Here is a 136,338-nt window from a genome sequence, read left to right on the forward strand (position 1 = left end):
ATGTCATCTCAGTCTTGATGTTTTTGTTTAGCCGATTCAATTTTGTCGTGTTATGAATCCAGGTCATAGCCGAAGTTGGAACATTATGTTGTTTTGAATTTACATCAATATCGCTAACATTATCCAAACGTATCGCATGAAAAAGACATCTTTGCATGATATTTTACAATAATTTGTTGACATTTATGTAAATATGCGACATGTGGAATCATTAAGATACACTTTTATTTACAGAAAAATGACTTTCGTGGATAGACAAGAAGCTTATTTAACCTTAACCTGATGCTTATAAATATTTGTAAATGTTTTATTACGACGTGCCATTGTTTAAAATTTAAATTTGACAGTAGATACTCAGATATCCAATATATCGATAAATTAGTCTTTATTGTTTTGATAATAAATAATTTTAAACAAATAATGAGCCTTGTCAGCAGATATCCGAAGAAAGTTTGTTTGTTATTGTTAATTATTGCATTTTGCACTTTTAAAACCAATTTAAATATTATTAAAAAGAACAAAAACAAACAATGGACGTATTTGTTGTTTATTTCAAACTGTATTATATATTTTTATCGTTATGTTAAAAACGATTTGTTATGTTATTTACAACTACTTATGTCCACATAGGCCAAATTAAATAAGATCCGAAATAAATATGAAACTTATATGTATAAAAAATATGAAAATTCTTCAAACCACCCAACAATTATTTAGTGGAACTTTAAAATATAAATAAATCTCTTTTACCCAATTATGCTTTTAATGCGTTATTAATAACCCAGGTAATAAATTGGTAATTAAATTCATTCAAGACTAAATGATTTTCCGGTGTTTTGTTAAATCTGCTCCATCATAATTTAATGATTTTTATTCAGAAATCGTGAGATGTGGTCTGGTGTGATGTAGGTTTCAGAAAAACATTTTCTTTATCTTGCCACGTTTCGATCTTTATTGAGATCATCTTCAGGGCTCAAAGTGTTTGTCTTCTGTGTAATTGTGCCATTCTTGCGTGTCGTGTTGAGAATGCGCGATTTCTGAATAATTATCGATTAACGGTCACTAATCACCACACATTTAATGATTTTTATTAGAACTCATAAATATTTTGAACTTGTTTAATTTGGATTATTTTAAGATAAGTATAATTAATATAACGATAAAAATGCATGTAGTTAGAAATAAACAACCATGAGTGTCCTCTTTTTTTTGCCTATGAATAAATAATGGATCTGCCCTTATTTTCTACTAGAGTTCAATCAATAATGGTATGCGAAAACGCGAGAAAAAGCAAAAACTAGACATTCCCTATGCTAATAAATATTTCGTAGAATATAGAATGTACGATGCTAAGTAAAACTGTTTTTAATGTTTGGCAACAATTAAAAAAAGTGGACAAAAAGTAAGATTAAATATTATCATATCTCTAACCTTTTGAATACCCTATTCACTTTTTTAAAAAACTTAACTTGTTGATAGTAGGAATAAATCCCAAATTTAGGGGTAATTCTGTTGTCATCTAATATAGTCGTACTAATACCCTCATCCTCTGACTATTGATTATTTCTGTTCGAATTTATAAATCAATTATATAGGCCAAATATATGCCGAAATGTTGGGAATTTATTAATATTTCTCAGGTGACGTACCACATGCTTACTACATTATCCATCCTAAATAAAACAATTCTAAATAAGATGTTTTGTAATGATGATGGTTTTCATTAACATCCATGTTTGATTTTATATTAATGTACATTGCCCATCAAATTATACACTTTTCCTTTCTAAAGTAGAGATCGTTTTTTATTATTCCCGACATTTCTTCTTTGAAATGACAGTGTCGTCAATACTGAGGGTTGGGGGACATAGAAAAGAAAAGTAGAATGAAAGCGATTGATAACTTTTTTTCACAAAAATATTTTCTTTCGTTTCAATGACCATATGTAAATTACGACCTTTTCAGTTATTTTATTATTTTGTCACATTTCATAAGCCCTTTTTTTACTGTTATAGCTAAACACCATATTCCCTCAAATAATTCGTCTTGAACACATCAAAAATTGTATACACAGATAATAATTATTAAACACACCTTCGAGCATGTACGCACAAAAAATAATTATTATTAATGTATTGGGTTGTCCGGAAAATAATGCAGGATTTTGGTATTAAACAAAAAAAAAGAAACTAGTTACTTTAAAGCAATGTTCTTTAATCAAAATAATTTCCCATACTCTCAATACATTTCTCCCAACGTGTTGGTAACTTATTAATTCCGTCTGAGTAGAATTCAGAATTTTTAGAATTGATAAAGTCAATAAATGCATTTTCCAGTTCCGTTTGATTTTTGAATATTATGTGTTGTAAGTAGTGGTCCAGGTGTCTAAAAAAATGGTAGTCAGTAGGCGAGAGGTCCGGAGAGTAGGGTGGGTGAGGCAAAGTTTCATAGCCAAGCTCCAATAATTTTTGTGACGTTACACGTGACACATGTGGTCGAGCGTTGTCATGCAACAAAATGGGCCCTTTCCGATTGACCAAAGAGGGCTTCATTACTGCCAATTTCTGATGCATGGTATTAATTTGGTTACAGTATGATTCAGCATTGATGGTTTCGCCAGGATTTAAGAAGCTGTAGTGTATTAAACCAAATGAAGCCCACCATACCGTAACCATTACCTTTTTTTGATGAGTTGGGGGCTTTGGAGCTTCTCCTTTGTCGAGCCACTGTCCAGAACGTCTAGTGTTATCGTAGAGAATCCACTTTTCGTCACATGTAACAATTCTGGCCAGAAATGGGTCATTTTTGTTTCGACAAAGAAGTGATGCACAAACATCAAAGCGCTGATTTTTTGGCGATCGTTTAATGAGTGTGGAACCCAATTTTCGAGTTTTTTCACTTTTCCAATCGCCTTGAGGTGGTCAGCGACGGTCGTTTTACTGACTTTGAGTTGCTCTGCAAGTTCTCGAACAGTTGTTTTGGGGTTTTCTTCCACCACTGATCGCAGAACATCATCATTAAGAGAGGAAGGCCTTCCACGACCTTCTTCATCTTCAAGGCTGAAATCTCCCTCCCGAAATTTTTTAAACCACCTTTGCACAGTGCACTCATTAACACAACCCTCGCCCCAGACTTGGTTAATGTTTCTAGCCGTTTGGGCTCCGCTTCGGCCGAGTTTAAACTCGTAAAAGAAAATCGTACGAAATTCTCGCTTTGACATTATAAGGATGACTGAATTATTTCCAAGTAGCGGAATGCTACAGAGGTAAACAAACAATATCATTTGGAAGAGGATTAATAAGTGTTGACATTCATACAAATGAGTAATCCTGTAAACGTAAACAGAATATTTTATATAGATTTTTTTTAATGAAAACTTAAAATCCTGCATTATTTTCCGGACAACCCGATATAATTACTTCATATTTGAAACTGATACAGTCCAGTGGAGTAGGGTTTTCCTAACATCGTCTCCACAACCTCAGAACGTGTGCTTGAAACCTTTTGGCTAATCTGAAACGTACGTGAGCGAAAGAGAAATGTACTAATCGCAGAGGTACACAAAAGCAACAGTTGCTCACTAATAACAATGAACAAAAGTGGGAAATTCTACCGTTTTAGACTTACAAATACTGATATGCAAAACTCTTATTTTAGACATAAACTTACATTATTTAACATTGGCAACGTATTACAAAAAAAAAACATAATTCGGATATTTGTAATGTGTAGAAATATGTTTCAGCATTAGGAATAAGTAAACTTTTTAATTATATTGTATGTAACTAGAATCATTTAAACCGTAGGATTCAATATTTTAAGTAGATGTTACATTTAGTTCTGATAAAGGGATTTTCTTCCTTTAAAGATTGAGGAAGAAACTTAGTTTTTCATTTGAATTGGCCTTATGAGTGATTTTCATATAAAATTATATTTAGTATATTATATGGTTAATAATAGCCATATACTTAATTAAAATATCAAAATATTTTGATCGAAAAAAATTCTGAGCATATTAGTTTTTTTTCAACAACCTCAACCCAGTTTAGACCTAGTAATAAGTTATTTTATTTGTAAATCGAGCCGATTGCTACTACACGAATTTACTAGGCTTCTATTATTGTTCATTTTTAAATATTTTCTCTCAAAAATAATCATAAACCGAAATAAGCGGTATACAAAAGAAAGAGGCAGGGAAAAATGTTGGTTCGAAGAAATTCAAATTCACTTTGTTAATTTAACATGCTTTAACATGCCATGGGGTGAAATGTGTTACCTTTTGTTGCTCAGGATAAAATGGTAACATACTACCTACCATTTTGTTTAAACATAAACAGCAATTTATCTTTTTAAATAGACCTGAAAATAGTTCTAAAATAAATAAAAAATGTTGAAAGTGGAACAAATCACGAGATTAGAAAATTTATATATAAATAAAATGTTAAGATTATTCCTGTCATACAGGAGGGTTTAACGTCGAGTGTCTCAAAACCACATTACATATTGACCGTTATGTAATGGTACTAATTAAAATTTCATGGGCTGAGCCCATAAAGAGCGAGTAGGATATGAGAATTGATTCGAGTACAGCATCGAATTTGCGCGTCCCAAGGATTTATGGAAGAAAACGAAGTGTTTTTACACCCTTTACTCCTTTATTTTTTACTACTTCACAATCTAGAAAAAGTGAAGAAGTTCTTCTAGTTTGTTTTAAACTATATGACCTCATATTATCTTCTACAGTTCCGCAATTCTTTTTGAAGAAAAAACTTTAGTTTTTGAAATAGAACGGTTTAATTAAATTTTTTAAATTTTTTTACTTCGGCTATAACTTACGGTTAACGTGTCCAATTCCAAAATTTCTATTTGCGTTGCTTCAGAAAATGAAATATTCGACAAAATTGACGAAAATGATAAGTTTTATAGTTTTATATCAAAAGTTTTATTTCAAAACTAAGTCATTTTAAAAGATAATAGTGCGTCGCTCTTCTGTAGCGTAGGGAGTCACACTATAAATGAGTACCTTAGATAAAAGGACAAAATTAAAATGAGAAAACAATATAATTCAAACAATACAAAAACCTTCTTGTATATTTTGAAAGGAATGAAACAACAGAATGCATCAATGGAACCAGGATAAAACTTCGAATCCTAACAAGATTCTTAACTGGACACTGCCGACTGAATGGGCATCTGGAGAAGTTTGATATAAGACAACACGGCACATGCAGATTCGGCAAGGAGGCAAATGAGACAACACACTTACTAACAAACTGTGGCGACATAATTACACGAAGGAAGAACTTTGGTATGTACAACGTAACCGTAGAAGAAATTCAACCACTGGATCTGGTCTACAAATTAAGTTCCTTGATGAACTAGACTCACCGGTGTGCTATGAGTGGAGAACGGAAGATTCAATAATCTTTAAAGGGCGCTGAACACTACACATCCCGAACACTACATCTTTACATATTCCATCTTAAAAGTGGATCATATAGTTTAAAATAAACTAAAAGTAAAATAGTTACATATGCGTTTTTTTGCGTTTTATAAATTTTATATTATTAAAACACAAATTTGGTGGAGTGTATTATTCTCTCTCTCTGTCACTCTCTCTCTGTCTCTCTCTGTCTCTGTCTGTCTCTGTCTCTGTCTGTCTGTCTGTCTCTCTCTCTCTCTCTCTCTCTCTCTCTCTCTCATTGNATATATAATGATATAATGTAAAAACTACGCAATATTATAATTTAGATTATAAATTTCATTTAATTAAATTTCATTTTCATAAAATATGGCACTTCTCCTTTTTATATAAAGAGCGAATTATTATTCAAAATTTTAAAAACTACAAAAAAAGGCAAAAAATCTGTAATTTCAAAATTTTTAAATTAGTGAAGATACAAGATAGAATTTAATTGGTTTTTTCACGTACAAGTTTATTTTGTATTATGTTTGTTAATTTTTTGTTTTTCATTTTGTTTCTTTCTTTCATATTCTTCTTATTTCTCTGATGATCTTCAAAAACTCCTGCTCTCCAGTACAAGCTTTGGTTTTGACAGCAGGCAGGGATGTGCCAAAATATTATCTTTTGTTATAAATTTATATGTAATGTACATTTTTGCAAAGAAAGATTATTATTATTATTATAAGTTACGTATTTTTTGTTAGTTTCTTAATTAATTATTTTCTACCTATTTATTTTTTGTTTTCTTTATATATATTTTTTTAATTTCCATATTGTTTTTTATGGTACCAGCAACAACCTCCGGCAGACGGTTTTAATCCATGTTTATATATATACTTATAAATTTATTTCTTTGTTGTAGTCTTTTTTTGTTGTAAATAAAAGTATTATCTATCTATCTATCAAGTAAGGTATGGACCTTTAATTAGATGTGGTAGTTTATGTTTAGTTATGAGGAATGGTATGTAAATAAAAAAGAAAGTATTCAGGGATGTGTGGAAGAGGGTGTTTATTTAGGTTGAAACTGGATGCGTGGGAGCTGAAATGACATTGAGTCGATAGCCACTACATTACGGAGGTGTATGGATAAGACGTGTGAACCACCAAAAACACTGAAAAAGGTGATTCATAGTCATAGGTTTGATTCCTCACGTATATATTTGCAGAATTGAGCTTATCGAAATCAATCAATTTTCTCTTTCAAACGAGAAAATTGGCCGGTTGAATGACAATAGAAAAGCTCTAAGAAAAACCTCCGGATGTTGCTAAGGGATTGCTATATTTAAAAAAAAAAAAAAAGTGGCAACAATCGGAAAAAGAACTTCTTGGTTTCGTGTGAGCTCAACAAGTCCTAAGCGAGAAGCACGTAATCTGATTAAGAGAGCCACAATTAAAGTAGTCCTATCCAAGTCTTTACTGCCAATTCCACCACTTGTTGAGTTGAGGCTGGATTAAAAAAATTCCGATCAAATCAATAAACAATTTTGTATATTTGTAATTCTTGTATTGAGTAGATGATACAAGCTGTTTAGCTGTTAACGGATTACGTGAATGGGCAATTTTCAACAATTTAAATCTTGTATTGTCTTGTCAACTTTATAGAAAGACAAACTTATTTTGTATTTATTTTACGCACAGATGGATTAAAAAAGAAAATAAGCTGAGCGATGCCAATAAAATCGATGTATGACGGAGAGAGAGAGTGAATGATACGTTAAATTATCTGTTGACTAAAAATAATATTTAAACTTGTCAAACGACTAAAAAATAATGTATACACATAGTTGTATAAATGCAATATTGTACACCCAGATCATTTCTCAAAACTTTCAGATTTATATATTTTTAAAATTTATTTCTAATTTCAGTTAATTATTCTATTTTTAAGGTATTGGTTGAGATAAAAAAGTCAGCGTCACGAGTGAGATTCGACCCCACGACCTTCGGCTAAATACGCCGCCGCTCTACCACTTGAGCTATCGAGACTTTGATCAACTCGGACTTTTGCCAGGTCGTTTAATCAAAATTCGAACCCCGATAGTTCAAACTGGGAAAAAGGGTTCGCGGATGTTGGCTATATATATATATATATATATAAATATATATATGTATGTATGTATATATATATATGTATGTATATATGTATATATATATATATATATAAAGGAAATCGTGTGTGTGTGTATATATATATATGTATGTATGTATGTACAATATGTACATATGTATGTATGTATGTACAGGGTGAGTCGGTTTTTGACGGACCATTGGAAAATCAACGTGGGTCCGTTTAAATCTGACTCGAGGCTTATTTCCTTTGATTAATACGTGAATAAAAGAAAGTGAGTCAATTTTCGTTGCACCATAGGAAAATCAACGTTGGTGCGTCTACTTATGACTCGGCACATTTTATTTTGTTAGTCTCGTACCAAAAAATAGGCGAGTCACATTTCGACGCACCATTCATTACAAATTAGTTTTTGTAGGTTGAAAGGAAAATAAACAAAACCAATATTATTAAAACATTATTCAAGCACAATGTAAAAATTAAAAAAAAAAATTCTTCACAAATTAATTTGATTAAGGTTTAAGAGTATTTTTCTCTGGTAAAGTAAACAAATTAAATAAATGTAACAATCTCCTTTTCTCTGGTAAAGTAAAAAAAATTAAATAAATGTAACAATCTCCTTTGTTAGCAAACCAAAAATGTTCAAAATCATTATAATAATTGTTCGAACAGACCTCCGTTTGCTGCAACCAAGTAGCCCAGTCGATCGTAAAACTCACTAATTTCGTGGTCCGCTTGACCAATTAATATATTACAATTAATTAAAGTTTTTAGTTAGGATAAAAAATCGCAAAAAGGAGGGAAAATTCAAGAAGTGGGGTTGAGACGGGAAGCTAGTGTCCGAGTGGATCGAGGTCACGATAGCTCAAGCGGTAGAGCACCGGCGTATCTAGCCGAAGATCGTCGGTTCGAATCCCGCTCGTGCCATTGACTTTTTCATCTCAACTAAAAACCTTAATTAATTGTAATACTCTTAAACCTTAATCAAATTAATTTGTGAAGAATTTTTTTTTAAATTTTTACATTGTGTTTGAATAATGTTTTAATAATATTGGTTTTGTTTATTTTCCTTCCAACCTACTAAAACTAATTTGTAACGAATGGTGCGTCGAAAAGTGACTCGCCTATTTTTTGGTACGAAACTAAAAAAATAAAATGTGCCGAGTCATAATTAGACGCACCCACGTTGATTTTCCAATGGTGCGTCAAAAAATGACTCACCCTGTATATATACATACATACATACATACATATATATGGCATCTTATATGATGACGGCATGGATCCCGAATCTTATATGATTTCTAGTTCTGGGTTCATGTACATAGATCCCAGCTATATATATTGGAAATCATATAATATTAGGGCAATATGCCACTATCGTTCTGTCGGAGACAGGGGCTATTGAACACCGTGCCAAGAAGATTAAAAGGCTAGTTATTGAGTCAAGTCCAGAGCCGTTATTTAACTTACCATTGTGACCAGCGGCGTATTTAGCTGAAGGTCGTGGGTTCGCTTGTGACGCTGACTTTTTATCTTAACCAATACCTTACATAAAGAATAGTTAACTAAGAGATGTTATTTGGTCAATCGGACCACGAAATTTAATGAATTTATTTCTAATTTCATATGTTTACCCATGCTTTGAAAACTGATCATTAGTTATTATTCAGGTAAAAGTATTTATCGAAATTATATGAAGGATTTATAGGCCAAAAGAAAGGATCAAGCATAATGTGTAGAGGTGTCTACATGAAAAATTATTCTTCCGGATTTTCAGAATCAAAATATTTGATACCATATTTATTAAAACCAGAGGTTACACAAATTTCACACGCTATTCGATAATTAGATAAGCTGAAGATTTGTTCATCAGGATCATTTAGGGAATTTTATGGGGTCAAAAGTGTTTATAAAAATTGTCAATCCTACTCAAACCACATAAAACACCAACACACTTATATGTTTATATACGTTAAGAATTTCAGACGTTCGGTAATCATGGGGCGAATAATATGTAATAAAGGGATAAAGAGAATAAAGTGCACGGTGACCAATCTTCATTTATAGCAATTCGCTAGACACTGCAATCAATAACTGTAACTGAACAGTACCCCTTTATCCCATATAGCTCTTTTTTCAAAAAGAAAATAAAGGAAGATGAGAAAATAAGAGAGGATGATTTGGGGGAAGAGGCAATAAAGAAGAATATTGAATGGATATTGAACTTACTGGCGTGACGTTGGCAAGCTGCACCACGTTATCATTTATTACCTGTTGATCTACTGATGGAAGAAATGACTCAGCTTTCATTTCACTGGGCCCAGTTTGGCTCGTACAACCTTTTCCATTAATCAAACTGAATCTCACTTGCCAAACAGTTACTTTTGTTCGCCATGTGAAAAAAGGCCATGAACTTGTTTAAAATACTTTAAATACTTATTTACTGTATGATTTCTTTCAGTGTTATGTTATTTTTACAATACATATGTTAGCAGAGTTTAAAAAAACTTTCAGGGAATATAAAATTGGTAAAACATGTTTCGTTTTGAATGTGTTTTATTTATTTTTTTATGTTTATGTTCACTATATACACTTAACTTTCAACCAGAACATTGATGAAAACGTATCCTATATCTTGATAATCCAAATAAATCTGTTTGGCTACAAGTTCTGAGTTATAAATTGCTTTCATGTTGACAGAAGAAAATTAGACATACATATTCTTAATGGTAAATAAAAAAATGAATAGACTTTTGATCGGCCCATACTAGAATCAAAACAGAAGATTTTATGTTGCGATAATCGTCGCATTCACCGTAAGATTTGAAAAAATAACTGACGAGATCATGCTAAACAATCATAATATAATTCAGATTTGATAAAACGTTTTTAATTAATATACCCGATAGATCAAACTGGGAGAAAGGGTTCCCGGAATGCTGCGTACACACACACACACACACACACACACACACACACACACACACACACACACACACACACACACATGGCCATGAGCTGTGATCAGCGGAAATGAATTCAGAACTGGAAATCATGTAAGATTCGATTCGCGAAATATACCGCTGTCGTTCTGGAGCTATTGAAAACCGTGCCAAGAAGATTAAAGGCTAGGTATTGTTGACAAACATCTATCTTATTCGGACAGCTATGTGGCACTAAGTGCAACTACTTCAGAGTTGTTTATGTTCAGAGAGTTATTTAACTTACTGAACTTACTATTGTCTTGGCACCAGGGCACCCAGGGCGGTGATGCAACGAAGAGGCTGATAATTGGCAAAGGAAATTTCGATGAGAACCTTATTTGTTCTAACCACTTGAGCTATCGCGACTTCGATCCACCCGGACGCCAACTCATCTCCACCTACACGATCCGTGTGGATGACCTGGGCTTGAAAGCAGCCCTTGCATTGAGCCGAATGTCGTGGGTTCGAATCCCGCTCGTGACACTTGCTTTTACAAATCAACCAAGACCTTATTTTAAAAGTATTATAAATTAAAATGTTAATTTACGTTTTCGTAGTCAACTGACCAAGTTACTTCTTTTAATCAAGACCTTAGACAGACTACTATGACTGCTAAATACATGTATGAGTTATAGCCAATGTCGATAGTGAGCGTTGGCCCTCAGACATGAGCACAGGTGATTATTTTTTCCTACAAATGATCATTAGTCGGAAATAAGGTCGGCACAGTCTTTCTAAAACCACATCTGTGTTTGTCGAGCTTGACAGAATCCATTTTTGCAATAACCTTCTTGTTTATATATTTCTATGTAAACTTACACGATTGTCGACTAACAAACCATCATCAGCACATAATAACACCGCTTATAAACCCTAGGCAAAATCCATTAAGCAGAAACTTGAAGTCTCATCTTTACACTTGAAATATGCTTCTTCAGACTTATAGCAGTTGTAAATACGAAGAGATAGAAGATTAACGCTAATAGTTTTTATTAAATAAAACTGAAACAGAAACAAAATTATGTGAAAACGCACAGATTCAACAAATAAATTGTGGGATTTCTTCTTAAAGTCTGCGTGGCAATGACCATTTAGTTTTGTCGTTGTAGCAATATTTTTAATTTGCTTATCATCTCTTTTCTTAGAAATTGGAGCGTGTATGACAGACCAAAAACGACGAGAATAGGCATATGAAAAAACTCATAAATTTGATGAAATAATATGAGCGTAACTAAACAAACCAACCTGCAGCAAGCCTACAACACTTCGTAAATATTCCCTAATAAATCTCTATCGCAATGATAAATATTTACAAAATGATCATAATTAACTTTATTACCATAACTGATCTTGTTACGGCACACTGCTAACAGTTTGCCTTCTTACATTGGACATCGAAGGTATAATAAATAAGGCTGAGCACAATCATCACAAACGGGCCCCTGGTTTCTTTAACATCACGCAATATTGATTTAACCTTACTATGTAGGCTATTACGTTCTGGAAATAGATGCCATGGACTAAGTAATGCTAGGATTCAAACCGGTTAAACGACCCCATTTTCTCGTTTCCTTGAAATCTTGCATTGTTTAGATAGCTATTTTCAATACTTATTTACATATTATCATATTTATGCTGAATGCATTTGTTAAAAGACTTTTTAATAAAATAATTTATATGTAATGTAATATTATAATATATTATTTAAAAGACTTTTTAAAAAACAAATATTTTGGACTTTGAGACACAATCTCAACGAGGTGCCGTTAAAATCAGTTTACCCATGGATGTTTGACATTAAAAAATGTGAAAATAATAATTGCGTTGCAAGTTTAAACTATAAATCACGGGGAGGAGCGCATTCATCAAATTTCTTCTTGGTGGGGCCACAGTCGTGAAGTGATAGTGTCTTCCTAGGATATCATTTATCAATGATAGGCGTAGGATGTAAAAACTCGGTATCAAAACTTTTCGATTCTTCCAGGAAACTGGTGGTCTTCCCCTTGTTAAAAGATAAATAAACTGCAACTTCTAACATTTTTCTTCTGTCTGGAAGGAGTGTTCTCAACTGTAACCTGTTTTTGTCTATTGTAGCTGCAATTGTTAAAACGTAATTGTAGCTAGCTCTAAAAAGAGACAATCCATATATAAATATTCCAACATTTTATGAAAACTTCTTGCATTTTTTCTAATTGTAAGATTAATTTGTCAAAAAAACCTTTCTCTGATAATCATAAATTTATATATCTTTTTAACGTTAAGTGGGAAATAGATATAATGTTTTTGGTAGTTTTAGGCCAGCAAAATACTTTTGTCATCGCCAGCCATTTCTTTTCCTTTTTCTCCAGCCAAGTTATAAAAAACCAATTAGTACGATAACTACGGTCTTTTTTCTTCATACTATTCCTAGCGTTTCTGTACCTCAAAGACTCGTCTATTGTGGATAAAATATCACTAAAAACAAAAAAACAAAAATTAGAACATAAAAACAGAAATTAGAAAAAGAATGATAATCTAATTAGCATCCATACTACCCCAGAGTGCTCGATATTCTTCAGGATAATTGGAGATAAGCCCCTCGATTCGTGCTGATAAATGCATTCCCACCATATTCCATCCTTATTTGGGGATAATGCCATACATTCGTGATAATAATGGGGATAATCTCCTCTGTTCAAGCTAACAAATTATATTCTCACTATCCCAAAGTATTTAATGTTCCTTGGTTGATTTGAGAAGGAGACACAACATTCACGCTAATAAATGACATTCACACACCAAAAGACTTTAAAACTACCCTCAGAGTACTCAATATTATTCGGGGAAATAGGAGAATATGCTACTACATTTACACTTATAAACGCATTGGTTTCAAAAATAATTACTTAAATTAATTACTTCAAACTTAATTAAATAATTACTTATAATATTAAACATCAACTGACACATGAAACACATACATCTGACTAAGTAAATATATGTACTATCACTATTACACCAACTATGTCATTGTTGAATAGTAAAAAACACCATTTCAAATTTTTCTTCAAAGTAAATATTTTACAGTTGTTATAAAGCTCGCATGTTTTTAGATTTACTATTTAAAAATGTTAATGCAGTTAAATAGTAATTCTAGGAAGTGGTATTCAAATTGTTCTTGAAATGATAAAGTTCCTTGTCGAATATGTCAAGTTAACTTTATTCGCGATGATTTAAGGTTAGGGCTTTTTTTGAATCAAGATGGAATACATGGCTCAAGGCAATTTTACTTTAAAATGAGCGGAAATAACTAACTACAAGAAAACTTACTTTCTGGAAGGTGCTTAAAAGAGGTTTAGAGCACTTATAAACTCAGGCAGTTCCTTCTAAACGGTTTTTAAAGATTTAAGAGAGCCATAACCTAAGCTATCATAGAAAGGGCGGAAACCATTAAAAAAAACTGACTTCATTTTCGGACTGTCACTTTACTTATTTACAAGCACCTTTTACAGAAGTTTGTCGATTTTTACCATCCGCTCAAATTCCGGTTCACTGTGCCAATTACCATTAAGGCTCACTCTATGTCGTACTGACTGAAAAGGGGGTCATTACTGTAAGGAAATTGACTGGCTAAGAGGTCAAGAGGAATCTGAAGTCTGATGGGGAAACAAGTTTAGCAACCAATCTAACTCGAAGGGTGGGGCGAGTTTATATAAAGTTGGTCGAGTGACCATCCTGATGTCGCTCAGCAGAAGGAAAGGGCCGGTTGTGGCCAAACAACAATCCCACCGCTTCCTCCTCTTCCCAAGTCGAAGGAACAAACTAAAAACTTACTTTCCTCCATAAATTTTAGATACTTTATAAAGTTAACCTGTAAGAAAAAAAGATTTAATGGCTGAGGTCTCCGTTTCTGAATGAAACTTAAACGAACTGATGACAGAATTTATTAATACATAACACTGATGAGAGTTATTATTAGGATTTTGATCCATTGTATTGAATTGTACTAATATTCAACGACAAATAACATAGTAAATGATTTTGTTTTAATAATAATGAAACTCACCAAGAAAAATATTTTACATCATTTCCGAATTATGCGAATCATAAATTATAAATTTCTGTTATAATAAATGTTAACATCTTCCAATTAATTAATATTTATGTAAGGTATTGGTTGAGATTAAAAAGTCAGTGTCACGAGCAGGATTCGAACCCACGACCTTCGGCTAAATACGCCGCTGCTCTACCACTTCAGCTATCGTGACTTCGATCCACTCGGACACCAACGTCCCACCTCAACCCAACGTTTCGAATTTTCCCTCCTTTTTGCCATTTTTAAAATTCGAATTCACGAAAGCTCAAGTGGCAGAGAAGCCGCGTATTTAGCGGAAGGTCGTGGGTTCGAATCCCCCTCGTGACACTGACGTTTTTATCTCAACCAATACCTTACATAAAGATTAATGAATTGAATTATTTCGTCAATCGGACCACGAAATTTAATGAATTTAATAAATGTTAACATTCAAACATTATAAAACATTTTTGAAACAAATTAAAACTTTTTTGTTCAGTCTTACATTTTATTTGTTCTTATAGCAAATAGATATTTGTTGGCAATGTCCTCTTTATAAGTTTGATCGATAGCCACTGTGGTTACATTAGATTTCCATTCAATTGGAATCCGAAAGATCAAACATTATACTTTCTTAATTTTATAAATATATTTATTCAAAATCAATGTTAAAATTTATTTGAAATATGTTCGATCATTAAACATTTAAATAATGAATAAATCGTAATTGCTATTTTTCATTTATCGCCGGTCCTTTTTCCATGAAACAGAAAATATTGCGTTTTTTTGTCACGCTCTCACTGCTCTTTCATATTTTGGTTTTCTTGTTTGCTTAACTTCCTAACCTTTCAATATTACTTTATGTTGTCTAGTTTCTGTCGAAAGAAAAAAAAAACTCCAATAAATCCTATATTTTTACATTTATTCGTTTTGAGCTTTGTATTTTGAATGTAAAGAAGCAAAAACGCTGGTTAATACTATAATTTATAACATAATATGGGAAATGTGCTTAAGTAAAATTTTGTCAGCAATTTAATTTTTATTTAATATGTTTATATATTATTCAACACATGTCACCTTTCAAATAATAGGGATATTTCTGACATACCGTAAACATATATAAACAACGTAGGTGGGTTATAAAGTGAACTTGTCCTATATAGTTTTCAACATTGAAAATAGAAGTTTCTATTTGTTAAAGTATAGATAATGCTCTAAAAGTTAAAAATATATGTTCAGATTTATTTCTAGACGTATCGAAAGCTTTTGACAAGGTTTAGCAGGAAGGTTTATCTCTTACAACAATACTCTCAAGAAAATATGTTGGAGGTTTCGGAAAAATTGTTACAAGGTAGAAAACAACATTTTTCACAGCTCCCCCCAGTGGAAAAAGGTATCGATCCTTCTATATCACGACTGGACTAATGGTGTATATACATGGAAATGTGGAATATGCTCCTTGGTAAATACAGCAGAAGCCTTACTACACAGTGAACACAGTTTAGGATGACTGATGAGCCGAGGAGGGCCAAGTTTTTTGAGTAGTTCTTTCAAAGTTACGAGGTTAACTTAGTTAAACTATGAAATATGAGTAGGCTTGTGCTTATTATTATTATATTTTCGGGTTGTAAAATAAGTATGTAGCGTTTTTGACGATAAATTCAGCGAATCTTTAAGTTACTTGAACAAAAATATGTGAACAGATTTCTTTCTGCAACCTCACATGTAATTTTATAATTCCATCCTCTCAAAATTCAATGAACTTCTTGATGTGTTTTCAACAGTGCTTATATGAAGTAAAGTTTTTCCCATTAATAGAGTTTCCAGAGCTCGAAATAAGTAAATGTCCGAAGGGAAAATTTCGGCAAATACGATAGGTGGGGTATCACAGCCCAGCCCTTAAAATTTCTTGCGCCTGTGCAAAGACACATCATTTGTTGACTTTAATAGATTCAATTGTTTGTAGTAAGCATAAAAATTGACGGTTTGATTAAGCAGAAGAAAGTCAGTAAAATACTAAATGTAGAACAATATCTTTTTAGGGTGCAATCTGCTATTTAAGTTGTTAAGGTGGATAATTGCGTTTTCCCTTTGATTTTTCTCTCTGAAAATTGTTGTAAATTTTTTACAGTTTTTAATTTAAAACAAAATATTGTTTTACATCGCGTTTTTCAAAGGAATCGTAGATGAAAACTATATCCAATTCTGCTCACATCGTTGAATCGATAAATATCTAATCTCAATAGGAGATATCAGCTGGTCTCAGATGGGTTGGAACGCTTTTATGAGATATGTTAAATACACTGTACAGTGTTTGTGCTGTTAACTGCACGTTATTTTGGCATAAGTTTGAATTTGACAGTGGAAAGTACCCAGAACGCTTTGTATCTTCCAAATCAACATAGCATTTCGTGCTGCGGTTTTATATTTGCGACAATAAAGAAAACGATAAATGCAAAAATGGTGTATTTGTCCCTTATATTAAATTAGTAAAAAACGTGACCATCTTAACCATTCCATTTTAAGAATATGTAAACAATAATGATTAAACAAATGTTGTTTCAAAACTACTCAGTGTAAACTGAAATGATTATAGCGTTTTATCAGCTTTAATAAATTTAATATATTTAAAAAGTACTAACTTTTTAAATAACTATTAAAATTCAAAGTCTAAAATGTCTTGACGAAGAATTGAAATTCGAAATAAAAAGCGTAATACCTGAAATGTAAATTTACGTAATTAACAAGGCACGAAATACCCAATTTTTGTCCTCCGGTCATAAGAGAAACCCAATATCTGTCAAACTTTAAATTTATTTTAAGGAACCTACTTTTGGATTTTTGGCCAAAACCCTCCCATATCTAAAAGACAATATTGAGTAATTAGTGAGAAGCTGAAGAAGAAATGAACATTCTGTTTAGATCTAAGTTTGACATAATAATCAATTTTTCAAGATTGCAAGTTCAGAACTAACAAAAATTAATTCATATATTTCGTCGAAAATGAATTCTAAAAAATGTTTCCTTTTGACCTTGCAGCCTCACGAAGAAAGATGGCAATTTGTGTAGACTGTTTAATAAACCATAAAGAATGTCTGTGTGTTTGAAAAAAAAATGGCGGGCAGGCAGAAAAATGAGTGATCTTACTTTAAATCCGCTAAGCCGAGCTTCTTTACTTTAATAAAAATCCGTAATAAATGGAACGGAGGGGAGGAAAAAGCTCAATTATTTCCCCAGAGGTTTGCCAATGCTTTCACTTTATACTAACAACACGTTTCGGTTTAATTTAAATCGCCAATCTTCTTTCTCAAAATATAACACAGTTTTTCTAATAAAACAAATTTAATGCCGTAACTTCACTTTTCCAATTAGTTATGCATTGGTTAAAGTTTATAAAATGAAGATATCATGCGATGAACTATAGTTTGTACCTAAAAAACAAAAAAAAACGCTTAGGCATCATTTAAAAAAAAATGATTTAAAATATATGATCATATAGAAAAATTATTCAAAAATATAATAAATTTAAAATAATTGTCATCTTTACTATGACCAGTGTATCATGTTCAATTACGATAAACAATTTTTGTAACCAACGAGTGCTTTATTGCCCTCTTTTTTCCCCTCGGTATTTACAAGTTCAGGTAACGTTTTTGAAAATTCGACGGAGGACGTTAGATCAAGCTAGGGTTGATTAGATTTTCGCAACTATATCCCGGAAATCGATTGCTCTGATCCAGGGGATAACACAACTTATACCGGCCTCCCACAGAGTACCAAAGTTGTCCGTTATAAAATCAGCTCGGGGAAAGGCAGTAGAGCTGATTGGAAGGCCAATGGCAAAACTCTTTTCGTCCGTCATTGATCCAACGTTTCTTATATCCGTTTACGTTGGAATTGTATCTCTTAGTAACCAAGAGAGAAGTAAGCATGGCCTCGCTAGCATCTTTGACCGTAATTTGTATAATGTTTTCTTTTTGATCATACTTTCGGTAGAAAGACTATTTACAAACCTTATCAAAAACAGGCTAATTATTTTACGTAATATGTTATCGTATTTTTTTACGCTCGGTTAAAAAAAATGGAGTTAGAAAAAGTTGAAAGTTTACAGCCTTAGAACACTTTTTCCTGTGTTGTTTATAAAGAAACCTTATACTTAATAGGTAAATCTTATGTTTTATTTTAATACAGATTCCTTTAAAAACTATGTAGGCTGAAAAAAGCTTAAATGTTATAAAAACGTGTTGCCTAAAAATGAAAGGATTAAATGCACAAGAGTAAAAATCAATTTAATCTTAATTAGAGTGTCAGTGTTTTTTCGTGATTCATATTAAGAATATTGTATTGAATCATTTATTTTGAAAATGAAATTATTGATTCAAAATTTTGAAACTTATTAATGATTGCAATGAATAAAAGGATTTGAAAAATTGTGATTATATAGACCTAGATCAACAGTTCAGTCCTTTATATATCATAAAATAAAGGAATGTCATACGGCGCTTTGCAATGCTAAACCTTCACGACTGATCTGTCATACATGGTTTTAATCTATCCATGTGCTTTGCCAAGAAAAAATTTATGATTTGGGATTTCCTCCTTTCGAGGAGAGCGAAACCAAATTAGCGCTTACTTGTTGTCTATATNTTAATATATGTATATATATATATATATATATAGAGAGAGAGAGAGAGAGAGCATAGGCACTTGCTTGCGGGGTAGAGATTGCGTCGGCGCCAATTACGTACCGAGAGAATAAGCGCATGTTGAACCGTTATTGGTTTCCATATAGTTGAGCAATAGTCAAAGTAGAAACTGCTTAATGTTATTAGCTTGTGTAACCGGTGATGGGCATATTGAATTTAAATTAGGTTGAATTAAATTTTGTACGCACCATACTCTCTGGTTCTGGAGCGAGGATCGGGAGGTTTGGCTCTACAGCCTTTCTGCGTCGACGAGGCTGATCTCCGAGTGTGAACACAGGGGAAAGGTTACGGTAACTGAAATGGAAGTACAGGACGTGGGCAAGGGTAAATGCTGCATTATACAGCATTTTTACTTCTTATCTGCCAACCAGGAACAACCTACCGATAGTCTGGGGGAAAAATGGTAGTTCGGTTACTGCCCGTACCTCTAATCCAGTATGATTCCCCAGCTGCAGAACTGAGCACTACCGGATGGAACGAGGCGGAACAAAAGCGCTTGCATATCGGTGAAAAATCAAGTGGACGACACTGGGCCTTGGAACTGGAGCTGGAAGCCACCAGCAAACAGCGAAGTGGGCAGACTTAGAGGCATGCTAACGGGGATCGGTACGAGCTCCATCAGCGTACTGCTGGTATTGGTCGGTGGCGGAATCTGGTGGTGGAGGCCTCGCGGATGGACAGTAGAAAAGTGAGGGATGTTATTAAGTGGAACACAGTGGGTGAGGATATGTAATGTATCTGTAGTAGTAGTTAATAGGGCTTAAGTGGTTGTTTCAAAGGGAAAGAACAACTTCAACCAAAAGGGAAGTAATAGTCGTAACCGGTGATTGGCATTTCGACTTTAAATTTTGTAGGATAAGTAATGGTGTTCGCAAAAACTGCCTCAGCAAACGCGGCCTCGGAGTGGGGCACTTTCAACACGGCACGCAAGAATGGCACAAATACACAGAAGACAAGACAAGCTTTGAGCCCTGAAGATGATCTCAATAAAGATCAAAACGTTGGCACAATAAATAAAATATTTTTCTGAAACCTACAACAACCCAGACCGCATCTCACGATTTCTGAATAATTTTTCATAGTTACTATTGTGCCGCTTAGGGGTACCTTCGCAGCAATTTGTAATAAGGAGATGCCCATGTGCAGCCTAGTGTGGCTTATTTGCACTGGTTTATTATTATTATTATTATTATTATTATTATTTTTTAATTCTCACCATGACTCACAGTTTGACCGTCAATTCTATTTGTCATTCATTGCGTTCCAGCAGTTCTGCCATTCTTTCCAACATAGAAGTTTCACATAATCCGCCGGTTTCACAGAATCGTTGCTATTATTATTTATTACAAAACGAAAAAAAAGAGCAGAATTTGGACCAATCGATTTTTGTTGGTACACAAATTATCCCTGCGAGAAAAATATACATATGTGCATAATTTTGATGGTTCACAATAATTTGAGTAGTTCCTAACCTTTTTGAAACTCTGCAATTTTCAACAACCGACTAAAATCTTCATTAATGTATATGCCGATAGTCAATAAGTAAACTTTGTTTTATTATTACCCAACGTAAATAATCATCGGGGATTTCTAAGCCAGCGTTTAAAGGGAGAAAGTTTAATCTTCTTAGTCTGGTTATGGGTACTAGCACAGCACAACTGAGAAGAGGTGTTTGTGCAGCGGCCCCCGGCGTTTTCAAATGTAATATACAGCAAACCAAGTTTACAATTGGAATCAAATATGCTTAGAGGTTCTTTGTATTACAATTGCCGTAATCTCCTGAACAGCAGCGAGCCCTACAGTTCTATTTGCACAGTTTAACCCTAACGTTAGACAAAGACTGCCAACTTTCCACACGATTGCGTAAGCACCGTTGGATTTTGTTCTTAATTTTTTTCTCTCTCGCTTTTTAGCACAACCAGATCGTCAAATACGTGTTTTGTTATTTTATAAAACCTGCGTGATTTTTGATATATAATAAATATGTTTTAACACCCTTGGTAATTATAAAATTGCTGGCCGGGAGTTACGGCTGTTGGCGTAGGTGTTAACGTCTTTTCGGCCTTGTTTAGCATATTAAAATGTCGTGAGCTACTTGTCAGGTTAGAGAGGTTGGGAAGTGTCGCGTGCCAGGCATAGTAACTATTTAAACCCCCCAGGGCAATTATGTCTCCCTAAATGTTACTCAGGCGAATATTGCTGAAAAATGTGAAAGACACGTTTTAGCTGATCGGCTTGAAAACGATTTCTTTGACGTAGCACATAAAATATTGTCATTGAATCAAATTATTGTTTTTAAATATTTTATTTAGATTTTATACAATATACAGATAAATAGAAAAAAATACAACATGGATAACAATCCGTCAACATCAACAAACAATAAAATGAGAGATAGAAATTGAAAACCAATCAAAAGAAAAGTACCGCTTTATACTGCCTACTAGTATTCATTTTATGTAGAAACATACAATTATATATTTACATTTTTTGTTTTGGTTTCCTTGAAAAGCTCTCACCAATTGAACTGCTGAATCAGTAGATACCTGATTGATATTGCCAGGCATCGCAAGTGTAGTATGCAAAAGCTTTACAATTCCTTATTTCGTTTAAGGTCTGGACATACACAACAAAAAAAGGGAAAGGCTAGGAACTCCCAGAAGGCGAAATTCTGACAAAATCGAGCACTCAGCCACAAAGTGAAAAACATCTTCCTTTATTTTTGAGTTGCATAAGGAACACAATTCGTTAACATTAGGTTTCTAGGGTATAACATTGAGGTATATTTACTCGCAACGCATTTTGAAGTACCATCACATCTCGGAGAGGCGAAAAAGGTTTGTTTTCTCACTTAGTGGAGTGAAGAGATACGATGAATGGTACAAATCTCTGTAAAGGAGGAAACGGGTGGATAATGAGGTTTTCCTTAGACAACTCTCGTGATGGACTTCACTAATTCTGCTTTGGACGATTTCAGATAATCCTTGCCAGTCATTTATATTTTCGCTTGTAAACGTGAAAGTCAAATCATACTCGTGTGCCAACTTTGGATAGAGACGAGGATGCCAAGGACATTCGTTTGAGGACAAATGAAAAGCGGAGTTTAAAAGTAAAAATAATTAGCAGATCAACCCCAGTCTCTAACAACAACATATGTGACGGTGTTGGGTCCGGAATAGAGAAGAGCTTTTTAATAAAAAAAAATCTCTGAACCTTTTCTCCCACCCGTATCTTTGGAACCCTCAGATCTGGCATGCATAGCACAAGATGGAACGACAAACGCCGTTAAAAACTTTGAACTTTGCTGAAAGCTGTACCAAGCCCTGGGTGAAAGATCATTCCAAAGTCTGTTTACTGCAAGCTTAGCAAGTGTTGCTTTGCGTTGTAGATGATCCGTAGAAGATAATTTCGACAAAAGACTGACCCCTATGTACATATAGTTATTTACAACATCTGTCTTCTTTTATCTCCAAATCATAATTATTATCTTGTCATCTAAAACAAATTACTTTACATATTGTGCTAAAAACATGAATTCGTTTTTCTATACACGCAAAAAATTCACGTTTTTTACATATTACTGAATATTTAAAAACAGCAATTAATCGTTTCTATTTTATTGCTGCCGTTACCCCTTTAAACGTGTACATGTAAATGTAAATGCTACTGTAAATGTAAATAACCAGGGAAGAACATTGAAAACCTTATGAGATTTATAGTTTTTATTGTGTTTCTAAGAAAATCAAACTGAAAATCACTTGTTATGTTCTTGTTTAAAGTTTACGTAAGATATTCTTGGTTCTAATTTATATTGGGAGAACAGTTTTTGTCATTACTTGTAGGTTCTACAAATGTCTAATGTCTAATAATATTTTATGCTTCTGCGTTAATGTTATACTCTAATGTTATTGTTTAGCTTTGTTCAACGACGAAAATTAGGCTATATTGTATAAAATTCATCCATATCATGAATTGACCACGTTTAATTTGATTAATACCGGATATAAATTAGGAATTGTCCCTTGTAGATGGAAATATTTCTCAAACAAAGTCGCCTGTCTCCTTGTGATAGGAACAGATATTGGTTACGCTGAATAATTCATTCTAGCGGTATGTTGATAAGTCAATCAGGCCCTGGTAAGTCGGAATATATAAACTTTACAGTCTGCGAGTCTTTTCTCTAATATCATGCTCTTCGAATGCGAGAAAGCACTGGAATATTATAAATTCATTGTTGTTTAAAATTCATTGCTCCGGATAGCTTTATACTTATTATCATAATCCTTTGCAAATGTTGACTCAATGGAGATTTATTATTTATTATTATACTTATTCCAAAGGATTGTGCAACTACTGTTTTATGTGTATTTACTGTGAAAATTGTCTTACTAAACAATTGTGATTATTGGGAGGGGGAGTAAAGTATGAGTATTATTATTATTATTTCTTCCGTGTTGGAAATTTGCTTTGGGAAAGTTACGGGGTTTATCACCATGACACAATTACCAAAATAAATAAACTTTAGCAATTACTTTTATCATACTGTTTTACTTTGATAAAAAAATTGTAATTCAAGAATGCTTACTTTCCAATTTGACTTTTAATGTTAACTTGATAAAGGACAAGTACACGATAGATTACTTAAAATCTCAAGAATATTTGATGAGATTTTATGTAATCTATCGTGAACTTGTCATTTGTCAAGTTAACATTAAAAGTCCAAAAAAGAGGAGTTGTAATTCCAAAAAAGTAACCTGGTGGTCGATACGCCCCAAATTTTCTGAGAGAAGGGTTAATTTTGTCTGTAGGATAATGAATCATTTAAGCCTCGGCGTGTCAGTCAGAATTATCACTTTACAAAGAAATCATTTCTATTAACGAACGCGACGAGTTTGGCCCTTCAAAGTCAGGATGGACGTTAAAGAGTCTGAAAACACCTGGAGACCGATAGCCGGTGTAGCACGCGGAAACATAAACATTTGGAGAAAGGTCTTTCATGTTCTGGGGCAGCATTTCTTGGGAAGTTCCCACTTAGTGTCAATCCAAGAGACCTTCAATGACTAAACGTACCTGAACACCATAGCAATCCCAACTTTTCAGTATCCATCAAGAAATCCATGCCTTAACCAAAACGAACAAGTTTGGGACAATCTCAAAAGAAAAACTCGGCCACAGGATCATCACCCTATTACCCTTGAAATCCTAAAATCGGTTGAATAGGGGCTGCGGGACAACACTCTTAACCAAATTGAACAGGTTAGGGACAACCTGAAAAGAAAAGCTGAGTTGCAGTAGCAACCTCTATGCCCTGCTACATTATAAATCCTAAATACGGCTTTATCGGAAGAATGCGACAATATCTCCAGAATTTTTTCGAAGTTTGCACCTTGCCATAATTGAACTGATCTTGATCAATCTCAAAAGAAACGCTCGCTCACAGGAACGATTCCTATTAACCTTGAAAAAAGGGTGCGTATTGTACGACGATAAACCCAGGAAATATTACAAAATTGTTTGATGTCTTACGGGATGGAAGGAAACGTTAAAGCCAGCGAGATCAAGACTTTTTATTATTAAACGCTATTTTAAATAGAAAAATTGTGTTCATGAAAGAAAACCGTGATTTTTGTCGTAGTGTTACATTAGTTTTTTAAAATCAATTGTAATATTGATTAAAAGTATGTTAGTTTTTAGAAAATAAAATTTATTTTGGGGCTTATAAGTCTTTTCGATTTATTTACATCCTGTTTTCGTAAAATACAATATCCCAGGGTGATGTAATTTTTTGGATTAATTAATCTATATAAAAACGATAGGTAAAATAATACTTGTCAATTGCAGAGATTGATATAAAAATAAAGTAGGTTAATATTATTCCATCAATAATCAAAAAAAAAAATTACGCTTTTGATCGGCCTTTTGAAAAGGTACCTGAAAATAAATTGGTTTTGTCAAAACAATTTTCCTGGTTATGTTCATTTTCATCGTTCACAAAATAACTCCATGAAATTTAATTAGGAAACCATGGAATATGGTTTTATCCCAGTCGTCAGACAGATCTATTTTAAAATTTATATTTCATCTAAATGTCATACATATGTTTCGAAATAATTGAAGCAGGGTGAGTATATCAATTCACATTTTGGAAAAGACGGTTCTTCTCACAAACTGGTTTTTAACAGCTATCCAGATTTCGAGCATTAAATGCTCATCGTAAGGCTGAAATGTACAGACATGTTTTTCAACATGAATTGTAGTACGTGACTTGCAAACCTACCGCCATACGCGACATTCCAAAGAGTAGCTGGTGTTTTAACAAGCGAAAAACGCGGATTACACACAACTAAATAGTATTCTAATACATACTGTAAGAAATTTTATAATATAAAAATAAATTTATATTAGTCATTATTTGTACGTCGATTATTATTAAATTACGTGTTCAAAATTTGTGGTAAATCAAAATTTGTTTAATTATTTTTGCACTTATCGTTTTGTGTAGTTGTATATTTATTTATTTCTAAATTTCAAACCAATCCCGTTCCTTCCTATTGTTGAAAGTGAGTTGCAGTGTTGTTTTTAAATGTAAATTGTCATTGTGTCTTGTATCATTTAGATGATCTTTAAAACCAGAAAAAAGATTCGCAAGTGTTCTTTAACTCTTGTTTTAATTTCTCTACCGCTTTGTCTTGTGTATTTCATATCTCACTCTTTTCAAGTATGTTTGGAAACCCATTTTTACATTGTCAACCTGGTCTTTAGTGGTCTTTAGGTTTTGAGTTGGTGTTTCTATGTGAGCACTAAAAATCTTTAAAAGCCACTCTAAGCTTTTCTCGTTTAAGAACTTTTTCCGATAGTTCACTAATGTATTTCAAAGAACGAAAACCTAAATCGAAAGGTGAGATTTGTGGTTGGGTACCTGGATCTGATTATTGCTTCTTTTAAAGTGTTTTTAAAAATTCTTTTCAGTATCACCCTATAGATAAATATTTCTTGATATTCATTGTTTTTGGTTAGAGTTTTGTAATTGTTGGTAATTTTTTCTTATAATTAATGGCTGTTAATGGGAGTTTCACCATGCGTATGTACTAAATAAATCCAGCAGATAGGATGGTTGTTAATCGACCTGCAGATAATCTATGTGGAGTTTCAATATTCATGGAGGTCATTAGACAGGTGAAGAAAGAAGAAGACAAATTGTTTGGTTCACCACCAATTTATAGTGCCATCATCAGGGCTTTCCCAAGAGTGGTGAAGAAAGCGATTAACATGGTAAAACTATTGTATAAACGTCTTGGGTTTAAGGTTATGAAACACATGGCCAGCATACTACATTTAACATGGTGAAAATAGTCATCTCGCTAATAAAAATCCATATGACTATGGTTCAACAATTTTGTTCTGACTAGCAATTTCTTATAGGTAACATTTATAATCACAGAGTAGTTTCACTAGAATTATAGCTATTTATAAAAACTATGTACACAGGATTATCATTAATGATAGAGAGAGAGAGAGAGAGAGAGAGAGAGAGAGAGTGAGATAGAGCGACAAACACCGTCGCCTCAGTTTGGACTGTTATGACACATTTCATCTGGACCAACGAATTCCTTGGAATCCGCACACAAAACCAAAACGGAATGACAGCACGCATTACAAACTATTATAACCACTACTAGGATAAGTGATCCAATCTTCTAGTCAACTACAAACGATTCAAGCAGTGAACACACCTACCCGACGCTACCTGACGCCTTGTCTCGTTTTGATAGGGTGTGCACATTTGTTCAACGTCAAGCGCACGGCACGTACAGCCACACAGTGTGTTACACAAATCAGTACCACAATCCCAACGCCTCTTTTGTTCTTAATGCATTATTTTGATCAAAACCTTGTAATAAATTGTTAGTTAAATTTTATGAGCCCAAATATTTAATAAATTGTTAATTAAATGTTATTGTTTTAAATAAATTTATTCCGGAATATAATAATTTTTATATATATACATATATCATAATTACATTATATAATATNTTAGTAAAATTTTATGAACAAAACTACACAATAAATTGTTACTTAAATTTTATGAGCAAAGCGTGTAATAAATTGTTACTTAAATTTTATGAGCAAAGCGTGTAATAAATTTTAGTTAAATTTTATGAGCAAAATCATGAAATAAATTGTTAGTTTCGTTTTATGAGCAAAATCGTGTAATAAAATTTATTTAAATTTTATGAGCAAACCGTGTAATAAATTTTAATTAAACTTTATGAACACAGCCGTGTAATAAATTTTAGTTAAATTTTAAGAACAAAACATGAAATAAATTGTTAGTTACATTTTATAAGCAAAACCGTGTAAAAAATTTTAGTTAAATTTTATGAACAAAACCGTGCAATTAATTGTTAGTCAGTTAAATTCATTTTATCAAAAAATGGTATTCCCGTGTTTTGATTAATTTTCTGCCAAACCATCAAAATTATTTTTTTCAAAAATAAAAACATGAATTTTTGATCTCGCTTAATTTGGTTGATATTAAAATAAGTATGTTGTAATTAATATAGCGACAATAATACATATAGTTGAAATAAAATAACCGGAGTTTTTTTTTGTCTTCGACTGTACTAGACGCTATTCGACGAAAATCTGGACAGTGTGGAACTTGGTTGCATCGCGAAGCATAAAGTAGAGGAGAGTTGCGTGGCCTCGGGAAGATGTGCACGGGGGTAATGCAGTCTTTTGGAAAATTGCATTTGACAAAATTGCATTGACTTTGCATTTGCGTTGGGTGGCTTCGGGTCACGCCGGGTAGCATTGCGTCGGGTAAGTTTATTCCCACTGTATGATATGTGTGGAGTTAAGGGATCGAACTTTGGAGAGGAACAAAGAATTCCAGTTCATTCAAATGTCCTAAAAAATATAGTTGATTCTTCTTCTTTGTATCAAACATCACCTTTAACTGAGTAGTAAAAACTACTTACAACAACTTCCATCATTCCTTTCCGCACATCCTCAAAGCAATGGCCGGTCAGCTCAGTTCCAATTCCATGTTAGATAAATCCTTCCCGTCCACTGAAACGCCATATGTTTCCCTAGTGCCTAAAAGAAACGAAAAATGCCATAAAAAGTACGTTTTCATTTTTTTAGTGATTATTTATTTGTGCTTTATGAGCTCTCAACTGCCATCACAAATGCCAACATGAACTCACCTCACATTTTATATGTGTATCTGTGTTTATGTATTTTACTACCGTAATTATAGATAAAAAAAATTATTTTAAAAATTTACAGTATGTAATAAAATAGCATATATATTTAATACAAATACAAATACTGTTGATAATGAAAATATTTACTAATAGAGAATAAAAGAAAGATTTAATAAAATCCTGGCCAGTTTTGAGGCATGAATAATACATTTTTTATTCCGAGTAAATAGAAGAATAACGAGTTATTGTGTCTATTTTTTCACTCGGCTGAAAACAGACGGAAGGATAAATATGAGGAATTTGTTGTTACAACAGAACATAAAGAAGGAATGGTTTTTTGTTTGTATACAACGAGATCTTTGTATATAAAACATTGTCCGTACAAATTGCCAGTTTAATAATGCAAATACCACCCAATGCGTAAGCGTCAAACATCACCTAATCTGTCAATTCCGAGCTTCTTGATTGATGAAATTCCCTCTAATGTTTATCTCAGACGAATTGAATGTTTAATGCTATTTGCCGGTCAATCACGAACCGAAGTCTTGCACCCAATCGGGTATTAATATAAACAAGAGGGGTGAATTGAGGAGGAAACAATTCGACTTTCAAAACGACACTGGGTAAAAAGTAGTTGAGATAGGATCAAAGAAAAATATAGAAATAAGGTTCATTATTTGTACGTAAAACTGTACTAAAAAAATCTTTATTTTACTCTGATTGTTTTGACGCGTTAATGTTTACAACTGCACATAATGTAGAGCAACGTAGAAATTCACTTTCATTGATACAAGAACAATGGAGAAAACCACTTGGTGGATGGTTCTTCCTTGATTTTTGAAATATCTAACTTACCTTACTGAGTGAATTTTGATCAATGTAGGAAGAAAGATGATTAACCGGTAAAGGTATGAGTGCCGCTTTTTATTGTATTGGAAAATTAGTTTTTGATATTAGTGAGAGTGCGTTAAAGATATGTCGAACATGTGTTTTAGGTTTTTTTTAAAAAGAGAATTCATATTTAATGAAGTAATGATTAAGTAGTTATGTCAAATGTGAGATGTCAACATGTCAGACCACATCCCTAACCATCCCTAACCATCCCTAACCATCCCTAACCACCCAAGCAAGCAAAGATAGCCAGTCAAAAATGATCATAATTATGTGCTAACGACCAGGTTAGACCTGGTTATTCTTTTACTGGAAGTTTTAACAAAACACAAGAGGTTTACCTTTCACAGTTATCACTATTATGTTGATTTTTTTTTTAAATGGAAAGAAAAAAAATGAAAAAATATTAATTGATTTTCCAAAAATTTGAATTCAAAAGTTTTTGTGGTGCCAAACTAACGTCCTACAATGACTAAGAATATAACTAAATAAATAGTTCTAGTATAATTAGCAAAAATAACTAAGACCTTTTTACTGTCTAAAGTATATTTCTCAATTGTATTTGAGATGTTTCACTTTTTTGGCCAGTTCAACTTTTCACTACTTCCACAAATTCTATAGAATCTCTTATTTTTTATAAAATGTTAATCTCACTTTAAATATGAATGCATCAATGGCTTCAGTAACATTTCTGGCTTATTTACTGATTACAGTACTTTATAGGTATAGGTTTTGTATTTTTTGTGTGTTGTGTACGAATGTATTTTATTAGCGTGAATGTGTAGTTTAGGGCGTCGATGGAAAAAATATTGAGTACCCAATTGACCCTCAATAGATAATATGTGTGAAGTTTACGAAGTAATATCGAGTGTTCCACTACCCTGATTGAGTAAATGATATCTAACTACGAAAGAATGTATTTGAATGTGAATAAGAGCATACATAGGTTTCGATAGCCCTTGGAGCCCATCCTCAATGGCTGGACAACACCAAATCCGACCCCAGACAAACATCACCGGGGTGGGTGATACTCGGGGCATGTCGGTAGATTGTAATTGACACATTTGTAATTTAAAATTGCCGGCGAGCTGCGAGAAGTGATAGGTTTAACTCGTACCAGTGTTGATGATGGGTTTTGGTCCGTGAGTCGGTGAACTCATGCTGCACCTGCACAGGCTCACTTCTGAGTCTCTCCACTCTCGGGTTTTTGAGTTATTCAAACGAGTTTCGGCATTGCGTCACCCTCGGTGAGGAACTAACCTTGTGCCGGTTCATCATCGTACAAGTGTTATTATGTTACATGCATGTGCCGACTTGAGCTTAAATAAATAAATTTTCAGTAATCAATGCTCTTTCTATTCGTGTAATAAAATTTACAGTAGGACTTATGGGATTAAGTTATGAACGATTTAAGCAATTTGAAAAGTGAAATATCTCGAATACAGTTGACAATTGGTAATTTTTGGTCCAATTTGACATGTAGGAGACAGAAGAGTTGACCTCTTTTTACGGGCCCCCCTTTATATTCAATAAATGTAATTTATTATTACCAATAAATAGTAGAGTTAAAAAGAAACACTTGTAATATATTTGATTTTTGAAAAAATGCTAAGTATGTTTGATTTAATTCTTATTTTTCTAACAATTTTAACAACGTTGACTTTGGACATGGAACCAAATATTTTAAGCACTTTTAAAGCACCGGACATCGTACAAAAAATACCCATCCCCAACTAATCCAGCCCAAAACCGTCTATTCTTGCATTGTTATGAAAATTCGTATATAACGGTTGTTTTGGATGGAAAACATCTGGATCAAAAAATGTTTTTTTTCCTACAAAGTTTAGTTGATTGATAGAAATAACTTTAAAATACATGCACTATAAAGGTATTGTAGTAAATCATATTAAACAAAAGTATTTAAATTACTTAAAATATTTTTTTTTTATAAATCAGCTCCTAGGGTGTATTGATAAAAATTTGGTAAAAATACTCGGACACGTGTCTAATATTGTTTGACCTCTTGTAGCAAAACGGCCTCTGTTAGCCTTTGTTATTATCGGAAGGAAAGATTGTTGTGGTGAGCTAACATGGGTTTAACAGATATTATTGTTAGCCTATTTTTCACTGTATTGTGTGTACACTTATAATTAATTTAAGTAATTTTTTGTTTAAAGTTCGAGCATAAAAACGATTATTAGAATATCAAGGGCTTTTCCTTTAGAGCATGTTAATGAGTTTTGCTTTATTTTTCGTCTTGTTCAATTGTTTAATTGATAATTTAATTTAATTTCTTATATGTATATTTAATTTGTTCAAAAAGGTCATCATAGGAGGGTTGTTTGCACTGTACATGTTTTGTGCTCTTAATCCTACTTGCTCTCCCTCACCCTGTCTGTTTTTTTGTTTCCCGTGTTTCTGTCATTTTTTAGTTTAATTCTGTTCATGTATTTTTTCGACAAATTAACTTCCGACATCGAAAATCTCACAATTTGCTTCTATGCTTTAGCCCTTAGTTTTATTTGCTTCCTTCATCGTTCACCTTTGGCCCCTTAATGGTCGCTTCTTACCCGAATTTCTTCCGATTTCTGCTCCCGTTCTTGTTGTTTCCATAATTTCTTTTGAATCCTGTCTGCTCTCACTTTCAATAATCTTTTTTTTTCGCATCCCTTTTGTTTTGCGTATCGCTTGCAAAGGAAGATTCGATTACTCCGAGTCCAGGTAGGTAAGATTTGGTAAAATTGACTACATTCCTTTGATTAAAGTTTTGAGGGCATTTTACGACGAACAGGGAAGGAAACGAAGCGACTTCTCGAGTTGGTGAGTTTTTATTTAGATTATTGGCATTTTAAAAAAATTAAAAATTAAAATTTGTGCTTGAGATGCGTGTGAACTAGGGTTGCAATTTATCAACAGATTACTATCAATAAATTTGGATTATTTTTGTGAAAGTGTAAAATTGCACAAATTTTGATATGTGGTATTAACTGTCGCCAGCGTGCATTATGATAAACGTAAAATTTGAGAACTATGTTTAGCAGTTTTTAATTCCATATTTTCCGCATGAAATGGAGTTCAAGTGTCGTGAAGATGAGCGTTGGTGGCTTCACAATGCTTCATTTTTAATCTAGTTACAACTTTCTCACTACTTTTCTTCATGATCGACTATTCTAAAACATTGGTTTTCATTTTATAAAGATTATTATGACTCACATTTGCTTTCATTGTGACCAGACGGTTGATTCAAATATTTGTCTCTGATAGTCCTTTTGATGATCGATCCGTTCTGGGCAGCCTGTTTCGATCTGCTAGTATGCCTGTTCTCAGCAATTTTGAACAAATACAGCCTTTATTTTGGCTCGATAGTTTGTTATATGAGTTATAAAGATAATCAAGTATGCAAACATTACAAAGATACGGTGGGGTGTGCAACCATTAAAATAAATCATTTTTTGGTTCAAGAGATTATTTTTAGTTCTTATTCTAAACAGTAGTTGCTTATCATTGTCAACAAACTTATGAAGCGATGAAGTTATTGTAAAACGTTTTAAAAAAAATGAACAGACAGAGAAAAATATTGCCATAGGGGTTTAGCTAGAAGAAAAGAATAATTTCATTTTTCTCTACATCTCTGTTGCTTTGTTAACAGCGGAAAGTTTTCTACGACAAAAGGAAAACGCGAATATTTAAAACCGTTTTGAAAATTTCCACCAAGTATTGCTGGCCTCGGACGAGAAAAATATATCCAACATCCTTACAATGCGCCAAGTGAATAAATCAAGGGGACAACTAAGTGGATTGGTGAGGTGTGGTAGGTCAGTTATCTGTGAGTGGGGGGACGGGGATGAAACCACCCCTGCGGCTTCACTCGTTTCTTGCTTAGTAGCCCGCCAGTGTTCGACGAGAGCCAACCCTTGCACGACCCTCCGTTTCATAACCGCGACGTGCAGCATTACATGTAGACCACAAATGTTCAACTACCCTGGTTCGACATGTCGATTAATTATATTCCTGTTCGTCCTGATATTCGACATTCTGACCAATGGTAAGGGATTTATTGATAATTATTTATTTATTATTTCAACTTTTAATTTTTTTTGACAACCTAACCTTTTCATCTTTAACTTCTAAGTTCTTAAATAAATATATTAAAATATTGCGCGAACTAACTTTGGCTAGTCATTTAAATGAAGCAATACTTAATGTATTTTAATTTGCAAAATTAAGTAAGACCCAATAATAATTTTTATTTAGGCAATTTAATCATTTATTGGGTTGAACAACATAAAAATTACATATGTACAGAAATGACTTACAGTTACTCTTTGTAATTTTTTGTTGGATTCGTGAGGAGCGGCCAAATATAGGCAGTTGTTACAATAATTCCACACAACACCAATTTGACACCCGAAGAATGACACCACACTTAATGATCTGAAGATGACCGGAATAAAGGTCGAAACGTCGGCGAAAAAATTAAAACGTCGTTTTTTCTAAACTACCTTATTCTTGACCGCTTCTCACGATACCGGCAAATTATTAAACAACCGGTCACTAATAAAAGACACGCTGCTCTTTTTGTTCGCCTTGTTTGACAGACCATCACATTGCATTGAGTACTTCTTTAGATGTTAATAAATATATAACACATAATTTAATAAGATATTTCTACAAGTTCATCCAATATATTTATCAATGTATGCTTAGGATATTCAGAAACACCAAACTAAAAGTTCATCCCGCACTAAGGAAATAACACAATTAACGTTTACGTGTCATAATATTCCATGCGGTAGTTCAGCATATACCATTTATTAACTAATATTTGACTGATCTACATTGATCACTTTTCTGGGTCTGTCTGGTGTTGCTGGTTTGCGTTAGTATGCGTTTAGGTTTCGCGTAATCTTCACTAAGAAATAACGAGGCCAAAATCAAGGTAAACTAGCAAGAACAAACGGACCAGAAAAAGTAATCTGTTTAACACGAGTTGAAGAAAGATGAGAAAATCTACTGCTAACAACACAACTAACTTTATTTATTTTTTTTTATATTAACTTATTTTCATTCTATTGTTTTTGTAGTACATACATGGAAGATTTAGTATATTAAGTTCATTGTGTTAAATTGTCAAATGACAGCAGAAGTGATAATAAAATTCATATGATTTGTGAAAAAAATACAATTAAATAGTTGATTTCAATATTTGTTGGTTTGTAAGAAAATGCGTTTACGTTTACATAATTATTATTTCAACATGACTTAATTTGAGGAAATATTTCATCCTCCATCACAAAAAATATAGAAGTAATTAACATTTATTCTAAATTAATTTACAATAATATAATTATTTATAATTTGGTCGTTTCCGAACATTTTTTTTTTGTCTATGGTAGAAGTGTTGGTCTTCCAAACGTTTGGCTTTTTGTTTTCTTAGTTGATGTGTGAGAAGAAATAACGCAATTAATACTTATGTTTGATATAAAGAAAATATATTTTTGAAATTGAATTAGTCGTAAACATTCTAGTTGAAAAATTCATTTCTATAAACAAGTATAACTATAAATAAATGTTTGTATGTGAAACAAGTAAAAACAATAGAATGTACATGTAAATGAACAATGTAAATGTAGGTAATATAATGTACATTTATAAATAAATTAATAAGTATAATGGGATTTCTAATAGTGTGTGTCTTGAAATCATGAAATTGAACGAGTGTTTGTATTTTAATGGCACGTATGAGGCATTCACCGCTGGGTTGGAAATAGGAATGTTCCGTTTAAAAGGTTCAATGCTATAGCCCTCATTAATTTCCCAAAGGAAATCTACAATTTCTCCTAGAAGATAAATTTATGATTTAATCAAGTCTATTTGATTTCGCCTCGGCCAATACGAGGACGATGAAAAGTGATTGCCTTGTAATGTAATTTCAAGGCGATTTAATAAGCAGTTCATTCATAAAAAGAGATTTAAGGGTATCAATAAAAATTGGTTTACTGACTAGTCCAATGAGGTATAAAAATGGACAAGAATATTAAATCTTTTAATAACCGCATATATAAAATTAAAAACACACTATTTGATTACGAATTGGTTTTTTAAGATAAACTTATTTTAGAAATTGACTAAAATAATGAATAACAATGAATGATGTTACGAGAAATTAGATATAACAACTTTGCTTGATAATATTTTATCTCGATGAGGGATTATACTTCCGCTCCATACGAAAAGTTATATGAATGGCCCAATTAAACTTCAATTAAGTTGTAGTATAATATCCAACAACAAAGTTTTTCTTAAACCGTGTAAGTTTCATTTTTTCTTTAAAATTAATACTTTTAGGTAGCCATTTAATACTTAATTTTTTGTCCAGTACATAACATAACACGAGATTATAAAAAATATCAATACAATACAAATAAAACGTATTAGCGCTTATAATCTTTACAACAATTTCTATTTTAAAGTGGGAGATAATTAAAATTTAATTGAATAAAATATGGCTATTTAATTTGTATTTTTTTACTTTTTGACAAATAAACTTCTTGTAGACTCAATAGTTTCTTCTAACTTTTAGATTTAAATGAGATATTAAATGGGACATAAAAATTAAAATCAATTTCATAATAATTTATTTATATAGGTATAATTATTTTTAAATTAGTAATAATAATTTTTTATCGAAAAGCTAAGTGTTGTTGCAAAATAATTTTTCATGTAGAATCTGTTGGTGTTATTAAAATTTTATTAAATTGGCACTTCGGTAATCAACTTTTTTTCAAATGTAATGTCCTTTTTCTTCACGAATTTGAATGTTAATATAATTTAAAAATTATATGAGAAGCTCAAAAAATCATCGATTTGTTTTGAAAGTATTCACTTCACCACTCAACATTTTCAATTTACCATGTAACAACTGGCTTAAAATCGGTGACAATTCAAAATTTAATTGAATAAAATATGCCTATTTAATTTGTGTTGATTTTTTAAAAACCTAACTTTAGACGACAACCATGAGATACGTGATACATTGAAATTATTGAGTTCTGAAGGAAAACTCAATATAATATTTTCGCATTTCTGGTATTTTCTTTAAGAATGAAAAGAACTTCCCAATTTGTGAAAACATTATATAACATTAATATTGGAATAAAACTGAATTAATTTGAACTATTTTTGACTTATGCAACGAAAAAACTTGTATTTTGACTCATTAACACAGTAAAACCTTTGCATCATTAAATAATTAAAAAAAGTCGATCATCAGGTTGCCCTAATGAGCCGAGTTTTAAAATTTTACTAGAACCAGCAGCTTCTACGTTAAAAAGTACTTTTGGAAACATACTTAGCTTTGCAATAAAATAAGCAGCGTAAAAATATAAAGGGTCATTTTTCTTTTGTCTTTTATAAAAACTCACACTGTATATCTATCCGATTAGTCTTTATCTACTTTATGTAAATTGACTCGTTCTTACAAATATTTACTTCAGATTGGATATATGTTTACAATTTTGGAAAATGTAATATCAATAAAAAGTGATATATGAAAATATATAAAACAATTACTGCGGCAAAATTACACGTATGATTAACTTTAATTTGGTGTAGATTCATTAAACAAATCTTTCACTTTATTCTTTTATTAGCTGTACAATTGCTTATACTAAATTCTAAATTTGATATTTTGCTAGGGTACTGTGAATTGGATTTGAGGGGTCGAAGTATCCTTAATAATAGATTAATCAAAAGAGAATTGTAGTTTAACTGTTTGTCGTGTTGGATGGTGCAAATTTTTTATGATATGTGGAAATGCATTTAAAATACGCTTCGAGTGAATAACAACTGATTTACCTTGTCTTATATTTTCAAGTGATTTGTGGAAGCATTGGAATGTTTGGTAACTAGATCAGGATATAACCGATTCGGGTGTAATTAACACGTTCATTGTGGATGACACCAGGCAATCATCATAAGTGAGTTGTATGCCCAGTCAGAAATCTCAGCAAATATTCGCCTCCTAGACGAAATAGGACCCTCAGTGGAAGTGTTAAATTAAATTATTTAATGCGGTATGTAAAGGAGGAGAAAATAAATTAAAACTGGGGTTCTGAATATTATATGATTAGGAATGTAAATTAGAAAGAAAATAAGTTTAAGAAACAAGTACGACAGAATATTGGAATTGGCGTAATCGTGGTTTATTATTGTGTAAATATAAAAATTGATTAAAATAATCGACATCACTTTGTGGGCATATTTTATGTGATGTGGACTTTGGCCAGTTCTCAGCAAATCTTAACTTTGTGTCATAATTGTTTACGCGAATTTATATATCTTTGTGATATTTGTACAATTGTGAAATGTTTCACATTTGTCACAAATATATTGCAGATTAGAAAACAAAGTCTAGGTAAACATTGTTTATTTAAAGATAATATCAAATGTAAGCATAAAACAACGCTTCCATTCACAAAAGGGTACTCAATGACTACTCGATTACAGCGCAAAACAAAACGTCAAAGTATGACGAAAAAATTGTGTAGATTTATGTCACTCATGCCTTGTCGAAACGTATGAGAAAAGGCAAAGCATATATATTTTTTGCAAATAAAATACAGAACAATTTCCCACTTTTTTTTAGAAGGGCTTCGGATAAGACGGAATATTCCCAACAATATTTCTTTACCTTTAGCCCAACGAAGCGGACATAGATCAAAAAGATATCCGCCAAAAGGGTAATTTGTCGATATTTGCTTTCTTTCTTAGCGTTTTCCCAGAGCTGTTTTTGACCTCCGGGTGAAATTTGCAACCGAGTTTTCTCTTATGGGCATAGTGGATTGAGTCGTATTTCGAAATTCGCCCAGTGAATAACGGTTTTGATACAACAAAATTAGATGTCGAGCTGAAACAAGGGAAGGACAATTTACGTGATAAATTTCCACCATTTCTAATCCATTCATTAATCAACAGTGTCGAACGCCATCGCCTCGACCAAGCTATAGCCAATACTATAATCAAAGAGAATTTTACATCTATGTCGATTAAATCGCTCTATACATTATTAAGAATATAAGTTTGAGCACAAATATTCTTATGATAACTGCTTATAAAGTTATTATTTTATTTTTGGGAAGAGGACTTTCATGTGGTTCGTATTATTATTTGATTTAATGGTTTGGCGATTTTAATGAAAATACATACACAAAAATTATGTCGAAATAACAGTAAAACTAACTTGAACTATTACGTATGCGTGAGAATTAGGCACAATATTTCGAATCTTTTACGTATTTCACCTGGAGCATAGGTGGCCACAATGGTTAGATCGTTGACATGGCGCCTCACCACTCCAAGTGTCCCGGGTTCGAATCTGTGTGGCCTTGAGTTTTTTTATATTATTGCCTAGCTGATAATTCTCTTAAAAGAATTCATTTATTTAAAAAATTAGCCTTTCGACTAATTCCAATGAATCAAGAATATGTAAATCATTTACACATATCCATGAGTCAAAACATAACAAACTATTACTCATCTGGGTCGTCATTAGCCCCAACAGTTAAAGCACGGTAAATGAAAAATTTATCATAGCTTAAAGGATTCCTGGTACGAATCTCGCCCATCATAGTTCCGATAACACCGTAAACATTTTGATATTACCGCTTAGTTGCAAATAAAAAACAAATTTTCCATTATAAAATAATCTAGGATATACAAATCATTACATTTTGGTCCACATAAGCGATATAATAAACTCGAGCTTCGTGGCAAAACGGTGGTTGTTCTCCTTATAAATAATTTTGGAAAGTCATCAAAAGCCGCATGGCTAAGGTCGGGATGTCTTAACCTCCAGTCCAGACTATCCGTTTAGCCCCCTGATGCTAAAAATGCCATAAAAAACGACAAAAAGGAAGTGGCAACGTCGGTGAGTCGTATTAGCAAAGAAGCTCCTTTGGATTACCTCTAAATGGAAAATTATTTTAAAATAATCCTCTAAATGTTTTAATGCTCCTTCACGTATCCTGAAAACGGTCGATGTGTCCAGATGATTTGAAACACCCTAAAAATATGTCATATAAAGTTGACCCACGGACTTAAATTGGGCCGAATTCCGTACGTTTGTCCGTAATGGAGAGAATGATGGCACAATTTGTCCTTAATTGAAAGGTGTACTTCTTTTGGTGTAGCGTGTGAGCACGGCAGTCTAGGTCCCATATTCCGACATTTATAGCTGTTTTGTGTTTACGTTTGTAAATATTCGTAGTGAATACGTATTTATTAGAGTGAATGTGTAAGAGGGAATTTGGTAAAATATAGAATACCCCATCCTCAATTAGATTAGTTCTATAGTATGTGTAAAGCGTACTGGAGGATTAATGAGTTCTCCACACCTCTTGAGTAAATGATATGTAAATAGGAAAGAACATGCATGGGTTAGTGCTGAAAGGACTAGCTGTTAACCCACTGGGACTTGGACGAACGCTAGAACACGGAAATGGGGGAATCTCTGAGAGGTCATAAGGTCAACTCTGTATATAATAATAATAATGCTTTATTAATAAAAAATGTTTACAAAATAAAAATGTATATCATAACATAAAATAACGGCATGGATAAAAACCGTCTGCCGCCGACCCTGTATATATGTTTATGTGCATGTACACTTGCAGAATTTAGGAGTAATTCCTGTCATTGAGGAGGGCTTAACATCCAAATTCCTGTTGGGTGTCGCGGACCACTCTACAATAAGTTTGATATAAATTTTCATCAATTAGAAATTCATGGGCTATGCCGGGTTTTGAACCTAGAACCTCTACCATGGCAAAGTAGAGTCGGACATGTAAAGGTCAGCCATCGTGCAATGTAAAGGGTAAAGTAATTTTTTAAAGCTGTAATTGATAATAATTTGAACGTCGGTCTATTGTAGACCATCTTAGCCCTATTTCCTTATTCATGCCGTTCAGGCGTGCTCTATAACTTTCACATTTGTTGAAGTTGTTTCAAATTTCTTGGCTGTTCTGAATTTTTTGTTTAGCAGTCCAACTTTTGCATAGTTTTGATTTTCCACTTTTTTTTCTTGGCCAGCAAACTGTATTGCTCATAACCAGCCCGCTTTTGCTTTTCGTTTCCTGTCTTTTTAGCGTTTTAATCCAACTAATTTGTTTTCTTGTTTCTCCAGCAAAGTTATAATCCGATCAACTGGGACGGCAGGGAAAAAACCAACATGATAGATCTGGTTAGCATCCACACTATCTTAGAGTACTCGATATTCCTTGGCGTAATCGGGGTTAAGCCCCTTCTTTCACGCTAATAAATTACAACCATACACACACCAAATTTCATTCACGTAGCTCCAGTGTTCGATATTCCTCTTGGTATTTGGAGAAGAAAGTAGAGAACAAGATAATAACCATTCATGCTAATATATTACATTTACACGCCAAAATCATTCATACTACCTCAGAGTAGGCCATATTCCTTGGGGTGATAGGGGATAGCCTCTCGATTCAAGCAAATAAATTACATTTTCACACACCAGAACTTTTTTTGTCCTTAAAGTAGTTTTATTTTTAAAAAACTAATTTATTTAAATGGCATATTATAAAAACAGATAATTATTTATCGAACATATTGCAGATAAATTTAGTTAAATTTGAATAATTTAGATTACACATAATATAGAGAGGAAATTCAAAAAACAACACATTGAATTTATTTGAAATGAGAATAATTAACGTTTTGGGCCGATTAGAAAATTTTAAACTAACTTTTAGCGTGCATTTCCGCATTTAATTTTATATCCATTCATCAACATGAATTCTAAATGACTCAATTGACCAGTGGGGACACTGACGACCTAGGGTCTTCCCTATAACATTTAAGCTGAATTAGGGGACATTTTCATTCAAAGCAAACTATTCTGAACTTTCCTTCAATTTGGTGTTTTATACAGTAACGAAATAAAAACTTGACAGTATGTGAGGGATGTTTTTAAATAGACATTTATGGACTGGTTTCATTAGTTGGAGATTTTTTTTTGGCAGTCTTTGAAACTTTGTTTTCTTTGAGGTGAAGAAAGAAAACGTTGATTATGAGGTTGTTTATTCTTGATGGTTATTAACGCTGTTCTATAAAGTTAAACTTATTATGGACTAAATTATACCATTAAATAGTTTACTTTTTCTTTGAAGTCAATGATGATATGAACTCCAGTTCTCATTAGTACACCAAATTAATTGGAAAGACAAATAAAATAAAGAAGGAATTACTCGTCCTTTATGAAAAGTTTCCTTTAGTGTTTTAGAAAATCGTAGGAAACGTAAGACATGGCTTTCTTATTTTTGTTTGAAATGACGTAAAACTTTTAAAATATTCGTGAATGATAAGCGTCATAAACAAAAACAACTGTCGATCTGTCAATATCAAGCAACACGGGGACAAAAGGATTATTGTTTAGGCGAAGCAGGGCGCATTGAGTGGACCACTTGACCCGGTTGATAGGAACAATCGATTTTGATATAATTCTTTTGACCAACCGGGGGAAAAGATCGCTCAGCACTTTATAGTAAATCACAGCCGAAATAGCGATCGGGCATTCATTTCGCAAGCTCTTTTATCTTTCCGCATAGCGATCCCTGCGACCAAACTTTGCTGATGGGTTTAGCATGTTGCTGAAGTGATTTTTCATTCATAACTAATATTTGATATGTACTGAAAAAGAAAAAATATTATGTATATATTCTATTAATTAATCTTTTTTTGTAAGGTTTTGGTTGAAATGAAAATGTTAATGACACAAGCGGGATTCGAACCCACGACCTTCGGCACTATACGCCGCTTTCATGTCAACCTTATATAAAAAGATTAATTAATTGAAAGAAGTAATTTGGTCAATAGACTATTAAATATAATGGATTATATAGTTTATATTATATTTTAACTTTGGTATTCTTATTTAGTGCTAAGCAGAAAGTTAAAAATAAAAAAAACATTAACAACAACCAATAGTATAGGAAAACGGAATGAGTGTATTGTATGGATGTATTTATGTGTATGAATGTATTTATCTGTATGAATGTAGTGTTTGAAAGTGTAAATAGAATATTGACTTAGCTTGGGGCTGAAATGACCTTGATGTCGGAAGCCCAGTAAAAAAAAAAAAAAAAAAAAAAAATTACGCTGCCTTGCATACAAATTGTTATTTCCCAGAACTGCTGTTTTTGAGTGATGGGTTGGGCCTTTTTTGGTTTTATGCGTACTTTAATTAATTTTCAGAATGTGTAAAAAATAATCAACAAATCAAATAAATTTTGCTACTGAACAAGGAAAAATCTAATTATTGAAAAATGCTACCAAATTTTCTTTTTCAATTTCGGCTGCTTCGTGAAGTGATAGCCGAAGGTGGTGGGTTCGAATCCCGTTGGTGACACTGACTTTTTTATCTTAACCAAGACCTGAAATAGAAAGAATAATTAATTGATTGGAAGAAGTAACTTGTTAAATTGACCACGAAACCGTAAATGAATTAATATTTAAAAAGTAAAAGAAGTATCACTTCACGAAACAGCTCCCCGTGGCAACTTCATAACTTGCTGAGAATCCAATCCGATTACAGAAATTTGAAAATAGCAAAAAGAGGGAAAATTCGAACAGATGTAGGTTGAGATGGAGAGTTGGTGTCCGAGAAGATCGAAATCACGGTAGCTCAAGTGGTAGAGAGGCGGCTTATTTAGCCGAAGTCGTGGGTTCGAATCCCGCTCCTGGCACTGACTTTTATCTCGACCACTACCTTACATAGAAAGAATAATTTTTCAATGACGACGAATTTTATGGTTTACCCAATTTATCACAACGGCTTAATATTAAAAAAATTAAAAATAGGATTATTTGATTCTGTCACATTATAAATGCGTTGAAATGTTTACTTTTTTAATATGTAACATTCAGTGGCTATTATGTTTTGTCATAAATGTTTTATTTGCGCCAATTATGGCTGTTTACAAATGCAAGATACAGCTGAGTAGAAGCCGTACCGATCATGATCCTCATTTGCATGTTTGGAGCTTCTGAGAGAACTGTGTGTTTACAAAGTTACAAGTTCTTAGAGAGCCCCCTTGGGATTATGGACGTGCCAAGGGAACGGTATGACGGATAATTGAGTGTTTAGTACTGAATTGTAGAATAATATAAAGCAAAAATTATATAAGAACAATTGGTAAACTTCTAAAATGTTCTCTTAAGTAAAGGGCTAAATATTAATGGGAAACGTTACAATCTTATCTTTGACAGAATTTTTCAGGAATGACAAATGGGACAATTAACTTTTACATGTCATACAAAACTGGGCAGTATATAAAGGCTGGAATAAAACAAACGAAGACAATCTCATCCATATGATAAATACATGCCATCAATGTTCGCTACTCAAAGAAATATAAATTTTAAATATATTACATTCTAAACTTTGTTTCCGGGCAAAGGTTGTGATCGATAAAGGATATTTTTTACTCTTGACCACAAGCCTTTTTTCTCCCTTTCCAGTTAGATGGCAATATTCTCTCCATGTCCAATTTGTCACTACTCTTTTACCTACTGTGTTGCAAAAACCCATTAAGACCGAAAACAAACAAAGTTTACTTATTCTAATTTAAAAAAGTTTATCCAAGAAAAAAAATGTTTACCCTGGCGTTTATATTTAGACAAACCAAATTTTTATGATATATATATCTTTAATACTTAACTTTGATTCCTTTCAGTTCATAAAACGTAATAAATATCATGAGAGATATATTGTTTAAAACTTGATCTTTGCTCATTTATTTCTTATTCATTTAGTGGAAGGATTACCTTTTGCCCCAGAATATGATCGATAAGATATTTGATTACAAAGTAAGTCCGTTCCGTTGTTTTTTAAATAATGCAAATTAATCCATCTTGTATTTGGAAGCAACTTTTATGTAGTCATTATTATTTGCTGGACATGGATTTTTTTAATAAAAGTATATTTAGAAAAGAAAAGAAAATATTACTTTTTTTTACAAAATAACAAAATAATACTTGTAATGGCATGATCTAGTCGTCTGCTAGTTTATTCACATTCAAATAAAACTTAAATTAACATACAAATTATAAACTTAACATAAAATTATCTCTGCAATTCAGCGCATCTATAATATATCTATACAAACTAAACCAATCTTTCCCTTTTCAGGTTCTATATACTCACGGAATGTCAAACATCTGTGGAACCAAATTAACCTAACATTCTCCAAAGTTGGACAAACTGACAAAAAATGAAACAAATCTTCCACCGTTTTTAGTTTACATATATAGCATGCTTGGTCTCTTTCCTCCAGCGAAGGCTTAAAATTTAAATATAATAATTGACCTCTCGCGCGAAAAACAACCTTGATCAAATTCCAGTTGTATTCCTTATACAAGTAATTGTCTCCAAGATCGAAGTTCACTTTCTTGTATATTAAATGGTATGTAGAACATTGCACTTTTCTTAAACATTCTTCTTTATGATGAGTTTCTACTGCCTGCAATAATTGTACTGCCCAAATTTTGAAATCTTTCACATCTGTAAAATTTATAAGAGAACTACAGTTCAGTCCGGAAGACAACACTTCCAATTCTTTAAACCAAAAAATGTTTTTTTTTTATTATCTCCTGATCAAGTGGGTAAGGCAAACGATCTTGTTTCAGACCCAAAACCCGCTGTATATAATTTAAATGACTCCTCAACTTATACACAAACAATGGTCTAAAGCCTAATTCCAAATAAAGAAAATAACTTGGTGTATAATAGGGACGATCTGGCGAACTTGCCTAAATCGTGTACACCGCCATACCTCTCCAAGGCTAAGTTCCTTGAACTTAGAAATAGATACGCCGGTTTTCGTCTGATTTTTACAGACGGGTCCAAGACCGGCGATGGTGTGGCGTGTGCTGTGTATAGCGAGGTAGTAGCCACCTTTTGGTCGTTGCCCCCTCACTGCAGCGTATACACGGCAGAGCTGTATGCGATTTGGCACGCTCTCGAGGCGNTTTTCTAAAAACCATCGTTCATTCTTTGATGGTCTACCGCCATTTCTAAACACCATAATCTTAGTTTTATTCAAATTTACTGACAAATTCCACATTCGGCAGTATTTTCCCAACCTGTTTAACATCTTTTGAAGTTGAACCGATTCAGTACTCATCAAAACCACATCATCTGTATACATTAAACAGTTTTCATTTGATGCTCCGACAAACAGACCACCACCCAAAACTCGGGTAAATCGTTAATAAACAGCGAGAACAGAAGAGGGGAAAGCAGACAGCCCTGCCTTATACCTACTCTAGTTTCAAAGGTACTTGTGTCCTCTCCCCTACACCACATGGTACATGGATTTGTTATCGTGTTTTTATTCGTCATTTTCCTTTGATTTTGTAGTTTTACAAAGTGTTTTGCTAATTTAAAATGGAGTAAAAATAGTAGGTACTTTTTCGTCAATTATTAATGAGTACACGAAGCTCAGATTGCTTAAAATTTTGAAGTGTTTAACAAATCATCGTTCATAAGCAGTTGGCCTGGTCCAGAAGAGGCAAAGCACACTGTTGTTCATGACCTAATTAAACTTTTATCAAAAATAACCAACACCCAACTACACGAGACATTGCGGATACACTTGAGATATCTCACGCAAGCGTTTTAACGTATCTAAAAGCAGTTGGATATGTTTGTCGTAGGTTCGTTAAACGTTCACTAAGAAGAATTTATTAGATAGCAACTACATCTGCAATTCCCTCCTAAAATGATTTTATTTTTAACAAATTGATTACTGGTGATGAAAACTGGGTCATTTAAAATAAGGATAGCCAGTTATCTCAATTATTTGAGTTTTCAATTATTTCAGTTTTGCCAAAAAAATTAGCATAAAAAATTAACCATCTCTGAACATGGTAAAAGTCAAAAACGAGAACAACACGCAAAATCAACGAAAATGGTCAGATTATAATGATCAGCCATTCTGTTTATTATATGTATATATAACCCTGTGATGTTTGTTTATTTTCTATCTATATATGATGCGTTTTTTTAAAATAAAAGAAGATGCTTAAATTAAACAACCCGACATGGAAACTTAACTGTAATTGAATTAGGATAAGAGTAGTAAGGTAGAGTAAGATACCAATGTTTGGGTGTGCGAAGTTGGACAGAAGAACATTAGCACAATTACAAAACTTATCGAAGTTTTATCGAAAATAATACAACGCTGGTTAAGACTTAGACTTTCATGTTCGCAAGAACTTGGGCTATGTAAACCCTCACGTTAGAGACTACGGATGAAAAGTACATACAATTTCCAAATCGGCCAACTAAACGTAGCTATCTGGGAAAAAAAGCGGTCCGCGTTAGTGAATAGAAATGGAGTCGTTTTCATCCATTACAACGAAGGGCCTCATATTTCGTTGTTCCACTTGGTTTGGGACGTGATACCGCCTCACCATATACGCCGGGTATATAGCCTTCAGATTACCGTCTGTTCTGACTGGCATATACAAAAATATATAACAAAAATATTTTCCAGCAGGTAAAAGTTTTTATTTTGTTTTAAAAACCTTAAAGTGGCAGAAAAGGGGATTACCATGAATTAATATTTATAACATACCATTAAAATTCTTAAAAGATTTGCTTATCAACTCTTAAACTATCTTTTTTAATGTTTATGTGTAAAAATTACAAAATTTTTTTTCCTTTGTCTATAGGACAAACAGATATGCATATACATCTTGGGGCCAAGCCCACCAATCTCCTGCGAGTCTACTTTCCCCGGGGGAATACTTTCGCATTTCTAGATGTTAATGTTTAACAACAATGTTAATTTTTGAGAACGTACGCCCTTTATTCTATCCATTAGAAGAAAGTAGATAAAAGCCACTTACAAAGCGTACAGCGTGGAAAAGTCCAATTCGCCCCGGATCCGCCAAAGTTGCCCTAAGCGATCTGGTGCCCCGGGAAGACGCCATCATATTTAGTTAATTTATTAAATCGCCAAATTCTGATAAATCAATTCAATTGTTTTTACAGTGAACATACTTTAAACCGGTGGATATTTATGTTGCCCCAAAACAGGGACATTTCCGATATTGCCCGTTAAACAAAATTGGGGGAAAAAGTGGTCGGAGAAGCCGACATCGGTTCGGACATTGGATGGTACATTTTGCTACGGGGCATATTTTCCCGAATGACAAGCCGGACCCAATCTCATTGACTGTATCCAAGCGTGAATTGACCGCTGGCCAGACAGGCGAGGGGTGCAGGTTATCTCCTCCTAAGCCCGAAAACTACATTTACGTTCAAAATTCCACAATTTTATTATTTTACTTTTGTGTTGTGCACTTGTCCTTTGTACGATTTTACAAGATATACCGATTATATATTATCAACAAATATCTAATGCTCTTTGTATAAATTACACAATCTAAAGTATATTTTATAATAATAATAAAATTTATTAAATTTATAAACAATATTATAATAAAGTAAACAAAAATGCACTCAATAAAAAATAAACCATACGGCATGGATACTCCTTCTGCCGGAAGATGGTGAGAACATAGTAATAATGATGATAGACCTCTTGTGGCGGTGCGGACAGGGGAAGGCTCAGCCTTCCTCGTACGTACCGACTCTCTGCTGTCTGGGCTATATGTGACAGGTTCTCTGTGGTCCCTCTCGTCGTGCTTTTGTTAGAGAAATACTCGGAGCTGGAGCTCTCGGAAAAACGGTAGTTATCGTCTGGATTGACACGTCGGCCTGGAGGGTCCGAATAGGACAATCGCGATCAGGCCCTCTGACGCTAAGCTCGCAGTGAAAATCATGATAAAAGAAAGATGGCAGCGTCAGTGGGCGGAGTCGTCAGAAAGGCTCTTGCGAGTCTAGAGCACAACCGTTAGATGCCCCCCTCCCCCGAGGATCTGAGCCGTAAAAAAGGAATAGTTCTTACCAGATTAAGAATAGGTCATACGCGGTTGACACACGGGCATGTGCTTTTGTGCCAAAATCCGCGCAGGTGCCCCTTATGCAGAGAAAGGTTGCTCGATGTGTCCCATATAATACAGGCGTGTCATGCCTTGGCTCCAAACAGAGAGCGTGCAGGAATGCGGCAGGATTTAAGAATGGTTCTCGGACACGGTGGCGAGTTTCACGGTCCTCTGTTCCGCCTTTTAGGGGAATTGGGAATTTTTTGTTGTATATATCTTTTAAAATGTATGTTTTGTGTTTCTGTGTTTTGTATGAATGAGTGCATTTATTAGAGAGAATGGAGAGGGGCTGATGGTGGAACAGCATCCTCATCACCTCTCGAGCAGTGTACGTGACTTAGGTCGATGGGGGAATATTTATAAAAGTACCCCATCGACCGCAATTACATTAGTTGTGAATGTATGCAATTAATGAAGGAATAATGAGTACCCCATCTACCAAATAGAATGAATGCAATGTATGTAGGTGTGAATGTATTTATTTGTGTGAATGCATATTGAAAAAAAGAACACTGCAAAGTATATTACATTATACTCTCTGATTATAAATTAATGTAAATGGTTAGCAAAAGTACAAATTTTACTGAAATCAAATAAATAACTAAATAGAAACTAATATTCGAATTAGTTAAATACCATAAACCTAATAAAAATAGATTAAGAAGAAGAAATAAGAAAAAACAAGAATAAAAGTAAGAAGGGGAATAAGAATAAAAAACAACTAAAAATAATAATGACGTCGAATAATAGATAGAATAAAACGATAAAATCCTTCCTATTTATCCAGGCTGTCCTGGTGTATTCCACCAATGCAGCCCAATTGGATCCAATTTAAATATTCTTTTCTCGTATGTACACTGCACCCGAAGAATAACTTTCTATATTCAGAAAGAATAGGGCAAACTGTTTTAAAATGGAAAACGTCCTCCCTTGCTTTCAGGTTACAAAGATTCTTGTTCAGAAGAAGTATATTTTTATTTAAAAAAAGTACTTACAGAAACATATTTCTTCTCAACATTGAAATTTCTGAAAAATAGTTAACCTATGATTTGGAATTATTTTATTGTTATATTTATAAAGGTCTCGTTGTTTTGGTATGTCAGACGCTGTTCAAAATCTTCCTTGAAGAATAAATGTTTTAAACAACTAGAAGTCTAAATAATTTCAAAAATAAATAATATAAACTAGTAGGTTATAATCTATTTGTTAATTTATTACTGTATTCTATGAGGTGTATGTGTATGGAACTGGGCGATTTTTCATTCATAAAAATAATGGTCGTTTCGTAAACTTATTTTATCGGAAAAGATTGTTACTTCAACATAAGTTTTATTACAATTAATTAAGGTTTTCAGTTGAGATAAAATAATTGTAACATATTAATTGGTCAAGCGGACCACGAAACTAGTGAATTTAATAAGTTTTATTTTATAAAAAAATTATTTAACACAAACATTTTCTTTTTTTAAGTGTGATTTCTTCTTGAGGTTATTATAATTATTAAAAAAGCGTATCTCCTTTTTATGTAAAATAATCATGAATCCAAAAAATATTATTTGCTATGATTATAGCACGGATTTTCGTGTAGTAAAACATTCAAAACCAGCAATAAAAACCTCAAAACGAAGAAAAGTGCAGTAATTTTTTTAATGTTTCTTGTGCGATCAACCAACTTTCATTAAGATGTTGATAAGGATTCGGTTTGTGGTCTGAAAACATACATCAATGCCCAAGCATTCGACAAGTTTTATTGTCTTCTTCAGAGGACCTACAGAGACATAGGTTGGTAGTTATAAATTATTTTGTCTATCTGTTGCTAGTTTTTTATTTACATAATAAAATTAGTTAATAACTTAAAAATTGTTTACCATGCTATTGTTTATTTTATAATCAATCGATTGTACTCAGTTTTTAAACTTATTTTGTACAGAAATACCAAACAAACTTATTAAATGTAAAAATATACAACTCGTAACGAAAATAAAGTCAGTATTAACTTTATAAACTAAACATCAAAGAAAAACTATGGAATTAACAACTTCATACGTAATTAACTTTACATAATAAAAATAAAGTACAACAAATTGATTATTTTCGTTACCGTTCAACACATATACATCTCTTTTTTACTCATTTTACTATCAGGTTGTATGCACCTCTTGTCAACCAGAATGTGTTTCAGAAGGGAAAAGACCCTCTCTTTTCTTAAAAAACAATTTTGCCATCGGTTTTGGTTTTTGGGTAGCTTTTTCCTCCCTCCCCTAACCCCAGAAGACGGGCGTTTATTGCCATGTATATTGGGTAACGTTATATCCAGTACTTTTGAACTTGAGGTTCTACCAAGTCAATTGTCGTTTTGTAAGTGGTTCTGCTTTGCTCACAAGACGAAGAAGGATTAGCAATGAAAAGTGAGAAATATGGAAGCTGACCGGCGGATATCGAACATAAAACTATTTCGTGGAAATTTCGAAAACTTTGATGGAGCGCATTATAAAAAAGATTTTACCGTTACTCAATCCGTTTACAATATTGTTAGCCAATAAAAATTATGTATTTTTACGTTGGTTTATGCATAATAATCGTTTACTAAATATAGTATAAAAACCGTAAATGATTTATTGACCATCCCTAACCATTCTATAGAGATGTGGTATGTACAGATGCAGGTATACAGATGTACATTAAGGTCTAATAAGTGAGTGTCCCCCTGAAGGAGCTCTGATTTAAATCGGATTCCAGGATAATTTTCCGTACCGAAACCATACTCGTTCTCTAGATCATTGGAAATGGTGCCAACTACTCTATAGAACCTGCTGGATGGGATACATTAAGGATGGAAGCCGAATTATAAATAATGAATGATTTTATGTACAGCAATATATTATAGTCATATTACGGTAGTATAACGTACATACCGTTCGTTCAGCCGTACAAATTGTACTGAAGGATATGCTAAATAAAAATGCTTTGAAGTGACAATAAACATTGTAAAAGCTTGAATAGCAAAATCATCCAAAAATCTGTGGTAAATTTTGTTGATGAATAAGGGTCGGTCATTTTATTACTGTATTTTGCGAATATCAGTATGATTTACATGGTACAATATAAAAAGTAGAAAATATCAACGTTCGTCAAAAATATATCACAGGTATTTTGCTGATCTCGGATTTACCATTAATAAATCAAGCGAAAAGAATTTTAAATGTACTTTTTGATCTAATTCAATATAAATGTTTCTTAAATATGTTGGAAATTGCTAGTAGCATCGCATCATTAACAACAAAGAAAAACGTTATTATGCCATTTATATACATTTCTTATCAAAGCCTCAGCCAGTAAAAAGCAGGCTGTAAGTGGCCAACTAATGAGGACGTAAAATGTCAGTTGGGCCAGTGATTGATATAGATCAGCTCTCTTAAAACGGATTAGTTATCGATCACGTAATTATGTATCTCATTATTACGGTTGAATAATATTATATTACGCTTTTACTGATTTTACAGATCGTCAATTCGACCCTAATCTCTAGCTCATAATTTACTTTAATTAAAAAATTTAAAAAAATCTACCTTATTCTTATTAGAAAGAATAATTCGATAAAAAGATATATCTTATTAAAATCGTAAGATTTTTTTACATTGAATATAATTTAACTTGCTAATTTAGAAAATATATAAAAATAAACAAGACAATGCCTAATTACCTTAAAATGCCTCCAGGGTTTTGCAATTTTCCATTATTCAAAGTAAAGCCAATTTACGATAGTGACTTATATATTTTTCTTTTATCAATGTTTATCCTTTACAAATATGCTAAGGCTTTAATAGATTTAATTGAAATTCAGGTATTTTTTTAACTTAATATATCATTAAATTGAAAACAATATTGTTTTTCGTAATTAGAATTGTTTTGTTACCTTTTCATTTTTACTTAGTTGTAAGATAAAAAAAATATTGTTAAATATAACAGGTAAAATGATACTACTGGCGGTAAAATTAACCACCGAAACTCAAATAAACTACGAAATGGCTTATCTTAATGTGTTTTTACAGTTGAATAAACAATAATACCAACTGTGTTATTTTATCCTTCTAATTAAGCTACATATGTGACATAATTTATATTCTCATCAGAGGGTATTTTTAGATTTTACTTGGATTTATTTAAGCACAAATCCGTACATTCGAATACATATGTACATACATGCGTAGAATTGAGCCGACCACGCCAATTCCAACTTTTGAAATTTACAATAAATTGCCGGCATGCCTAGAAAATAACCCACCCTTGATACTGGTAGTACAGGAGCAGAGTCGGGATTATCCGTCCAGCCAACTGGACTCCAAGTGCTGTCAACAGCTAGCTTGTAACTACAAAAGTATGCCCAGGTTCTCCATGTTAGAGGCAGAAAAGCGAGGAGCTAGTTCAGTCTAGCCATGGCATTAAGAAGGAAAATTGAAAAAAAATCCAGCTGAAATCTTGAGCAGTCAGATTTGTATCGATTTCAATTTATAAATTTTATTTTATATGAAAACCCATTTCTGTTGCGTGACCTACATTTTTTTGGTTTTACCTTAATTGTTATTTTTTACAATGAAAGTTGGTTGTTTAAGTTTGCCGTAAATGCACATATTGTTAACACCTTTTAGGTCCGATTATTGTTATTTATTTACATAAAATCCAAGGTTTATGCTTTATTTGTTTTATTTTTCTGATGCATCTAGACATCTCTCTGTCCTTATATTTTTATAACTTTTCTTCAGAAACAAATTCTTATCCACACTTGGGGACATTTTTAAATTCATAATTTTTTGGAATAATCATGGATTCATAATGGATAGTCCCATTATAAAATCTATTCAGCACCCAACGTATGCAATTCCTATAGCCAATTCCATTCACAATCACACTTATTCTAAAATAAGTTTTATCCTTAAAGTTGGAGTTTATATCGACCTTCAGTAATCACATTGATATTTGAGATATCTTCATAAGGTCTCTGCGATGAAGTTGGCATTTAGGGTTCACCAAGCTTACGGCAATTTATAATCTTCAGAGCCTATTTTTGAAAATTACATACATTAACAAAGTACATAACAATTCATTATAGTTCGTGGTATGATTGACCGAATAACGTTTTTCAATTAATTAATCTTTACATAAGGCATTGGTTTAGATAAAAAATTGGTCGAGGTAAATAACAGTTTACATCAATTGAAAAGTTACAATGGTTTTATGCTAAATTCTATTCAAAGATCTTTCTTTTTTTTACCTAATAATGAAAATTGAATATAGAAGCGTTATTTTAAGAGAAAGCTAGTTTAATTTAAGATAAAATTCAAGGCAGCAGAAAAAAACAAACAAGAGACATACTGATATGACTGTTATAAACCGGTAAGAATTTACTTTAGCTAACCGTTTTAGTAGTCATTAGGCGCACCCTTATCCCACCTCCTTTTTATAATTTTATGTACATAAGAATGCCCGAGTGCCAACCTCGCATAGCCTGAACAGTCGGAGGTACTGTTCAGTTTTAAGTTACCAAATGGTTTATAATTGACTGGAAATATGGTGAATATTTGTATTCCTCAATTACTACAGCTTTCTAACTTTTGTACTATTCCTCGTTCTTTAATTTTGTTTAACTGAATTTACTCTTTTAAAAAGTAGAATCATTGTCTGTCATTGCTGCAATTCTTTTTCCCAGGTCTTCTTAATATCTTAATGTCTGCAGTTGATTCTCATTTAAAATTATTATGGGCGGAATTTTTTTTTCCTCTTCGCCCAACATACAAATAAGGTCATAATTGAATATATCCATGTTATGTAGGTATTTTGTCGGATGCTAGTGCCCGATGTAGCTCTAACTTCCCCCTGAATTTTACCCAGTTAAACCGTAGCCATGTGTTTATCAGGTTCTGTGAGGGGCCCTTTGATCAAAAGTATTTCCTATTTCTGGCACCTCTGTAATTCGTCCACATCTTCTTTTTTTGGTGGAATTTACGGTGTTTAATGGTTTGATAGCCGTAACAGTTACGTTCAAACGAGGAAACAATATGTTTTCTTCCTTTTCATTCTCCAGAGGTCTTTTCGACGTCGCTCTGCTCTTCACCCAGGCCGGAGGATTGGCTCAGCTTGGTCTATGCATATGAAAATTATCTTGTTTCTCGTGTGATAGTTTCAAGGGATACGACCGGAGAGGTTATTCGCCCTACTTGTACACTTCTAGTGTTCAAAAAAGGAAAAGTAAGAGGTATGAGACTGACTGATAGTTGACAACGATCTCAGTTGGGGCTTAATAGGATTACTGATCGAAACAGAGGACTATATTTGATCTAGTTATCCCAAGTATAGTGTCTGGGTCTATACGTTATATTGCAGATCCTTCTCTGGCCAGATTGTCTTCTTTTTCATTAATAAGAACGCTTTTGTATTTTGACACCCAAGATATTGTTTGATTATTATGTTTTTCCTGGTTTTGGTGATTTTACCTTACAGATTATTTTGAACGAGACCTTTAAATATGGTTATGCTGTGGGGCTAGTTGGCTCTCTGAACATATGAGAATTTTTTGTCAGTTTAACTCATTTTTTTTTTTTTTTTTGGTGCAAGCATAACTAGATATTGTTCCTTTTCTTGGCTCGCACAGAACGGCCTCACTTGTTTTGGATCCATCTGTATATCATATAATATTTTTTCTCCTTATTTTTTTCTTTTGTAGTTTGTAAAATCTTTATAGGATGTTGGACAGGAGGTTTCCGGGCTCAGTCTACATTTCCAGGAATTGGTGTCTGATGTTATTTTTAGTAGTTGCATGCACGAGATATTTAGTACTTTTCCAATTCAATTGTTTTTGAAGTCTATATGAGCTTTTCTTATCATTTCATAATTCAACTTTTTAAAAAAAGGCAACAATTAATATAGGAAAATCAATAAATTAAAAGAAAATGGTTAGGCGTAAATTCACTATAATATGGTCTATTTATTTATTTTTTGGAGTAGGGGTTTCCACGCAAACCGGAATATCTCTACCAAGTTCGAATAACTAAGCGAGGTAGTGATACAGCTCTTTTTGCTTATTATTACTGTATTTTAAGATTTATGAATATTAAGCCATAAATGTACAATAAATGTTTTGTCTTGTGTAATATGGAAAAAATAATAAATTTACTGAAACAAATAATTGATATTAGTTTAATGATCATGATGTATCGCACAGAGGCCTGGAATTCTATACTAAATATCAACAATTTTCAATTTCGTTTCCCTCCGAGAATATCAAGTGTATTCGTCGCTGATAAATTCTCGTTCCCGTTCCCCCAAAAACAAAAATTGTCGACGCTGGATCGATTGTGGAAAGGTGCACCATTCTTTCGTGTAGCATACGTTGTGGGGGAGAAAAGGCCTGTAAACAAACTCGCCTTATAGGCCTATGGGGAAATCTAAGCAGTACAAGCCTCCCGTCCCTGTTAAACTTACCAATTATAACATGTGTAGTTTAACCACATGAGTTTGTTATTACGTACCGTGTTTTTTCCTTTCAATTGTCGTTTCCCTGTGAATTGGTACAACACGTTAAATTATTATTGCTATCTGTAAGATGTTAAAACACAAGGTATATCCTAGAGTTACGGTTTTTTTTACCTTGCCAATGATGTCGCTTTAAAAAACTGCCACTTTTTTAATTAAACTAATGATAAAGCCAAATTTTTTGTGACGGGAGTTTTTTTTATACAGTTTAATTGACTAATGATCACAACCATCTAATATCTTTCTCAAACGTATTACAATTTATACTATACGCAAATTATTATCATAAATTAATAATACAGTTATTATTATTTTTCAACAGGTTGTTTACTTATAATTTATTTTTTATCTTATTATTTATTATAATCAATTGACAACCAAAAACAATTTAATTTTTTTTAAATTTATATGTGTATGTTCAGAAGTTTCAAAATTAAACACTTTCGTAGTTTATGGAAGTTTAGGTTTCATGGACCACTTTTCTAGTTAAATGCTTAAAATATTTTTTCGCTCCTAGGGTCCATTGGCAAGAACACTTGAACTCGAATCTAACATTTTCAGCACTAGTATAACAAGAAAAAATTAAAAATCTAAAAAGTGGTCGAGAGATGTTAGCCTCTCTGACTCGTATTTTCAACTGTAGCGGTTCTGGGATCGGATCCTGCCAGACCCCATGATTTACCGGCATGAAAAATGTATTGTGAAGTGGTTTGGCCAGAAATTGTTTTACTTGTTAATTTATTTAGTTAGCATAGTATGTAAGTATCCAGAAAATCCTTGTAATGCTTGTAATGCGGAAAATTTAATTAATAAATAATTAAATAAAACTACAGTAGTAATTGAGTTATTTAGTAATTTATTCAAGACATTATTCATTATCTTTAATGTTGTAACTCAAAATAAAGTTAGTAATTGTGAAAAATCATATCAAAATTGACACTTATTTAATAATTTAATTTGAAATAATTATTATACATCAATAAAATTTACTCGTTGTTTCAAGTAATTATTTATTGTATGTAAGGTCTTGGTTGAAATGAAACAGCTTGTATCACGAGCAGGATTCGAACCCACGACCTTCGGCTAGCTTTTTCATTTCAACCAGGCCCTTACATCCAAAGAATAATTATTTGAAAGATTTAATTTGTTCAATCAGAGTACTAAATATAATGGATCGAACTGAAAAAGGAATCTGATGTTTTTATTTTAACCTGATGGTTGAAAACAGCGTTTGTAATTAGACCAATGTTAACGTTTTCCATTTTTACACCTGCAGCAAAGGGTTTTCAATATTTCACTTTTACTTTAGTTTATTGATTTACTTCAAAATAAATGACTATTAGTAATGATAATTTAATAACCGAGTATAAAGAGGACGTTTCTTTATAAAAATTAGATAATTCGGTACTGTCTACGTACCCGGCTCGTTAACTTTCCCGTTCTCTGTGAATTATAGGCTGTAAAACATAGTTTAAAAAGTCTTTTTTTGTGGTTACCTGGCATTTTAGGGTGGCTTCGAACAGTAAACATGGCGGTGGTAAAGGTATGGTACATTATATTATGAGGTCCTAATTAAATTTATAAGTTTACTCTTCTAGACCCTCTTCTTTTTGTCCTAATCAAAGCGTTTGTATATAAAGTCAACTGTTTAAAACAAGTCCAATTTACACACACTTTTTTACATATAGAGCGTCCTTTTTAGATGGCGCGACTGAATTTCTCTTGAACCAATGACGCTATCAAAAAACAAAATATTCGTGGTTAATGTTTTGTCTAGTTTCAAATTTTTACATCTTTTTGGAGAAAAATTATGGAAGGTACCTCAGGCCCAGTTCAATTTCAAAATTTTAAATAGGACCCTATACATTCTAAAGGATTATCTACGCTGAAAACAATGGTACAATCACATAATCATATACAAAATTTTTTTAAGAGTAAACTCGGTGATCCCACCTTAACGCTTATTATGTGCCAGTGTTAAATTAAATTTTTAATTTATAAATAAAAAAATAGTTCTAAAATAATTCATTTCATTTTTACTTAATCTTTCAAACTAAATAGTACAATAAGTGTCAATTTTGATATGACATTTCAAATTAATCGGAGTAACAACGTCTAAAAATACTTGTATTTTCAGTTTAGGTCCTACATTTGTCAGCCTTAATAACCATTACACACACATTTTACAACACAATAACGATTTCCTGACACACATTTTGTAAACATTAACTATTTTACATACGTTTTAAAAATCGATAGTGATGTGCCTCAAAGGAGTGTACTTGGGCCATTTCTAACGTCTAATCAAATGATTGCTGCGATACGTTTGTGAGTGATGGGCAATTTTGATTTGCTGACGACTCAGCATTTCTATTAAGCCATAAGAAGTTGAATAAGGCATTTGTCAAGCCGCAACGTACTCTAGTCGAATTTTCTAAATAGGCACATGAAAAAGAATTAAAATTTAATTTAAAAAAAAACTAAAAAGAACTCTGGTGATAAGATTCAGAGCATACCATACACATGCGGTTAATAATAACTGTAAATTAATGTAACTCTTGTGGCTGCCTAGTAATAAAAATGATGTATGTGACTGTCGAAAATTAAATATGGTTTCAAGTACAAACTATTTGAGAGTAATACTTGGGAACCATTGTTTGAATTAAAAAAAAGAAAAAGAAAAGAGATTGTACTGCGAAGATTTATCATTTGAGTTACCATTATTATTGTATACAAAGCCATTATTGAATCGTTAATTAGATCCGGAACAGAAGCTATGGAGTAGCGGCCAATTGTGAGTTATTAAAATAAATATTTAACAAAAAAGTACGCTTAGGAATATATTTCACAACAATAATAGTACAAATCATCTCAAAACATGTCAAACTTTTACTTCCATACTAGTTCATGTCTTCAAAATTATTATAATGTTCAAGGGAAACCTACATTTTAGGAAATGTAAGGAAAAATTAAATCAAAGAGAAAGCAGAATTATATTACCTACATACTCCAAGTAACAAATATGTTGAAAGATGCTTAAATTATAGCATAACTTATTTATTTAACAAAATCTCTCAATCGGTGTGGATAAATCAATGCGGAATCGAAAAACAATAATCTAACCTACAAAGCTGGCTAGTTCAAAACATTAATAATTTTTAAACATAATTAACTCTATGAAAAAAATTTAAGTTAAAAAAAATTAATGAAAAAACAAATAACTTTTTATTATGACTCAACTTCCTCATCACTTGGGAGTTTAATACCTTAATTATTACGTCGGATCAACAAAGAATTTGATTTTTTTCGAATTAGTATTGTATTATCTAATAAGGAATATTTATTTTCTGCGTAACTTGTAGACAAAATTACTGTAAAAATTCAAAATAAAAAAACCAGCCGATAGAATTTTAAATCTGGCTGCACATGCTTAACTTATATGCAATAATGAACCCATATATATTTAGGAGATATAATTGATCATATTAATTATTTGAATTAATTATTCTTTTTATCTAAAGTCTTGGTTGATATGAAAATTAATGTCACGAGCGGGATTCGAACCCACGATCTCGGCTCAATAATAATAAAAAAATATAAATGTCCTGAATAATTTACTAATTACTCAATTTATTGAGTGCATATTAACTTTTTGCAATGACTTATTACTGAGTTTTCCCGGATCCAGAACTTCCTAATAAAATAATTTTGGAACAAATATTTCAATAAAACATTTTTTAGTGATACTAGGCAGAAAAATATAAAATACCCAGCGTTCTGACCGCGGAATCTTAGGTGCCGAGAGTAACAATATTTTAACTTGCTTACGTTATTCGTTGATGCATAATAAAATAATAACAGGATAGTATTAAATGAGATTAGATATAAAAAATATGCAAAAGGATTAAAATCAATGATTCCTAGGCCGTAATGCATGTTAAACGTTTAAAAATTATACTCATTAAATTTACTGATTGTCCCAAATATTTTATTTATGAAAAAAATGCGATTGGTCTTAAACGTAATATTGATCCAATTTCTTCTGTTTTGATACTAAGGTTGAATCGTGTATTGTTTCAGATATAACAGGCATAAATAGTTTGACTAGAACCCGCCAGCTACTATCCACAATAAATGTCCATCATCGTCTCCTTCTACCAGAGTCAAACATAGAGCTATGAAATATTTATGAACCCACTTGCCGATAGGCATCCTGGAGGGAAGTTTTTGTTTGAACTGGTCTCTTCTGGTTGATATTGATTGTATAAAAGCCTATATATTGAATTATTTCTGTTTGTATATCAAAATGGTAATTCTAAATAGAATTGAAAATCAATTTAACGGCACTATATCAAACTTTCACTCCTTTGGCTGTCTATCTAAATTTTTTAAAAAGTTTGGTGTTCTTCTAGGCATGAATTCTGGGTTGATAAGATTCGAACCCACTCAATAACTCATAGATAAATGTGATGTTAACGCTTTGTTGTTGAAAGCATCACTCGCATTATATATCAGAAAAGCAAGAAGGGAATCGAACCTAAGAAGGTTGGAGGCTAGCCGAGAGTTTGTCGCCTTAGCGGCTTAACCGCGGTACAGTTATTATGGTTTTATTATATTCTTTTAAATTCAGCATTTTGATAGTAATGTGTGGTGTTTAGTGACCGTTTTTTGATAATTTTTGGAGGACGTGAGATGCGGTCGGGTGTGACGTAGGTTTTAGAAAAGCATTTTCTTTATCGTGCCAACGTTCCGATTTTGAAGGATATCATCCCATGGCCTGGGATTTAAAAACATCGTTTAAAATTTACAAATACATGTACTATGTAAAAGAAAAAAAATGAATAATTAAAATGTTAGAAAATTTTAAATAAAAAAATGAATTTATACAATGCTAGAAAATTTTAGATACAAAAAAAAGAATTTATACAATGCTAGACAATTTTACATTCAATTAAAGTATTTGTCTACACTCAAAGTGTTTGTTTTCCGCGTATAAATAGCATAGTAGCATTGTATAAATTTTTTTTTTTAATCTAAAACTTTCTAGCATTGAATAAATTCAATTTTTTCACATCCTACGTGTATTTGTAACATTTATTCGTTTGTAAATCCCAGGCCCTGAAGATGATCTCAATAAAGAGCAAAACGTTGGCACGATAAAGAAAATATTTTTCTAAAACCTACGTCATATCAGACCGCATCTCACGATCTCCAAATAATTATTTTGCTAGCAGTTTAGCAGTTGCGTATGCATCGATGTGGGGTCTAACGTTAAACGTCGAATAAAATTATTTATGTCCAACTTTTCTAGAAATTCCGGAGGTCTACATTAAATATCAAGTGTCAGTTTTGGCCGGAGTCCAACATCAGGCTAATATATCTATTCGGAAGTATCGATTTTGTAATCGAGATTTTGCTGACTTCCGCTTCCTACCAGAGATTTGTTTTCAGTTAAAAAATAAGTTATTTTGCAAATACACGTCCGCCCTTACGCAGAAAAAGATAAGATAAGCAAGTTATGATATGTACAGTATTTCGTGACAGTTAATTAATGATTATTTGTATATCGTGAGATGTGGTCTTGTGTCATGTCGGTTTAGAAAAACATTTTCTTTATTGTGCCTACGTCATTACATTCCACACATTAAACAATTTCTACATAGTATAAATCAGTAACCATTTATGCTTCCTTTTTTTAATAATACCAGTTATAATAATCCTGAGCGAAAAAATACTACCGTTTTCACCCTCGTCCTTTCACCTGAAAAAAGCCGACTCCTCATAGAAAAATTAATGTCAATTTCTACTTCCTTTCTTACTCCTTCAAACTCAAACATATAAATTTTTTTTAAAATCTAACTAACACTCGCAAGACGACACACAACCTTGACACATCTACACAGAAAACACCTTACTTTAAGTAAGTACTAATGCTTTGAATATACCTAAAATTTCTATTTGCATACATCATTGGATAAATTCATTTTCACATTTTAATTGTATTTGTATAGTCCAAATAATGTTTGCAAATCCCAGGTCCTGAAGATGATTTCAATAAAGATCAAAACGTTCGCACGATAAAAAAAAAGTTTTTCCAAACCCACATCACACAAGAAAACATGTCACGATCTTCAAATAATAGAGTTATGATAATTTGATGAATCATTATGTAGTATTATGGTCAAGGAGTAGAATAAAAACGAAATTCCAACTTTGCCAAGCTTTCGACTCGGGCTTCAAGGCCATCATCAGGGCCTAAAGATTGGCACACGTAAGTACTTACTATATTGAGTTTTTAAAATTTGTTGTAAAAAGATATTATAAAAACAGGAATGGTAACTCTCAATAATTTATACATACACAATCGAAATCTCTAACCAAACTATTACCTCAGCTATAAGATTGGGAAGAACACGTGAAAACATAATCTAACCTGTGTCGTCCTCTCCCTTACAAATTGAAACAAATCCGAATAAGCCTGACTGATTTTTTCAAAATCATTCTGAACATTACATTAGTTCTCCTTCACGTTAATGTACAAAGCCTCCTTTTCTTCTTCCCTCCGAAAATTCATCATGCAATGTTATCAAAATCAACTTTGCGCTCGGTGTTGAGGGGGTTTTGTGACAACCCGGTTAACAATTTGGATGGATCTTTACAGTCGTGTTAATGCCATACATTCTATTTTTTAAGCGTTTGCATAGTCTGGCCTATGTACTTGGCAGGACATTCTATGCAGGGTACTCTATAAATACCGTTAGTCGGATTACACAAATCATCTTTATCTTTTAACTTTATGATGAACCTATCCAGCTTATTCGAATACTTAAAACAAATATTTGTATCAGGTACATTGTTTTTTATGTGTCTGGTTTCTACACAGAATTCTCTTGAGTGGGGAATGCTTTGGCTAGAAGATAATTGAGTTAAATTTTGATTAATTAGGTCTAAAACCAAGGAATAAGGATAGCCATTAGACTTCAGGATCTTTACTGTTCTCTTACTTAACTTCTTCTCAATATTATTCATTAGACAGCGAAAGGATGCTAAACATAAGATTGATAGCTCAGTTCACTTTAATTCGAAAAGAGTGAGAAGAATTGAAATTGAAAAATCTGTCTTAGTATTTTTCTTTGGTATACCATTTTGGGGATAATGTATTAAGTTCATTTCTGATTACTAAAATATCTAAATATGGTAAATATCCATCATTGTCCAATTCTTACGTGGATTGCAAGCAATAATGGTAACCATTAAAAACCGATATCAGGTATCTAACTTTAATTTTGGAATAACCAAGAAAAGTTCGTCAACATACTTGTAGAGAAATTTAATTGGAAATTCAACCATTCTATAAAGAACACCTCCCATGGCGACCCTATCGACTTGGGTGTATGTTTTTCCCTGAAACTTAAAATAGCCTGATATACATGTGAATTCCAAAATTTCCATGAATAATTCCAATGGTACTATAATTAACTCAGATTTTTTATGATAATTGTCTTTGAGGAATTTATTATTTCAATAATTGTTTAAACGTTGTTAATTGTTAATTTACCTTAAATAAATATTTTGCATTGACAACAATCTGATTATATCTATATAGAAAAACATGTTTTAATAAAAAGTTTCATTGCTGATTGTGAGTCTCGAATATTAAGCTATTGTTAGTCCAGAATTTGTCTTGTTTCATACGCAATGTTTTTCAATTTAACATTGTTCAATAATTTTGAAACTGTAATACAAGTCGATTCCTAATCAATATGCTTCAGCCCACAAATACTAAAATCTTTAAAGTAAAACTCCACTGTACGCATTCATATTTGTTAAACAAACTTTTCTCATTTGATTATCTTAAACTTTTTCTTACCTTAACAAAACAAAAGTTTTCTTGCAATTACAAACTTAAATCAGCATTTGTAAAACTGTTTCCTTGAGAAAGAGAATTTCTTTGAAGAGCCATATTTAATTTGTGCCGAACATAAGGGAAGATAAAGCAAGGAACGTAGAAGTCAGCCGTTAAGCCTTTTACGCCAGCCTTACCTGGGTCTATTGTGTATTTCGGTATTTTACACAGTTCTAGAATTTTAATTAGCCTCTTCTGCTTATTCGTGGCTTCTGAATTGCGGCGAAGGGCAGAAATTGTTACCTACTTAGCATAAAATATGATCTGAATTTTCATTCTTCTCATGTTTAAATCATCATAGATGTTTCTCTTCTATTTTGTAGTGGTTGGGAGTCTACATTTTCCCGTTGTTTTTTTACATTTTACATATTAGTTATTACATTTTTTAAACAATTTTAATATTTATAATAAATGTACAATAATTTATTGACCACAACCCGAATCCTAATCGAAATCATAATTTATTCATAATTACTGATCTAGTTCAACAATGTTGGAATTGGTCGGACAAGTTGTGGTGATGGTGTTAGTCACTCTCTCTCTCTCTCTCTCTCTCTCTCTCTCTCTCTCGCTCTCTCTCTCTCTTTCTATCCTACTCGTTTGTTTTGTCTTTCTCTATTCCTCTTCGAAGTTCATTATTAGGTCTCTGGATCCCTATCTTTCACTTTTTCTCTCTCTGGCTCTGTTTGTCATTCTGTTTGTCTGTCTCTCTCTTCCTCACTCTTTGTGTTGTGTGTGTGTTTTTTATTTACAAACTTCAAAATTTGTTTAACTGTAGGTTTTATCTTGAATTAAGCGAAAGTTTCAAGTAAAAAGTCACATTTTTAGCTTTTTAACTGTATTTTTGAGAAGAGAAAACGCACATTGCTTTCAAATACTTTCCAGCAAATTTCTTTGTTTGTTACTGTGAGAGACAAACAGGTTCAAATGAATTTTTTTCCAGACCTTATTTAATACGCTGACTCCCAGCTTACTAACGTTGAATAAATTACACGTGTTACATTCTTGAAGCATTTTTCTGCTCTCTTTTTCTTTTTCATTATTTTATGAGAGCGTTTATATTTCTGAGTAAATTAAGGGATTTGCTTTAAAAAAGAAATGGTTGGCAACCCGTTTGCTCCCATTTTTAATGTAGCATTTTTAATAATGACACACATACACGCATAACACTGCGAATAATTTTTCGTAAGTATGGTTTTTTAAATAATACTTTCTGTTTTATCTACAAAGATCGATAAATGCTATGTATTTACTTTGTTTCTTGAACAGAGAGAGAGAGAGAGAGAGAGAAAGGAAGATTATTTTAACTTTTGCTGTAGGTAAATAAATATGTGGAAATAGATAGTGAGTGTGTGACTTAGTTAATGGTGGGGGTGATTTACTGCACGATACATTTCGAGGCGTTCAGCTCGTTCGTTTTGCAAGAAGTACCTACCTTGCTGGTTTAGCATAAAGCCTACGCCCGACAGGGAAAAAAATACTTTCAGACAAAAACTTTGGCAATTGAAATGTTTACCTGTTACAGCGAAGTTTATATATACTATTATAAGTATAATAAGAATATACTGATTTTTTAAATAAAAGTATATTTAGAAAATATAACAAAATATATTTTTTTTACAAAATAACAAAATAATGCTTGTAATGGCATGAACTAGTCGTCTGCCATGTTTATTCATAATTTTGGTTTGTTTTTTTAATTGCAGTTTTTTTTTATAAAAGTATATTTAGAAAAGATAACAAAATATTACATTTTTTTGCAATATATATATATATATTGAAATTTTTACCTGTTACGGCGATGTTTATACTAATAACTTAACTACAGGTAAAAATTTCAATTGCCAAAGTTTTCGCCTGAAAGTATTTTTTTGTAAAATCCTATACAATTAGATTAGTAAAATTAATTAAAATGCTTAAAATTAAATTTTCAAATTGTTGCTTTTAATAATGTTTACTATAATATATATACTCAAAATTATTATATGAAATATTATTGAAAGCAACATTTTTGAAAATTTAATTTTTGTACCTCAGCATTAAGGACATGTAAATAATTTCTCGTTGGTCAGTTATCACCCATATAAATGCAATGATTCATGTGTTAAAAAATGAGTGATGAATGTAGGCATTACGATTTTTATTAAAAATAACAAATCAAAGTAAACAAAAATCTTTTAAAATTTAAATATTATTAATTTTATTCTTCAAGAAGTTTGATATTTGAACAATTAATTTAATTTATTGAATCTTTTCGTTTTTCGTATATACAATTTTTACCAATGATTAAGTTGTATTTTATCATTTTTAAAAAGAAGTTTCAAAATATTAATTACTAATGTTTTTGAACTGTTTGTAATCGACAAATTAGATTTTTAGATAAGAAACGTTAATCTCACATTAGTAATTACCCAACTTTAAGAAATTAAGTTCATGTGTTTATTGCTCATTAGTAGGGGCATCTTTATGTACTCAATGTCTATTATTTCTTATAGAAATAAGAAGATCCTAAATTATAGAAAAGAACTTCCAAAATCCGGAAAAAATTTTCAATCGATTTTGTGTTTTGTTTGCCTAAGGAAAGAATAAATAAGGAAAACATAGGGCTCCTATTGGCCTTTCTATTGCTGTAATCAAATTTACGATAAATCAGTATTTTTTTGAGATATAGAGACTTTATAGACTGAATTTGGTGAAGTTGAAAGGTCGAAATATTCTAAAAAGCGTAATATCTAGAATACAATTAATTGAGAACTAAAATTTCGAGGACATTTAATCCGAATTGACATGTAGTTTAACTTCCCTTCAAGGAACACCCAGTACTTATTTATCACTGCTTTATTTAAAAGGATTTAAGAGATTTTTTTAAATTGGAAGGTAAATATATTTGTTTCGACAAAATAAATTTCACTGTCAATGCAAGTAAATAAAGAGGTGACAAGAGAAATTTTTAGAAAAAAACTGTTCGTCCCGTTAGGTAAATACTTTTAAAATAAAAACCTTTGAACACTTTTCATACAAAACAGTTTTTTCCGTGGATAAACCTTTGAGCACTTTCCATATCTTCTGAGTCCTATACTTGGGCTATTTATACAGGTTGCGACTATAGAAATAAGTATATTGCTATCCTTTCAATGTCGTTAAAAACGCAGTTATAATTATATGTAAATATTTATATTTATTCTTATATATAGTGTATCAACTTCTGTAGTCCACCCATTTAATTCGGTATGATTAACATTAGCAAAAAATGGTCTGATACAAACCCCAAGTTAATTTTAACTATGAATCCCGTGATGGTAAAACATTTATTAATAAAAAAAATCAGACTGATGATGGCAAAATACCGAAGGCGTCTGACCGACCAACACCATGAGAATTGTTTTGGCTACTTTATTATATATACAATTTTTTTACTATCCACTTTTTATATAATTATATTTCCTTACTCTGCCCATTGTTTATGTACATCTTTTTATTCTATCCTCTATTTATGTATAAACATATCTTTTTTAAATCTGTCCTCCGTTTTTATACATACCCTTATTTTATATTGTCTACTTTTTGTACAAATTTTTCTTACTCTATCCATTGTTTATATTCATATATTTCTACACTGTCCACTGTATAAGGGTGTATGAACTTCTATAGCCATTAAATTTGGAAACGATTGATGCTAGCAAAAAATGGTCTTACACAAACTCCAAGTTAATTTTAAATAGCAATTGCGTGATGGTAAAAAATTGAACGTTATTGTCTCAACTAGCTGGGAAATGACACTACCATTGTTATTTCAAATGAGAATCCCATTTTTTTTATCATACAATTCGATTCTAGAGGTTATTTTATGTCACTTTTACTGTAATGAAAATTTTGACAGGATCGACTATTTCTAATTTATGCCCGATTTGTTTTCTCTTGCAGGCAAAAAATATGTTCTCACATGTTATCTTCCATTTTGTTTTAGCTTTCTGATCTGTTTTTAAATATGAACTTAAAAATGAAATGTTTCGATGTTCTGTTACAACTATTTAAATTTGCAATGTCAATCCAATTTTAAATAGACGTAAAAGAACATTGAAACATTTCATTTTTAAGTACGTGTTTACAAGCAGATAGGAATGAACATATCAGATGAGAAAGTTATGTTAAATCTGTTAGCACCACGCGATACTAATAACAATTAATTTGGGGTTTGTATAAGACTATTTTTGCCTGAAGTTAATCGTTTCCGAAGTAAATGGGTGAACTATAGAAGTTGATTTATTTTTATACGAAAAACAATTTAAATGATTTAAAGATAGAAATCGTAAAAGGTTTTAGATATGCATACTCATTAAATACAAGTTTTATTACATAGGAATCAGTTAACGAATTAATATGTCATTGATATTCGTTTAATTTTTTATTTTGTTTTTTTTTTTAGCTCTGACGGAGGGACCCAAATTTGCAGAACCAATACCGAACATTACCGTAGCCCTTGGAAGAGACACGTCGTTGCCCTGTGTCGTCGATAATTTGGGAAACTACAAGGTAATTTGTATGACCAATTAAAATAATTGCAGAGACGTAATGAACTGTTAGTATGACAGAATTTCGTGAATCCCCACGGTTCGAATGAATTAAATTTGGTCTGGGACAAGCTCCGAATTAAGCCAATCGTCGCATTAACAAAGCCGAACCGAATTCAACCGATTTTCAGTTTCGTAACGACCTTGACCGAATTTCTAATCGCGTCCTTCTGATCATAAAGTTTCTATGCGTTTATGTCGGACTACCGATGGTGGTAACCAGATTCGATGGGATATACACGATTTATCAGAATTGCAAACTCGGAAAATGGTAAATTGTCCTTCCGATCCATCTAGGTAATTTTCCAAAGTTCAATTACTCGTTCCTTGATAACATTGCTGTCCTCTACCTAAATAGATTGTAATAAATTACCAAAGGATATGCACTAAGGCGCGTACTTAATTGAATTAAACCTGCGTTGTAATCTTTATTACAAGCCACCATTTTTTTACAATCCATTAAAAAAAACACGTAATTCAAAGAATAGAAAAATTCAATTATTGATAGTTTTATATACTCCCAGGTATCGAGAGTACTGTCCATAAATGGCCCTCAGAGTATCTGACTTGTAGAAGAGGGATTGTACTCCCCCGATTAAGAATCAGCCATGCTAGGTTGACATGGACACCTACTTGTTGGCAAAATCCCGCGTATGTGTCCCGCATGTAGAGAATGTTTGCACCGTGCGTCTCACAAAATTGGACGGTGCTATTTGTTCCAGACCGAAGTGCTTGCGCACAGCAGCGGGCCCTCCGATTTTCAGTCAAAACAAGACTATTTTACTGTGTATAATATTTTATAGATAACTCGTCTTGTGTTTCCTTAGGTGTTTTGTGACTGAATGCATTTATTTCTTTAGTTAAAACAATAAATTATTTATATATTATTTTGTAATTTAATCTTTTTATGTAAGGTTTTGTTTGAAATGAAAAAGCTAGTGTCACGAGCGAGATTCGAACCCATGATCTTCGGCTAAATACGCCGCTGCTCTAACCACTTAAGCTATCGTGACTTCGATCCACTCGGACATCAACTCTCCAACACAACCTACAACCTTTCGAATTTTCCCTCTTTTTGGCATTTTTTAAATGTCGTGTAATCAGTATTCGATTCTCGGCGACATATGAAGTGGCCAAGGAAAGCTGTTAGTGAATTTATGCTTCGTTTTACTTATAAAATATATTCAGTTTAGTAGTCTATTGACCAAATAACTTCTTTCAATTACTCTAGCTCTACTACTAGCTCAAATGGTTAGAGCAGCTGCGAATTTAGCCGGTTCGAATCCCTCTCGTGAAACTAGTTTTTTCATTTCAACCAAAACCTTACATAAAAATTATTTGAAAGAAGTAATTTGATCAATAAACCACTAAATACAACGTACTATTTTGGAAATTTGGGGTTTTTTGAGTATAGGAGTATATGGCGTCTAAAGTGTTAATTACATGACGAGATTTTTATAAATCTCATGTCGCAATTGACTACCAAAGAAGTTCTGTCATGTTTGTGTTGTACGTGGTCAATAAATAGGTCATTCCGACCGTCTTTTTGAAAACTTATTATGATTCAAATATGAGAAAAACGGGACCAATTCCCTGTGGCGCACCTCTCAAAGCTTTATCAGGCAGGGTTATCGGAAGTACGAAATTTGTTATTTAGATCCTTTTACGTTATACAGAAAGAGCCTATAGATTTTATAAAGTATCAAACGCTTTTAAGCTTTAGTTATTTCTTTTACATCTGGATTAAAACACGACATTTAATCAGGTGAAAATGAGGGATGAAAGTTGATCTAAAAAAATAAATAAAAATTTCATTCCTGAGTGTTTATAATAAAGATTTCACATTGGTGATAAAATCTTTATTGAATATATAATGGTGGAACTAGTTTAACAGTTGGTTGAGAAAAAAGGAACGATACGACCAGGGAATAACAAAGTGTTTTTATTGTTGACGTTTTGTCGATTATATCACAATCACCACCTAGAACCCAAGAAAATACCTAGTTTTCCTTGTAGGAAATAGTTTGCACGTAAGTATTTTTTTTTTCTACGGTTGGCTTAATGCTTGCAAGGCAGACACGGAATCGGAACTTGCGGTTGCATTTTCCTAAAAGTCAGTCAGTTGTGGTCTCACGTTATCAATATATTCACTAATTTCGTGGTCCGCTTGACCAATCTCGCTCGTGCCATTGACTTTTTTATCTCAACTAAAAACCTTAATTAATTGTAATATATTAATTGGTCAAGCGGACCACGAAATTAGTGAATTTAATGAATTAACGGAAGTACACTTCACTAAAGCTCTCCGTCGCCATTTCATTGTCGTCGAGAATCCAAACCGATTACACGACATTTAAAAAATGGCAAAAGGAGGGAAAACTCAGAAGGTGGGGTTGAGATGGGGAGTTGATGTCCGAGTGGACCGAGGTCACGATAGCTCAGGTGCTAGAGCAGCGGCGTATCTAGCCGAAGGAAGTGGGTTCGAATCCCTCTCGTGCCATTAACTTTTTTTCATCTCAACTAAAAACCTTAATTAATTGTAATGTATTAATTGGTCAAGCGGACCACGAAATTAGTGAATTTAATGAATTAACTGAAGTACACTTCATTAAAGCTCTCCGTCGCCATTTCATTTGTCGTCGAGAATCCAATCCGCTTACACGACATTTGAAAAATGGCAAAAAGGAGGGAAAATTCAGAAGGTGGTGTTGAGATGGGAGGTTAGTGTCCGAGTGGATCGAGGTCACGATAGCTCAAGTGGTAGAGCAGCGGCGTATGTGCCGAAGATCATGGGTTCGAATCCCGCACGTGCCATTGACTTTTTTATTTCAACTAAAAACCTTAATTAACTTTTATCAATATATGTATTTATCATAGTAAAAAATAATTAGTTTAGTCATTTCGTCAAGCCCTAATTGTCTTCAAGGATAAAATACATCGGACAGGAGTGCAAGAATAATCGGCAACGATAGGTCAAAGTTTATTTATTTCATTTTATGGATAGATTTTGAGCCAAATAGTAAAGGTTGCTCTAGGCACAGTCCTAATCTGGATCATTAAAATAATGTTCAAATTGTTAAACAAATAAGTGTTTATTCATAGGTAAAGAAAAACAGTCGCATGTCGTTATTTTTCGTGGGTCGGTTTATGAAAAAAAAGTGTCTCGTAGACCAATGGTATGGTGTGGTAATGAGGTTACTAGGAAGCGGGGATTGTGCTCCCCAGGCATTGAAGCCTTCTGGCTTATTGTACATTCCTAGTTCCCTATTTCAGTACAAGATGTTTTCTCAGGTGCCAGTGACCGGTTGGTAGACCTACCACTCCTCTAAGTCTAGCCTTTTCCGATTGCAGCAGTGAGTTTGCCAATTTTGGTGAGGGTTGTTTTCTCAGAAGTTTACTGTGTCTAGCATCGCTAGAGTTTAACCTGTTTTCTTTTTATTTGTTTGGAACCATTCTGCGATGGAGGATTCTATTTTTGTTATTGTTATCCCAGGTATAGGTTCGGGACCTATGTGTGGTCTTGCAGATCCTCGTCTTGCCAGTGTGTCTGCTTCTCGTTACCCAAAATTCCTCTGTGCCCTGGCAAACAGAATAGCATCAGGTTGTATTGTTTCCCCAGGTGTTGGATGCATTTACTGATTAATTTTGATGTAATTTTTTACATGCTTTATTGGTTTTTTAGCTATCAGATCTTATGAGGATTTTTTTGCTAGTGTAACCTCTTTTAAGGCACAAGCGTTGATGGGATGTATTTCTGCTTGAAAGATTGAAGTATACTTCCCTCATGTTTTAGGCTTGTGTAGAAAATGCCTGATACGATTCCTTCGTTTGTTTCGGAGCGATATCATTGCATCTGATCCTCTCCTGTGTCCTTCCTCTCCTTTATAGTCAGTTGAGTCTTTTCTTATGTTTTTTTAAGAGGGTTCGCAACAGCAGAGGTTATATCAACCTTCGGAGTGATGATGTTTTTGAAAAAATGCCCATTTTTTGCGCATGCCTTTACCTTACAGTGATGAGCGCCGTGTCAACGCCTAAACGGCAGCGGCCACCGACGACCCGTCGTTGAGACTTTATAGCATGGTGTAAAGAATGCTTCCATGACCATAAAGCCAGTCCCCCATTTCTATGAATGGGTGTCTGATTTTGTTAATTATTTTCCATAACACACCATACAAAACTACCAACGAGAAAATGACTAGAATGATGATAATATAAATTTCTGTTTAATTAATTAATTTTATGAAATAACTTTCAGTCAAGAAACCCTGGTTTAGTTAAATTTATGAGCATAAAAATAATTTTTAAACTTTTGACAATATAATTGTTAATTATTGGTGAATAATGGGTTTTCTCTACTCATAACAATTTTCGGAAGTGAAATATAGCTTACATATATAATAGTATTGCTGTAGAACTTTTGCAGTCACAAATAAGCATAATGTTCCATGTATCTTCTAGGGCGATCATGCAAATGTTGCATCGTGTTGCTCGACCTGCGTGATCGAAAACCCTTCTCCATCTCCAGACATGAAACGTTGCCCTTAGTTTCCAAATCGCTCTACGTCTTTTTTCACTTCAGATCTGCTATTTCCTTCTTTCATCACCCGATATTGAATTTCCTCGCGATTTTTGTAATACCGCCCGTTTAAATGCGAGCCGGGCGAGAAGAGTCGAAGAGGCGGATAAAAGGAATATAAAATTTAACACCAATTTTCATTTTTCCATCTACTCGGTATTAGTGTGGTAAAACAATATTGGCCAATGCATTCGAACTGTGGGTCGACTGAAACGTTTATCGTATTGTAATAATTAAACAATTAAGCGCAAGAAAGAAAAGGCTGTAATGACTTGTGTTTTTATCTAATGATAATTGTTTTCAGTTCGAGACAAAATTAATGGTTTTGTGCCAATTTATCAATCCTGATTTTATTTTTACTTGTTTGTTTAAAAAAAAGTGTAATCTTTTTTCACCGTTAAACTAGTTTTAGTCTAAAATGTCATCATGCACCCATATATTTAAATTTATATTAATTCTTTAAAATCTTCAAGCTCAAAACTGGAAATAAACTTTTTCAATTTAATAAAAGGGACATGACTTAATGCTATATTGTGTTTAGGAAAAGCGTGAAGTCGTTGTATCTATTTATAAAAGGGCATGGATTAAAAGTTAGTCTCATTGTTAGTTTCATCTCGGTTCCTCAACCGCGAAATGGAGCCTTAATCTTAGATACTCTTAAACCCTACCCTCAAGAAGTTAAAGGTTAACTTTCTCTAGGTGCTTAAGACTTATTAATCTTTTTTTGTGTAGAAGCAGTCAGGAATTACGAAACTAGTTTACGAGTCTTCCAGAGTATAATGCACAGCCGTTACAAAAAGTTTGTAAAAAGGTCATTTTAATTAGTTTCGGTTAATTTGTACGAACCTTTATTAATATTAAATTAACCAGATTAACACTTATACAGCTAAAAGCAATAATGTCTTTATTATACTTATACAAAAGGGCGAAAGTTTAGTGATGTAACTAGAATTGATTAACAAAATATCTTAAGAGAATCAGGGCCTTGATAAAAAAAGGTAAATATTTCTATCAAGCCACCAAACATGGAGGGTGACTTGTACGACTTCCAAAATTTGTTTATATATTGAAAACTCCTTTCATACGATACAACTACACAATTAGCGTAATACACTCTGTTAAATAAATGAAAGTTTTGTTCTCCGAGGTAGATGAAAATGTGGATCAGTAACTTTTAATCTTGCAAATAAAAATTTTCATATATCTCAAAATACAATCTTAACGGACTACAAAAAATTGATTTAATGCACAATTATTACTGATTTTTTTGACAACGCATTTAAATCATAAAGTGGAGAATTATTTATTGTTGCACGATGGAAAAAAAATATTCGATTTGTTGTTTAAAAGTACTTATTTTTGCGTTAACAATGCTAACCAACATGACGGGACAAACATTTGGAATATCAAAATAAACGGCTAGAATGTAAGATTACTAAAAAAGAAAAAAAAGAAAAAGAAGCTGAATACTCCGATTTTTTTCGAAAACACGCGTACCGCATACTAGCATTCTAGTTTTCGTACTGTTTTTTCTTTGTATGAATGACCTGCCAGAAATGGAAAACATAAACAAACTAACATTTTTCTACGACAAAGCTGAGCCCTCAGGGAAAAATGTATCTATACATCTCACGATTTGCGAATAATTATCGATACATTTATGAATCGACTACAAATGGAAATCAATAGAATCCGTGAAGTAATCTGAAAGATTGAAACAAACAAACAGAACAATTCTGAAAAAACAACAACACCAGAATAATCCGATTTGTACAAAAACGAGGCGTACTACAAGGTTACATCTTCGGTTCCGTAGTGTACTTGTGGGTACAAGTGACCTACTGCAGAAAGAATAACTATCGCATCGTTTGTCGATATGTCCTCTCAGTGGAAAAATGTATCGACACATCTAATAACGGTCTGCAGATGAGACTTAACAGCTTCTACGTCCTGACATAGATTAAAATAAAGTACCAAAAATCCGTACATAACAACTTCTAAAAAAAAGAATATTAGTGGACAAATTATTTTCTACTGTAAAGCAATACTATCGCAGAATTCAAAGTTTTATTAAGGCATATCGCTAGTTTTGATTTAATTGAAAGAACACATAAAAAAAGGAAACCATTTTACATCAATGTCTTGTCTACAATATGGATTATAATCTCCCAGCCTCCTTTTTTCAAAGTTAATTATTTTGTTAGCAACTTTCAATTTGTACATAGCAATTTATTAACGAGAATATGGTAAGAATTTTTCAATTCCGAATCTCGCCCATGTCTTCTTAAAGAGCTGTTTATTTTCAATAATAGATTTGACTGGTTACGTAAAACCTGATATTTCTTCTTAAAACTTATTATTTTAATGGGTGTAGTTTGATGAAGTCATTATTATATCAAGCACAAATTATAAAGCTACTTTAAAATTCAACTAAAACTTACAATGAACGGTTTTGTTCTTCTTGACCTTTTGTTTTATAAGCTTTAACAAAAATATATTTTATAATATTTTTAAATTTACAAATTCAAGCTAATAGTCGAATGTTGTAAAATATATAAAATATAAACTAACTATAAAACTGTACATAAAATACTTAAACTGTTGAAAGCATAAAGAAGAACATAAAATTACCAAAATATATAACGGGGAAATTTTTCATTTACAACATTATATTTTTTTTTGCTTTTCAACAACATTTTATACAAACATTGCATTAAATAAATATACGTTTAGTATATTTCCTTTATGCTAAATATTAATTGGTGAGTAGAAAAGATAGTTAATGGAGAAACATGACATAATGTGGGACATTACATAATGAAAAAATTATGAGTTTTGTATTTATGGACATTGAACCTTATAATAAACTATAGGAATACACTTCAGGACATGAAATCATATTATTTCATAATAATAATAAATTGCAGAGAAAAACACAGTGGACCTTAGTTATTCTTGTTTCTGGAGTATCAATATTCAGAACAGACTATATAAGATCATAGTTTCAATTAAAAGGGTGTTTAAAAAAACTTTTACAGTACTTTAAGACAGTAATACAGTACAATTATAGCATTTTAAACGTAGGTACGTTAGATTTCCGTCTCCGTTAAATTTTCTAGATTTTAGAGACAATTTTTCTAGATTTCCGTACGATACATGCATTGGATTATAAGTCTTCATTTGTTTTAATCATAGTCAATAATCCGCGAGTGGAAGCATACAAATCCGGGCTTACTATTTCAAATAATTCAGCACGTGCAGCAACAGCTATCCGATCGATTCTCACTTTGATAGCTGCTGTTTCCAACATCAAAAAGTTCGAACCGAAACGCACAATTTTCCTTTCCTTTAATGCCCAATTCACCATTTTATTTTATCAGATCAAAGATACAATTTCTTTTGCACAATGACATTCTTTTTTAGCATAACCTATTAATTTAAATTTACCATAACTAAACCTATTTATTATAAAATATAATTAGAATTATTTATTATAGAATTATAATAAAATCTATTTTTTTAAAATTCATAAAATTTAGAGAAAATTTTTTCATTTTTTCATATTTTGGCTCATTAACAAATTTGCTAAATAGATAAATATTTTACAATTTCAAACCATCTCCATTATGTATAATAAAATTTAATATTAAATTTGTTTTTAAATTTTTAACGCTATTCGGTAGTAAGCGGTTGTACTTAATATATCGGTTTCCATCTGATTTGACCTCAACATGTTTACATATTTCGGCTCATGAACAAATTTGCTAAACAGATAAATATTTTGCAATTTCAAACCATCTCCATTATATATAAAATTTAATATTAAATTTATTTTTTAATTTTTAATGCTATTAAGTAATAAGGGTTTATGCTTAGTATATCGGTTTCTATCTGAATTGACCTCAATATTACTGGTCGATAAAGATAAGTCTTCCTTCTTTAAGCCCATAATGACGATTGAGGATAGAACGCAGAATTGTGGATTAATATATATTAAAAAAAAGGGAAAAAGAAAAGTAAGAATTTTTGTAACTATCTTTCTATAAACTCTTCACTACATCAAAGAGGAGATACACCGAGAAGATTTGATTAAAAAAATATTTAATAAAATAATGGCGGTTTATTATTGCTATTATTATTATACTACTATCGTACAACTATATTATACTATACATATAACTATATTATTGTTATAATGCTATTTCTCCGTTGGCCTTGGTATTTTTTGATGAAACCTATTGAACAGAAACAGTAAATCATTTTTATTACATATTTTATTTATTTCTTTTTACGTTATATCAATACGCTATGTACAAATTGCGGGGAATCAAAAATATTGCAATTTACAGAACAAAAGTTTTATTAACATTAGAAATAATTCAATTAATACAACAATATATATATATATCNTGTGTGTGTGTGTGTGTGTGTGTGTGTATGTGTGTGTGTGTGTGTGTATGGGGGGGGGAATGTGATTCTATGAACAGATAGGGCACTCTCAACACGACACACAATTATGACACATCTACACAGAAAACAAACACTTTGAGTCCTGAAGATGATCTCAATAAAGATTGAAACGGTGACACGATAAAGAAAATGTTTTTATAAACCTAGGTCACACCAGACCGCATCTCACTATCTCCAAATAATCTGGAATAATATTAAAATTTTCAATTATTGGCAATAATCGTCGGAGAATTTCTTTTTGTAGAATTTTGGCAAGGATAAAAAGGAGACTAATGAGTCGGTAGGAACTTGGAAGGTCAAATGGTTTATTTGGCTTACGAATCATTTTAATTATAGAGAATTTCCATTGCAATGGAAAATATGTGGTCCTTAGTACAGCGTTGTATATGTACGCTAATTATAGCATATGTAAGTTACTCATACTAATAAGTGGCCAAGTCTGAATTTAATAATTAATTAACAATAGAAAGCAATTGAAATTTTTTTTGAAATATATTTGATTGAAAAAAACATAAAAGAAAAGCTACTGATGACTTTTTAAATTTTCTCTTTAACCCTATCTTTATGGGGTAGAAAGGGATGTAATGTTAAATTATCCCCTGTTAGGCGTATAACGGTATGGTAATATCATTATGCATAAGAGGAATTTCCCCGATGCGGACGAAGCACAAGCATGGACAGTAAGAAGTACCGTTTGGTAGTAATTAGAAATCCGTTCCAAGTAAAATCCTTAATAGTGAGTTGATTTGAGAATTAGGGTGTTGGTAATTGAAGATGTCCCAGAGGGAGCTCGTGGATTTACTCCCAACCTGATGCTCTCCTGGACCCTCGCCAAGCCTTTTCCATAGTAATTACAAGAACGGCTCCCGCCTACCGACTCAACATCATTGCACGCTTGGCATTTAGACGAGATCTCAATTAACCGCCTCCATCTTCTATAATATCCTTCGTAAATTGCCCGTTACAAATTTTTGGATGGAATCTTTATGAGGCGGGCTAAAGTTCAACATGCAGCAACTTTTTTGAGGCGAAATAAATTCTAATTAGTCCCTATTATTTACGGTCTTTATGTCGAGACAAATTACAGCCTTCCTTAACATGTTGTAACTGAGAAAATATTTATCTTTGAACAATTAAAACCAGAAATAATTAGTATTCTATAATGTAATCGATATCCAGGTTAAACTCGCTCCCTCTTGCCAACTTTTGTACCAGCGGATTAATCTATATTTAGATACCATATAAATGATTTTAAAAACAAATAGTACACCTTTTCATATTTACACTTCTAGTTAATCAATACACTTTTTGAACAATTAAAACAAAATGTTAAATAATGAAATAAATATATCCAGTTTTTAATATTGTTATTACTTGGAAATTTACTCACTTGACATGTTTATATCATTTCTAAGTAATTGAATACTTAATGTATTTAGTAATTAAATACTCAACTCTTTTAATTAAACCATTTTACATTGAATTTTAATAAATAACGCGTACAGTATACTTTACGGAATTATTTTAGCATTATTTGCTTTTAATGATTTATTCGTACTCCTGGGTTTGCCATTTTTTTAATGGTTCACATTAATTATCATTAAAAATTAACTATTTGTATTGCATCACGTTTGATATCTACGTTTAACTTGCACCTCTCTTCCCTGCTTGTGTACAAGAGGTTTTGTTTAAAGTGTTAGATGTGTCGACCACGTTTTTACTCACGAATAACTCTGATCTAGTAGATCCGGATAAAAAACAACAAAAACAAATTCCATTGTTATCTGCCAACAGTAAATAGTTGGCAGATAACAATTGAATTTGTTTTTTCATTCAGACCATACATAGATCCAGATTATTATAGCAGTTTGATATTTACATTAAAAAAATAATGCGGGACTCATATTGTTTGCTATAATGTAATAAAGATTAACAAGCTAAACAATTAATGCAACAATAAAATATAACAAATTTTTCCAACAGTTTGTACAAGTAATGTCTTTATTTTTACAGTCACAAATTGGCTTTTTTAAGGATTTCTGTTTTTGTTTATAATTTGATCTTATTGATTGCACAATTAAAACCAAAAGCAATTATTGCTATATGAAATATTCACAATAAACTAACTCTTGACTTTCCAAATTGTTAAAATACAGTTTGCAATAGCTTTTAGTGGTTTGTGGTGCTGTAACACTAATCTTCATGAAAAATGTTACACATTTTGAAAGTTTTTATTTTATTTTTATTAATTGTTGTTTTGTGAAATTTATTCCAGAAGTTCATACGGTCTAATTAGGGTCTTGTATAATGTTAATTTTTCGGTACATTTTCATGGGTTTTAGTCTTTTTTTAAAGTGTTAGTTCCATGTAAGACTCTTCTCCAAGTAGAACAGAAAATAGCGAATTTGGTTGGGATTACTTCACTTTCTATGTTCACTGTTTGGTAAATTAGTCTTCTGAGTGAGTACTTGGAGGCACTTTTTTTCGTTTATGGTTAGGGATGGTATGCGCCAGTCTGTAATGAGGTCTCACTGTTCTTGTTTTGTTTGTACTGCAAGGGTCAGATTGGGATGGATTACGTTGTCGACAGCTAGAAATATGTAAACTGTGTAGAAGATTGGCCCTAGGATCCCCCATTCAAAAACGCCGGCCTTGGTGGTCTTGATGTTTTAAAATTCAGTGCCATTTGTCACCTTAAACCAGCGACCAAGAGGAAGGATATCAAGAAGAGATAATAGATTAGGGTCATGACATTTTTATTGGAAAAGAATACCGGTGTGTCAAATGCCGCTACATCTAGAAAAACTGTTGAGCAATAATGATTGTTTTCTAGGACAGATATCGTGTCGACTACTCGTAAACCTGTTGGACAGTTGAATAGAGGGATATAGGAACAAATACAGTGTTATGGGAGTTAATTATTTGTGGATTAGTCTTTTGAGGATGAAGTGTTCAAAAATGTTGCTAGGATTCGGGAGAAAGCTTATATGTAGGTCTGTATCGGGATGAGTCTTTGGGGGATTTGTTGAGTTCGCGAATTGAAGTTAGTAGAGAAAGTTTCAACTGGATGGGGTAAAACAAATAAACGTCGACTTGTAGCCAATACAGCGGCTCTATTTGTAAAACCTGTATGGCCGAACTGTCGTGGATTTTAATCTATTCAAGCTTCATGCAAATAAATTTTTATTTTGAGATTTTTATTCCAAGGCTAGTTTACCATATTTATTCATTTGTAACATTATATTTTTTTTACATTTACGTATTCTATCAACTTTGGCTGTGCTCTGAGATCAATAAGTTTGAAAGTATGCTCATCATAAAATATGTAAATTTTATACATAGAGGACAGTTATAAATTAACAAAAGTACTATCTAACGTTGTACCTTGTTTGACTTTATACGGTAAATAACAACACAATTTAGAGTATTTTTTGGACAAATTGAACATGTTTTGAGTGTGAAAAGAGGCTTCAATAAATCTGTTTGCTGCTTTGGATATTTATCGAAATGCTGCAAGTTAAGTTTGGGTGATAAAATCTTCAGAGGTCACATGGTGAAAAGGCACTTTTTGGGTGCCGAGTAGTGACGTGCGATACCAGTCGATATGAGTATGGTAAGTATCGAGTATTTTCTTTCGATACCGAGTAATTTTGGTATAGAATATTGTCATTTGATACAAGTACTGTATCGAATACTTTTTGTAGTGTCAGAAAATATACTCAAATAGATTTTTCATCGAGTGTTCAAGTAATATTGAATTGTTATTTTCCGTTCGAAACTTACTCATCATCAAACTGGGAATTGACTAGTTACAGTTAAGAGCGCCTACTAGCGGCATGTGTCAGCAAAGTTAATCTAGATTTTTAATTGGTAGTTGGTAACGCTGTTAATTCTGGTAATTATTTCCCGCGTCGCACCTCACACTTTCAATATCAGTAATTTCTTACAAAATATTTTGTCTTCAAGTTACACAAATGTATTCGCCTTCCTTCTCGTAGGACCTCCCAACTGTAAGACATGAGGTTATTTTACTAAGAAAACTGAATCGTTGGCATCTTGGAAACTCGGTGGGATACAGTGGGAATTCGACGTATCTTTTCAAACATTTTCTCAACTCAAACATCAATTTTCTCAAAAATCTATAACGATAAAATTGAAATATCAATTATATTGAAATGTGTTGGCAGCTTTTCCTTGTTGTTACCTCCGTACCCACTGTATGAAAAAATACTTAAAAACGAAAAAAAAACTATAATTTCTTGATTATATTAACGCATGAGCGTATTTTAACAGTCCACAATAGTAAGTTGGCCATTTATGAATAAACGAAAAAGTAGTCACCTTAGTAAGTACTCGTTAGTATCGAATAATTTCTGTCGATACTTGAGTAGTATCGAATATTTTCGGGTATCGCACGTCTAGTGCCGAGCTCTCGTGGTTTATTCGACCATTTTCAGGTCCTGTTTATTAAAAACCAAATTAACATAAATTCAACTTAATAAATATATCAACTTAATATTAAGTTACTATGTATTTGTGTTAATTTGGTTTTTAATAAACAGGCCCTGATGATGGTAGGATAAACCATCGAAAGCCCGGCACAGCCTAAAAAGTTGTTTTTGCTCTATATGACCTCTGAACAAATATCAAAGAACCTTAAATCTCTGTGTTTTTAATTAAAAATAGTCCTACCGCCATTTTTACATTGTTCTTAACTGATACACTTTATAATTTTATGCTTTTTAAATTTTTTATTTTAATTTATCTTTTAATGGAATAGGAATAATTAAAGCGAGAAAGAATAAAATAGCAAATTTTTTATATTAAAATAAACACGTTTTTATAATTCTGGTTTGTATCAGAAAATATAATACAAACTTTGATACTCGCAGGATTGCCACATATTGAAATTTGTTCATTTTTATTATCGATGGACATTTCATTCACAATCTCTCTTTGATCGCTTTGTTTTTAAATATAAAACGACTTTTATGTTGTCAAAATAATTTTTTTTATCAGGCTCATCTCCGGCTAACAGAATGAAGGTTTCGAAGCTGTAAATATGTGCGTAGCTTTATGTATTATATTTGTAATATAAAGTATTATTATGAAATAGTTTTATTTTTTCATTTAGAAAAGAATCCAAGAATATTTTCGTTCAAATCATGTTTCAAAAACAAAAATCTACGTTGCCATATTAAATATTGTTACGGGACACCATTTGGGGGTTGGATTACAAGGGAGGATGATTGAGACGACCCATTGTGATGAAGAGCTTAATAACCTGACTCATGACAGTCGATTAATTATCGAGGCCTTCTCCCACATATTGTACAGTTGTTGCACATGTGATACGCCTAAGGTAAAATCTAACATGGCTTCGAAGCGAAATTGTAATTTTAAATAACACATTTTCCTTTTACAAATTGGGATTTTATTAATACAAGACAAACATAAGGATAGAAGAACGGTAATAAAGGAAAATATGTAAAAGATTTCACTACACAGTAATGTTATTACATTTTAATAACACAGAAAAGTAGTTCCGACAGGAAACAACGCAATTTCCCAATTAACTAAGAAGTGGGGGTTGAGGCAGTGAAAAAAACGATGCATTGTTAATTAGCCATCCCAGTGTGAAAATGTGGTTTCTTAGATAAAAAGTAAACAAGCCTCTATTAATACTGTTTAAATTAACAGCCGTAATATTTTATTCTTCGAGATAAATACGAAAAATTATTGACTCTTTCTTAGAATTTAATAGAAGGTCAATAGGTCAAGTTAAATAACCTAACCTATGCTACAACTGATAACTTAGTAACATACCATGAATTTTTATTATGAAATGTAAATGCTTCATTGTTCGAGGAATTTGCGAATTCTAAAATATTCCCGATTTTAATTAATAAGGGGATGAAATATTTGCTCTCTGAGTATTCACGATACATGGCGTAATAAAAAATAAATACAAAGAGTAAATTGATTTGTTTCGAATGTTCTAGAAGGCTCTCACGATTATTAAAGTTATTTTACATACAGACATAATGTTTTATTTGGCCAAGAGAATTTTTTATTTTTACCTTTTCTGTCAGAAGTAATTAGCTATTTCATAAATGAAACTTTACATAATTTGTTTAAATAATACATTTTCTTATTTATTTAATTAATTTTATTTAATTACTACTATATTTTATGGCTAAGAAAATACTTTTTATAACTTTTAAAATATGAAAATACTGTTTTCTAACAATCAATTCTGCTATATTCAGTAATTAGAGATTTTGTAAATCTTATTAATAGAATTGTGTTTGTATTTTCTTAACTTCTCAGTTTTTCTTATTCAGTAAATTATTTTCAACCTGAAACATTTACTTGCAAATTCAATTGACCGCTGGGTCTTTTTAATTTTATTGGGTCCATTCCGAGTCGACATTCTCATGCCGATATTGACCCGACCAGGTCACGTTTAGCCGTAACAGTGGATTGGATAAAGGATTTTCGATTGGGATCACCACGGTTATCTGTTCTTTTTAAAACAACAAAGCTTCCCTGAACGAACGAGAGGTGTTGTGACGACAGCAAGCCGAAATAATTTAATTTATCCACTTGATACCAAAAAATTCCTAACTTGATGAATTTCTGATAAAACCATTTTTTTGATTGTTGATTGAGCCTTGCGGTTTTTGAAAAAAGTCTCGAAACTTATACAATTGAAATAATTGCTATATTGTTAAAATGTCTTAGGATTAAAGTTTTTTTATATGTAAAGTCCAAAAAGGATTCATTCCTAAGATAATACATTCAGCTAATAAAAATAAACACAAAATAAAACGTAAGCGTTAAACTAAAATGTAACTATAACATTAATATTTACTGTTAAAATGCAGGATTACCACTAGTTAACCTTTTCAGTTGAATTAGTCAGTAAATTATAAATTAAACCTGTAAAACGTCGGTTTCTCTGAAAGAACGAATCAGCGATATTTGATAAGTCATAACTTGATATATGAAAATTCCCAAGAAAGAGTTTAAAAGTAACATCGGACACAGAATATTCAAATAAAAGAAGGAGGCCTACCTAGGAGTAACAACAATATATGAGCAAACCAGAAACTATTATTACTAACTATTAAAGGTTTGATGATAATCAAGCATTGCACTGCTTTTCTTTTTAAGTCTATCCAATCACGATTGATAGGAAATCAAACAACATTTGCAAACTCCACATGGTTTCTAAGCAGAGATTTCATTAGTGAAAGAGTATCACTGCAAAAGGATTATTGAAATCCAGTCATTATTTTTGTAAAAGAAACATTCTTGACTTTCTCAATAACATCCCCATCCATAGAATTGCAAAACTTATCAATACTAAAACCTGCAGCTCCATGGTTGGGGAAGTTAGATTTTCATTTACCACCGAAAAAGTACTCAATTTTCAAATTTTATTGGCACATGTCTTCTTCACGTGGAGTCAAGTTTTCCTGATGAAGACCACAACACTCACACGGTCCACCCTCTTAATTTTTAAATCATCGCAGGAGACCAACAATGGTTGGCGACTCCCCTCAAGATATACAGTGTATAAATGTAAATAACTCCATTTACGAGATGCATATTTTATTAATACAGGTAGTATAAATAATAAAAAATCATCAGCAAGCAGTATTACATCACTATTTTTAATGAAACTTGTGGTACCTTTAAAAATGATTATAAATTAGATTCATCTGATAGGCAAACCCAATATTTGACTAGATAATCTTTTAATTATTTCCCATCTTAAATTGTAATAAATGTAGTACTCGATATGAACTATTATTTAACTAAACTACTTGAGGATAGATAGTGTACTCCGTATTTCAACGACGCTCTCACTCCACACATTCACGCTAATAAATACATTTACTCTTTACACACAATTGGGTACACAACTGTATCTTTATTATGTACAAAATAACATCCCTGTTTGCTCCGTTAATTGGGTGGCATTCATTGAATTGCAACCCTTTCATTAGGTGGTATACATCGAGACACCTTTCTCTATATGCCGGACACATCATAGGCTTTGACCCAAAAGTATGTGTGTCAATCTGGCATGTCCTATACTTAATCGGGTGAGGATGACCATTGTTCTACCGGTCAGATTGGACCACTTATCGGTAGTTATCTTAATAAATTACAGTTTGCTAGAGGGTGGTTAAGTCGCGAGGTTGAAACGTCGTAGGCAATAGGTGTTTTTCTCCGGCGTTTGTGTGTATATATTTGCACATATTTTTAGTGACGGTTTTACAATGACTAATTGTTACAAATAAATAATAATAATAATAATAATAATAATAATAATAATAATAATAATAATAATAATAATACATTGAATGCCTGCTAATGTTTGAATAAAAGTTGTGCGTGCAAGATTTCTTTTTTCAGAGGTTTTTGAGGCTGCCGGAGCGGAAAAATGAAATGGAAGAAAATACAAATTGCGGGGGAATAAAGTGCAATGCCCAAAATCGCAATTTAAATAAGAAAAATAGCTCCCTCCAAAACAAAAANAAAGTATGATTAAAGGCGAAGAAGTTTTGATTAATTTTTAAAAGAGATTTGCTAACTTATATTTTCCTCATTACTTCAGTGTTCTTCTTGTCCTCTCAAAAAGTATTATTTTACGGTAAACTAAATTGAAAATTGAATTTGATTATATGTATATATAATGAAACTGAACTGTTCAGTTTAAAATAGAATGTTTTGAAAATCAAATGATTGAAGGGTTGTTGGTTGACAGTCGTTGAGTGAGTATCGCGGTTAAAAAATGTAATATACAAATTATCAAAACTCTGGGAATTTAAATAATTGATTGTATGAATAAAATTCACAAATTCACTCCTTTAATATATTGCTATACAATAAGTATAAAAAAATTATTTAAATATAATTAAATACGGTGGTAAATACATGAATTCTATGTTGGCAATGTGTAATTTTAACTAAGACATTTGCTCTTTAGTTCAATTTTCTCTTTGTTCTTTTTTACATATAGTAATCATTCGGTCTGTTAGGCGCGTTTCAGCATTTCGTCTACTTCAAGGTGTCTATGCAATTTCTCCGAAGTTAAGTTTCTTTTATAAAGTTATTTAGTTGATTAAGTCTTTTCTTTTTTGTTTTTCCGGTCTCTCATTGTAATCACGAGTTCTTTTTTTTTTAAATTGTAGATATTGTGTTTTGAACTGTGTATAAATAAAAATACGTGTGAGTTATTATTAGTTTGAGTGTTTGTAATTTTTTTAGTGTTAAACTCGTTGTGTTTCTATGTTTCCAAATTTTTTAGCAACATTATTTTTCGCCCTTTATATACGTGGTGTAGTAATTTCATGTTAATTTGTAATATTGAAGTTTCGTAAAGGTGTTTTGTGATGTGAGCCGCGGCGTTTGATTCTCCGTCATTGTTTTTAAACAATCTTTCCATTTACCTTTTGTTTTTCCTACCGGGTCGTTATATACCAGGTTTTTTCAATTGCACTGGTTTTGTTAAGTTTTTGCATTAGTATTTTTCTGATTATGTTTGTGTCTTTAGTGCTGTTTTAATTCCTGATTTGTTGAATGGATTAGTTAGTTTCTACGTTTCTTTTCTAAAATAAGTAAATGTGATCCATTTAGTGTCTGTTTTTGTGGTATCATATTGATTTTGTGTATTTTTCTATTGGGATGATTGAGTCGGTCTGAATGGTGTCGTGCGTTGGTGTTGGCTTACTGAATGTATCAAGTTTTAGTTTGTTGCCGGTTTTAGTCGTCTAGAAATGTATACTGTTATTTTTTAAATTTATGGGAATTATATGTTTTGTGTGTGGGATTTACGTTGTAACTCACGATCTTATAAAATAAACACAACTAACAAATATTTGTCATGTAATACATAAAAGATGACGAAATGCGGAAACATACCTGACACACCAACCCTACGATAATAGGCAGGCCAAAATGGTCGATAACTACCAAATTTCATGTTCATCACATCGTTTACGATAATGAAAAAACGTAGATCTTTGTTTCTTTTACAACTGAAGGAATGAACATAATGATGTAAGCAAACATTATTGTATTACAAGGAAATACACATACATTTACAACCCCCCCCCCACCAATACACGCACACAATATTTTTTGCACCTGAACATGTCGGGCATGTTTGATTTGAACGGTCACCATCCAGGTTACAACTGGCATGTAGTCATGCCTGGACGGGTTGCGAATTAATGGATCACAAAGTTTGGTGTGAAATTTATTGTAGCAAGTAAGAGTGAGTTTTGGGACGTAGGGTCTGTTGAGATCGGAATGGATAGCATAAGAGTTACATAGAATAGATTAAATATTGTGCGATGTATTTTGGATTGGAGGAAATTTAGTTTGATAAGGTTGGAACAGTTGGCTATCCAGTATCCAGTCCAGTAAGTCCACAGGTACAAATTGCAGTGATGTGGGCAGATAGTTGTTTTTTGTCATGTAATGTCAGTTTAGATATTTTTATAAGAATTCTGTTTCAGCATTTTTTTCTTTTGAGTTTGGGCCAATTCGTTTCAATGTATATGAATTCCAGATAATTATTTTGTCAAATTAAACTCCAGTAGTATACTATTCGCTGGAGGAATCGAGAGTTTGTCGATTAAGAATGGAAACTGTGTATCGATATTTTTGATAATTTACCTTGATTATATATACTGTCGAAGCTACGGTTCAAACTATGAAGATGGGATTGGAAGTTTGGGACAAAGGTATCAAAATCAATTATGGATACGGTTGCCGTATTATCAGCATGTGCCAATAATAGAATATTGGAATGCAATGAGAGGTCAGTTGTAACGAAATAGTAAAATAAGGGAGCAAGCATGCTTCCCAGGAAGACTCTGGCTAAAATTAAAATAATAGAGTAGAAAAACGTGTCTTGCTTACTTGGACCTATAACCTTGTAGGATTGAAGTAAGATGAAGATGAGAGGGTGTCTAAACGGAAGAATACCCGTTAGCTTCCACAACCTCTCCTCTTACCCTGTCAAGTCCTGTCACAATTTTAAGAGTAATATGTTTAATGATCAATTGATAACTTATCCTCCAATGCCATCTTTTAACCTTAAATAAGAAAATGTATACGTAGGTATATAATCTGCTGTGTTAAAACACTACTACAAAGTTTTAAGCCATTTTTTCACACTATAAATTGAATATGTATTTTGTTTTTCCACTTCCACTATGCTGTAATTACTATTGGCTTATTATTTCAGAAAATGGATTTTTTTGTAAAAGATCAAACCATAGTGAACACCGTTTGTTTTGTTTAGATTTATTTAGATATTTTAGAACTCTATAAGTAATGTATTCCACCGACTTTTTATAATGAATACAAATTTCAATAATCATTTGTAAAACTCACTAAAATATTATTTAGTTTGTTACGTTTAAAAATACAAGCTATTAACTTACTTAATTTAAGTGTTGTAAAACACTGTTTTGTTTTAACGGCAATATTAAGAGAGCCGAGTTGATTGCTAGAATGAACTCTCGTTTCTCAATATGCAGACTGTCACTCATGATGTAATTTTCAATGCAAATATGATTGAAGACGTGGTGTCTTGATGAATATATGACTAAATTGCAATTCCAACTGAGATATTTTCCTTATAAGTTCAATTGTCCTATTCTCTCAACCGGTTGCATTCAATTTGAGAATTCATTCATAACAGTGAACTAAGTAGGAAAGTAGTTTCTCTATAATTTTTCAAGGAATTGTTAGAATTTTGAGATTAGGAAGAGAAAATTTTGTTCTGGAATTAAGATGTAAAACAAATAAACTTTTAAAATAATATTCTGTTTTTAAACCTCTTATAACTGTCCATCTCAGATAGTAAACAGTCCATGCTGAACCGGCATTTGGTCATTTAATGGGTCCGTCTTGACTCGTTGGTATGTTTGGATAGGTAAACAAACCAGAACAAACCCGTTAGTAAAGACCGACACAATAAGTGACCCAATGCTGTGATTACTACTGGCTTATTATTTCAGAAAATTGATTGTTTTTGTAAAAGATCAAATCACAGTGAACAACGATTGTTTTGGTAAATGTTTTAGTACGCTATAAGTAAAGTATACCATGGACATATTTTAATAAATCCGAAATTTTAATAATTAATTTTCAATGCAAATATGATTGAAGATGTGATGTCTTGATGAATATGTGACTAAATTGAAATCCCAACTGTGTATTTTCCTTATTAGTTTTTCTTCCTATTCTCTCAACCGATTGCGTTCAATTTAAGAAGACATTGATAACAGTGAACTAAGAAGTAAGTAGTTTCTGTAGAAGACCGAGCCAGGGATAGGGATAAGAGAGGCGGCCGCAAGGCCTATTGCACCTCGACCTAAATAGATCTATCGTGCTCCTGTGCTATTTATAATTCACTGGACAGCTTCAGGCTATTAACCAGCTTCACAGCTTTGCTAGCGGTTCCTTGGTGTAGGATCTTGCTTGTGGTTTTTTGTCCTTGTTGCAAGAACCTGCACCTACATAGACCTTCACAGAAACATGAAATGTGTTCTGCTTGTTTCCTCCTCTTCCTGGCAGCATCTGCACAGGGTTTCTTCTGTCTGTACTCCTATCTGGTGCATGTGCTTTCTTAAGTAGCGGTGCCCTCTCAGAGTCCAACCAGAATCCTGGCTCGGTTACGGTTGCCATCCAGTAATTCTTTTGTAAGTTTTGCGGATGATACTTCTATGAATCTCTTCGCGTGCCACAAAGCTGTGGTATTGTTCCACCAGGTTTTGGACTCATTAAGGATCCATTTTAAGATGTATTCCTTTTTGTGGCAGGCCTGCTAGCCCGCAGTAGGTTTCTGTCCCCAGAGAGTCCATGTTAGCTCCCTTTTTAGACATCATGTCAACCTTTTCGTTGCCTCTATGCCCCAAATGTCCAGGACCCGTGCCAGGGTCTGGACTTTAGTGTAGCTAAATTCCGTCAGGGCCTCCATGCATTTCCAAACACTCTCTGCCTTCGCCTCGCATGAGGTTAAGGCCCTGAGAGCTGCCTGGCTGTCAGAGTAAATTACTATCTTCCGGGAGTGTATTCCTAGCTTTTTTATTTCTCTGGCACATTGTTCAATCGCTATGATTTCAGACTGGAACACTGTAGCATACTTGCCTAGGTTTACCAACAGTTCGGCCTTGGGGTTTATCCCAAAGACCCCAGCTCCCGTACCCATGTCGGTATTGGAGCCGTCAGTATACCAGCAGGAATTTACCTTTAGTAGTGTTCCTTTGGCTCATTCTTCCCGTTCTAGTATCAGCACTTTGTACTTCTTGGTGAAGTCGTACTTTGGAGTATCAATTGGCTTACCTAGAATGGCACCTGCAGAGGCCATTCTCCTCCTTTAGTTTCCAAAGACCGACCCAATAAGCCGCCTAATGCCGGTTCAACACGAGTTCACTGACTCTAATAGACAGTTACTACTAATAGTATATTTTACATGTATTATAGATTGACTATTACAGAGTAGTTAATATGATAATTATTTATTGTTGGTATAATAGAAGGCTTCTTATAAGCAAACAGTTAAAACAATTGTTGATCTTTAGAGTTAAAATGTAAACTGACGAGTTACAGTGTGTATAACATTTTTTGTAATTTTTTCTTGAAATGGTTGGTGTGATGAACCTTTACTTTTGGATTCTCCTCCTCTCCTACCACTAAATAATTAATATTTCCCTGCTTTTTGATTATGCTGAACTCGAATTGCTGGTAAAGTTGTCCCCCGAGGGAGACAACCTTTACCGTTATGGAACTTGTCGGTGGGGATGTGTCGGTGCACAAAGAGGGTAGTTTCGGGGGGGGGATTAGGAGGCCGGCCCAGGGCGTTGGAATAATTAGGGGTTTCGAGAATAAAGAGGGTGGGGCAAAAGGGAAAGAGATTCCGGACTTCCTTAATTGCCAGGTTCTGGCCGAGCTGACAGGATCTCAATGTTTTAATCTCTTTGTTTTTTCAAGGGTAAAAAAAAGGTTTGTCAGGATTCGTTTATTGCCAGGAAAGAAAAAGCTTTGGAAAAGGATTTTTTTAAATGCGCAAATGAAAATTGCGTTTTTTTTTCTTTTAAATTTGTCAGACACTTTTTTGTGTTAGCACATCAAAAATTAATGTGACCTGTTTCTTAAATATTTATTCGATCACTTTGTGTACTTTGGCGATTACATAATTTTGTAAGACATTGATTTGCCCATAGAAAATTCCTTCAGAGAAAGCTCTCACTTTTCCATAGGGCATATAAGCGTTTTTGTTCAATTAATCATGCATTGTCCAATTTGAAATCTTTTATCGTTAAATAATGATTGCTTAACAAGAACATTTTTTCAGAATCAGAAATCCAACATGAAACAATGTGTTGTCACGAAATAGCGTTACTAGTTTTAATAAATTAAAAAAAACCACATTTTTCTTAATTATATTGGTTAGTTGGTGGACTTCATAAAAGTATAATACCGAATTGGGTCGTTTCGTTCTTAGGAAGGAACACATCGTAAAGATCCTACCTCGCCAAATGAACAGTACAAACTTTTTTCTTCGTAACTTCTGCTTTTAGAAGTAGTTTATTATGTTTAACCAATACAATTTTTTAAAATGTTTATAGATACTCCCCATTCCTTTTGTTAATATTAATTTGAATAATCTTATACATGTAATGTAGGCGCAAAGTGAAAGTTTCTGCAGTTTAATTAGTGCGTTACTAAGGATTTTAAATGAGAAAATGCGATACTGCGATCATCTCTGCTATAACTCGAGCTGGAATTATTTCTCACTAATGCTCTAAGTTAGAGGTCGTAAGCTTTCTTGAGTGTATTTTATAGTAAAAGTATCTCCATTTTAAATGATCACGTAAAACATTAAAATAATTAAAATAAAATTGCATATTTTGTGCTTAAGTAGGGAATTTTATCCTATAAAACGAAGCTTCCCAGCCTTAAGGCTTTCTCAACTTTCTCACAGATCACTAGTTCGGTTTTCGTCCTCAATATTCCACATCTCAGCTGGATCTTCGCGATGTCGGTCCCATATCCTCATTTCTTTGAGCTTAAACTGTTTCAGTGGACTTTCATAAAGTGACACATGTGTTTAATTGCTGGTATCATGAGGTATGTTGTAAAGTTGAACGTACGTGTCTTTCCAAAGACTTTGCACCTAATTCTTCCCAACTTAACAGAACGATTTTTCCGTTTTCGCCAAGAATCGGACAACTCCGAATCTTAGCCTGTGGTGCGGGAGTACCACAGGGCCGGGACTCAAACCAATTTTGACCAAAAAATAGTATTTAGAACCAATTAAGTTGTACTTATATTAGAATATGCTAAATTTTATCTTTAGTTGCAATAATTACAGGAAAGGAAGAACAGTCCAAAAGTGACAAAATTAGAAATCTTGGATAATTAAGTTCTTATAATAATATTAATTATAAGTTCACTAATTTCGTGGTCCGCTTGACCAATTAAATCATTACATTTAATTAAGGTTTTTAGTTGAGATGAAAAAAAGCTAATGGCGCGAGAGGGATTCGAACCCACGACCTTCGGCTAGATACGCCGCTGCTCTACCACCTGAGCTTTCGTGACCTCGATCCACTCGGACATCAACTTCCTATCTCAACCCCACCTTCTGAGTTTTCCCTCCTTTTGCCATTTTTCAAATGTCGTGTAATCGGTTTGGATTCTCGACGACAATTGAAATGGCGACGGAGAGCTTTAGTGAACTGTACTTCATTTCAATTCATTAAATTCACTAATTTCGTGGTCCGCTTAACCAATTAATATATTACAATTAATTAAGGTTTTTTGTTGAGATGAAAAAACGTTAATGGCACGAGAGGGATTCGAACCCACGACCTTTGGCTAAATACGCCGCTGCTCTACCACTTGAGCTGTCGTGACATCGATCCACTCGGACACCAACCTTCCAATTTCAACCCACCTTTTGAATTGTCACTCCTGTTTGCCATTTTTCAAATGTCGTGTAATCAGGATTCAATTCTCGGCGACAAATGGAATGGCCACGGAGATCGAAGCCACGATAGCTCAAGTGGTAAGCAGCGGCGTATTAAATCTTAAAATTAAATCTTTCAAATAATTATTCTTTGGATGTAAGGGCCTGGTTGAAATGAAAAAGCTAGCCGAAGTTCGTGGGTTCGAATCCCGCTCATGACACTGACTTTTTTATCTCAAGCAATACCTTCCATAAAAATTAATGAACTGAAAAAAGTTATTGGGTCAATCGGACCACGAACTCTAATGGAATTAATTATAAGGTTTCATAATAATGATGTTGGGCAATATTTTAAGACAATTATAACCTTACTGCATTGTTTCTAATGTTATTATTATAGGTTTATTATTTATCATAAAACAGCTTAATTTTATTACCTAAGGAAACAATGATGCTTGTCTTATTATAAAACTGCCTATTTACTATATAATTTTTTTTAAATACACGTGTAAAATAATCGAAATTCTTCTTGTTGGAGAATTATTTTTCGATAACAAAATATTTACTACAAAGAAATCTACGGAACCGTCAAATATTTCATGAAGAAACTTTTTTTCAAAAAAATTGAAATTCACTGAAAGAAATCAAGATCCGTCATAAGATTATCTAATACCATGTAACATTAACAAAGTAGACAAAAACGTTGTTCTATTGCAGCTCTTTAATTTGTTAAATATTTTAAAACAAACGCTTTTCCATCCTCTTTGTATAAGAATCCTCGGAGAATAAACAAAAAATAAGTCAAATATCATGTAAAACATTATTAATTTACCTGATGAAATTGTAAATAATTTGATAGAAATATGCCATACCATCAGTCACAAATTTGTCACAATTTTAATGTCTGATGAAATTTGAATGCTATTATCTGTCAATAATTATCATACCCAATTATCTTACTTATTACTTTATACTTACTTATTCTTCTTTTGTTATTATGATATTATTAAATTATGGTGGTTTATATTTTTATTTTACTTATTTTTTATAATATGCTAAGGTTCGATTCTTTGCTGCTGTATCTTGAAATTTTATTGTACGTTTTTTAAAATTATAATTTAGGAAAATTGGATGAATAAGTAACTTGTGTATATGTACTTAAATGTATATTCGCCATGTACAAGCTTATTAATCCCTTTTGGTTATTTATATTTTTCAAAAAATGTTCGACTGAAAAAATACATGGGAGTTGTAAAATATTGTTATGATATACGATTGTATTTTAAATATATGAATAAATGCACATTCAAATTTTTAATGTTAAGAATATTATATAACCATTTAAAATATTACGTGTATTCAGCTAGTTTCGACTACATCATTCTCGATTTAGTGATATGCAAATACCCGCAATGTGGCATAAATTTATGACTTGTGTCAAACTACGGAATGCCGGTTTGATCGTTAAAAGGGAATTGAATCCAACTTGGGAAATGCGGCCACGGACGGTAGCAACAAAGTAAAACCGTGGACGCTTGTTTATTAAAATCCTCTAGGACTGTTAAATAAGCGGAAGTACGCATAGCGCAAATTATTCCTATATAATGTATATTTATTATATATTATATTTATATTTGAAACTTGTATGGGAAATCGTTCAAATTATATTATTAATGCAAGGTTGGAGTTTCTATATCGACCACTTTAATTCCCTTTAAATTATTCGCATTACCCGGAGGTTTTTATTTCGCAATTAATAATGGAAAGTAAATAAATTTTATATTTTTGTATATTAACATATTTATTATGATTCCGCAAGAGGACCAATTTCACCAATATTATTTAATATATTTATAAATGACATTGTCATGTTTTAAAAATTGTAAATTTAAACCATTTGGAGATGACAGTAAATTGTACAGACCCATGGATTGTGCAAACGACTGTGATATTATCCAAACAGAATTAAATAATTAATAAACAAAATTAGTGACATACTGACCGCTGGGCTCGAAGAAATAGAATTAACCCTGCCAAACTGTGGCAGGTTAAGAAAGAAGTCGGTCCCTGGTCCACGGAGAACGGTTCGAAAAGGGAAAAAGCCATACTGACAAGACTACGCATAGGTCATACGAGAATAACGCACGGGCACCTTCTGGCCGGAAAGCGACCGCGTAGGTGCCCGTTATGTAAGGATAGAATAATGGTCGAGCACCTCTTCAAGTGCAGAAGGCTTGATATATATAGGCAATATTTTGGCATATCATCGGACCTGTGCGTAGTCTTGAAGCACGGCAGCGGGCACAGATCGCTGTTCCGGTACCTCAGGGCTATAGGGATTTTTAAATGTATATAGTTGTATGTGTTTGCGTTGAGTCTGTGTTTGACTTTATGTTAATTTATTGGAATGAATGTAATTTATTAGCATGAAAGGAAGGGGTGATTAAACCCCGCCCCGAGGAATATCGATACTCTGGGGTGAGTGTGTGACGTCTGGAGAGTAAAAGTAAGTTATTAGCGAGAGTGGAGAGGGTTCAACCCCGCCCCGAGGAATATCGAGTACCCTGGGGGAATGAATGTGACCAGACATCTATGTTTGTGGTGATGTATATATATGTATTGTATGTTTTGTTTTCATTCTGTATTTGACAACCTGAGGTACAAATGAGAGACTAGCATTTTAGAATATCAACGTAGCATTTATCTGAAATCAAGAGTCAGTAACCAGATCGAGATGCTCAAATGCCTGCAGTTTAAAACAAAGTATGCGCGAAAGAAAAGAAAAAGATGGAAAACACGCAGAGGGCCGGCGATGACCTCAGCTGTTTGTTGGCCCATAAACTTCCTACTTATATATATAGTGACATAGTGCTCAGTAAACACCCTAGAACTTAATATTAAAAAATGTAATTTAATACGCTTCCATCGTATTCGATGCTCTCTAATCTGTGATATTAATCTTGCTTGACTAGACACCATGAAGGACCTAGGGGTAATTTTTGATTCTACATTAACGTTCCTTGAAGATATAGAATATAGAAAAAACAAAAGACTAAAAATGCTAGGTCTCGTTTAGCGTAATGTAACTAATATAAATAACATTAATGTCATTAAAAACCTATATTTTGCTCGGGTCAGGTCCCACTTAAAATATAACTCACCTGTTTGGTACCCTACTAAAGTAATAATGTATATACATTAGAAAAGGAGCAAAACAAATTTTTAAGATTCTGTGGACTAAAACTTCAAATACGTCTTGAACCAGATGGACAAACCTTTCAAGTGAGGTCCGAATTAAGTATAAATTCACTAGAATCTAGAAGATAAATGACTGATGCTCTAATATTGTTCAAAATAATTAACAATATAATTAAATGCCCCTCTCTACTAGAAGAGATAAAAATTTCATGTACCTGCCGATAGAAATAGACAGAGTTGTTTTATATAGGACACCATAAAAACAATTATATGAAAAATGCTCCCCTGGAAAGGGCTTAAAAAATACTAAATTATGCAAACGACCAACTGGATATATTTTACCAGTCACAAAACAGTTATAAAAAAATTATTGCCAATTCTAAACCACTGAAGGAAATCATGTGTATACAGGTCTGATTATACTATTTATAATGTATTTGTTATATTTGTAAATGCCTCTATTATGAGCTTTGTAATGTATACATAATGTGTAAATAAAAATATTTTCCCTAAATAAAGATATAGAATACTGTGCGAATCATGGCTCCACAATATTTAGGATATCCCCAACTATTGCATAGTTGTCTGTTTTTCGTGAATTACACTTCACACTGATGTTTAAAAAAAATAAATAAATAAATAAAAACTACTCTCATGTACAGATGTAAACCATATTGAATTTGATAACAACGAGAGAAGGATTAATTTGACAAAAAAAGGTATACTGTTAATATATGTTGTAATTACAATATTTAAAAAAATATATATAAAGAACAAATACAGCAAATTCACATGAAAAAGTTTACTTCTATGATTGCATGCAATAAAAAAGTAATTTCTGTGTTAATAAATTTAATAGTGTCCAATCAAAAAGAGATATTAATATGATTAATGTATGCGTATAAAAAAGCAAACAATCAAATCGTGTTATGTACCGATAAGATTATGGACGCTGCTGTAGGATGCTGTTAGGAAAATATGGCAGTGGAAGCATAAAAGAAATGCTGAAAAGATGGAACTGGAAGCTGGAAAGAGGAGATGTTCCACGAAGTTGGCAGATTCTATCCTAGTGACTCTTAGTGAAAAAAAGATAATAAATAAATAAAAAGATTAGTAAAGTGAGCAGACTAGTCATGCAATGCGGCCCTCAGTCTTGTCTTAAAAAAGTATGAGAATGCGTGATCTACACTCGTCGCCTCGTCGCGCTCATTGGAACTTTTTACCCCACTCAACGCAACGTTATACCAAAACACTGTACGCAACTGAGCGTATGGCCGATCGCACCGTGCATATACACAATTTAAAACTTACTTAATATTATTATTTATCACGATATCAGGCTATAAATCTACGACTGCTTTCATAAAATTAATAAATAAAAAATAACTTTTTAAAAATAAAAAGACAATTAAGTACTGTCCTATTAACACTAACAATACTACAAGGACGTCTCAATAAACCTCTTAGGGTTCTGCCTGCGGATTGTAGGTCGCTTCTTGTCAAAATAACGCGCTGAATTTTTTTTTAAGGTCGCCTGGATACACATAGACCGACAGATGATCCTGACCATACACAGGCACGTCATCGCCAGAGTGTCTAGATTCAGCGTGTCCCACGACAACCACAAAACCTGGATGCTCAATGTCAACCAGGCTCAGCAGGAAGACAGAGGCTACTACATGTGCCAAGTAAACACGAACCCGATGATCAGTCAGGTTGGATACCTTCAGGTTGTCGGTGAGTAGATTATAAATGTTATTTTCTAAATTCGTAATAATGTGTTACTCGGATTCGGTTTATACAAAAATTTAAGCATGTTCTTATCTTTTTTATTATATATCAATAATTATTCATAATAAATGTTTATTTGTAAATAAAACATTTTTGAATTGACTTATTTTCAATTAATTTGGTTGATGATGATTATTTCGTTTTTACTCGGCATTCATTGCCCCAAACAGAGTCAGCAAATTCCGCTAAAGCATCTAGGTAGCAAACGAAAATTCTAATTTCGAAACGTATTGTAACAAAGAGTACTTTTATTGTAACAAAGTACTACATAATACATTTTAAAAAGACTAATTAAAATATTACAAGGGGGTCGATAGGTCACGGATTTGGATATTTTTTTAATTGAATTATTTTCAATTAATCTGTTTGATGTGATTATTCCGTTCTATAACGGTTCATTGGCCCAAGCAGAATCAGCATCACTTCTAAACTTATTGAGTTAAACATTACATATTAGAACTACAGAAAACATTTTAATTTTAATGATTCATAAAAATCTTACAAGGGTGGATGGGTCACGGATTTGAACCAAACTTTGTTTGGAGATTCTACTCTCCAAAATAACTAACACGTATTCGTAACTTCTTGTGAATAGGCCTTGGTTCGTCATTTTTTTTTACGAAAGTTCGCAAAGGCAGAGGTTATACCAACCTCGGGGAGCCGGTGTTTTTGAAAAAAAGCACATTTATGTGCCAATGTATATCGGGCTGGATGCAGGGCCGCTAGATTCGAACCAGGGATCTTTACCTTACAGTGATGAGCGCTGTGTCAACGCCTAAACCGTTGCGGCCACCGGCATCCCTTTTTTAAAGTTGTAATTGTCCGATTTTAATATTTTTATCTCGCTTTTCTACTTGCTCAAATAAGCTATGAATATATCATTTTACAGAACGTTCTATGTAGTTTGCAATAAAAATGCAGTACATGCTATCAAAGTTGATCAATAATCAAAAAATTTCTAAAACCCAAACATTTTTCTAGTAAACTAGGTCATATTTTTTCGTGAAATTGATGCAAAATTTTGTTTTAGCTCTTCTATTTAAAATTAAATTTTGTCGATATTTTTACGCATATAATTATTCAATTTTTGAGAAGTCGTTGTCAATTTCACCATCAAACTTTTTTTACCCAATCTTCTCCTAGTAATTAAAGTGGTCGATCAAAATTCGCCGATACCTTAGAGCTGAGTGAGCGAAAGATACGGCACTTTTCCATTGTTTCGTGCCATTGAACGTATCGATCATATGCCTTGACGAGAAACTTCTTAAAAAAAGGCGTAGGGAAACTCCACTAGCATTGGGTAGCAGCAGAAAAACTGCTCCGGGTCTTCTCTTTTCCTCAGATAGAGAATTCTTCTGCAGTAGACGTAAGGTTGTCCTTTGAGGAATAACAATTCCTTTCTTTTAGTTTGAATATGGGAGGATTGGACGAACAGACTTTTCCCAAACTAGCTTTTCCCAGTTGACGTATTGAATCTCCACCTCAGAACCCTGTAGACTGTGAACCGGTTTGACGTATTTGCCCTGGTAATTGTTTTATCTGGCATAACAGTCGAATCCTCGTGCAAGACTGGGAGATCACAATCGAGAACGCGTTCAGATAATATACAATTCCAAACTAATCCGCGATTTGTCTCGATGCCTTGGCTAAAAAAATTTTTATTTTCGTTCTGTTTTTGACATGCGATTCTCACCTAGCCCAACACTTTGATCAGATAAATAGTCATGATGAAGTTGTGTCGTGAGCAAAATGACATAAACCGTCTTTTTCTTTAGAAGAAGTATGTACGACGGGCACCACGACGGCAGTTTTTAAGATGTGTAACACACACTCGACAAATTTATATTCTTGGCAATCCCATACAAGTGCTGGGTAACATAAAAGCCTTTCCCTTGGCAGAGAATGAAGTCGCCGAATTACTGGATAAGCAGTAATAGGAGCAAAGGGCTTAAAGGACATCCTTGACTAACCACACTTGTGACTGGAAAAATGTTTTTCGTTTCATCTTTCACCCATACTACAGATACAGTACTGGCATACAAAGCGCGAAAGGATTTACCCATTTCTTTGAAATTTCCGAAGTGAGTAATTTTAGCATTAGAAAAGCTATGTTGACCGAGTCGAACGCAGATTTCAGACCGATAAAAAACGTGCGCTAAACAAATATTAAATTTTGACTAAAAGGAAACTCGATTAAAAGATTTAAAAAAATGTTTTATTTCCTACGTCAAGAATTTTTCCGGTTTTTGTGTACCTAACGGTGTTTGCAAAACAATTTTCCAAGCACGGTAAACATTTTATAAAAATGATTAAATTTAGCTTTTATTGCTTCCGAAAGAGTATAAGGAGTGTTAACAGATCAACAGGACATTTTCATAATTTATTTTATTTTTTATCTTTAAAATAATTTTTCTTCGAATTCGTTTTAAATTTCTTAGTGATAACGAAATAAATTTTAGTATAAAATTAACAACAAGCTAAATATAAATTATGTAAATGGTAGTAGAAAATGTAAATATAAATTTAGTCATTTACATATATAAAAATGTACCTACTTCCAAACAGATTATAAACTATATTTAAAAAACGCTTCAGATATACAATATGTATGATATTAATGTCCAACTACAGTTTTTTTAGTATATATCCGATAAATTTCTTTTGGCTTTAATGCATTATTTGCATGTTTTTTTTGTTTTTTTTTGCAGTTCCTTACTAAAAATAATTGGCTCTGGTAAACTCCTTCTTTGTCGTTCTGAAAAACTCGTTTTACACGACCCACCTCAAGAAAAGCCCCAGAAAAAGTTGAAAAAGGTAAAACAGCAATGCCAGAAAAAGACTGACAATGAGTTTGAAAAAATTCTAATGAGGTTTTACCGTGAAATCGATATTTGCTTATTTTCACATTTTACACATCGACGTATTTTGTTGGGGAGAAAGTACAACTTTTTCATTTTTTGCAGAAATTCATGTTTTCATCCATAATGGTACACTTCGAAATTTTATTAACCCATTTTAATATTGTATTTTTGGATTTAATACCTTTTAGGTTAGTCGTGTCTATTTGATGTTGGGTTTAACAACACGCACATAAAATTCGATTAAAGTTGATTGAACAGTACTTTAAAAAAGTGTACCAATGTGGTAAGATTTATCCCAATATGGATAAGATAGGTCTCGTCTTCATAAAAATGCTGAAGTGCTTTTATGTGTATATGATTTAATTTGGTGTTTGGCAATGTCTCAAATTTTTCTGAACCGATTTTCAAACGAAAGGTTGCCAGTTTTTTGAAAATTGAATGGGCAATATCAATCTGCAAATGAAAGTTAATAGAATTGGAAGGCAAAAGTTCTAATAACTTTTGACATTTATAATAATTTGAAAAAAAAGTGTAAATATTACAACATATAGAATGTAGTACATATCCTAGAAAAAATAATGTTTTAAGAATTATTTTTTTCGACATTGAGTAGTTTTTGAGAACATCAGAGATGAAACTAGGATGTAACTCCTGTGTGTTAAAAGTACAAATAATGACCGGACTTATTGATTCTGATTATATCAGATTGTTTTGGAGAGTTATTTTAATGGGCGACGATGAGATTGACTGATTGTCCACTGATGCTAATTTATTTCTTTACCCCTTTGCAAAACATCTCATTCCGCTGTAGCAGTGCTGTAAACGATTCAAACATTCCGTAATTAAACTGTAATTAGGAAAAAAGGGGGATAAAAATTAAATTAAGGAAGAGAGCTATCCCGTATTCTAATTTTTCTCTGGCCCTGGAGTTTCTTTTTATTTAATGAAAAATGGGGAGCTGCGTCTTTTATTGACCCATCGCGTTCAGGACGTTATCTAATTGTTCTCCCCTGATTTGACTTCTACAAATGTTCGTATTGCATTATGCATGTTGACTCAAGCACGGATCAATGGAGCGACGAAATCAAGTCAATCCGGTCTGGTACCTCGTTGTTTTTTAAATCCTTCGGGTTTTGCAATTCTTTTAAAGTTTGTTACATTGTCAGAATTGATTTAATAAAGGATTGTCCTTTTTTTATTGGTTTATCGAATATAATTTGTATCGCTAGTATAAATTGTCATTCAATTTTTGCATGAGCGAATTGTTCACGGTCTCTTTTTCCTTTTCCATACAGAAATGTAGGCTTGTAAAAGGAATAACTTAAGGACGTGTTATTCGGCACAGATACACAATGATCGATCTTCAAACGTAGATTTATTTTATATTCTAACACATCTCTCCTGTGTTATTATTCTCTATGAAGAATGATGTTTTTCCTCAGAATGGGATTGTTGGATTAAAGGATAAATTGTAATTGTGTTTGTATTAGGCGGAAACATTTCGCGTGACTCGCGTTTCCAAGGTGAAATAAACTGTGTAATTCATACCATGTCTTAAAAGAGTGACAGACGCTATTAAGCTGTCATTTAAAAACCGCTTTTTTGTCGCTTTAATTTTCTTTCTAAATACACTCATTTTATTTATTTATTCGGTAAATAGGGTGGGGGTAAATTCGTGCAATACCGGACTATTTCGTTTATAAAAATGTAATTATAACAGCCGGCGTGTTTTCGCGACGAAAGCAGTTGTAATTGTCGACTTAATTATACAGAAATGCATTTTATTTATTATTTCCTATTACATCTACAATCAATGAATGATTTTTTCACTACCTTTAATTTTTCATTTCACAGAAGGTGTACTTCTAAATAAAGAGAGCGTTATATCAAAGTATATAATATATTATTAAAATTTAATTGGATTAGGTCATTAAAGAACTAAGAGTAATAGTAATGATTATATCAAAAGATTACTATTTTCTATCTAAATAATTTTCTATCTCTAATAACTAGTTTACATTGGATTCTATTCGCATTCAGATAAAACTTAACAAAAAGAAAAAATGAAATTTATAATGGGTGTTCTTCCTTGTTCCTTGTACCAAAAGTTTTTGTAATAGTTAATAATTCCAGTTTTACTGGATAATTATATAAAAAATTATATGTAATTTTTTCGGATACTCGTGTTACAAACTTAACCCGCTGATTGTACATTCAAATGGCACCATAAAGTCCTAATTAACTACGCCCCGAATATCAGCAGTTTCAGAGTTATTCCACTTTTTCTGATTTTTTAAAATTTCGCGACCTTGCTTCATATAAACAATGAATACCTCCAAAACTAAAAGTTTTTCCGTTGATACCATTCAACATTACGTTAAATATCCAATACTTGTAAACGTTCGTGAAATAAGTGTTTTAGTAGCCAGAACTTTAAAAAAAAATTTATGGTGTTTCTAAACTACTATTTCCAATACTAGAGACCTGCAAATTTCAGAAAAGTGAAACTCTACTCCATATAATATCCTTTTTAATGGTGTAATTTCGTTTTTAAATACTTTTTTAAAAGTTTAAGAAATGGATGGAAAAAACCATGGCTGACGTTTTTTTTATTTTATCCAGTACTTCGATGTTGGGCATGTGCTTCCGGCTGGATACCACGGCACGTCTTCGGTGGTGTGTTCTGCCAGCTCCTAATCCGGGCCCTGTGGTGGTTCCTCTACGCTAATTCGATAACATGAGCGAACTACAGGAAATTAAGAACTTAACAAAATAGGAGACAATGCATGACAGCCAATGACAAATATGCACGGAAGAAAAAGAAAAAACGCATAAAGAAGGAGGAATTTTCCTTTTAAAAGCAGACGGACGGCGATGACCATTTGATATTTGATAGCTCATAAATAATTATTACTTACATTAATATTACTACGTATAATCAAAAAGTGGTGATTATTAAACGTCATCATAATTTTATATCCTTGTAATTCTTAATAATTCTTAAAAACTTCTATCAAAAAAGAAGCAGAATAAGGGCAAATGGGGGGAATATTATTGATTTCTACATTAATGATCTATATAAAAACAAAACATAATAATTAAGCGGCCATGAGCCGCGGTCGTTTGGAGCTTCCTTTGCTCATGGCCTTTTCCCCAAAATGCTTTTTTGAACTTTGTATATCTAGGTTTCATATCAACCGCGTTCACTTTTATTTTATTTTCATTACACAAATATTTTTCTAGTATTTGAGCTAAATTTCATTAAACGTGGAGAGTTTATTTAAACTCCAATCTAACAATACGAATACGGGAAGGGACAAATCATTTACTGAGGTATCATTGAAACAAAAATATACTCCATAAAATATTATTATCTTCACAATTGTTATTGATTTAAAATAAATTTATTTAATTTCAAAATTCAGTATTATACATATAACTTTTCTTGTTGATTCCCATATCTTTAATATTAGTATTACTATGTGCTTCTGTTGAAGGACTGTCTTCGGAAATCCTGTCTTTTCTTGGGTCAGTTTAGTAATGACAAAATCATCTGGATCGATCGAAAGTTCAATAAACTTAGATTACACGATTAGTATTGTGGCGATGGCGAGTTGCAAGCTCATCTAGATAAATCAATTAAAAAAGTGAAGCCATGCTAACGGTCATCATCCCATGGGATCAGTTCTGCGCAAAGAATATTGTAATTTAATATAACAATAATTTACGACATGCACTTTTTCTTTTAAATGGTCACTTCTTCATTGAGATCAGATAAGTTTATCCTTGATGGAAAGAATTGTTTACTGTCAGTTACGTAAATTATAACTTGATTATGGAAATTGTTAGATTTCCATTAGAGAGGTTTAATTGAGTTTCGGTTGTCAAATTGATTTCGGTCGACTTCTTGTTGAATTGACATTTACCCCACTCTTTTTGGAAACAATACGAAATGTTCCAAATTACGAAATCACCATCGATTTACCCTCCGGCCAGATCCACGTTTGTGATCCATCCGCTCTTTGAATTACAATGGAAAATAAATAGAAGGTCAGTAGAAATACGAATCGGAAAATTATTCATGAAAACCCAAATCACCACATATTGTTTCTCTGATTGAAACCAGTCCGCAACTCCGGCCTTTGTCCGTTAAAAGTTCGTTAAAATCACAATTATGTCAGACAAGAACTTTACGACCAGCTTTGAGTATTTGGGGAAGTAAACTGTGTACATCAATGTATATTGTTGTTTTATCCTAATCACCAATAATTTGTCTTGTTTATTCTTTTTCCATTTATGGATAATTTGTGTTAATTTATTTATTTTTGTATTTTTGAAAATTTAAATTGTAGCAACGGGAAAAAGTTCGCTCTTTTTTTACATTTACGTACGTTTTACTTGATTCTGTGGGATAACAAGATAGCTGAAAACGCATGAATATAATTATGGTTAATTTTCATTGTGCTGTGTAAAGTAAAACCTCTCATTTTAGACCTAAAAAAAAGCAGGGGTGGTTAGTTCACGCTTTGGCGTAATAAAAACCTAGATTTTACTGCGCTTATCTAGCGCTTCATTCACACAGAATAACGTTATCTTTTCATTATTAATAACATTGTTTATTAGAAATTATGCTCTAACTAATGAACATTGGTGTAAGATATGAATTTGGTTAAAATACACTTTTACGCATTAAAATATTAAATCTATCAACTTTTCATTTCTAACGGATGAACAATTTTCTGTGACATTACAACCTAGTAAAATATGCACTTATTTCTTTTCCAAAATATGTACAAAATCTTACAACAGAATGAACTAACATAATTATTTTCAATTAGTTAATCTTTATGAAAGGTACTGGCTGAGATGGAAAAGTTAGTGTCATGTGCGGGATTCGAACCCACGACCTTCGGCTCAATACGCCGCTGCTCTACCACTTGAGCTATCGTGACATCGATCCACTCGGATACCAACCTTCCAATTTCAACCCACCTTTTGAATTGTCCCTCCTTTTTGCCATTTTTCAAATGTCGTGTAATCAGAATTCAATTTCGATCCATTCGGACACCATCTCCCCATCTCACCATTCGAATTTTCCTTCTTTTTTTGTCATTTTACATTTCAGCCAATACCTTAAACAAAGATTATTTGAAAGGAGTTATTTGGTCAATCGGACTACGAAATATAATGGATTTAACACAATTATCTTTGATTGTCTTAATTTAATTGTCTTACAATTATTTTTATTGTTATGTATTATTTTTCAAATTGTACCTGTACTTAGCAATAAGGGTTATCTCTTGTTTAATTTATAGTGCCGCCAAATATTTTGGACAACGAGAGCACGCCATCGTCCGTCGCAGTTAGGGAGAACCAAAATGTCTCACTAGTTTGCAAAGCAGATGGGCTGCCCCTACCAAAACTCTCATGGAGGCGAGAGGACGGACAGCCAATAACTCTCGACAGGAAAACGAGAGGTTGTTGTAGTATATAAATTATAAAGTAGTTGTAATATGAAATTTTTCCCTGAAACTTTAAATTTTAAAATATATAAATTAATCAATGTTTTACTTGCAAAATACACTTAACGAATAATTAATTATTTTCTAGACTTTTTTTTTTGTCTTATGATCTTTGCATATTAGCCATTACGAATTCTTATATATGTTGTTCAAATTGGGGGTTATCGGGAAAAAAGGGCCAGAGGCGACGGTGGGAATCGAACCCACGACCGCGGCGTGAGAGTCTCTCATGCTAACCACTCGGCTACCGCGGTAATCGTATGTGGGATATTTAAATTTTTAATGTTTAGAATTATCAATCAAATCATATCAATGAATTCCTTCACTCTCCTCTCCCTCTCGCTCTACCTCCTAAGCCCATCCACCCCGCAGATGTAATGTACCAGATTCTCCGCCTTTCCGAAAGAAAATCCCCTGGCCATGATCTAATTACCCCTAAAATCCTCCGCAATCTACCCAAAAAAGCAATAGTGTACATTACCTCTATTTATTTCGCACAACCTATTTCCCTATCCAGTGGAAACTATCTTTAATAACTCCAATACCAAAACCACACAAATCCCCCAGTGCCCCATCCTCTTATAGACCAATAAGCCTCCTTCCTATTTTATCCAAAATTTTTGAACGTATCCTCCTTAAAAGATTTATTCCTATATTTGACTCTGAAAACGTAATTCCGAACCATCAATTTGGGTTTCGACCTCTCCATTCTACTGTTCAGCAGTGCTTCAGAGTAGTCGACACGATATCTTCGGCTCTAGAAAACAAACAATACTGCTCAGCCGTATTTCTGGACGTCACGGAAGCGTTTGACCGAGTATGGCACCCCGGGCTCCTCTATAAGTTAAAATGTATCCTCCCTCAGGCCTACTACCTTATCGTGAAATCCTTCCTCTCAGATCGATGGTTTAAAGTAAGAATCGGCACCGAGTTTTCACCTATCACACCAATCAAAGCTGGCGTTCCACAAGGAAGTATCCTAGGCCCAATCCTCTACACCATCTACACTGCTGACATACCCACACATCCGAACACACAAATCACAGCCTACGCGGACGACACCGCAATCTTATCAACACACTCCAATCCTATCCTAGCAACAGAAGCACTCCAACAACACCTGAACCTTATTACCAACTGGTGCAATCTGTGGCGGATCAGGTTAAACGAACAAAAAAGCCAACACGTTACATTTACGCTCAAACGACAAACCTGTCCACCAGTGCACATTTACAACAAAATAATACCACCATCGAACCAAGTCCGCTACCTTGGGCTTTACTTAGATAGTAGACTTACTTGGAACCCACATACACGATTAAAACGGCAAGAACTTAACAAAAGATATGGACTACTCAGACACCTTCTTGGACCAAAATCAAAACTAAGCATACATAACAAACTAACCGCTTACAAAACACTCATCAGACCTATTTGGACCTACGGAGTCGAGCTGTGGGGCTCGGCCAAATCATCCAATATCCAACGAATTCAGTCTTTTCAATCTAAAGTTCTCCGCCGTATCCTCAATGCTCCCTTCTACGTCACAAATCAAACGATCCACAAAGATCTTAAAATCCCTTTCGTGAAAGATCTTATCCATACACGCTTCTTCACTTTTCACTCTAAACTCTCCCTCCATCCTAACCCTTTAGCCCTAACTCTTTCCTCAACATCTCACCCTTACAATCCTCCACGCCGTTTAAAACGGCGATGGCCTCGTGACCTTCTATCTAACCCACCAAATTAACTTTTACTCCCCCCCCCCTATTAAATAAAAGTTGGTTTCTCTCCTCACTGCCTTCTGGTCTGACAGGTCTGTCGGACTAGTTTATAACTAACTATTTGCTCAATGTATATTATGTACAGATAGCAATAAATAAAATAAATAAGAATTATCAAGTTTATTTTACTACTGATAATAGCTTAATTATTATATTAATTTTTAAGTTTATTAATGATATGTTTGTATTTTTTCTTATTTCTTCTCTTAATTTTACATTATTCAACAAAAAGAACTTTTTTTAAGGTTTACTAAGCCTGAAACATTATGTTAATGTAAACAAAGATTTTCCTTATCATCAAACAAAATCAATTTAATCCTTTGATAGAATTTCTTTCTCATTGTTACAGTTTTTGTATATATATTTTCCTTGAGATAAATACGGTTTTCATATTTCATAATTAATGCCAAATAAATTGTTTACGGACCTTTCATCAATTTTAACGCTTTTTCTTTGAACCTGTCATTGATTAGAAAGGATTCTTATTTATTTTCTATCCAGTGGTGAATTTATTAATACTTTATCTAAAAATAGACATTGATTTTAAAAGTTTTATTAGTTTCACGTCTTATCTGCAATGAGACAGCTGAAGATTTATATTGATTTGAAAAGTCATCCTCCTATTTTTACCCTTTTTGCCAGCATTATATAATTTTATGGTAGAAAATCTTATATTTATGCAGTTGCCTGCCAGTTATCTCCTACCTGTTAACCAAGTTAGCTTAACTTCGCATAACTTAGTTTACGCCGTAGTCTGCCCGAAGATTAACCGCAATCGGAAAACATTTGGATACAATGTGTTCGAAGTGAGGCCATACTCGGCCAAGCGGTTTCGTTACACAAAACCACCTATTTTTTTTCCCCCGATTCCACATTTAAACTCACATTTTAAGATTGGTTTTCGCGCGTGTTTGCAAAATTTTAGGAATTTTACGGTGATTCGTTGGCTTAATTTTAGATTTGTGGTTTAGTATTTGTCGATTTGTGGGATTTCTCCGTTAATGTGTGGTGTGATGAACTTATAATTTTGTCGTTACTGATAATTTTGCTTCTCGTATGCTTGCTGGTTAGGTCTGTCAGATGGGTCTCTACATCTCCATACTTTTAGAACGTGGCATGAAGAATATAAGCAGAGCCAGGCAATTGGCAGATAGACCGAACCAGTGATGATAGGCGGACCAAAATGATCGTTAAAGACAGAATTACAAATTTATCGATTTGCTTACTGGCCCATGAGAAATCGGTTATATTTATGTGAAACCAAAGTTTTCTAACGTCCTAACTAAAATCATACGTGAATAATTTCATTGGCTTCACTTTTTTTTTTTTTTATATATATACCGATGTGGTTTTATTTCCAGTGGGTATACAAGAAGGCGAGCAGTTAAACTTAACCCGAATCAGCAGAAACGAGATGGGAGCATATTTGTGCATAGCGTCGAACAGCATTCCACCCTCTGTCAGCAAAAGAATAATATTAGATGTTGAATGTAAGTTCTTCTCATTTTTCTCTTTTTAATTTTATTTTCGAAAATTAACCAGTAAATATTTTTACTCAGGAATGCAGGAGCCGTTTCAATTTAATATATTACTTTTACATGTACGGCAATAAAAGATCTATGGTTAATTGTAACAGGAAATATTACCGAGTTAAGGTTTATTTATTATCATTCCAACTTGCGTTATAAATATGTGCAATTGAGCTGTAAAATGCAACGAAGTTGATCAATCTTTTTTACTTTTTATTTTATCATTTGACCCATTTTTAATAGAATAAAGCAGCATGTACTATTTACAAAAATTTTCGTCAAATAGGTTAATTTAGATTTACCAGTTCACACACGATGTTAATCTCCTGTTAAAAAAGTAAACCACCATTTTGTAAAAATATCATAATATATTACAGATTTATTTTAAGAGTGCAATTAACAAAAGTGTGGGCAGAAACTTATTATTTAATTAATTATATATTTTTCATATGTTATTTGCATGTATAAAACCAAATTTCTTTTACATTTTAGTGTTTTTTTTTTTCATTTGACATTGTTGCAATATGTTTTTTTTTCATTTACTAATTCTAGGTGAAAAGAGTACTCCACAAATGAAACATTATATTTTTAAAATCAACGATGTAGGTTCAGATAAGTTACTTCCTTCTGAATAGATGATGATATTAAATACTGTATTTTTCCTATGTAGAAAACATAAAAGAGTGTTCTTTTGAAATAAATTTTTTCTATTTTTTCAGCTGGCTTAAGCAGAAAAATTCTCGTATGAGTTCTTTTATAGAACAATGCCAGTTTTTTACAAAAGAATTTTTAGTATCAATGTCAATTTTCTTATCGTTTAAATAATCTTTTTGTTAAACGAAACAAATAAGCAAAATGTTGAACCCTTTGAAAATAGAGCCAAAAATGCTGTACATCTAAGGATAATCCACTTTCATACTGTGATGGCTTTGGCCTTAAATGCAATCCTATCTCATCAAATATAACGTTTATATCACTATTAATTAAGATATTATTATTTTTTTCTATACTACAATTTAATTATTAGTATTAAAATAATTGAAATTTTTGTTTTAGCCAGTATACAATTTAAGTGCTTTATGTTGCTTGCTTACTTAGTCAAATCAGATGCAAAATAACCTATTCATTTTGAAATTTACAAGAATAATGAAGCTAAACTTAAAAGCACTCACTATGAAAGAAGCCTTAACTTTCTCCAAGGAAAGAAAACACTGAGATAGATATCTTCACCAAAAACTTACTCGTGAAAGCCATGTAGGTAACATAGTACATAAGGACATGGCATTACTTACAATTTGCCGGAGATTATGAAAGCAAAAACTGGGGAACCAACATCGTATGTAATCTCGTATGGTGTATGGCCGTATGGTAACATAAGAGAAAATCATACTTTTTCGAAAACAGTGTTGGAAACTGCATTCGATCTACCACTCTTACATATGTCCGCTGCAGAACACGTTCCTAACAAACTCGTGGAACTATCACCGAATTTTAGAAAGTTAATAAATGATATGCGTATAACGATAAGTGACAAAATGAGAGGCACACTCAACTTTGTCGGACCCTTTCAAGTGGGCCGTTACGATCTTTGGACGAAAGGAAACCCCAAGGTTCAGGAGTCGGCTATGATATTGTACACTGATGTATCAAAGACAGAGGTGGGATTATGTGTTGTGGTAAATGGGCTTCAAACCCCTCAGACTGGTCCCAATTATTTTCCAAGCTGAGCTCCTTGCTATCCAACTCTGTGTAAATGAGGCGGTAAAAAAGGAGAATGAAGGGCTCATGAATCTACATACTTTCGTTTAGTTCGGCAACTATTTATGCTTAAGTTAGGACTAGAAAAATTGCTTTAGAATGGAAAACATAAGCTACTGTCGAAAGCACCGAGTATGGGGCACACGCTAAAACAAATGCATTTACTAAGAAATGAGGAACAGTAATGGCTTCTACAATGCCATTGCTCTTTTAGCTACCTCTTAATGAAGAAGGACCAAAGCAGAGATAAGTACACGTAGGTCAAGAAAGACCCGAAACAATTATACATGTTCTTTGGAAATGTGAGACAATAGCCCGGATACGGTATAGACAATTCGGTAAGAGAAGAGAATGCTCGAAGAGGCACCGATGTGCTTAGTTTTGTGGAAAAAAAGGCGAACTTTCTACCGTATGTTCTTAATCTTGGGGTGTCTACAAAGACCTATATAGTAGTTGAGAAATATTTGAAATTCTATAAAAAATATTGTTTACATTATTTTTCATAAATGTATATCAACATATTATAACCTGTGGCGTCTGATTATTAATTTTTTCGGGTTTTCATTTCAGTTTCACCTATGATCTGGGTGCCGAATCAACTCGTAGGCGCACCGGCTGGGACGGACGTGACACTGGAATGCAACACTGAAGCATATCCGAAAGCGATCAGCTACTGGGTCTATGAGGGCATAATGCTGCTGCCTACAAAAAAGTACATATCAAACATACAAGAAAGCTCCTACAGGACATTCATGAAACTGACAGTGCGCAACTTAACGGCGAGGGACTTCGGCAGCTACAGGTGCATCTCTAAAAACTCGCTCGGAGAGACCGAGGGGTCTATTCGACTTTATGGTTAGCTATATATATATTTTGAAAACAAAAAATAAATTAAGTTTGCTTTTTAAAATTAATTACGAGGGAAAAGTGACATGTTTTTTCTTGTATGTTCTTGCTCGTTAAAAATATTGAACCGTGTAACGTGTGCACGTTTCTCTAGTGCCTAAGGCAATGGTATTCCAAGAGGTTTAAATTTTTGCCTTTATGATTTACCGGTTTTAAAATTTAATTTGAGAAATATTCAGACCTTCTTAGGTTAAGATATTATTCCCCTTTTTGCCGAAACACAGCCAGACATGATATATAGTTCAAAATGATCGGTTATCAGCAGTTTCAGTGCATTTACTTTAGGACGTCTGAAAAAAACGTTTGATTTTTTCTTTGCTAATTTTGAAGGGGGTATTTCTGAAAAGAACGCCATAATTATGTTAATGAAGTTCTGCTTATTCCTAGTTAAAAAATGTTTTTTACGAAAAGAAGTTGGATTGGTGGATTCCAGGTAGATTCATCATTCTTTGACTACTTACACTTCTGTTACTAAACATTTTAATCTGCGAACAAATCATCTGATGTCAATCTCGAGGTTGTACATTACGAATTCAATTCGAGTTTTGCTTTTCTCCAATCTAATCCAGGAAAGAACGCGAAACAAGAAAAATCATTGTTAAAAGGAAGTTTTACGAGCAGCACAATCAGACGCCAGCATCTTCAAATTTACGAGATTCTTCGGTTAGAATTTTTTCCCGATTATGGTCATTAATTTTACAATTCCTAGCTCCATTACCATCAACTTTTTAGACGCATTTCAACTACCAATTATAAGTCTAGTACCCAGAACACCTGATTTTTCATATTATGACACATCCTGAAGAAATTCCTCTATTTCGAGAGGTTCATAATTTTCAATAAAATCATGTGAAGTGTTTTATTGAGGCCATTCAAAATCCACCAGGAGAAAGGTGAAGATTGAATGGCGGGTGAATTTTAACGAGATGTATATAAATAATATTTTGATAACCGTTATCCGAAACTTGTTTCTTTTTATGCTTTGGTCCCATTTATTCCATTAGACTTATAAATTTGAACTTTTTGTAGGTATATATATTTGGCGTACAACTTAAAACTCTCACTTGTTTCATATATTTGACTGAGTTTATTATTGGTAAACGATTATATGGCTAAAAAAATAGTTTTTGAAAAAGTCTTAAAAAATGTTCGTTTTTTTTAATTTGTACGATTCTCCATTATTAGTAATCTGTATTAAACACATTCTATTTTGAATTTGATTATATCATGAACTGAACTCAAGATATTGCTGCCGGAAAATGTTTATTTTTCTATAGTAAAACGACTGACGTCGTGCTTCTCTTTAGTGTTTAATAGTATTGTTATTTTTGTTCATTTCTTAGTTTTGAAATTACAATGTTAAATAATCCTTTAAAATGATTATATGTTCGTATTTTTTCGATGTTGTTTCTATTTTATTCTTGTTTTTGTTTAAAAAATCTAATTTAGTTTTCTGTTTTATTTTTGTTCGTAATTGAACGACTTCTGTTTTCAGAGATTCCTTTGCCTTCTCAGCAGCCGAGGACAACAGAAATGGGTAGCAGAGCAGGGAAAGACGGTAAGCAGGAGATTTGCAATGCAAATAAACAAACTACCTACCGCCACGAGTGTATAAAGCCAGTCCCGTCGTTTATACGATGGCTTGCCCCCTTTCGCCATCCACGGTCTCTACCCAAAAGAGGAAATTGGCCGTGTCAGTCCCCAAACCTTACCGAGCCTCCCTCTCGCCACTCAATACAAACAGTCGGGCTTACTTATTCCGCTTTTAAAGAAAACTCAAATTTTCTCTCACCCCACAACCAACAAAAGACGCTCACTTGGAAAAGGTCGTACAACGAACATTCTGGCATGCGGGCACTTCAAAATGAAAACACTCGTGTATTACACAAATAGTTAGATATTTGTTCAAAAAGCTGGTTCTTTTCCAGTGTTGAAGATGAGGCCGGTCATCCGTGGGAGCACGGTTGCCCCGGACAAAACCGCTCCTTCCTCTACCGCATCGATCAGTACCTACGCCGTTACATTCTCATCAGGTATTGTTACAAATAAATCGGAAGACTGGAGAAATTCAAAGCATCATTGTACATGCAATAATTTCAAAGTAGTGTAACTCAATTTGATTGGCTTTGAGCTGAAAGCAATGCTGTTAATTAATGATCACTTTACATATGCACCTGAAAAAAACCTACATTTTTATTCTAATTTAAATAATTATTTTCAAATGAATGTAGACAAATGTATTTTTTTTAAAAACACCAGACTTGCCCAATTTTTTCAGTTTTTGGAAATACAATTCGCTTTTTTTCAGCAGGGTGATAAAATCATTGCCGATCCCTCACATATTTCACATCCCGTGTGTTTTTCTTTATTACGAGTATGTTGAATGGCGCTCACTGTGTACAGTCCATCCCTTCTAGATTGTTCATATTAGATTCTTTGCTTTATTTAATATTTCATCTTTTCACACGTTATAATCATATGGTCCTAGATTACGTTAGATTACGTAGATACCTATAGATTCACATCAATCCCATTTTTCTTATTATAAACATTAACCTAATAATAGCTTAGAATTCTTGCAATGCCATCGAGGACCCACCCCTAAAACTAATATAAAAATTCTTTACAAACTAAACCTACAGTTGGGAGGTAGGTAGGGTGTTTATAACCTTGCCTTCCACCATTCACTCCAAAAAATAAATCCATACAGGGTAAAACTTTTCAAACCATGTATGCGATTAAACGTTAGCGAGCCACCGTGGTTTTAGTATTACTATGTGATTCACAAGCCTGTTTCAGTACGCGTAACCATAATGATAATTAACTTAATTGTATCGGCTTGTATTCTATATTCCTTCCTTCACACCCTTGTCCTTACATATATACTTAATAATTCATGCCTGTAAATACATTCACACATGTGTGTAGTCATCGTGATTTTGTTTTTACGACAAAATCACCACGTCCTATCATATTACAAAATTATTACAACTTGGTCACTTGACCATTAAAACGTAAATGGATTAATAGTAAGATTAGATAAATAAAAGAAGTATCACTTCAGTAAACAGCTCCCCATGGCCATTTCATAAGTCCATGAGAATCCAATCCTGATTACACGACATTTTAAAATGGCAAAAAGAGGAAAAATTCGAACTGTTACGGGTTGGGATGGAGAGTTGGTGTCCGAGAGGATCGAAATCACGATAGCTCAAGTGGTTGCGTAGAGGCGTATTTAGCCAAAGGTCGTGGGTTCGAATCCCGTTCGTGACACTGATTTTTTTATCTCAACCAAGACCTTACATAAAAAGAATAATTAATTGAAAGAAGCAACTTGGTCAATTGACCACTAAAACGTAAATGGATTAATATCTACAAAATTATGTTAAATTAGGTTACTTAATTGTGCAAATTAATTATATTTGATAATCGTGTAAATCATTCGATATAGTGGCAAAATCCCGATGAAGCGGATATATTTCTCAAAAAATTGGTAAAGGAATATCGAATTTTTCTTTCTGTTAAATACATCTTCAGAAAATTTAACGAAAAAATAAAAACAAAATCAATTAAACAGTGATATGAACCTAGTAGGATCCGATGTTTTGGAAAAAAAAAACCAATTGTAAGTTGTAGGGTTCGAACTCAGGGCCGCTGGATCACAAGGCGCGTCCATCCGTTTCGGCCACCGACGCCCCCTCAAAAAGTATCACAGTTTGTTGCGGAGAATAGGATTTTAAAAGTTTTGCTTTGATGTCAATGTAACGATAATTACAAAATTGAAGCTTTTAGCAAATAAATCCACAAGTGAAATAATGTGAGTATTACGAGATCGTAAGTATTGCGTGATTAGATTAAAATTAATCTAACAAGCAGATCAAACAACGATAAAAGCTCAGAACGATCGTTATATTTAAATGCATTTCGCATTAGAAAACAGATTATAACATAAGTGGTTTATTGATTTATAAATCAAACATTATTAATCTATCTATAATTTTGAGTTTTTTTTATTAATTGTTTTATACTGATTTTTAATTTATGCCAGTGTTTATTTTTAAAACGTTATTGAATAAAAGTTCTAAAGATTATGCAATAAAAATTGCGTTTCAATATAAAATTATTTTATTATTTATAAACGTTCCGCTCTTTGATATCGCATACTTGCTTTACCGGTTCTTATGCTATGACATTAATGAAAATCAATAGTCATTTTCTGGTCAGTCAACGGGATAGGTCAAAGAGAGAGGCTTTGGCCTTTGTAGATTCGGCAGGGACATCCAACGTGACATTTATGAAATGCACGACAGGGATCATACTTCAAAATATTTATAATGAAAACAGCTTAAAACCTGCTTTTAACAATTATTTTAGATACACGTCAATTTTTTGGCATGTTTTTCTAAATTTTTTAAAAATATTTTAATTCTTTTAATGATTTTTCCTTTTTCAAATATACTTCCGCTACAGTTTTTAAATCTATTTTTTTAATTACACATACTTCCGTATTGTATAATTTTAAGTGAATGAATATTTTGACGTGATTCCCGTTTAGTTCGAAGTTAATTAACCCAAGTGTTGCTGTTTCTATGTTGACCTGAAAAGTTACATAAGTTACTTAATATCTTGCGAACCTTTACTGTTAATTACTGAGGAAGTTCTAGTTTGATATTAAGCTAGTAGCTAAATTGTATGTAGCCGTTGAATCCAAAACTATAAATATAGAGCAGACTTCTAGGCATTATTTTTATCTTGCTCTTTACATCTGGTCGGAATATGATTTAAAAGGTTTGCTGATAAAAATACTACATTTATACATTACATCATAATAAAAGCCTTTACTAGTATTATATTGAAAATATTGGAACCAAATGTAGATTTATATTTTTTACTCTTCTTTTTTGGTCGTTGACTTTTTGTACTTCTCGGGTTTCTTTTTCAGAACTGGACTACCATTAAATTCGTTTTCTTTTTATTGATATCTATTTCGGAGGAATCAGCCTCCCATCATTAGCCTCGTTTTCTTTTTGGAAAAGGAAACAACAAACATAATAAAAACGAGACTGATGAGGAGAGGCTGATGCCCCGGAAATTGACATCAATAAGAAGAAAATGAGTTTGATGATTGTCTAGTTCCTGAAAAGGAACCCGTGAAATATAAAATGTAGATTTGTTGTTAAAATTAAGATAAATGATTGAAAGTTTTCCCATTGGATCTCTGGCCGATTTCTACATAAATAATTTAGATTAAAGAAGATTTTTTAAATTTGATAATTAAAAAAATAATGAGCTTTGCTACGTTCGCTTAATGAGACTGTCAAACATTTCTACTCTTAGAAGCTTTTTAAAATATCGTTGTAAGAGGGGTTTTTTCAGTTTTTAAATTTGAACAAGTAATTTATGAGTAATTGATTTTCAGTTTTTTTAATTTTTATACGAGCTTTATTACTTTGTAAGTGTAAAGAAGAATGTTTGTTTGATTTCTTAAAATTTCTTCCTCCCCTGACTACTTACACACAACAAGCGCATACACGCAGTTAATACCTTTAAGCTTTGTAACGCAATATTTGTTCAAAATTTCTGTTGTATTAACATTTTCATGCTTTATGTGCGAGGCAAAATGGCCCTTTTTTGGGCTGAAACCTTTTAAAACATATTGCGCTGAGCAAAAAAATGCTCTATGCAGAGTGAGTAAATAGATAAGATCCTAATCATGAACAAATGAATATAAAAAACTGAACTTTTACTTTAAAATGGTTGAAAAAAAATTTACAGCACTTTTATAAAATATTTGTTTAGAAGACATATTAAATAATGTCATTAAAAAAACTAACAAGGGGAAGCGACGGACGTGGGTTTTTATGAAACTAGATTAAAAAAACAGTAAACGAGTCCAGCTGTCTGTAAAATGGGCTCTACATGACGAGAAAAAATATTTAAAAAAATTTGCATATTTTTTTTTACCTAGCTAAAGAAATAATATGCGAATCGTATTAAATTTGATTAGACAAAGAAAAAAAAATTCTAAAACACACAAAAACTTGTTTACAAAAATTAGGATTCGTTTTAAGCAACCTTTAAAAATCATAAATAAAGTTTTTCTTGCTAAAAATTAGACACTTTTGCGCTGAAATAGTTCAAATCAATTGTGTTCATAGATGAAAAAACTTTGGGTTTTGTCCACATTGGATTTATACAACATTGGAAACAGAAATATTTCTTTTTTATGTAATGGCAAAAACATTTAATGCAGGCATTGGTAAAACAAAAATGCTTTAAAAAATAATGTCCTATATTTAATTGTGCTTGAAAGGCGACAAAGTTTAAGTGTATCTTGTTCAGAAATCGCAACATATACCAAGAAATCGAAAACCATTTACATTTTTTCTTTCAACCTTTAGCTAAAATTTGTTGTCATACAACAGTGTCTAACATCCAACTGCACGTTGGTTGTCGCACGTGGAGTGGGCAAACCAGTCAACTCTTTTTTGTAATTAATCTCAGATCAAATTCCGTGGGCTATGCCAAAATTCGAACTCAATAAAAAAATAAAAACAATCCTAGCAAGGCAAATTAACGCTTAAATACTTCACCATCGAGAACTCTGGTCAGTGTTTAGACTTTACTTTATAAGTGAAATAAAAAAGAATGAAGACAAAAAACGTTCTCAAACGTTTTATTGTATATCCTTGGTTTTAACATATTTTTGGAACCCATATATAAGTTTGTGCTATTACATGAATTTCACAGGTATTTAAACACCCGTACAATTGGCTGTAGATGGGTGCAGTAGTTTCAACGTTACCACCATTTTAACGATTTTCGACAAAAAATCGGAAACACTGGAAAGGCAAAGTTCGAAACATGTATTTTTACTTTCTCCAAAAATTTCTATTTTATAATACAAAATACAAATATAATTTATCTTGCTGCCAGGGATGCTGATCTGCGAGTCGGTCAAAACATTTTAAACCTGCACTTGTCACTTATTAGTATATGTTGAATTAGTTCAACAAACTACTCTAACCAATTGCACCACTGAAGATGGTGTAATACAGAACGCGTTGAGTAGTTCAACAAAACCGCCAATAAAAACGGACCCAATGTACAATGACCCAGTACCGGTTCAGCATTATTGCTTCTAGTTAAAAAATTAAATTGTTTTGCTGCGTCGCTTTGTAAATACGTCAAAACTATGTTTTGCAGATACGGGTATTAGGTAGTTGGAAGGAGAAAAAATTAGAGAAAAAAATAATTTTCGGATTTTGCTCATGAATTTGTATTCAGGGTATTTGGGGGGAACAAAAACGAATATTAATGTTTCTGACTAAAAACACGTATTTTTAGTCACTAGGCTGAGTAGCTTGATCACTAAGTCAAACTATGTTTTATGAGGTAAGAGGAAAAATTTGAGATTTTTGTTTTGTTTTTATTATAAATTTGTATTCGGAAGTTTATGCAGTGAAATAAACGATTACCAAATTTGTTTCTTGCTAAAAATATTTGTATCTACTTTGGCAGTTAGTAAGAGTATCGTAGATATGTGTTGAGATTAGTGACCGTTAATCGATAGTTATTCAGATATTGTGAGATGCGGTCGGGTGTGATGTAGGTTTCAGAAAAACATTTTCTTTATCGTGCCAACGTTTCGATCTTTTATTGACATCATCTTCAGGGCCTGGGATTTACAAACAATGTTTACATTTAACAATTACATTTAGGATNAAATCCCAGGCCCTGAAGATGATCTCAATAAAAGATCGAAACGTTGGCACGATAAAGAAAATGTTTTTCTGAAACCTACATCACACCCGACCGCATCTCACCATATCTGAATAACTATCGTAGATATTGAAAATATATAATTTGTGACCAAGAGATCTAGCAAAGTAGCTTCAAATATCTTTTTCTAATATTATATATATATATATAAGTTTCTATATTGTATCCTATGGAAACAGTCGATATACTACGATATACTAATTTTACGAACACGCATAACAAATATCAATAAAAATTATTTACATTTGTTATTTCTCGACTCCTAGGACTTATTAGCAAGAACGCTTGGAAAGGTTTTTAATATTTGTAGACGTATTATCAACAAAAACTTTAATTAAAAATCTATGACTCCATGTTCGTAGCCAACCCTTGCAAAATCAATACTGAAAGTAACAATTCTTCTGATGTTTTAACAAAAATAAAGTGATAATAATTTAAATTCCGTGGGTGAATAGGTTTAGACGAAGCATTTTACTCAAACAATATCATATGACATGTTGAAGGCTCGGAAGTATTCTGTCTTATATGTATGCAAGAATTGTTCGACAGGGCTCGGTGAGAATTCACAAGGAGCATTCTTCACAATCATCTTTCCACGAAAGCTAGAATTGTTCACAGTTCACCCACTTTCATAAAAGACCACTCGTGTCAAATGTTACCACAAAGGGGAATATACAATTTTTGACATCGACGACACGTCGTCGTTTTGTAAATTAGCTCACCCTTAACGCCCGCTTGGCACTGCGTTGCACAGTTATGCCGAGAAATTAAAAGTTTTCACTTCAAAATAAAGCGTTTTTATTCGTTTTATGCGTTTGAATGCATGATTAATATTTATTTACACCAGATCCTAAAGAAATCACTTATATTGTTTCAGGAAGAAAAGTCGAGGCTGGCTGGATTAAACCTTATTTACTTCTTGCTACGTTCATTATTATTCATAGTGGACCACCTTGTATTTAGAATAATCTCTTACTGTTTCAGTTCGTTATTTATTTTCGTTATACAAATCAAATTCAAATGAAAATTCTAAAAATAAATATAATCATTTAAACATAATCAAATCATAGATTATTGTTGTAAATGTTGTATTAAGCCTGTATATATGTATATGTGTTCATTATGTATATATAGTAAAATTGAAAAATGTATTATATTAGGATGTTATTTAAATTATAATATTTAACTGTAAATTTTAGATTTTGTACATAGATAACAGTTATTAGCATTACAACATGCTTCTGCTTAAATTGTGTTGAAAACGTTTGTAAATCTTTGTGCCAAAATTTTGTATTATAAAAATGAATTGTAAATTATAATATGTATGTTAATAATTGGAAAATCATTGCTTTGTAGTACTTTGTGCTTAATTTTTAAATTTCATAAGGCATTATTGACGTACGAAAACGAAACCGAAACGTTTTAACTTTTGCTTTTTCCATAAAACATCAAGCTGTCTTCCCAATTTAAATGCATGTCTTATTATATTTATGGTAATAATATTGTTTTATGTAAACTTCCAGCTATAAACGAATTTGTAATATTAGATTATATTAAACAAACAGCTTTATATTTAAATCACATTTTTGTTTATATATTACTAAATTATTAACAATTAAAACAAAATTCTTTTTTAAGAAACTCTAGATGGAATTGCTTAATACATTTTTAACAAATTGTACTTTAAACAAAAACCCATTACCCCCTAATATTTGTATATTTGTTATATATTTTTGACATGACGTATCTATAAGATAATTGCTACACTCACTAGGTTCTTATTTTTAACCAATCTCTTTAACGAATGCATGTTATTTTTTTAATATTTAAGTAGATCGATATAGCAAGTGTAAGTGATAATATGAAATATACTTTGAGTAATTATTTTAGTGTTTTAATTCCCGTTAAATTGTTGGTTAATTATTAAGATATATTAACATATCCTATACGATATACGTAAGACTGAATGTAGTGCAATGTTGGACAGTACATTTCACAGGACAATACACGGACAGAAGAATTGTTTAAAAAAGTATAAAATTAATGTATCTGAAAACAAACTGTGATAATCAAGGTTTGCGTTATGACTTAAGTAACGAATGAACTCCACAGCTGGATTTTATTGGCATCTTTGAGTAAATTTTGAACTCCAAAAAATATGAATAATAATTTTCAAATTTGTCTGTACCCTTAACATTTTGTATGTATTTTATTATTTTGATAAAGCCTGTTGATGGAATTGTCACCTAAGCCCCGAAATGCATAGCCCAAAATAAACAAATAATATTTGAGGAAGTTCAAGTAAACACTTAACTATTTTCAAATCAAACAGAAAAAATAAACGATGAGTGGAGATCTTCCTTAATTTATTGATTTACTTTTTATTTTATGGCCTAACTTTTGTCAAAATGAAAAAAAAAAACACCACTTTAAGAATCAAGCACAGTTTATGCATATAATGAAAGTATTTTTTAATCTCTATTCAGATATGAACAAAGGTTTTTAATAACCGATTTTGCTGTAAATACTAAAAAACATTATAAAACATTTTGTAATTATGAGATAGAAATTCCAAGTAATAGAAGTTGCTTAACAATTTTTTAGCTTATCAGGCTTTTGACAGTAATGTCGACAATTGGGAAATCAAAAATCAAAAGCCGTTAGTTATCACAATACACAATGTGGTTGTTATTTAATAAAGTCATATTTCAAATTAAAAAACAACGTTATCTAGTTGCAATGTTTTATTGTAACGTTGACTGTATTGTTTAACTTATTTTGAAATGCTTACAATTATATTGGAAATATTTGATAATAAAATTAATTATAAATCCATATAGACTGAGAGCCACAGGTTAATGTTTATGTTTTAAGGAAGATTTTATTCCATTGTTATTGTAAATCCTTGTAATTCAGTTAGCTAAATGTTGACCAATTCTGGGCAGTTCAATAATTTTGGCATTTCGTGGTTTGCACATTATTTGTTGTATTCAGTCATCGATTTTTCTTCTTAAAGAACTGACAAACCTTTAAGAAGTAAAAATAAACCGTTGGATTTGTATCAGAACAAATCACTTTCCTAAACAATTTACTCAAACGCTCAGCAGAAGGTTCGTTTAATTCACATGTTTATCGCTGAGGTAATTTTGTACGTCTGAGAAACTCTCTGGCAATATCATATCTAAAATATGGACCGTAACATTGACATAGTGCTCTTGCTCGTGGGGTTATAACAGCCCGGAGGGTAGACCGCAAGGGCAGTTACCTAAGGAGAGTAACTGCATATTGCCTAAGGGTTGTGGAAAACAAGAATCTCTCGCGAGCATGTTCCCAAACAATGAGCATAACTAGAAATACTACCATTCTTGAAATTTACCGGCAAAGTGTTTTTACGGTTTCATTCTTGATTTAATTATATAAAGTAGATTATTTTTAAAGCTGACAAAATAAAATATTTAATTTTTGTCGTAACGTTTGTTAAATTTAGAATCTAGAAACGTTTTTATGTGCAATTTATTCACTCTTGCACGTTTTCGAAATTGCCACATTTGAAATATTAAAGACCTATATAATTTCATTAGCAAAGCGTATTTGTATTAAATTTTGTAATTAATAATTACAAAATTTTAATTTTGATTATAAATATATATTTTATATTCAAAACTGCAAAACAACTACTATGCACACTATTTCCAAGGAAATATAGATTTTAAATATAGATTTTACCTTTTACATGATAAAAAATGTGATACAATAAACATTTAAAATTTGTGCACAATATAAAACAGAAAACAATAAAAATAAAGCTCGACCTTTTGGTATAAACTAATTTATTTCTGTGCAAAACTAGCTAGGGCAAGCTAGATTTGTTTGGTCTTGCGGTCGAAATACTCCAAAAAATATATTACATGAATTAGGTCCGGGGTTTAATTGGGAAAGAAGTTAAATATTTTCCTATTAGAAAAGTTTAGTATTTCTTACTTTTAATTGACAACGTTCAGACATATCGATAGCTCTAAAAAAATAACCCTTGTACTTGAAAATAGCATAGGATGCCGAACCGTCTTACATTCCAAAAATGTTTGCAACCGCCTTGGAAAAAAAGGTCTGAAAAATAGAAAAATTGTGCCATCCATAAGAAGAAAACCTAAGGACATCAAAAATTGAGACAAGAAAAACATAATCTCCATATTTTTGGTTTAAAATTTTTAACATTTCATATCCTTTTTCGTATTTTTTGTCTGTTTAAAATAATTGAAATGACAATTACCACTACATTAATACTGCTACAATAAATAATGTATTCAGAAATAATAGAAATTGTTTAGTTAAATATAACAATTACTTATGGTTTTAATTTTTCAGGTTAAGTAACATATTTCTTTTAACTATGTATATATATATATATAATTACATAGTATATAATTACTATATATATATACTATAGTAATTANTACATATATATATATGTATATATATATATGTATATATATAGTTAAATATAACAACAATTACTTATGATTTTTCAGTTTTATTTTATTTTATATATATATGTGTGTGTGTGTCTGTGTATACATTTTTTTAGGAATCTCCCTGCACAATGTCATCCGCTATTTACAACTAATATGAACAACCTCTTGGAACCGCTAAACTGAATAAAACTAAACTCATTCACCCATAATAAAAACAATGGATCTGTGGGGACCAACTTCCAAAGATTCAAAAATGCCGAAGATTCGTATCTAACTTTATAATAGTCTCGTGGATCAGAGTTGTACTCTGATCCACGAGAATAGGGTAAAAGCTGGTCGATCGCATAGAAGATACAATTGTCTCCCTCTTTACCGTACTAAAAATATATTCAGGAGCCGGAAGAATTGATTTATTCATATTCCATCTTTTTCAAAGAAAATGAATACAAGTTTGATATAAATATTACATTATTTAATTTATATTAATTTTTATATGTGTACTTAAAACTTTTTATTTTTACTTTTATATTTATTTACGGTTTTCTGGGAATGTAAAATATCTTCTTTTCAACTTCATATATTTTACACCTAATTATAACCACGGGCTCATGTTTGTTTTGAACGACTAACTTGTTTGGCAAACGTTGAATTATATATTATTTTTTGCGATGAAATTAAGATAACATAGTTTTTGTTTTACGATCAAACTAATATATTTAGTTTTAATATATAACTAATTGTTTTCTAAGCAAAGAAGATTAATTTGAGTAAATATGTTTTTAGGTTGATTGAGTTGTTTGGTTTGCTTTACCGAGCAATTGTCTTGTTACAAATTAATACCTTTTTAATATTTTTCATTGAAAAGGAAGGAATTGATAGGTCAGTAGTTGACCTAGAAGTTGTGAGTTGTTCGTCAAATTCCATATATTGGGTTGTCCGGAAAATAATGCAGGATTTTGGTATTAAACAAAAAAAAAGAAACTAGTTACTTTAAAGCAATGTTCTTTAATCAAAATNCATACAAATGAGTAATCCTGTAAACGTAAACAGAATATTTTATATAGATTTTTTTTAATGAAAACTTAAAATCCTGCATTATTTTCCGGACAACCCAATACTTATCTGATGTAAAGGCATTAAACAAGAAAATTCAGGTGAAGGCTACAAAAATATAAACGGTTTTGTGCGTTGTAAAAGACGCAATATGATTCAAATGGCTTGTCCGAAAATGAAGTTATTATTTTTATTATTAGTTATTATTTTAGTGAGTGCAGTAGTGTGTTGCTTGTACATTCTATCCCTTAGTGTGGCTAGTTCTTGGCTAAGTTGTCTTGTTAGTTGGTACATATCAAATAACTGAGATTGCTAGACATTCCTGGCCTTTCGATATTCAGTTAGGAGTGATTACAGGTTAAACATGGTTTTTGTGGCACATTCCATGTTATTTACATTACATGATATTTATTTTAAAAAATACATCTATACGCAAGGAAAAAAGAAAGATATCTAGTGCATTATACCTTGGCTGCCTTTGACACCAGACAAACACAATGTTTCAAGCACAATTAAACTTAAATTTGCGATGATATCAGCTTAAAAAAAAAAAATTCAAAATTCTGTTATAACTTTTGAAAAGTATGTTTGTTTTGTTTTAGTGAAGGTCGGCGAGAATGGAAAACAATTTGTAGCTCGGATATAGAAGTGATTGGCGGGGATTGCAAGTTTCCGCTTTAGAGTTGCGGTTTAATTTCCCAAAGGCCTTGTCTGTCCCATGTTTAGGAAATCAGTTTTCCACTTTCCACCCACGCACGTTTTTATACTGCGGAATGTTTCACAACATAAATTTGTGCGCAACTGGAATTGCTTAGCCGCCAAATCTTTGTCGTTCAGCCGATGTACGTAAAAAGCCTCCTAATAACGTAATAAGCGTTGTTTATAACTAAATTTACAGACAGATTTTTATTTCCTTGCATTGTTTTACTGTCTTTTTGCGTTTTTATCCTGATATTTTTTTCCCTGTTATAAGTTATATCAGACTTATAAGGACTGTAACGTCTCTGTCTTTTTTAAAAATACTTTTATTTATTCTATTCCTAGCTACTCTATACCTCAGGGCTTCGTCAATTCTGGATAACATAACATAAATAACAAACACAAATACACATATAAACAGAAACAGTAAAAAATCTGTTAGACTGGTAAGCTTTCACATTACCCCAGAGTACTCGATATGCTTCTAGGAAATTAGGAATGAGCCATGTTATTGTTATCCATGTTAATGAATTATAGTCACACACCACAAATCACAATTCATTGTTATTAACAGAATGCACTCGATATTCTTCGAGATAATAGGACTCCATTCACGGTAATATATAGATTTATCATAAACGAAGATATGTATATAGTTTATAATATTTAAGATTATTTAGAGATAGTGAGATGCAGTCTGGTGAGATATAGGTTTAGCAAAACACTTTCTTTATCGTGCCAACCTTTCGATCTTTATTAAAATCATCTTCAGAGCCTAAATAACCATTGTTTAAATGAAACAAATACATATAAGATATGACTATGAATTTATAAAATGATGTACACAATGTAGATATTTTAGGTTTAATCAAAACATTTGTACTCACACAAAGTTTGTGTTTCTGTGTAGATGTGTCACAGTTGGGTGTCGTGTTGAGTCTGTTAGTGAAATATTGGTGTTTTGTTTATATATGTTTGAATTTGAAGGAGGACGAAAGTAAGTAGTGAGAGAAATTCATTTTTATATGAGGTCTTCTTTGAGATAAAAAGGACCAACAAAGAATAAAAAGGGGTAATGATGTTCGTGGTTGGTTAGTCTTTCGGGATTGTTATAGACGGGATTATTAGAGAAAGGAAAGATAAATTGTTGGAGATTAGATGACTATGTAAAATTGTTAGATGTGGGAGTGTAATGGTTCCTTTATATGTTTTGTCTGTTATATGTATGTTATGGATATTGAATTTGATTAATGATATCAGCATAGCTGCGGCCAGGGTTACATGTGTCTGTTCTGTAAATTGATGTTCTATTTACCTCTGTTCTCGTAAACCATTTCTAAAAATTACGTTTATGTTTGTTTTGTTCTGTGTTAATAATTTTGGATTGTTGAAGTCGAAATTGTGTTTGTGTTCAAAATGTTGGGTAGCCAGAGCTGTAGGATTTTTTTGCAATCGTAGATATGTTGTTTTACTACCTAATACATACTACCTTATAGTGGGATGTAACTCCGATGTGAGTTGCCGAACAAATTATACAATTGATTTTATAAATTACGTCAAATTATTTGTTATTGTGTGCCATTTTTAATTAAAAAAAAAAGGTTATGAGAAATTTTATGGATTTTGAATGCTATCTTAAAATTATCAGAAAAGAGAAATGTGTTTAATTTGTATAATAGGCCGTGAAAGAATGGAATGGATATGTACGCTGGTTTGTCTGTGTTTGATAGAATTGTTGTACTATCGTTTGTAATAATTGTTGGTGTTAGTGTTGAGTTGAAAGTTTTGATTATTCTGTTGATTATGTTTTTACAGTAGTGATTGTTAATGTGTAGATATGTTTGTACATCTTTATGTTCTTGTGGAAAAAAAATTCATTGCTCAGGGTAATAATTTTGTGAAATACCTGTTTGTCCGTGTTTATTATTGTATCAACGGGATCTGCGTTTCTTGATTTTTGCTACTAATCTGTAAGTGCCATCTGGTTGTTTTATTACGACTGTACCTAAAAATGGGAGCACGGTAAAGGTAATGTTTTTCTAAACTAAGAAACACACGTTTTTCTAAATCTACATCACATCAAACCGCATCTCACTATTTCTAAATAATCATTACTTTACGGTCACTAAATATTAATCAAAAATATTACTGTGTTTCATTACTATTGTAAAAAAGTTTTATCAAGAATAAAACCAAATGGTTCTATCAGGGTACACTTAGTCCATATTATTTAAAATATAGTATAAGAAAGAGATAAGAAATTCGTGAGTTTTAATAGAAATTACTTCCTTATAATGTTTTGAAAGAAAATGCACCAAAACACAGGAAAATGTTAGTGCCCGAATAAATAGTTAAATTTTAATCTATAACTAAACGATTTTCAGATGATGTGGTTAATTTGCTTTGGAATTATCATAACTTAATACTTTTTATTAAAAACTCATGAATTTCTAATCTCATTTAATTTTCTTTACATTAAAATAAGTATCTTGTGTAATATAACAATAAAAATACATACATATAGATTCAATTAAACAACAAACATGAGAGTCCGAGGGTGTGTTTTGAGTGTATAATAATATGTTTATGGTTCAACTATCAACTAACCGTTTATTACGAAATACTTTTAATTTTGTGTAATGCAGCATGTAATAAGTTTTCTTTTATTTGTATGCAGGTTTTTCTATTTTCACACATGCTTGTTAACTGGTTTTAAACTAATAAATTTCTTGATTTTTAAAAATTTATTAACAATAAATTCTCGTAAAAGCTGCTAACTATGAAAGGCCTTGTAGTCCTAGTGAAATAAATTGACAAAAACCTTTAATTCATAATGATTAATTTTCTATGTAAATATATTTATATTTTAGTTTATGCAATTTTTATAAATACTGACTTATATAGTTATTGTATTTTTTCATTTTTTTTTTGTTACCAACCATCTCAATTGCATTTTTTAATTTTAGACCAAATTTGACATTTAATAAGATTAATAATATTTAAAAGTATGTTATTTTTTATTTATTTGGAGATTGAATACCTTAATTAGGGTGAATGTGTAGCGTATGAGTGCCGATAGCGGATTATGTACCACATTGGCCATCAACCTATTTTTTCCTACGTACGGTTTCAGAAGTAATTGTTTAAAAAATTAAAAACGAGGGTTAAATGAGCTTAGTTGAGGATCAATTACAAAATGTTTTGTAATGAAACGATTATCAGTCAATAAATATTGATCTTTAAACTTTTCCTAATTTCTTAATTCTTAACCAGGTTATTAAAGTAAGTAAATGTTAACTCTTAAAGACATCTTCTTTGATGCTTCAAATAATTTTCAATTGAGAATTAGAAAGCGATAAAATTTATCTTATAAGAAAGAGTTGTTCTACAAATACGTTTTATTGTATGTACATTTAATGACAGCTCAACTCGACATTGAGAGGAAATTGTTGGCGATTTCCGAACCGCGACGCCTCCCGGTTGCATACAAATGTAGGGCCTCAGCTGTGAAGCGGCTGGCTGGGTGTGCTCGGGCTGGAAACGGCCTTCTTGAGAGGGCAGCTGAGCCGATTTAAAAAATTCAAAACATGGAGGGCACACACTTCATTAACAACCTGAATGTAGAACAACCAGGCGGAGCAAAGGGCTCGGTTGATTATGATGCCGCCCCTGTCTTCTGGCACCTGACTCACGGTTAATTTGTTTTCCGGAGCGCCCGCCGTTTCTTTCCTGTAAAGACTTTTTAATGGAATCGCGCTCTAATGAGACAGTTCTTTCTGAATCTGAGACGACTTTTTCATTTCAAATCATAACTGACGTTAATTTACTTGTGCACGCTGCATCCTTGTGAAAAACGGTTTGACCTGGCTTTTGAAGAAATTCACAATAATATAAATCTGAATTCACAAGTTTAACGCCTCTATAATATATTGGTACATTCATAATCTTTGATTGTATGTATATAAAAATGAAGATTTTTACAATTGTTGGTTAAAAGAATAAACATAAAAAAGTTCAATATTAGCGTACTGTAGTAATAGTACTATGGTTGACAGTATTTCTTAATTCATGTTAATACAAACACAATTTTACAGCGCTAAAATAATGCTAAACCATCATTAACGGCATCTCATGCAAAAGTACAAAACTATTCGCCGTGTAGAAATGTGTGGTGATTAAATCGAAAACAACAAAAAAATACCATTTTTAGATACACTCGTAATAAAACAACCAGATGGCACAATAATCACAGATTGGTATCAAAAACCAAGAAACACAGATCGCCACCTCAACTTTACATCTCACCATCCCCTTCATACAATAGTAAACACGGCCAAATGGTTACTTCACCGAATGATTACCTTAAGCCATGAATCCTTCCACCACAAAAACATAAAGATATACAAACAGATCCTCCATAGCAATCTCCATCCTAAACACATTATTAACAAAATAATCAACAACTACAACTCAAAACTAACACCATCCACTATTACTAATAATACTACATTAAGTCTATCAAATACAAACAAACCAGCATACAAATCCATGCCATTTATTCATGGCCTATCACATAAATTAAACACATTTCTCTCGTCCGATAACATCAAAATAGCTTTCAAAAATTATAAAGCAATTCAAACACTTTTTTCCAAAATTAAGGATCCTATACCAATAACAAATAAATCTGACGTAATTTACAAGATCAACTGTTTAAACTGTCTGGCAACTTACATAGGTCTTACATCCCAATATCTGGACAATAGGGTAAAGCAACATATCTATGATTGCAAAAAACCTAAGCAAAATCCTACAGCCTCGCTACTCACCATCTTGAACACCAACACAATTTCGACTTCAAAAATCCAAAAGTATTACACACAGAACAAAAAAAAACATAAACGTAATTTCTTAGAAATGGTTTATATCAACAGAGATAAACACAGCATCAATTACAGAACAGATACATGTAAACTCAGTCGCAGCTACGCCAATATCATTAATCAAATTCAATACAGATAATATACCTATATCATCACATTACATTCTAAACATTAAATATTTTTCACATAGTCTAATTCCCCAACAATTTAGCTTTCCTTTTCCTATTTTATCTCTTTCTATATAATCCTGAAAGGATAATCTAACCGAACCATTACGAACACATTTTTTCCCTTCGTCGGCTCTTTTCACCTCAAAGAAGCCGACGCCTTATACAAAAATGTCTTTCCTATACCGACTTCCTTCCCCACCCCTTCAAAATCCAACATATATAAACACAAAATAGCAAAACCTCACTGGCACTCTCGACAAGTCACGCAAGAATGGCACAATTACACAGAAGACAAACACTTTGAGTGAGTAGAAATACTTTGTTTGAATATAAAATATATTTTGCATTGTATAAATTCACTTTTTCACATCCAAAATTTAATTGTAATATGTAAACAATGTTAGTAAATCCCAGGCCCTGAAGAAGATCTCAACAAAGATCGAAACGATGGCACGATACAGAAAATGTTTTTCTGAAACCTACATAACACCAGAACGCATCTCACGATTTCTTAATAACTATTCGCCGTGATATAATTATTCATTATATCCACTATAGTACTCTCACTCTTTTCTTCATATTCACACACACAAACCTTCTTCTTCTCTTTCTTTTTCTTTCACATCTCTCTCCTTCATCTTTCACTCTATCTATCTATCTATCTAGCTCTCTNCTCTCTCTCTCTCTCTCTCTCTCTCTCTCTCTCTCTCTCTCTCTCTCTCTCTCTCTTTCTCTCTATCTCTATCTCTATCTATCTATCTTTCTATATCTTTCTCCCTCTCTCTCTCTCTCTCTCTATCTATGTATCTATCTATCTTTTTTCAAAAGTGGTCAAAATACATGTTAATACGAACACAATTTCAAGACGCTACCATTATGCTAAACCATCATTAACGGGAGATCATGCAAAATAATAGAAGTATTGTTATTATTTATTTTATCCACTATAGTACGATCATTCTCTCCTTCATATTTACACTCACTCACACAGACATATACCCTCTCCTTCTCTATCGTTTTCAAATAATAACGCTCATACTCAACACTCACTATGAGATACAAAATGATCAGTATTATATACAATAAAACAACCCTCAATGCAAAAATCGGAACTGGGGCACAATTACGCACAACACGGCCCAAGCACAATTCTCACGTCGATGTGGCAAGCATTATTTTATTAATCATGAAGTAAATGTAAATTACATAAAACATTATCGTTAATTACGTAACGGTGATGTAGTGATCAATTGTAAGCAGAAATATGATATTTTTTGTCTTTATCTCACGAAAATAATGTGAGCTGAAAGAGATGTTAAAGTTGAATATTGCCTGCCTCCATTCGGGCGGAATATTATTTCGTTACATTCTCAAGGGTCAATATATTGTCAAAACAACGGACATCTTCACAAAACGTTTCAAATAGGTGGTGTAATTTTGTTGACAAGAGTCCATAAAAAGCGAGAGGCGTGCAAGTTCGACTGGGTTACATTTTAGACAGCGTATTTGGAGAGGCGTAAAAAGTACAAACATGTGCACAAGTGACCCTCAGTTTTATTTTTTTGGCGAATTTTTTAATGAATTGTGTGTTTAAACAAACTGCGAGGGAAAAAAGCGCGATGAAATAATAAATTTGAGTGGGCGTGCTTGCCGTTAGGTCATGGGAGTATTTCACCACGGCCATTTATCAGTGACCGGGGGCTCAAGTAAACGTCCCCATGCCTCCCTCGTTGTAAATAGTCCAGTGGAGCAAATGGGCTAAAGCAAACCTCGTGCTCGAAACATGGCTGTTCCTGTCTTGAAAATCGGTAGACTTCTTTACTAACTTCGTAAATTCGACTATATGGACGACTGAACTTTTATAGTTTAATGATATTTTGCATCAAACCTAGGAGAAAATACATTGTACGGTTTTATTTTCAATATCGTACCACAGTACTACATACAAAAAACACACATTTTTAAGTGGTATTACAATTGCGGATGAAGTATTGCAAAGAAAAGTTCCATGACGAACCGATAAACTGTATGGAATGATTATCATTATGAATTTAAAAATAACGTACACTTCTTTAAATTAAAGAAGTTAAACTTTGAAAATAAATTTTGTGCACAGAGAAAACTGAGTTACAGAAAGTACTTGAATAAAAATAATTTAAAATAATTAATAACTATGACGTATTATTAGAAATGTAAATACAGTGGACTTTTTAAATAGTTACAATAAAAAGGAACTAAATTAAGTTGTAAGTTTAATGAGAGTTCTTAAATTATTTTAATGGTGAATAATATTATATACAATTGTTCAATTAATTAATATTTATAAAGGGTATTGGTTGAAATAAAAAGTCAGTGTCACGAGCGGGATTCGAACCCACGACCTTCCGATAAATACGCCACTTGAGCTATCGTGACTTCCATCCGCTCGGACGCTAACTTCCCATCTCAACCTCACTTCTCGAATTTTCCTTCCTTTTTTTCCATTTTTCAGAGTTTCATTTTATCTCAACCAATACCTTACATAAATATTAATCAATTGAAAAACACGAACAGTACTGGATTATATGCAATTATTATCTGCATCTAATAAAAAATATAAATATTTATAATCAAGAAAATATTTAAATAAAAGTGAAAGTAATTCTGGCTATACAAGCAAACCAAGTAAGCAATGAGGGTGTTTTAAACACGTTTTCTAATAGAAGTAATAAAAGTAAATATAAAAATTTTATTTACTGAATAAAAATTTAATTTTAAAATATTTCAAAATAGAAAAGGCTCGCTCTTTATTTAAAGTTGTGGGTGCTTTTAGTATGAACCCATTTTTACCGATCGTGTGTGCCATCGATATTTTTTTTCGATTAGCCTTGTTGTCAATAATTTTGACCATAATTTGGTATGTACTACTTTAACAGGCATTTTTTACGCGGTTCTATTTTGCTCCCAAGCAGAAGAAATAATGATAAATGAAAATGAGAATGTGAGCAGTGAGAAATAGCAACTGATGGAACAGTGCAAATGGTGAACATATTACAATTCCTTGGAATATTCTAAGCATCGTCACTTCGACTAAACTCTTTATAAAAAAAACTTTACCTTCAATTCATTTACTCAAAACGGTTCAACCTTTGAAATCACTCAAAGACAAAAAAACTGCCACTCGTATTTTGTAGTTTATTTTAAATTATATTTATGTGTTCTTATTCGTTATTTTAATTAGAACATACTTATTTCAATGTATGCCAAATTAAACAAGATGGCTCCTCACTGACGCAATGCTGAAACGCATTTAAATTGTTCAACAAACGTGCGAGTGTATACAGCCGTTGTTCATATGTTCACCGATTCCCGCAACTACATTCAGCATGAAATCCAATTTAAACCATATGAGAAATGCATGAGTTTACGTAAAAAATATTTAATTGTAATGGTTTAAAAGAAATTCACCAAAACACCAGAAACACCTTTAGTGATGAATTAAAATTTAACTAACAATTTTTTCTGTCACTAAGTGATTTTCCATTATAATTATACATACCTTTGTAATTAAGTTAGTTTTATTAAAACTCGCGAATTTCTGATCTCTTTCTTTTATTATATATTTTAATTAATATGAAATTAAGCGTACTGTGATGAGACAATTTGGCTTCATACTCTTTAAGCCTTTATTACAATAGCAAAAAAACACAATTTTTCACATTTACGTATTTTAATGCACCAAACCATTTATTCCGTTTATCGACGTATTTTTGGCAGATATCAAGATTCGTAAAGGTCTCCAGTAACAGAACAGCGTACGGAAAATTATACTTCCATGAGTAAAACGGTCCAATTTCAACTTTTATTAATCATTTTTCATTTACCGAAAATCTATATATATGTATTTTATCTTTATATTAATTACAACTTATTTATTTTAGATGAAACTAAATTAAATGAAATCATTGGTTTATGAGTTTTGAATAAAAATTATTTAATTATGGCCGTTCGAAAGAAAATTCACCAAAACACCTGAAAATCTTTTAGTAATAGATTCAAATTTAATTAATTTTTTCTGCCACAAAATGATGTTCGGTGTTTTGATGAATTTCCTTTCAAATCTTCACAATTAAATCATTTTTAATAAAGCATATAAACTTCTGATCTCCTTCAATTTAGTTACGAGTATCCAGTTTTTGACTTTCAGTATATAATTTCATGTTCTTTCCTGCATAAAAAATAATTCCAATTAACTATTCTTTTCATCTAACATGAAAATTAGCGTCACGAGTGGGATACGAACCCACGACCTTCGGCTCAATATGCCGCTCCTCTAATCACTTGAGCTATTGACATGTTTCATCTCAATCAATAACTTAGGCACAAAGAAAATTAACTGGAATAATTATTACGGTTAATTATGACCACTAAAGCAAATATGGGTAAAAAGTAATAATAAAAAATTGGAAAAATGCAAT

General features: G+C 32.4%; 1 protein-coding gene and 1 long non-coding RNA gene across 3 annotated transcripts in view; one reads left to right on the forward strand and one right to left on the reverse strand.

Annotated features, from left to right (window-relative positions):
* LOC106668598 overlaps positions 1-9,975 on the reverse strand; it is a 35,190-nt gene extending 25,215 nt beyond the window's left edge. Inside the window, exon 1 of the long non-coding RNA XR_001340775.2 lies at positions 9,765-9,975. This is a non-coding gene — a long non-coding RNA (uncharacterized LOC106668598). The remainder of the gene's footprint in view (positions 1-9,764) is intronic.
* A 23,227-nt stretch (positions 9,976-33,202) lies between these two features.
* LOC106668588 (lachesin-like) lies at positions 33,203-121,695 on the forward strand. 2 transcript variants are annotated; one of them, XM_014397483.2, is made up of 9 exons: positions 33,203-33,424; positions 68,280-68,386; positions 98,201-98,408; positions 106,639-106,800; positions 109,991-110,119; positions 112,487-112,771; positions 114,318-114,380; positions 114,751-114,855; positions 121,482-121,695. In XM_014397483.2, exons 1-9 carry the CDS (start codon positions 33,349-33,351, stop codon positions 121,565-121,567), a joined length of 1,221 nt encoding a protein of 406 aa, XP_014252969.1. In that variant the 5' UTR covers positions 33,203-33,348; the 3' UTR covers positions 121,568-121,695. The 2 variants fall into 2 exon arrangements, with proteins under 2 accessions (XP_014252969.1, XP_014252970.1); XM_014397484.2 differs by lacking the exon at positions 114,751-114,855.
* Positions 121,696-136,338: the final 14,643 nt, after the last annotated feature.

This window comes from Cimex lectularius, unplaced genomic scaffold, assembly GCF_000648675.2.
Source record: "Cimex lectularius strain Harlan isolate CLEC.00 unplaced genomic scaffold, Clec_2.1 scaffold7, whole genome shotgun sequence".
In the NCBI taxonomy this organism is placed as follows: domain Eukaryota; kingdom Metazoa; phylum Arthropoda; class Insecta; order Hemiptera; family Cimicidae; genus Cimex; species Cimex lectularius.

What these genes read in the sequence shown, in the direction of transcription:
- LOC106668588 (XM_014397483.2), top strand. Translation starts at nt 33,349, where the DNA reads ATGTTCAACTACCCTGGTTCGACATGTCGATTAATTATATTCCTGTTC. An exon ending in TGGATACCTTCAGGTTGTCG is followed by an intron (nt 98,409 to 106,638) that starts GTGAGTAGATTA and finishes TTTAATTTATAG; the next exon opens with TGCCGCCAAATATTTTGGAC. An exon ending in TCTCGACAGGAAAACGAGAG is followed by an intron (nt 106,801 to 109,990) that starts GTTGTTGTAGTA and finishes TTTTATTTCCAG; the next exon opens with TGGGTATACAAGAAGGCGAG.